Source organism: Aphidius gifuensis, linkage group LG6 (assembly GCF_014905175.1).
Source record: "Aphidius gifuensis isolate YNYX2018 linkage group LG6, ASM1490517v1, whole genome shotgun sequence".
Taxonomy (NCBI): domain Eukaryota; kingdom Metazoa; phylum Arthropoda; class Insecta; order Hymenoptera; family Braconidae; genus Aphidius; species Aphidius gifuensis.
Genome location: NC_057793.1, coordinates 6738065 through 6870539, shown reverse-complemented (window position 1 = coordinate 6870539; position 132475 = coordinate 6738065). Strand labels below are relative to the sequence as shown.

The 132475-nt window shown below is 22.8% G+C and overlaps 16 protein-coding genes across 23 annotated transcripts; 10 read left to right on the top strand and 6 right to left on the bottom strand.

Annotated features, from left to right (window-relative positions):
• The first annotated feature begins 830 nt into the window (after positions 1–830).
• On the top strand, positions 831–2990 carry LOC122859181 (uncharacterized protein DDB_G0287625). Its single transcript, XM_044162595.1, has 5 exons — positions 831–890; positions 1189–1275; positions 1469–1546; positions 1612–2438; positions 2504–2990. The coding sequence occupies exons 1-5, from the start codon at positions 875–877 to the stop codon at positions 2828–2830; spliced, it is 1335 nt and encodes a 444-aa protein (XP_044018530.1). The 5' UTR covers positions 831–874; the 3' UTR covers positions 2831–2990.
• Positions 2991–7972: 4982 nt separating this feature from the next.
• Positions 7973–18709, top strand: LOC122859139 (serine/threonine-protein kinase pakA-like). 2 transcript variants are annotated; one of them, XM_044162526.1, is made up of 7 exons: positions 7973–8302; positions 9461–13011; positions 13395–13496; positions 15835–15971; positions 16271–16765; positions 17469–17723; positions 17806–18105. In XM_044162526.1, the coding sequence occupies exons 1-7, from the start codon at positions 8220–8222 to the stop codon at positions 18010–18012; spliced, it is 4830 nt and encodes a 1609-aa protein (XP_044018461.1). In that variant the 5' UTR covers positions 7973–8219; the 3' UTR covers positions 18013–18105. The 2 variants fall into 2 exon arrangements, with proteins under 2 accessions (XP_044018461.1, XP_044018462.1); XM_044162527.1 differs by lacking the exon at positions 13395–13496 and having other exon boundaries at positions 7999–8302; positions 17806–18709.
• Positions 18710–24602: 5893 nt separating this feature from the next.
• Positions 24603–26940, top strand: LOC122859162 (glutamate receptor-interacting protein 1). Its single transcript, XM_044162561.1, has 4 exons — positions 24603–25213; positions 25315–26191; positions 26265–26489; positions 26555–26940. Exons 1-4 carry the CDS (start codon positions 24667–24669, stop codon positions 26877–26879), a joined length of 1974 nt encoding a protein of 657 aa, XP_044018496.1. The 5' UTR covers positions 24603–24666; the 3' UTR covers positions 26880–26940.
• Positions 26941–27421: 481 nt separating this feature from the next.
• Positions 27422–29043, bottom strand: LOC122859191 (solute carrier family 35 member E1 homolog). Its single transcript, XM_044162608.1, has 3 exons — positions 28621–29043; positions 28067–28275; positions 27422–27991 (listed from the first exon to the last, which is right to left on the bottom strand). The coding sequence occupies exons 1-3, from the start codon at positions 28946–28948 to the stop codon at positions 27503–27505; spliced, it is 1026 nt and encodes a 341-aa protein (XP_044018543.1). The 5' UTR covers positions 28949–29043; the 3' UTR covers positions 27422–27502.
• Positions 29044–29343: 300 nt separating this feature from the next.
• Positions 29344–31755, top strand: LOC122859215 (sodium/bile acid cotransporter 7-like). The gene is made up of 6 exons (XM_044162639.1): positions 29344–30175; positions 30286–30434; positions 30494–30720; positions 30797–30940; positions 31032–31281; positions 31360–31755. The coding sequence occupies exons 2-6, from the start codon at positions 30296–30298 to the stop codon at positions 31689–31691; spliced, it is 1092 nt and encodes a 363-aa protein (XP_044018574.1). The 5' UTR covers positions 29344–30175; positions 30286–30295; the 3' UTR covers positions 31692–31755.
• A 91-nt stretch (positions 31756–31846) lies between these two features.
• On the bottom strand, positions 31847–37119 carry LOC122859145 (RNA-binding protein 26). Of its 2 annotated transcripts, none has more exons than XM_044162537.1 (7): positions 36896–37119; positions 36142–36260; positions 35610–36060; positions 34687–35507; positions 33037–34601; positions 32651–32956; positions 31847–32577 (listed from the first exon to the last, which is right to left on the bottom strand). In XM_044162537.1, the coding sequence occupies exons 1-7, from the start codon at positions 36952–36954 to the stop codon at positions 32497–32499; spliced, it is 3402 nt and encodes a 1133-aa protein (XP_044018472.1). In that variant the 5' UTR covers positions 36955–37119; the 3' UTR covers positions 31847–32496. The 2 variants fall into 2 exon arrangements, with proteins under 2 accessions (XP_044018472.1, XP_044018473.1); XM_044162538.1 differs by having other exon boundaries at positions 33037–34589.
• A 2720-nt stretch (positions 37120–39839) lies between these two features.
• On the bottom strand, positions 39840–50877 carry LOC122859136 (DNA-binding protein RFX2). Of its 5 annotated transcripts, none has more exons than XM_044162518.1 (16): positions 50240–50877; positions 46257–46600; positions 45910–46087; positions 44755–44860; positions 44289–44388; positions 44072–44221; positions 43560–43715; positions 42710–42891; positions 42157–42624; positions 41830–41951; positions 41650–41747; positions 41426–41581; positions 40994–41196; positions 40764–40917; positions 40648–40699; positions 39840–40455 (listed from the first exon to the last, which is right to left on the bottom strand). In XM_044162518.1, exons 2-16 carry the CDS (start codon positions 46485–46487, stop codon positions 40412–40414), a joined length of 2400 nt encoding a protein of 799 aa, XP_044018453.1. In that variant the 5' UTR covers positions 46488–46600; positions 50240–50877; the 3' UTR covers positions 39840–40411. The 5 variants fall into 5 exon arrangements, with proteins under 5 accessions (XP_044018453.1, XP_044018456.1, XP_044018457.1 ...); XM_044162521.1 differs by having other exon boundaries at positions 45910–46075; positions 50240–50491; XM_044162522.1 differs by having other exon boundaries at positions 43584–43715; positions 50240–50259.
• A 164-nt stretch (positions 50878–51041) lies between these two features.
• On the top strand, positions 51042–53986 carry LOC122859137 (SCF E3 ubiquitin ligase complex F-box protein grrA-like). Its single transcript, XM_044162524.1, has 4 exons — positions 51042–51964; positions 52137–52237; positions 52352–52812; positions 52891–53986. Exons 2-4 carry the CDS (start codon positions 52144–52146, stop codon positions 53854–53856), a joined length of 1521 nt encoding a protein of 506 aa, XP_044018459.1. The 5' UTR covers positions 51042–51964; positions 52137–52143; the 3' UTR covers positions 53857–53986.
• A 333-nt stretch (positions 53987–54319) lies between these two features.
• LOC122859135 (sorting nexin-7-like) lies at positions 54320–57011 on the top strand. Its single transcript, XM_044162517.1, has 7 exons — positions 54320–54674; positions 54778–54933; positions 55018–55128; positions 55214–55378; positions 55453–55648; positions 55726–56000; positions 56252–57011. Exons 1-7 carry the CDS (start codon positions 54501–54503, stop codon positions 56609–56611), a joined length of 1437 nt encoding a protein of 478 aa, XP_044018452.1. The 5' UTR covers positions 54320–54500; the 3' UTR covers positions 56612–57011.
• Positions 57012–57069: 58 nt separating this feature from the next.
• LOC122859134 lies at positions 57070–60612 on the bottom strand. The gene is made up of 5 exons (XM_044162516.1): positions 60368–60612; positions 58156–59950; positions 57571–58093; positions 57253–57506; positions 57070–57171 (listed from the first exon to the last, which is right to left on the bottom strand). The coding sequence occupies exons 1-3, from the start codon at positions 60530–60532 to the stop codon at positions 57804–57806; spliced, it is 2250 nt and encodes a 749-aa protein (XP_044018451.1). The 5' UTR covers positions 60533–60612; the 3' UTR covers positions 57070–57171; positions 57253–57506; positions 57571–57803.
• A 460-nt stretch (positions 60613–61072) lies between these two features.
• LOC122859132 (adenylosuccinate synthetase-like) lies at positions 61073–63431 on the top strand. The gene is made up of 6 exons (XM_044162515.1): positions 61073–61264; positions 61505–61678; positions 61772–62238; positions 62319–62711; positions 62772–63028; positions 63112–63431. Exons 2-6 carry the CDS (start codon positions 61514–61516, stop codon positions 63159–63161), a joined length of 1332 nt encoding a protein of 443 aa, XP_044018450.1. The 5' UTR covers positions 61073–61264; positions 61505–61513; the 3' UTR covers positions 63162–63431.
• A 240-nt stretch (positions 63432–63671) lies between these two features.
• Positions 63672–67436, top strand: LOC122859130 (RNA polymerase II-associated protein 1). The gene is given in 3 exon segments (XM_044162512.1): positions 63672–65289; positions 65375–65848; positions 65850–67436. Coding segments are annotated over 3 exon segments (3468 nt in total). The 5' UTR covers positions 63672–63778; the 3' UTR covers positions 67333–67436.
• On the bottom strand, positions 67360–72238 carry LOC122859131 (CB1 cannabinoid receptor-interacting protein 1-like). 2 transcript variants are annotated; one of them, XM_044162514.1, is made up of 3 exons: positions 72145–72195; positions 71835–72047; positions 67365–69245 (listed from the first exon to the last, which is right to left on the bottom strand). In XM_044162514.1, the coding sequence occupies exons 2-3, from the start codon at positions 72011–72013 to the stop codon at positions 68918–68920; spliced, it is 507 nt and encodes a 168-aa protein (XP_044018449.1). In that variant the 5' UTR covers positions 72014–72047; positions 72145–72195; the 3' UTR covers positions 67365–68917. The 2 variants fall into 2 exon arrangements, with proteins under 2 accessions (XP_044018448.1, XP_044018449.1); XM_044162513.1 differs by having other exon boundaries at positions 67360–69245; positions 71835–72238.
• Positions 72239–75066: 2828 nt separating this feature from the next.
• Positions 75067–78806, bottom strand: LOC122859129 (phosphatidylserine decarboxylase proenzyme, mitochondrial). Its single transcript, XM_044162511.1, has 5 exons — positions 78101–78806; positions 77717–77981; positions 76969–77202; positions 76622–76907; positions 75067–76538 (listed from the first exon to the last, which is right to left on the bottom strand). The coding sequence occupies exons 1-5, from the start codon at positions 78139–78141 to the stop codon at positions 76024–76026; spliced, it is 1341 nt and encodes a 446-aa protein (XP_044018446.1). The 5' UTR covers positions 78142–78806; the 3' UTR covers positions 75067–76023.
• Positions 78807–79385: 579 nt separating this feature from the next.
• LOC122859128 (ras-related C3 botulinum toxin substrate 1-like) lies at positions 79386–82784 on the top strand. The gene is made up of 3 exons (XM_044162510.1): positions 79386–80449; positions 81849–82060; positions 82131–82784. Exons 1-3 carry the CDS (start codon positions 80179–80181, stop codon positions 82431–82433), a joined length of 786 nt encoding a protein of 261 aa, XP_044018445.1. The 5' UTR covers positions 79386–80178; the 3' UTR covers positions 82434–82784.
• Positions 82785–84764: 1980 nt separating this feature from the next.
• LOC122859127 (amphoterin-induced protein 1-like) lies at positions 84765–131502 on the top strand. Its single transcript, XM_044162509.1, has 4 exons — positions 84765–85407; positions 110272–110317; positions 126571–128037; positions 128889–131502. The coding sequence occupies exons 3-4, from the start codon at positions 127067–127069 to the stop codon at positions 130312–130314; spliced, it is 2397 nt and encodes a 798-aa protein (XP_044018444.1). The 5' UTR covers positions 84765–85407; positions 110272–110317; positions 126571–127066; the 3' UTR covers positions 130315–131502.
• The last annotated feature ends 973 nt before the right edge of the window (positions 131503–132475 follow it).

Here is a 132475-nt window from a genome sequence, read left to right as displayed (position 1 = left end):
TGACAATAATTTTTAATTTTTTTTAAAACTAATTATTATTTATAATATTTAAATTATTACTAATAATTATTTATTGTTGATTTGAATTTTTAAAAATTAATAAATTATATTATTATTAATTTTTTTATTCAAATTTTTAAAAAATAAATTTTTTTTTTTATCATCACAAAGCTCGTTTTTATAAATAAAAAAAACATTAATAATAATATTTCTTAGAAGAAAAAAAAATATGGAGAATAAATTGTTAAAAACAGTTTGAAATATGAAAAAAAAAGTATTTTCATCTTTTGAAAACTTGTTGGATTTATCAAGGGTAAAATAATAATCTTCTTAAAAAAAAAAAAAACAAAAAAAAATATACAACAACAACAACAATAACAAAACAATGTTATAACAAAAAAAAAAAAAAATTAGAAAGGTTTTAAAAAAATATTCCAAGAATTATAAATAATATTTTTATTTTTTCAGCTAAATTTTTTAAATATGAATAAACAAATAAATTATTTATTGATAAATTACCCTTATCAAATTAAATCATGAACTATGTCAACATGTACTTGATCTAAAAACAATTTTTTTTTTATAAATTTAAATTGTTTTGACTTGATAATAAATTTGCCTTGATTGGCATGGTCAATTTAATTTTTCTAATTAATAATGTAAACAAAAATACCATGTGACCATAGAACTGTTGTAGTAAAAGCGCCACCATCGGCAAAAAAAGGTACTGACTTGCTCCATTCCGTGAGCTTCACCAACAGCCTATGCTTTAACATAGGAGATTACCCTCCTTATACACCTCCATGCTTTATTTTAATTTTTTTTTTCATGTTTCCTTCTCTCAATTCTCAATTCTCATTTGGACACATAAAAAATGGCGGACTGCACGGGTGCGTTATTAAATTTTTTTTAATCAATAAATATTATTAGCAACAAAATAACATAAAAAAAAATAATTATCATAGTTAAAATATCATTATTATTAGTATTAATTTTTTTATAAAAAAAATAATATTTATAAATAATTTATAAACAAGTATTTATTATAATATTTTTTCCCCTTCTTTTGTTGTTTCTGTTGAAATTTTTTTCTAGTTAATTCTAAAATAAAAATTGATAACAATTGTTTTTATTTGTTTTTGTTATAAATATTTATCATTATTTTAATATTTTTATTTTTTCATGCAGAGAGTAAGGAAGATTCAAATGCTCCCCGTTTACCAGCCGTTATGGAGCTTGATGCAGTTGATGAATCAAGTGAAAACTCAGCAAATGGTTTGTCATTGTGTTTATTATTATTTTTATTTATATTTAATTATTGTAAATTAATTATTTATTCTACTTAACAAATCATTATTAATCTTGAATATATTTAAATTAATTAAAATTCATATAAATAATTTTAAATATTGTTTAAATTATATTTCAATTTGACATAACCTGTGGCTTTTTTTTTGTTATTAAACAGATGATCTTGAGGATCAATCTTGTGAAGAAAATAGTCGACCAAAAGTAATGCACCTCCGTAAATTTTATGAAGGTTCAAGTAAGTTAATTTTATCAATAAAATTAATAACTTTTAATTAACAATTTTTATTTTATATTTTAAAGATTCAATAAAAATGTCAAGTTTTCCACCATCAATACTTCGTCCATCACAACTTGGTGGTTTTTCATTCAATACATCAAATTCAACAACAACACCAAGCACATCTGGTCCACTTGAAAAAAAAACAAATCAAAATGATAGTGATGAAAATAATGAGGACATTAATAATGACAATGATAAAAATACAAAAAATGATGAAAAAAATAATAAAAATGAAGATGATGAAAATTCAGATGATAAAAAATTAACACCATTAAAGTTTTTACCATTATTATCAAATGTTAAAGAGCATGATAATAATACAAATAATTCCATGACTAGTAAAACATCAGTATCTGGTTTTGTATTTGGACAAAATTTTAATGAACGTGCAACAGTTGCTAAAAATGATAAAAATGATGATCATAATAATGATAGTGATGTTAAAAAAAATAGTGATGATGCTGATGATAATAATACAATTAAAAATAATATTATTGATAATGATAAAGTTGTTGATAATGATGATGATGATAATAATGATGCTGATGGTGGTGATGGTAGTAGTGGTGGTGGTAATAGTGCTGGTGATGATGATAAAAATAAAGATAAAGATGAAAATAATGATGAAAAAAAAGTTAATGAAAATGGTGGATTATTTTCGACAGCAGCAACTGCATTACGTACAACAAGTAGACCTGGTATAACATTATCACAAGCTGCACAAGAAGTTGAAGAAGCAAATCGTGCTAATAAACGTAAATATAATGAAGTTGCATTAAAAACTGGTGAAGAAGATGAAATTAATGTATTACAAATTAATAATGCTATATTATTTACATTTGACAAGGTAAGCATGTAAATTTATGACAATGACATGACAATGAAATAATATTTGTTTCTATTTTTATGTAGGAAACAAAAGGATGGAAAGAGAGAGGAAGAGGTCCATTAAGATTAAATGATCGTGATGAAGAATCTCGTCTTATTGGACGTATAAGTGGTACACAAAGATTAATGCTTAATACCAAGATTTGGCCAGGTATGACTGCTGAACTTCCTGGAGCAAAATCATTAAGAATAACTGCAATGGATATACCTGATGATAAAGTATCTGGTGATATAAGAATATTTCTTGTTCAAGCAGCACCAAAAGAGGTAGATGAACTACATGAATTATTGATTCAACGAATTCAACGTGCTAAGGAACGTCAACCAAAAAAAATTGCAACTGGTGTGTGACGTATAATTATTCAATGATTATATTGTTTATCAAGTGTCATTCAAAATATTCAATGACAAAATATTATATTTTATTATTTTTTTTCTTGTTTTTTTTTTTCTTTTTTTTCTTTTTTTATCATTGAAAATGTCAATTGTCTTTGAACAATTTGACTAGCAGTATTTTTTTTCCTTTTTTCATTTGAATAATACAATTATTCTTAGAGTTTGAAAATAAAAAAAAAATAATAAATTTTTGAATTGTTAAATATAAAATATAGAATAATTTGAATTTCAAAAAGTAAAATCACAATAAAAATAGAAAATTTGATTTTGATATTCATTAAATAACAATTAAAATTTGCTTAGTTTTTTTTTTTTTTATTATTTTTTCATTTTCAAATCATTCCTAGTTGATATTATTTTATTTATAGAAAAAAAAAATAAATAAAACACAAACAGTTATTTTCACTTGAATTAAAAATTTTTCAGTCTAATTATTAATTAAATTAAAAATTTTTCAAAATAATATATTTAAATGATAATAATAATAAATAAAAATAAAATTTAGTTGTATAAATAAATCAACGGAACTAAATAACACTAAGAATAAAAAAAATAAATATTATAATAATAATTATTATTATAAACAATACGATAAATAGAATGAATTATTGTTTTTTTTTTCTCATTTTTTTTATAAATATATATTTGTAAAATTATAGGTTTGTATTGTTTTTTTTTTTTTAAATTAAAAATCCAATTGAATAATAAACTGCCTCAAAACTCGAGTCTCTTTTTCACAATAACTAAATAATTTTAAATAATTTAAAAAATATAAATAAATGAATTTCTATTAAAATAAATTTTAGAAAAAATAAAAAAAAAATATTCTGAACTTTAATTTTTAATGTAAATAAATAAAAATTAAAAAACTAAAACAATCTTAATATGATTAATTAATTAATTAACATTAATAAATTATTATTTTTTAAATTTAAAATACAATACACATTTTTTTTTTTACTAATTATTTAAATAATCAATTTTTCGATTTCTTTTTTTTACGATGGCGCCACCAGAAACTTAACAAATATATGAAAAAAAAAAAAATAATAATTAACACATGTATGAAAATTATTGTGTAAATGTGGCGGGTAGCATTCAACGTACTGATATTTATAGAAATTTTTCGAGTTTTGCTTAAAGACACAGCATTTTTAGACGTCAAACAAAAAAATTAAAAAAAACAGTCCTCATTTGACCCCACATATATCTATCAAAATAAAATAATAACTATTGGACAATTTTTAAAAATTTATAAACACTTAATTTAATAAATAATTAATTTCATTTATCATTAACAATGATAGTAAAATAATAAATACAAAGTGAATTGAAAAAAAAAGTTTAAAATTACTTTCGATTAAGTTTAAGATGTTTTACATTTTTCTTCATGGTGATGAGTGATACTTACAATTTATTTCCGCATGAATAATCATTAAATATATATTTTAATTTAAATTATTCTTTCCTCATATATTGTTAAAAAAAAAAAAAATTTATTTTGTTAATAACAACAGTGTGAATTATTGAAATGAGGCCAACAATTTAATTTGTTTTTTTTTTTTCAAATATATTCTAAAAATCTAATTAAAAATAATTTTCAATTAAAATATTATAATTTATCAATGACGTTATTTATTTTTAATAATTCAATAATGCATCTGGAATATTGTTTGAGACATTCACTCCACCGGTACCACAGATATCTCAACAACAGATAAACAAAAACAAAAAAAAAAAATACATAAATTGCCAAAAAAAAAAATTCCAATTAATTCAGCAAAAAAAAAATTATAACTAATTAATAAATTTATTAATAAAAATTTTAATTAGTTTATATTATCTATTTGTAAGTAATTTAATATAAAATATAAATTTATATATTGAAAATCAAAAAGAGAAAAAAATTAGTAGCACGAGGACTCAAAAAATATTTATAGAAACATATTCGTTGAGAGTGAATCCGGATAGGTGTGAATTGACGAGTAAAAACATCAAATATATCCGGCTAATATAATAAAAAATAAATAAAAATAATTAAATTAATATAATTAAAAAAATTATCAAGTATCAAGATGATGTTCACTGGTGGAAGATCATCACATTCAAAAAGACGAAGTGGTTCAACAAATTCAAGAAAACCATTGATTGAACATAGAAGTATTCAACCAAGACCAGGACCAGAAGGTTACACATACAGGTAAACTAAAAGCTAAAATAATATTAAATAAGGAAAATAAATTTATTAATTAATTATTGTTTTAATTACTACAGAACGAGAATTCCATTGCCTCTTAATTTATCTGAAATACCAACAGCAAATGCAGGAAAAACATATGTTTATAGAACACGTGTACCAAGACGTGAAATAACTGGAGCATCAACATCACAATTATTATCATCATCATCATCAGCATTTGATCAAAATAATAGTGGTGGTGTACCAATAACTAAAAGACGTGGTGCTGTTAAACATAATAAAGTACATGTTGTACGTGGTCACAAATTAGTTGCTAAATTTTTTCGTCAACCAACATTTTGTGCATTTTGCAAAGATTTTCTATGGTATGATATTATTATTTATATTATTTTATAATACACAGTAGGTATTTGTTTATATTGCATCAAAAAAAAAATAAATAAAAAATAAATCCAGTGGATAAAATTTTTCAAAAAGTAGATAAAATTAAATTAAAAAACATAGCTTCACGGTCACATGGTTCTAATAATATAATCGGTGTCAGTTTTTGTTTTTTTTTTTTTTTTTTTATTTCTTCTTCTTTTTAATGTGTAGATTTTTTTATTTGTTTATTTATTTATGTTTTTTTTTTTTTGGAGGAAATTTATGTGGATTGATTTTGTGACGTAAAAAATGGAATCGATGGAATGGAATTTGATGAATTTCGATTGAATAATATATGCTTTCGAAATAAAGCTGATGCGTAGTTGTGTTGATTATTCGACAGATTTGTCGATATAATTTAAAGATCTATAAACCTGAATTCCAAAATAACAGTTGCTAATAATAAACATTTACATTTGAGAATGTTCAACGTGTCAGTCGGGTTTTTTTAAAAAAAAAAAAATAAATTATTACCGACGTTATGCAGATATCTGCAATATTTCGAAATATTTCGAAACATTTTTTCTATAGAGATTATAAAATAAATACAATGCTCGACGACTATCAAGTGTCATTCAAAATATTAAATGACAATTTATTATATTTTATTATTGAAAATGTCAATTGTCTTTGATCAATTTGACTAGCAGTATTTTTTTTTTTCATTTGAATAATACAATTATTCTTAGAGTTTGAAAATAAAAAAAAAAAATTAAATTTTTGAATTGTTAAATATAAAATATAGAATAATTTGAATTTCAAAAAAAAAAAAAAACACAATAAAAATAGAAAATTTGATTTTGATATTCATTAAATAACAATTAAATTTTGTTTAGTTTTTTTTTTTTATTATTTTTTTATTTTCAAATCATTCCTAGTTGATATTATTTTATTTATAGAAAAAAATAAATAAATAAAACACAAACAGTTATTGTCATTTGAATTAAAATTTTTTCAGTCTAATTATTCATTAAATTAAAAATTTTTCAAAATAATATATTTAAATGATAATAATAATAAATAAAAATAAAATTTATTATTATAAACAATACGATAAATAGAATGAATTATTTTTTTTTTTAACTAAAATTATAATGAGTTTATGACTTTGAATTCCCTAAAAAAAAAGATAAATAATTTAAATAATTAACTTAATTATTTTCGACAATAATAACAATATTTATTTATATTTTTGTATCTTTTTAATTACAGGGGATTTGGAAAACAAGGATATCAATGTCAAGGTGTAAAAATATTAATTAAATAAAATAATAAATATTAATAAATTATTATTATCATCATTATTACATAAATTGTTTGAATAATTTCAAATTAAAATTTCATTATAGCTTGCCAGACAGCTGTTCATAAAAAATGTCAAAATAAATGCTGACAAAATGTCCTGAAAATGTCTGTTTGTTTTAGGATACAATGAAGACGTTGATTTATTATTTTGGATGCATCAAGTTCAAAAATTTATTGATCAAGTATAACGCTTAGTGTGAGCTTTTAACTTAACTGTAAATTTATTTTACTAATTTATCAATTAACTAATTAATTTATTCATTAACACTTATTCATTTCGATTTTTTATATATTTTTTTTGTACAATATACTTGGATTGCTTTAAAATATAATAATTAAATATAAAAAATATATATCATTTATAAAATTAAGTATAATTTATGATATTTATAAATTAATAAATTAGTCTTTTTTATTAATTACAGTATTTAAGAAAACGTTTCAAAGTTGATGTACCACACAGATTTCGATCACACACATTTATGTCTCCAACATTTTGCGATCATTGTGGTTCAATGCTTTATGGATTTTTTCGTCAGGGTATGCAATGTGATGGTGAGTAAATTATAAACAAACAAACTTAAATAAACAAAAAAATCTTATAAACAATTTATTGTTGTTATTTAAATTTTAATCAAACTACTTTTAAATATTCAAAAAAAAAAACTATATCCTTTTTCTTTTTTGCCAATTATAAAAATCAAAAAACAATTCATCTTTTTAATGAACAATAACAATAATTTGTTTATAATATATATTTAAATAATAATTAAATAATTTAAAAGAAAAAAAACTATCTTTGGCTCATACGAATTTTTTAAAATAATTAAATAATCTAATTTAAAAAAAAAATACTCTATCGATTTATAAAATATTTTGGCATTTGATAAACATAAATATTATTTAAACAATGAATAAATAATATTGCCAAAATATAATGACATTAAGTGTGAAAAAAAATTTTTTAAAAAGCATGATTTTTTTTGCTTATTTGTCACAATTAAAATGTTTTTTTTTTTTATTTTTTTAACAAAATTATGTGTTGATGTTTAAATACGACATTTATTATTATTTTATTAGTATATTTTGATTGTATAATGTGTGTAGTTTGTGCATACTAGGGAAGTCTGATAGATATACTTAAATTTCTATTATTATACACATTGAGTTCGCTGGCTTAAAACTCAGTCGGTCTTGGCTCCCTGAACCGTGAGAACACAAATATTTAAAACACCTGAAATTTATTGAAATTATTATTATTAAAAAATTTTTTTTCCTTCATTATTTATTTAACTAATGAACCAAAATAAAAGTGGGTGATTGTGATTATAAATTAATTTATTAATGTCATTTATTGATAAATAAATCAATTGTGAAATTTAAATTTTTTTCCGTTTTTTTTTTTAAATTTTCAAAATGTCATATTATGGGGATGGTAGCCCCTATTTTTATGGTGGTCCATTTTCAACTCATAGTTCTCTAATGACAGGCACAGGACGGTAAGATAATTCGAAAAAAAAAAATTTAATTAATGTATTTCGATTTAGAAAAAAAAATCGAAATATTCACGAAAATTAAATTTCCTATTTTTTTCTTTTTTTTTTTTTTATAATAATAATTATTTAAACTAAATAATTAAAATTTAAATAAATAAAAAATTAACTTAAATTAAAATTTATATTTTAATTTATTAAATGAAAAAAAAATTTGACATTTAAATTAATTATTTAAATAATTATAGAAAAAACAAAAGAAAATTTCGAATCAAATTTTTTTTATGAAATTTTCAAAAATTTGTTACTTAATTATTATTATTTACAAATTTAACAATTGTTTGCCATTATTTCCGGTTATTTTAATACGTAAGATGTTAAAATAAGCAAATAAATTTGATACCCTGGCATTTGAGGGACGTCACACTCAACAATTCTTGACATAATCGAAGGGCAATGTAAATTATTTTATCTTCTACACAAAAAAAAAACCTAAATTATAAATAAAATAATACTTAAGGCCTAGTAATTACACTTGGTAACAAGCCAGACAAAAGAACAAAATTAAAAAAAAAACATTAACTACTTTGTTCCATTCTTTGTTTGATACCATTCCAATTAAATTTCGCCACAATTGAATTTTTAGCATTCAAATCATTCTCCAAATTATAACTCTGTCTTAAAATCTTCATCAACATTCTCAACATATTAAAATTTAAATAACAATTTAAATACCCATTATTATCCTCAATATAATTATGACAAATTAATTTTATTTTTTTATATTTTTTCATTTGGATTATTGCCAAAAAAAATCCGACATCTGCAAATAGTTAATCGTCCTCAATCGATCAAATCATACGAAAGTTTAAAATGTTATTAGGACATGTTGAGAAATTAAATAAACAATAATGCACATTGAGAACACATCAATCAACACAATCATTTCATCCATATCAAAAAAAATAAATTTCTAAACATGAAAAACAAAGTTAAATCATCAAAAAAAAAAAAAAAAAAACCCAAGGCCAGATATTTTTAATTTATCATGAGTGACGTCTCTTAAACTGCTGACTAACAAAAATTACGTGATAATTTAAAACAAAAAGAAAATAACGTATGTAATAATTAGAGAAAAACAAAAAAAAATAATAAATTTTTCAGGGTTCACACACCCTTGAGATACTCACCGCACTTATCAACAATATCAGAATCACCATTGAGTACATATCGTCGTTATGCACCATCAGCAATACTTCCATCAAGAACAAAAAGAATAATTGATACAGCTGATATTGATGTATCAACACCACGTTCATATCAATCACCATCATCATCATCGTCACAACAACAACAACAACAACAACATGGTCATCGTTTACGTCGTGATCGTCCAACAATTAGAATACGTTCACAAGCATTAAAAAATAATCCAGCACTACGTGATCATTATGAACGTCGTGAAAAATCAATTGGTGAACAACTTGTTGAAAAATTTTTAATAAAAGATAAAAAAATTATTGATAATAATTTAACACAGCTTACAAGTTCAAGTTACAATGATACAACTGATATTGAAGATCAACAAGAGGCAATACAAAAACGTGTTACAAGAAGAATGACAAGAAGACGTTCATCAGCTGATATACAAATGGATTCAAAACAATTACAACGTGAAATGGTTATTGCACAAGTACAAGCTGAAGTATTGGATAATCTTGTTGCTGAAGAACAAGCTGAAATTGAAGTTGAAACTAAAAAAGGAAATTTTATACATAAAAATACTATTAGATGTAGTAATATTTGTAAAAAAACAGATAGTGATGATGATGATGATATTAATAATAATGATACAATGAAAAAAATACAAAAAAAAGCTAAAAAACGTAAAAAATCATTATTATTATCGTCATCTACACAAATTGATAATAAAAAAAATGATAATATTGAGCTGTTTAAAGTTGAAGAGCCTAATAATGTTGATGATTTATCAACAAAATCAGAAATTAATAAGCTAAATAAATATGAACAATTTAGAGAAAGTATACATTTACCAAATCCAGGAGAATTAAAATTAAAAAATGATAAATTTTGTAAAAAAATTATCAATGATGATGAAAAAATTATAATATTACCAGTTAAAAAATCTTATGTACTTGATAAATCAAGAAATAGTGCTTATTTAACATTAAAACCACAAATTTTAAAAACAACAATAACAACTGATGACAATAAATTGACAACTGATGAGAATAAATTAATTCATGATGATTTAAATAAATTAAAATTTAATGACGTTGATTTATTGATTGATGCCAATATCCGGTCTAATAATGTTGAAAGTGATGTAGAGGTCATCAAACGGAATATTAATTTAGTTGAAACAAGTGGAGGGGTGATGATTGCTGATGATGATAGTAAAAAAAATAATTATCGAGATGATTCTAATTTAATTAGTGTAATAGATGATAAATCCGTGAACACATCAATCAGCAATTCAACAACAAAAGACCTTGAAGAACCTTGTCAAAATTTAGATAATTTAAATCTAAAAAATTTAGCTGTAAGTGTTGATGGTGTTGATGATAATGATGATGAAAAGGTAAAAATAAAAGAAAATCAAGATGATAATTTGAGTAAAAAAAATGATAATAATTTGGTGATTGAAAAAAAAATTAATGAATTGACAAAAGACATTGTTGGTGATATTGAAAATAATAATATTGGTAAGTGTAAAATAATTAATGTTGATGATAATTTGAAGGTTGTTAAGGAGAAAAAAAAATATGATAAAGTTTCTGAAGTATTGCCAAGTGCGACAGTAATTAATCTTGGTACTTGCGTAGTTGAAAAAAATATTGAAGATACTAATAAAATAATTAATGATAATTTAACAGTTGATGATTGTATTGATACTATTGATAAATCAAGTGGTTTAATTATTGATAAAGATATAAAGAAAGAAGAAGAGATAAATTTAATTGAAAAAAATGTTGTAAATATTCAAGAAGATTGTAATAAAATAATTGATGAAAAATTATCAGTTGATGAAAAAATAGATCCTGTTAAAATTGACGAATCAAATGCCATAATTATTGATAAAAAAAAAGAAGATTTAAATGATAAATTAATAATTAAAAATAAAACACTTGTTAAATTAAAATATTCATCAACAGACAGTGGAATTGGTGGATCAATTGATTCTGATGTTATAAATTCAAAAATAACAAATAAAAATTTATTAAAAAATACATTAGTAAATTCAAAAGGTCATTCATTCGAGTGTGATGATGATGTTCGTGTTAAAATAATAAATTCAACAAGTCGTGAAACAACACCAGAAATAAAAGACAGTAATAAAATTATTCCAGTTAAAAAAGTTAAAAAGAAAATAGCTGTTAATAAAAAGCTATCATCATTTGATGATAAATTATTGGATAATAAAAATAATGATTTATCAAGTTGTATTGATAAAATAAAACCAATTATTGAACCAGTTAAAGAATCATCAGAAGACGTTGATTTTTGGAGTGAAATTAAATCTAAAAATCAACAAGCTGTTAAAAATAAAAATATTACATTGAAAAAATCATTGAGTGAGCCAATACCTTGTGTTGAACAAGAAAAAATTGAAGACAATCATCAAGAAGATAAAAAAGCAGAAGAAAATAATGTCAATGAAATTTTTAAAATATCTGAAAAAGATGAAATTGATATTGAAAAATCATTGAAACCTGAAGCACCAAATGAATCAAAAGATCTAGTTGATAATTTAATAGAAATAAATAATAGTTTGGAAATACCTGACATGGTTGTTGAGCCAACTTTAACTCAAGAAGTCAAAGAACCTGAAAATAATTCATCAGAATTTATTAATGATAATTCAACATCAATAACACCAACAACAACACCAACAACATTAGCAATTGATGCTGAAAAATTACCAATAGATTCATCAATAACAACAAATGATGATAAAGAAATAATTAATAATGATGAAGATGACGATGAGAGTCCAAAAACACCAACAAATGAAGAAGAAGAAATAATAATAAATAAAAATATATCAAAATGGGACAAGAGTCTTAATTTATTTGAGCTTGATGATACAGAATTATCTTCCACCACCACCACCACCAACTCTACTACAACCATAAAAAAAATTACAGAAAAAGAAAAAGAGGTCATTGCATCAGTTGTGCCACAAGCATCAACCAAGAAAAAACTAACAAAACGTAAAAAATCAACCCAAAAATTAAATGATACAAGTGTTATACGTAAAATTCGTCAAAATAAAAAATCATCAACATCAACATCACCAACATCAACAACTATAAATAATAATAGTAAAAATAAAACAATAAAAAAAGATAATAAAAAAATATTATCACCACGAGTTAGTAATAAAATACAAAAACGTCCACAAGAATTATTTAAAATGTTTTATACAACACCAACATTATTATTAACAGCAACACCAAGAGATTTATCAAAAGTTAAAAGAGTTAAAATTAAAAAAAAAAAACATTCAACAAGATCACCATCTGGTAAAAGTGATAGTACTGAAAGTTCATCAAGTACACAAAGTACAACAACAACAACAACAACTGAATCAACACGTAGTGATAATTCAATTGAACATGAAGATGAACAAAAAAGAGTATCATCAACAAGAAGCAATGATTCTGGATTTGATGGATCACCAAGATTATCTAGTACTTATTTTATTTCATAATTTTTATTTTATTGTTTAATTGTGTCATTAACATCATCATCATCAATGATTGATTGAATCTTTTATCAATTGTTATTTCAATTGATTTAATGCCAATTATTTTGATGTCATTTTGACAAAGACACTGTCAATTTATTGTGTCTAATTTATTTAAGTTTGTTCTAATTTATTGATGAATATTGTTAGAAAAATTAAATCATTCATCATGAAAATTCAACTTAATCAATATTATCAATGTAAATTTAACTGCATGGAATTTTATTTGTTTTTATTTTCTACTAACTTTTAATATTAAAAATTCGTATGAGCTGATAGGGTTGATGATTAAAATATATACTATTAAGATTATTATTATGTGATTAGATTGCGACATGGTTTGTCACAAAAAATGTGAAAAATTAACTGGTAATCTTTGTGGATTAAATCAAAAACTCGTTGCTGAAGCACTGCAAGCTCTAAAACGAGGTGAGTTTAAGCTAAATTAATAATTATTAAAATAATTATCAGTGACATCAAGACATTGACCATTCTCAATGTGAAAAAGTAAAATTTATAAAAAAAAAAAAAAATTAAACAACTGTCTAAAGTGTCTTTAGTTACGTTTTATAAATATTTTTTAAAAAAAATTTATAAAATGCATTATTAATGCCAGAAATCTTGCGCAGTAAAGTTAAAATTATTTTTAGTTTTACCTACCATTTATTTTTTTATTTTAAATATTTCTTTTTTTTTTTTTTCTTCTTATATATTATTTCTTCATCAGTCTCTTGGATTTATATTCGTTTTATTTTGTCTATGTGACGTCAGGTGGTTATGGATGAGATGTATTTTTTTTTTAAAACTTTTGTATAATTTGAAACAGTTTGATCTGCGCATTCAAGTTTTTAACAATTCTTTAGTGTTTATTTTGTTGAATTATTTATTTATTATTTTTATTGTTTATATTTATTAGTTAATATGAGACCTAGAAGGTACATTCGTGGAATTGATAATAGACGTGTTAGTTTAGAAATATCTCAAGATATTTTGCAGGGAAATTTAGATACTCATGATAATGTTGATGGTATGAAAAGTTTAATGATGAAAAAAAATAATTATAAATAAATAGTTTAATAGTTAAATTTTTAATAGAAAAAAAAAATCAAAAAGTGTCTGTGATGATAAATTTATTGTTGTTTGGGGAAAAAACAAAATTTTTTTCGAATTAAAAATTATTTGGATATAGAAATTTGATGTTGAACGTGTTGAGAAATTGTTGTGGAATTTAACAAGTGGGATTTTGCCAAAATCATATCCAAATTAAGAAAAGCCAGACTATATAAATTTTTAATTTTCTTTTTTTTTTTTTATCACGATAAATTTATTTTAATAATTTATGAAAAACAGCTGCGTTTTGGTTGATTATTTTAATTTTAAATTTTATTTATGGTAATTTTACTTTTAATTAGTTTTCACATTTTTAATTATAAAATAATATATTTAAACAAATAAAATAAAGTTGAAATATTCTGGGCTACATTTTGTAGACATTGTCACATTAAATTTTTTAAACAACTTGCACTTGTTTCCGGGTTTGCTATATTTACTTTAAATATCCATAAAATTATCATTCTTTCTACTTTAAATTTACAACAGTTAAATAATTAAAAATACAAGATGAAAGAAAAAAATAATTTAAAAACACAATCATTAAAATGAAAAATAAAAAAATTAACAATACAATTGAATTTTCGCCAATATTAAAAAGCAAAAAACATTAAAATTGAAAATAAATAAATAAATGACGTCAATAAACAAAGAAAATATTAAATGCCAAGATTTAAAAAAAAAAAAAAAAAAATTCTAAATTTTTTAACAATCTATATTAAAATCTAAAAATAGAAAATTTCTTCATTAAAAAAATATAAAAAAATTATGTGTTAGTTGAGTATAAAAATAAAAATGATGCTGCAATGAAAAAATAAAATAAAATTTAAGTAATAAATGCAGACTTTAAAATAAAAATTAAAAATAAATAAAAAATTTTTTAATTTAAATTAGAAAATTAAAAAATGAAATTATTTAAAAGTTAAGAAATCTATGTTTTTCGTTATTATTATTATGTTGTTTTTTTTTTTTAAATAAATCAAAATTATTAAACGGTTATTTGTTGAATCTGGCACGTGATACATAAACTTGAAAAATATGTAATTGAATAGTCATTCAACCCTCTGGCTCGTGTGTCTCCATGACCCTGAATAAAAATCTTGAAAAATTTACAAACACAAAATAGTCAAAATAAAATTATTCAAAAAAAAAAAAATAATAATAAATAAATAAACATGTGTTTTGTTAAATATATCCAACCACCTGTTATAACAATCAATCATCATGAATTTTGACTAAACTATTTCACGACAAAATATGCTTTATTTACAAACATAAAATCAAAAAAAAACCATCAAATTTATTAATAACATTTTGCAAAAAAAAATGCTTGTGTGATTAAATGATTATTTATAAATATTAATTGTAAATTTTAATTAGCATGTGAACATGTGTTTTTTAAATAAAAAATAAGGAAGAAAAATTATAAATGAGACGAACACAAATGAGTATATTCTATTTTTAAAAAATGTCACTTTAGCCAAATGTACATCTGGGCAGATAACATTTGGCTGGTGCCAAACTGGCGAGTTCATCAAGAGACAATTAAAATCAGGGTCAAATTGACAACCTCATTCAATTTAATCTACTTCCTTATTTTATTTTATCTTTTGGTTTTATAATAATTTAATTTCACATTTTTTAAATTAATTTACAGCACCTTCACAATCATCAGATAATCAACGTCATTCTGATAGTTCAGATCATCTTCATGCAAGTGGTAGGATAACACCACCAGCAACAAATTTACCAAGATTTAAAAAATATACTGTTGAAGATTTTCATTTTCTCAAAGTAAGATTATTTATTAAATTCGAAAAATATTTTTTTTTTGATAATTAATATTAATAATTTTCAAATTTTAATTTTTTGGCTTTAAATATAAATTTTTTAAAAATAAAATTAGTTATGATTTATGTAAATTATCTAGACATAACAATTTTTTTTTTTCTTTTTTTTTGATACATATAACAAAAAAAAGATTGAATAAATCAAAATAAATTTACTAATTTTAATATGAATATTAAAATAATAATAAATTAAAATAATGAGTTGTTGAAATAATAATAATTATTTGAATTATGTTTTTTAAGGTTCTTGGAAAGGGAAGCTTTGGCAAAGTTCTTTTGGCTGAATTACGTGGTACAGATTGTGTTTATGCTGTTAAATGTCTGAAAAAAGATGTTGTTTTAGAAGATGATGATGTTGAATGTACACTTATTGAAAGAAAAGTATTAACTCTTGCAACAAGACATCCATATTTATGTCATTTATTTTGTACATTTCAAACTGAATCACATTTATTTTTCGTTATGGAATATTTAAATGGTGGTGATTTGATGTTTCATATACAAAAATCTGGTAGATTTGCTGAATTTAGAGCGAGATTTTATGCTGCGGAAATATGGTCTGGACTTAGCTTTCTTCATAAAAAAGGAATAGTATATCGGGATTTGAAACTTGATAATGTATTACTTGATTTTGAAGGACACATTAGAATTGCCGATTTTGGTATGTGTAAATTACAAATATTTTTGGACAGAACTGCTGATACATTTTGTGGTACACCTGACTACATGGCACCAGAGGTAAATATGAATTATTATGAAAATTTATTATTTTAAAATATAATTATATTATTTATGATTAATAAATATATTTAGAATTAAAAATTTATGATCTAAAAAATAGATAAATTGAAATAATAAATATCCTGATTAATAAAAATTTCTAACATAAATAAAATAATAATAATAAAAACATAGGTTTGTTGCGTTATGTTGAAGTAATGATAAATGCATGTAAAATATTTAAAATTAAAATAATAATAATAAATAATTAAAAATAGTATAACAATATTAAAATATAATCTAACAAAATAAACATTAATGACTATTATATGTAAATGATCTCAAATAATTAATGATAAATAAATCAATCAATCGATTATTAAAATATTACATTTATTAATGTACAATTTTTTAAATTTACTTTATATCATTATATTTTCATTTTCATAATTTTAATTATTATATTTATTATGGAATAATTAATTATATTAATCATTGTATATGACTTTCCTAAAGATATAATTATCATCATTGATTATATAATAATTACATTATGAATAAAGATATTTAAATATAATTATCATTGTATTTATCATTTTATCATATTATCTTTTCGACATTTTAAATTTATTTATTTGGAAAATTAATTTATTAATCATTGTATATTGCCCTGACTCAATCTCATTATCATTATTATAATTTGAAATTAAATAAATTGCAGATAATAAAAGGTTTAAAGTATAATCAAGCTGTTGATTGGTGGTCATTTGGTGTATTACTTTATGAAATGTTAACTGGACAATCACCATTTTCTGGATGTGATGAGGATGAATTATTTTGGAGTATATGTAATGAAAGACCATTTATACCAAGATATTTATCACAAGAAGCTATGAATATACTAGTGACATTGCTGGAAAAAGATGCTGGAAAAAGGCCACTTGCACATGACATACAATTACATCCATTTTTTCATGTAAATATATTTATTTATTTATTTTTTTTTTGCTCATTTAAATGATGAAAAAATTATAATTATTTATCTTTTTTTCGAATAGGCAATGCAATGGGAAAGACTAGAAAGAAGACTGTTAGAACCACCATTCAAGCCAGCACTTGAACACACACTGGATACAAAATATTTTGATACAGCTTTTACTGTTGAAAAACCAAGATTAACACCAGTACCTGAACAAATATTAACATCAATGGACCAGGGTGTCTTTCAAGGTTTTTCATATACAAATCCAAATGCAACTGATTAATCATTTGATTTTAATTAAAACACAAAATCAATAAATGATTTTCAAGAGGATTTAAATATTTATATCCATTAATTATCAACGTGCTGTGATTGGAGCGTTCTTTTTAATATTTGTTATTTAATTATATTATTTATTATCATTGTTGTAAATACAAAATATAATTTATTTAAAAAAAAAAAAAAATGAACGCAAGTTTTTTCTTTGATATTTAAAATATCTTATGGAAATTCATAGAAATATATTTGACAATAAATTATTAATTAATTTTAAATATATATTATTGAATTTATTTTTTAAATAATATTAAATTTCATTATTTGATTATAAAAAATTTTTTTTTATTTTATTTTTTACTCTGTATTATGAAAAAACAAAAAAAAAACCAAAAATTTAATTTAAAAAATTATTTTATTTTTTAATTTTGAAAATTATAAAAATAATTTATTTGAAAAAAAAAAATTTAATTAATTTACATATTTTTATGATTATTTAGTAGATGTAGTATTTTTTTTTTTTTTTCCATTAATTTAATTTAAACCTGTTATTTAAATAATTAATAAAAAAAAAAAAATTAATTTAATTTATACATAAAATTGTACTTAAAAATGAGAAAAAAAAAAATAAAAAAATAGTAACAGAAATCAGAATGATTGTTTTTAAAGATAATTTAAATGTTAATAAAATTTCATTAAGAAAATTTATGAAAATATAAGTTTTCAATTTTTAAAAAATTTTCTTTTTAATATTTTTATTTATGAAAACAAAGTATCACCACTACCATTATTCCATCATCAACAAAAAGTTAATTTTAATTTTACTTTTTCCACACACTCCCTCTTGCAAAATTTTAATTTTTTTTTTCTTTTAATTCTTCATTTATCTCTTTGATGAGTCTGACGCGAAACTTTTGCTCTGAATCTAATTTTAAATCGCCAAGAAATTGGCAAACATTTTCATCCAATGTGTGTTTCATGCTTGCACATACTTGTCTGATCACATGGCCAATTTTTAAAATATATTTATTCAACTAATAATTAATAATTATAAGAATATTTTAAATTTACAAATAACAAATAAAAATTATGCAAATGATTTTTATATAATTCAATTACGTTTGTTATTAATTGAATACGAAACAAAGTATTATTTAGCTTTTGGTTTGTTTATTTTGAAATTTATTTGAATGAAATTTCTTGAATATTATATGTGAATAAATGTATTATTCAAGTCTGAGGATAGACACATGGTTTACAGGCAAAAAACCACAGGTCTGTGTTGAGTTTATGGACCGTAACTAATGCCAATTGACTGTGGTAATAAAAATTCATCAACTCGCTATTCATCCATGCTCATAACTACTATTATTTCTATGTGTATTAAAATTTTTAATAGTATTTATTTTGTAATAGAGGTTTTTTACTATTTTCAAAATAATATATCAAATATTAATTTAAAATTTGATAATTAAATTTGCAAGTTTTCTATTTTAATTGTTTATAAATTTATTGTAATTTTCGAAAATATTCAATTTATAAAGCTAGATGTTTTGTAATAATTGAATCAATTATTAACTAGGACTAAATTAATTAATTCACAAATCAATTTTACTTGAATTTTTTTTAATTAAAATATTTCGAATTTATAAAAACTTTTTTTTAACAATTATTGTTAGTAATAAAAATTGTCATTAAGGTATCATAAATCGAACTGAAATTATTAGGCTCAGGGAAAAAATCGAAGAAATGACGGGGAAGAATTTTCATCGGGTTGCTAATTTATCATATAATAATAATAATATAATAATTTTAAAATAACACAAGGAATTTTGTAATAAAAAAAAAATCTCATCGGTCGAAATCTCAATTTGCAAATTATTCTAATTAATTTTAAAATATAAATTTACTTGTACATCACGCTGTCCAACGCCAGGCAATATTTGCCATGCTCTCGAACCTAAAAAAAAAAAACACGTGCAAAAAAAATTTCAAATATATTTTTGGTAATTTTAATAATTTGTAAAAGAAAAAAAATACATAAATGTATGTACCGATTATTTTAAAATTAATTAGAATAATTTGCAAATTAAGATTTTGACTGATGAACTTGTCTTGCTGTTGCTTTTCACTGGTGACTTGGAAATTTCACAGAAAAATTTCGACATATAGTATTTAAAATTAAGTAAATAATTTTTTTTATAAATTTGTTGAAACAACAATCGAAAAATAAATTGATCAATTAAACACTTGCACATTTTTTTTATAATAAAATTTCACGAGGTAGTCTACACGAGGCAATTTAAAATAATTCTAACCAAATTTTAAATTGCCACTACCTCGTAAAAGATGCAAGTGTTTAATTGATCATTTTTATTGTTCGATTGTCGATTCAACAAATTTATAAAAAAAAAACTAATCCGTTTAATTTGTTTTTTTACTTAATTTTAAATACTATATGTCAAAATAATTGTTCTGTAAAATTTCAAAGTCATCGCAGTGAAAAGCAACAGCAAGACAAGTTCATCAATCAAAATCTTAATTTGCAAATTATTCTAATCAATTTTAAAATAATCGGTACATACATTTATGTATTTTTTTTCTTTTACAAATTATTAAAATTCACAAAAATATATTTGAAATTTTTTTTGCACGTGTTTTTTTTTAGGTTCGAGAGCATGGCATCCACGTGAAATTTTCTTTTTCACCTGGCGCGAAAAGTTTTTCAAAAATTTTTGCCTGGCGTTAGCCAATGGCTGATCTGCAGAGGCCGAAACTAGGCAGTAAATCCTAGAAAAAGTGACCTCTAGTCCTCGTCTAGGACAGCTGTCTAGGATATATAAAGGACAATCCTAGACGATGTCCAGTCAGTTTGTCTCCGGGTTTCATCGGTTTAACATCACTTAAAAATTTTCCGTCCATTAAGTTCGTGGTTAGTAAAAAAGTACCTCGTGGTTGTTTGGTTAAAAAAAAAAAAAAAAGTACAAGTGTAAAATAAAAGAATATTTTTGTAGAATTTCGTCAGTTCGTCTTAGTTTTCGCGGAGTGAATATCGTTTAGAATTTTTTTGTCGGTTATTACGTTTAGTTTGAAATGACCACGTGCCGATCGTCTCGTATAGTCATAAAAAAAAAAAAAAAAAGTGAAAGTGTTTGTGCAAGTGCTAGTGATTATAATTAAAAAAGAAATATATAAAAAAAATTAAGTGATATAATAAAAGTGAAATAAGTGTAAAAAGTGCCTGTTGCTGTTTTGGGATTACTATTATTGCTGAGAGGATTTAACCGCAAATTTAAATGGATTATTGGAGACTACCTTGACAATTTCTACATGGCTTCGCTGAGAGGATGGAACGAAATTTATGTGGATTATTGGAGACTACCTGGACAACTTCTTCATGGATTCGCTAAAAGGATATGATGGAATTTAATTGGATTATTGGAGAATACCTGGACAACTTGTACTTGGATGTTTACTCGCAAAAGGTAGGTTCCTCTAGATCAAGATTGACTAGTTGTAATTTTTAACCTATCCCGGAAAAGTGCTTCAATATCCTTGAAGTATCAAAAAATTGTTGCTATATTTTTTGAAACTTCTTGTCGTTCCAAATTATTATTTTATGTATAGATTTATTTTGACTGATTTTTACAATAATTTACATTCAATTTTATAATGTTAAATTAAATAGTCGTAGTGTGAAAGTCAAAATGAATCGACCTTGTCTATCTCAAACAGAGTAGACGAGGGTGATTAGGACATTATTATCTATCGTGAAAATTTATAATAGATGAATTTTCACCCTATTTTCCATTCGCGATGTATGTTTATATTTTTGATATTAAATGCACTTTTCCAAAAACAATAATCAAATTTAAAGTATGTTTCAGGATTTTTTCTGTTTCAGGTTTTTATATGTTTCAGCTTTTTATATGTTTCAGGATTATCAGGAGTTCGAGTTATTCAGTATTTTAATATTATGTTTTTAATGTTTCAGGATTTTATATGTTTCAGCTTTTTTATGATTTCAGGAGTTCGAGTTATTCAGGATTTTAATATTATGTTTTTAATGTTTCAGGATTTGTATAATTTAAAATTTTTTTTGTTTTAGATTTTTATAATTTTCAAGAGATTTGATATTTACTGGATTTCAAGATTTTATAAATAGTGAAATAGTAGGCATAGAAATGTCCTATCACAATAAGTGATAGTGGCATAGTGAAATGAGCCTAGAAATGTCCTATCACAACAAGTGATAGTGGCATAGTGAAATGAGCCTAGAAATGTCCTATCACAACAAGTGATAGTGGCATAGTGAAATAAGCCAAGAAATGTTCCATCATATTAAATAATAAAAAATATACCTGCAGCTATGAGCGCGGGTATATAGTGATGATATTTATTTTTTAAACCCGCGTGCGTCCGTACTTGCTGCTTTGAGCGCAATCGAAAAATTTAAAATTCCGATCGAAACAATTCTAGCTGCAGCTAGAAAATGCGCGCGAAAAGTGGAATAGGTCTACTGGAGAAACCACTTGATAAAAAAAACGAGTCAATGTCTTACCTCCCGGGTGACTAGGAAAAGACACATTTTAAATTTACCTGTAATTATTTATTTATTATTTTTCAGCTTTTTCAATTTAATTAACACCTAAATATTGCTAATTTAATTAAATCGCATAATATAATTTTCACTTGAAATAATTATCAAATATTCAAATTTAATTAATATTCAATGAAAGAATTGATTAAATAATTTATAACTTTATGTAAATATAAAATGACAATTTAAATAAATTATTTTAATATTTATTACATTTTAAAAAATTCAAATAGTCAATATATGTAAAAGAAAATGAAAAAAAAAAAAATTTAACAAAACAGTAAGACAAATTGCATGTATATTTTGTTATTATGTAGCAAATCCCCTTTTTTAGTATTATTATTATTATTATTATTTTTTTTTTTTTTAAATAAAAATATTATTAAATTAAATTTTAATTAATAGTGTTAATAAGTTATAAATTATTATTATTACTTTTTCAATAATCTAGAATATTTTAATTTATGAAATTAAAAAAAAAAAATTATATATGTTATGTTTGTTAAATTAATAATACATTTAATTTAATAATATTTTTAGCCAATGATATTTATGATATTTATACTAGTGCCAATGTAAAAAGAGTAAAAAAAAAAAAAAAGAGACGAGAAATGTAACTCAATTGAACTGATAATTAATAGATAATTTTTTAGAATAAGTTAGTTAATAATTTTTGGTAATTAATTAAACTTGTATAATGAAATTTTCGGACCCTGTAATTTGGTTGTAAACCGGTTGGGTAAATAAAGAAGTTATTATTATTAATTGTTATTTTTTATTATTATTAATTATATTAATTATATATTAATAAATTTTTTAATTTCGAAAAAAATTAAAAACAGTAAAATATTTGAATTTATAAGTTTAATTTTTCGAATTTTTCAATTGTCGAATTATCTTAAATATTATTCACTAATAGATCTATTTCTATCCTTCTTTATCCTGTCTTATTCGAAATAAAAAAAAAAAAAAAACCACTCAAACTCGTTATTTAAATATACATACAAAATGTTGAGCAATTATTTTAAAACCGACAATTTCAAAATAAACCCAAGTGGTTTTTAAACATCAAAGAAGAATTATATTTTTTTAAACACATCCTAGAACTTGAAAGTAAAAAAAAAAAAAATCGAAAAATAAACTTAAAAACGAAACAACTTTGTTGATTGAATTTTCATATTAAAAAAATATTAAAAATTTAATATTCAATTTCGAAATTATTAGCTGAATAAATTCAAACAAAAATTCATAAAAAACATTTTTATTTTATTTCTTAAATTAATGCCAATGTTATTATCATTATGATGTGAACAAAAAAAATTCACCCACTGTGTTGTCTTGTGCAGAAAAAAATGTAATTAAATAACGATAAATCCTACTATCATCAGGACCGAATTGAAAAAAAAAAAAAAAATGAAATAAAAAAAATCTGGGAGAGTTTTATTTTTTTTAACATTAAAAATAGATATTTGTTGGTCTCGTTCAATGATCCGGCCCTATGGCGATGGTTATTTTTGTTACGGCATCATCATACAGACTGACTTTAAAATACTGAGTGAGCAAGAAATAAATTTTTTTTTTTTATCTTTATTTGACTCATTGCAACAACTTTGTTTCGTTTTTCTTCATATCTTTATACTCAGTCTTATATTCAGTTACCATTGAGACTCATCTTGTCTTGCTGAATTTAAAAAATTATCTGTCAATCAATTTAACAAAGTCATCATCATAAAAGTGCCAGTGTTTCGAAACTTGGATAAATTCAAAATCGAAATAAAAAACAATTCAAATGAAAAAAACATTTATTACTATAAAATTCAAGTGAAATTTTCTAAAATTTACAAATGAAAAATTATATTTTTTAATGTGTATCTTTAATTTAAATATTTTTTCATAAATTTAATATGAAAATTATTATTTTCTTTATGCAAAAGTTGACCAATAAAATTTGAATATGAAATAAACACATCAAAATATATTAAAATAAATTCAAAAAAAATATAATAATAATGCTTATAAAAATAATAGATTTAAAAAATTAAAAATATTATAAATAAATAAATGCCAAGAATGTTTAGCTCTTTGAGATTGGCGACGATGCGTTCGCGTGATAAAAATCGTGGACGTCCTGGTAGTGTTGCAACAAACATAAGTACAGATTCAAATCGTACTGATGAAAATAGTCAATCATCATTATCATCATCATCACGTTATGATAATAAATTTATATCACTTGATGACATTGATAGTAATTTTTCAATACCATCATGTGTATCATCAAAAGTTGCACAAATAAGATTAGAACGTGAAGATGGTAGTCTTGGTGTAACATTACGTGGTGGTGTATCAAGAGCACTTATTGTAACTGGTGTTAAAAAAGATGGACCAGCAGCAAAAGAAGGAAGAGTTAGACCTGGTGATAGATTACTTGCTGTTGATGATACTGAATTACGTGGTTTAACTTTATCTGATGCACAAAGAGCATTAAGAAAAACTTCTGATTCACCAATAGCATCATTAACAATTGAATATGATGTTGCTAATATGGATGAAGCTAGAGCATCAACATCTGGACCACTTCTTGTACAACTTGAACGTAGTTTATCTGGTGAGTTTATAATATTTAAAAATATAAATCAACTTGAATTCAAAAATATACTATTAATAGACATAAAAAAAAAAAAAATAAATAAACGAATATTTCAACAGGAGAAATTGGATTAACTGTACGTGAAACATCAAGTGGTGTTTATATTGAATCATTAAGACCAGCAAGTACTGCTGATCGTTGTGGTGCATTACAACCTGGTGATAAATTATTAGCTGTTGATGATACACAAGTACAAGATTCAATAATTGCATCAAAATTATTACGTAATATTTCTGATAATTGTCGTATTGCTAAATTACAAATATTACCAAGACCACCAAGTACAACATCAAGAAATTACAAAAGACGTGGACATTTACAATCACACAATGACAACAATAATAATATTAATAATAATAATAATAATAATAATAATCAAACACTTTATATTAAAGAAAATTTAACAATATTATTGAGACAAGATCATCGTGGTTTTGGTTTATCATTAAGATTATCTGATGATGAAATAAATTATGTTGTTGATTTATTAGAAGCTGGTGGACCAGCTGAAAGAAGTGGTGTATTATTACCTGGTGATAAAATAATTGCAATTAATCGTAGAATATTAAGAGATTTACAACCATCTGAAATTGGTGCAATATTAGAATCAACACAAATTGAACTTGTTATTGAATATAAAGTTGGTGGTTCAGTTGTACCAAATTCAGGTGTATTTACTGTACGTGTTGCTCGTCCATTTGGTGGACAACCAGATCTTGGATTAACTGTTAATGAAGAATTAATAATTGCTGAAGTTAGAAGAGGTTCATTATCATATAGAACTGGTAGTTTATCACCTGGTGATCGTTTAATGGCTATTGATGGACAAAAACTTGATCCTGGTGATTTACGACAAGCTGCACAATTATTACATAGACCAGGTACATCAGTTGTTGCATTAACAATTAGAAAATCTGACAATACAAATGATCAAAGGTATTATTAATTTTGTTATCAACTTATTTTTAATTATTTATTATTTATTAATTTGTATATTATTATATTTTAGAGACAGTAGTATAAGTGGTAGTGTATCTGGTGATACAATTCAACAATCATATAATAATACAGCATCAAGATCAGCTCGTGAAAGTCTTCCAAGTGTTGACAGTGCTGTTGATTCATGGGGTGAATTAAATGAAGCTAATGGTTTTGGTTCTGATATTATTAAACTTTGGGATACAGCATCAATTGACAGTGGACAACTTGATTTACCAATGTCACCATATTCTGGGTTTGTTTTAAATTCAATTAAATATAAAGTATATTTTAAATAATTTTATAATAATTTTTTAACAGTTCACAAGAAAGAAATGTCAATGATAATAATCGTCCACAACAAATTGTACATATATCATTACACAAAGATCCAGTTTATGAGGATTTTGGATTTTCAGTTTCTGATGGATTGTATGAACGTGGTGTTTATATTAATCGCTTGAGACCAGGTGGTCCATGTGATGGTGTATTAAAACCATATGACAGAATTATTCGTGTTAATGATACAAGTACTGAGGACTGTGATTGTTGTCTTGCTGTACCACTCATTGCTGCTGCTGGTGCTCGGCTTGATTTAACTGTTGCCCGACCCATAACAACACAAAATATTACTAAAAATTTATAAATATATATTTTTATTATCGTCTTTATATCAATTATTAAAATTTAACAAATAATCAATTATTATTCAGTTGAAATTACAAATGTTTTTTTCAAAGAATTACATCTCAACGTTGTCAAATATTTTTATACGATTGTGTTTATTTTTTTTTTTTTTTTAATTTTAATTTTTATTTATACAAAAATAAATGTACTATAATATACAATTGATTTTATATTTGTTTTTTGTTTCCTTAATTTTTTTTACAATTTTAAAAATCAACATACACTTGTAACAATTTATTATTATTTACAATTAAAATGAAGAAAAAAAAAAAAAAGCTATAATACAAAAAGCTGTCGTTTTAAAAATAGCAAAAAAAGAAAAAAAAAATTGACAATTGTTCCAGCAATTGTTTTAATTATTTAGGGAAGTTTATGAATTTTTTTTTTTTTTTTTTTTTCATTCCTTACCAGAAGGATGAGCAAATAAATTGTCAACTAATCTTACAATTGAGAAAAAAAAAGAAAAAAAAAACCTTTACAATAAAACTCTATATATTTAAATTGTTTTTAAATTTTTTTCTACTCCAGTCAAATATTTACATTGAAAATAGCAATTGAACACATTAAAATAAATTAAAATGACTAGACAGCAAATCGTTGATGTGTCAATTCAGGCCATCCATTAGCAAAATTACTATTATCAATTTTTGTATATCTAGGTAATAATGCAATTTTCTTTTGCAATTGTTTTTGTTTATATTTAGCCATGTTGTATAATAAAACTCCAAATATTGCTAATGTCATGCCAAATATATTTAGTCCAGTAACTGGATTACCAAGTATAAATAGTGTTATGGCAATGACAAATATTCTTTTGCTAGCACTTGCAACAGCGTATGTCAATGGTGTAACAATTGACATTACTGAAAATGCAATAATATTTTGTAGCCAATTTAATACACCATCAATTATTGAAAGACCAACAATATTATATGTTATTGAATTATTTAATACTTCATTTAGTAAATTATGAAAATCATAAATAAACCATAATGGAAGAAACATAATTAATGCCAAACGTCCAAGAATAAATAACAATCTTAAATGATGAATTCCAGTATCACATAGCACCTATTAATTTAATCAAAATAATTAATTAATTAGCTCAATCAAATTTTGTATTAATTGATAAATTATTATTCTTACTTTTTTTGAGTATATATTTTGTAATGAAAATGCCATTGTTGATCCAAGTGCACTTATTAATCCAATTGCATTAAAACTTAATTCAGTCAATGTTGCTATTGCAACACCTCCAACAATTGGTAATAGACTTAAATATACATTTGTTGTTTGTTTTTCACGTAATATTATTCTTGATAATATTACAGTAAACAATGGCATTGTTGCTTTAACTGAAAAATAAATTTAAATTCATTTTTAAAATTGAGTATCATCTAGCTTAAATAAATTCAAACAAAAAAATATTATAACAATTGAAATATTCAACAATTTGGCTTATGATTATTGTTCAATTGTTTATTGTATTAAATTTATTTTTGTAAATTGAGAGTGTGATAATAACATTGGAGATTGTGTAAAATGATACTGGAATTTTATTGATTGAAATTTTAAAAACAAAACACGTGGATAAAGAGTCATTTTAAATTGAAATGAGTATAAATATTATTGATTTATAAATTGTCTATTGCTGAGTAAATTGTTTAAATTATTAAAATATATTTATATAAAAATTATACCAGTATGTGCATATGATACAGGCACCTTCCAAATGCTGACGTGGCTGAATACACTTCCAATAAATTTACCAAGAGCAAGTGGTACTATCAAACGAAAATAATAACTCCATGTTATGATTGATGAAGATTTTCTAATGCCAAATAAATTAAAAAATGGACCAGATAATATTGTTATTGTTGTTAATTGTATCATTGTAAGTGTCATTGGATATGGAAATTGCGATAGTAATAATTTTCCAACAACATTGTTGCTGCTTGATATAATATACCATAATATACACAAAAAAAATATTGTCATTAATTCACGACTTTCACGTTTTCCAACCATGTTTATTAATTAATTATTTAACAATATTATTAACATTCATCTATAAATTATAACCTCACAAAAAAAAACAAAAATTACTCCACGTTTTATTTACTATTTATGTTTTTTTTTAATTGATAATTTTTTGAATACGTGTTCACTTTTTTTTTTTAATTTATAATACATATGGGAAATGACAACAGACAACTGATAATATTATAAATAAAAAAAAAATATATATATGTTTGCCATGTACACACATGTACACGTCAACAGCGTCAACAGGTTCACTAAATAATTTAAAAAAATATTGAAGAGAAAAAAATACTGTCGACGCAGGAGAAATGAAAAATTGAAAAAAAAATGTAGAGGGGATAATTTTGCAGATAAGAAAAAAAAAAAAGTGGAAATAGTCGATGATAAGATAGACTATTGATAAACTAGTAAAATTATATTTTTTTATAAACAATTATATTTGTATTTTTAATTTGAAAAAAAAAAAATAGCTAAAATTATATTTGGGTCAGGGTAGAAAGTGATGCAATAGAAAATACCAAATTGTGCTATTATTATAAATAATAATAAATAAAAAAATAATAATTTATGATAAAAGTGTAGCGGTGTTGATTGATAAATTAATTTTTTAATTTAAATAATATTTAGAAATGTGATTAATAAATAATAACAGTAAAAAGGTTAATGAACTTTTTGACATAATTTTGTAGATTAATTCTTAAAAATGCCTGTGGCTTAGTTATTATATAAATTTTAATTTTTTTTTTTATTTAATAATATTGATTTTTAATTAATAATAATATTTAGAATTTATTTTTTGTATAAATAGTTGAGTGAATAAATAAAATATCATTTATTTGTTGAAGAACAAAAAAAAAAAAAAATGAATCGAAATTTTTATTTTATTTCGAAATTTTCTTTACTTTCACTTTTAAATCTGCACTATTGATTATTAAAATAATTTTTTCGCATGAAAAAATTAAAGCTAAATCATTTGCTTGTTAATTAAAATATATTTATAAATTTTATAATAAATTAATTTACACTTTTTGATATGATTTTAAAAACTAGCACATTTATAGTTTTTTATAAAAATCATCAGAGCTAGAAAAATCATCAAAAAAATACTTCAACAATCAACGAGGGAATAAATATTATTAAAAATGCTTCTCCAATTGCCTGTTTTTTTAATTATTTTTCATAGAAGATTTTTAAAATTATTCAATAAATCACGTACGTATATTTAAACTTTAAAAAAATAATAAAAAAGAGAACACTTTGCACGTTTAAAAATAAGCCCAATAAAAATTAAAACCTAATGAATGTTAATGATATTTTTAAAGGTAAAAAAAAATGGATATTGAAAGTTTAAAAAATATAAAAAAACCAAGAAGAAAAATAAGTCAATTATTAAAACGTTATGGTTTTTTTATAATGATACTTTTATGCACAATAGCAGCATCAATAAAGCCAAATTTAGGTGGAACAAATGGTAAGATAAATGAGCTAAAAAAAAAAATGATAATACCTGTTAATTGTTGGTTCCACCAGGTGTAATAAATAGCAACACAATATTATGGTACATAGCAATACCACTGACTTATCTTGAAGCTGGTTTAATATGTACACCAAAATCTCTCTACTCAGCAATATCTCATGGATATTTATTATCATTTGTAATTGTCTTCATCTACATTGTCATGCCAATACTAGCAAGAATTGGCAGTTGTCTTTTGACATATATTAATGTCAACATATGGCTTTTAAAAGGAATGGAAGTAAATAAATAATTCATACAAATTATTTATAATTAATAATTAAATATTTACCTTATTAATTGTTTTTGTTTTTAAGGTTTTTTTTTGTATGCCACCACCGTTGAGTGTTAGTTTAGTTTTAACACGTATTGCAAATGCAGACATGCCAACGAGCATTGTAACAACAATTTTATCTCATATTGTTGGATTTTTTTTATCACCATTTCTTCTTTACATCATGGTATATTATCATGAAACATTAAAAAGAAAAAAACAAGTTATTAAATATGTAAAGAATATAATGAGTAAGTTGTAATTTTTTTTATAAATAGCTTGGAGCATCAACACCACCACTTGTTGGTGTTAATATTGGAGAAATGATATACAGTACAATAGTGCCTTTTACAATTGGTCTTGCCTTTCAATATGTTTTTTTAAAAATGAATTGTCATAATCATCTTGATGCTGGTTGGATGTCTATTGGATTGTTGATAATAACAGCTTATCATTGGTTTTGTGATGCTGTTACTGTTGACTCGACATCTGTTGAAGCAATTGATATATTATTTTGTGTATTTATTGGTAATTTTTTTTGTTGTTAATATTGTTTTGAATATTAATTTGTAAATACTTTATCATTGTTTTTGTTTGATTCATCAGCTTGTATTGGACAATTAATGACAACTGGTCTTTGCTGGATATTTTGTTCAAGATGGTTACCAAGACAAATTCTTCTTGCAGCATTATTTACAATAACTCATAAATCAGTTGGTATTGGTGGATGGATATTGCGTGGTGCATATCATGGATCTACTCATGGTGTTGCTGTTAATTTACCACTTGTCATACTTCCAGTTGCACAATTAATATTTGGAAGTTTACTGGCTTGTTGGATAGCACCATCAAGACGTGTTTATTATTATTCAACAAATAATTTTATTGATCATCATTCAAGCATTGATGAACAATCAAAATTAAATAATTTAAATTAAATTTTTTAATAAATAAATAAAAAACAAAAGGCTAGTGTAATAAATAATTGCTTTTTTTTTTTCAATAAATAAATAAATAAAAGTAAAAAAAATATTTAAACAATTAAAAAAGTTTTTAAATAAAATTCTAGGTTTTTGAAATAACAAAGACTTTGGCTGTTTTTTTTTTTTTTTCCCATACAAAACATAGCGATTTATTCTACAAATAATGGGATAATTTATTAGTCGCTTCTTTTTTTTTTTTTTTAATTATTTATCTCTTTGTCTTTTTTTAAATTAATTTTTTTTTTTTTTTTTTTTTTTTTTTTTGAAAATTTACTTAATTTTTTTTTTTCTTTTTTCTTTTTTTTTTTTTAAAATGTAAATTTGTTTTGTTTTTTATTTTTTTTTTTAAATATTAAATTTTTTTTTTCTTTTAGTAAATCATTTTTTTTTTTTTTTCTTTTTTTTAATTAATATTTTTTTTTTTTTTTGCTTTGTTTTTCAATGTTATTATCAAGTGCGTTTAAAGTTTATTACAAATTTATAATTTTTTTTAAATTTAAACTTATAACGCATGAAAAAAAAAAAAAAAAATTGATACAATTATTATTAACAAATATTATATTAACACTCATGATACAAAAAACAATATATATTTAATAATCCATAAAAACATTATATTAATAAAATTTGGATTATTATAAAGATATTGTTTGATTGTTGATGGTGATGATGATGTTTCAACGATGACATTGTGTACACGACATTTAGTGCATGCGTTACTGTATTTAATAGCAGTAAAACTATGTCAAATTGTATACTGCTATCGTCTCCAGCTTCTTGGTTCACCATCCTCCTCCTCTTCTTCCTCGTTTTCTTCAAGAAGTAATGCTTCAGCTGCGCTCTAAATAAATCACAACAATTAAACAACAAAGCACAATACAAAAAAATAAATAAATAAAGAAAATTTAATTTACCTCAAGATCAATGTCCTCATCGGTTATTTGTGTTTGTTCAGTACGTACTGATAGAGCTGAATTTGTATTATTATTACCAACACTACCAACACTACCACCACCACCAGCTCCACCACCTCCAGCAACCGTACTACCAACAGCACCACGATGAAGATGATGTGATGATACCCATGTTACTGATAATAATCTATCTTGAAAAGTTCTACCTTTAATAAGTGCTACTTCAGCTTCTTTTCTTGATTTATAATTTATCACAATTGAAGGCGTTGCATCATCAACAATTTGATTGACTATTTCACCATATTGCTATTTAAAAAAAAAAAAAACAAATATTAAAAATAAATTTATAAATAAATATACAAAAGCAAAAGCAAAAAAAAACTTACTTGAAAATGTGCAAGTACTTCGGTTTTATCATCAGATTCATAACCTGATATTAAAAGACTTGTTGGTCTATGATCAACAGAAACATGTGCATAACTACCACGTCCAACAACAACACCACCACCAATACCACCACGTCCACCACGATAAGTTAATGAATGTCCACCTCTAATAACACGTGCTGTTTTAACACTACGTGCAACAACAGCACCAGTACTAATACCTAATACAGCAGCTTGTAATTTTAATTCATTCAGTCTCTTTTGTAATTCACCAGCATCTTGTCCTTCTTGTTGTGCTGTCATTAAATCAAGCTCAGCATCAAGTATTTCTTTTTGTGTTTGTTCACGTGTTTTAATTTGTGTTTTAATATTACTATTATTATTAAAATTACTATTACTATTATTACTATTAGTATTATTATTTGTTTGAACACCTGTTGTTGCTGTTGTTGTTATTTGACCATTATTTATTGATAAATCTTTACGTAATTCATCAATTGATTGTTGTAATATTTTTATTGTTGTCATTATTGCATCTTTTTGTTCTGGATTTTTTTCAGCTTTATCAATTAATACACGTATTTCATTTAAATTTTTTTCCAATAATTCACCTTTACGTTTACGTAAATCAGCTGTTAATTTAATAGCTTCTTTTCTTGATTCTTCTTGTTTTTTTTTAATTGTTTCTTTGGCAGCAAGGATTTCTTGAGTTTTTTTAATAGCAAGTACCTTGTCTTCACGTGTTGGTCCAGTTGTTGTTGTTAATTTTTGTGCTGATTGTACAATATTTTGTGTAGCTTGTTGTTGAATTTGTTGAGTTTGTTGCTGTTGTAATTGTACTTGTGATTGTTCATCAGTTGAACGACGAGTTGGTACATATTCATTATTTTCACTTTTAATTGGTACTGTAACAGCAGCACCAAGACGTTCTTTAACTGATGGACGACAACTACCTGGTGGTACATTTTCAATAGCACCAACACTAACACCACCACCAACAACACTAGTATTTGTATTACTATTATTATTATTAGCAGTATTATGCCAAAAAACTTTAATAAATCTATTATTTAACACAGCCTCAGTACTTCTATATGCAGCTTTTGCTTCAGCTGGTAATTGAAATGTAACAAGTGCAGCTTCTGGATCACCACAAAAATTAACTTGTATATTTACAATTTTACCAAATTTCGAAAAATGATTATTCAATTGTGTTATATTATTTAAAATACGTGGTACTTTTTTTAATTCAAGTGAACAATTTAATGAATTATGTATAGCACGTTGTTTTGGTCCAAGACGATTAAAATCAAATGCTTGTTTACGTTTAAGTGGATTTATTTGCTGCTGTTGTTGCTGTTGCTGCTGTTGTTGTTGATGTTGTTGTTGCTGTTGTTGTTGATGATGATTAATATCTGTTTGATTTGGATGTGGTATTACAGGTACACTTATTAATTCACGTTGTCCACGTCCATAAATACCAGGTGCTTGACCAGGATGTCTTGGCCATGGTAAACCACGTGGTTCCATACTTGGTGCATCTGGATTATATTCTGCAAATGTACCTAATAAGTAATATATTATATATTTTTAATTATTTTTTTATTTAAATAATGTAAAATATTTATTTATTATGATAATAAAACTTACCCATATTAGCATGATGTTGATTTCTTAAATGAGGTAATGGTGGTAATGTTGAAAGTGGTAAATGTGGTGGTTGTGAATTACCATTATGTCCTGGTTGTTGTGTATCATTAACAACATTACCAACAATTGGTTGTGTTGTTGTTGTTGGTCCACCATGTGGACCAAATGTTAATACACGACTTAATGCAACATCCTCAAGTACAACTGGATCAGTACCATGATCATATGGACATAAATCACCTCTCATACAATAACCCTTTTCATCAAAATCACGACAACGACGTTTTTGTTGTTGAAAATTATCATTTGTTGTTTGTTGTTGTTGTTGATTATTATTATTATTATTTTTAAATGGTGGTGCAATAACAACACTACGTACTGGTTGACTAGTTGATGATGATGATCTCATGTCAATATCACCATGATTACTATCTTGTATAATTGTACCATCTGGACTATGTTGTTGTTGTTGCTGTTGTTGTGATTGTAATTGCTGTGGTTCTAATTTATCTAATTTTTTACGTTCAATTGAACGTGATGATGAACGTAATGGTGATGGTGATCTATTACGAAAACGTGATCTATGATCACGATTATCAATAATATCACGTGTATTACGTGTACGTAATGGTGATAAACTACGACTTCTACTACGTCTTCTATCATGTCTACGAACACTTGATGATGGTGGTGATTTATTTCTCCATGGACGACTACGATCACGTTCACGATCACGACGTATATGATCTCTACTACGTGAACGACGACGATCTCTTTCCCATGAACGTGAACGAGATCTTGTTTTTGAACGTAATCTACCACTATTTTAATAAAAAAAAAAAAAATCATAAATTTTAATTAATATAAGCTACACGTTATATTTATATTAATTAATAACAATTAATATATTATTTTTTACTCACCGACTTCTTGGACGTTTATCTTTATCATCTTTTTCTGATTCTGATTTTCTATTTTCACGTTTAATCATTATTGGAATTGTTGGTGATGTTGTTAATGGTATAACTGATGTTGGTGGTAATGATAATGTTGGTGTCGGTGGTGGTAGTTGTTGTTGTGTTGGTGTTATTGTTGTTGTTGATGATGATAATGGCATTATTGATGAACCATTAATTTGCAATGGCATAATTGTTTGTTGTTGTTGTTGTTGTTGTTGTAATGTTGGACTTGATATTATTGGAACAATTGGTATTTGTATATCAATATTTTCAGTTTTAATAATTTGTAAATTTGATGGTGTATTAATACATGGTGGTGTTGTACCACCAATTGTTGAATCAATTTTTGGCAATGGTAATTCATATTTTTGTGTTTCCAATGTTTTAAATAACAACTCCACAAAACTTTTTGTTTCTGTAAATAAATCATTTAATTATTTCAATTAAACATATACTTGTATTTATATTTTTTTAATTATATTTATTGAAAACTTACCATGTTGTAAAAATACATCCAATTGTTCTACCATACCACCACGTAATTCATCAAGTGTTTTATCTTTTTTTACCAATGCATATACATATTTTGCTAATGCTGCTGGATCAGCGTCACATCTGTAATAATAATTATTCATTCATTAATTGTTTTTCAACAATAATATTTAATACATCATCATAGCCATTATGTGGCTAATGATTTGCCATATTATAACTTCCTCCATGGTTACATCAATCCCAACATAAAAAAAAAAAAACAACAAACCCAAAATGATATAATGGAAAATTGCAGAATAAAAATGGAAAAAAAATACATAAAATTAAGGTTAAAGTATTTTTTTTGTCTATTGTGGACTATTGATGAATGATTATAATATAAATTTATGATTGTTAATAGCATGATAGTTGATATGAGTATTTGCTAAAGATATAAATATAAAATATTAAAACGATAATATTGATAATAATAGGTGATGGAAGACAGAGATTATGACGTGACAAATTTAAATAGAATTAAAAATTGAACCCCACGCATTGGTGAACAACTCGACACATGTATTATGGATAATTATATCAAATCATCATCATCATGTATAAAAATATGTCAATAAAAATGAAAATATAATTTTAATTGAAATAAAAAAAAAATGCACAGTTAAACAAGAACAAGATATAATATGTAAGAGACAAAAAATAAAAAAAAAAAAAAGGAAATTCAGTAGGAAATAAATTGGACAAGCTGGCCTACTTACAATGGCTCCAAAACAGCAGTTAGCCATGCCTTGAATTGTTCTGGATTATCAATAATCATTTTTTAAAAAATAATATAATATTATTATTAACACAAATTATAAAGTTTATTTAATGTCACAATTATCACGTTTTATGGGCGGGAATAAGTACTCGCTCACTGAATTAAGATAGTCGCCATTCTGAAAATGCTCTGTATACCAATACAACTGAAAAAAAAAAAATTATTATTTTTATATGCACTTGTCTCTCTCTTTTTTTTTTTTTTTCTCTCTCATACATGGATAAACACACACGTATGATTTTAGTTCTAAAATTAACCGGTAGGCTTGACTTCCATACGCTTGCGCAACATAAACGTCTCTTCTTTTCTTTTTTTGATTTTAAAAATTGTTTATCAATAAAATATAAGGAAAATTATAAATATTATTAATTAAATAAATTTTTTAATTGTTTATTAATTTATTTTAAATGTTATAAATAATTAAATATACCTGTTGAATTAATTTTAATTTCTTTTAGTTTAATTTGACTTTGAAAAATTGTTTATACATAAATTATAAATAAAAATTATAAATATTATTAATTAAATTAATTTTTTTGTTGTTTATTAATGATATATATTTATTATTTTGATTATCTACCTGTTGAATTAATTTTTATTTGTATTTAAAAATAAAATGAACAAAAAAAAAAAGTAGTTTTGTTCTTTTTTTTAAAAATTGTTAATAAATTAACAAGTTAATTAATAAGTTATGTAAATTTATTGTATTTAAATTGACACATGCTAAAGTTTTTTTATTAATAATTGAAATGAATAATTAAGCAAGGTGTTTGTTTTTTTCTTTTTTAATTTCATTTTTGAACATATATATTTATTTTATATATATTACAATTAATTTTTCATTTGTTTGTTGTTTGTTTATTATTATCAGTACTCAAATTCATTTTATTTTACTGATAAGTATAGCTTGATAGAATAAACTACATATTTAAACCATTTATATATTTATTTTAATTTTAATTTTTTCGTAAATATGACATAAAACATATTTTATTCATTTTTCGTTTTTCATGAATTTATTTACTTTTTTTGTTTTTCATATAGATTTGAGCTGCATTTATTATTTTTCTAAAAATAATTCTATTCAATTGATAATTTCTTTGAAATCTCATTCACTCGATGAATAAGATATGAATTATATTAAAATATCATTTATATATATATTTTTTTTATCAAAGAAATGCATATTTAAAAAAAAAATTTTTTTTAAATAATTTTCAGTGTAAATGTTAAGATCTTTTCCTGTTTTAATTTTTTTTTTAAATTTATCAATTTTAAATTCTTAAATGCATGTAAGGCCGTTTGTTTTTTCATCATTATTTTTCATAATAATAAAAAAAAAATTATTTAATTTTGTAAAAAAATTGTAGCATTTTTTCAATAATTTTCATCGACGTATTTATGGATAAATAATATCAATAATTAATTGACGATGTAAACAGGAAAAACAAAAAAATATTAAACTCCAATTAATTATGGAAGTTATATTTTTTATTATCATTATTATCAATTATCATAGAAAAAAAAAAAAAAGTTATTTTGTGCAAGAGCTTTGAGTGATGAAAACGGTTCAAATTAAATTATTAAAATATTTTGTTGATAAATTTTAAAACTATTTTATCAATTTTTAATTAAATCAATATATCACTGTCAATATTATTTTCCTGTTTTATCGTTATCAATAAATAATAAGCCATTATCATATTAGGTACACTTAGGTATCGATAGTTTTTTTTTTTCTTTTTTCCATTTTTTTTTTTTACATGTATAAGCTCATAACAGTTATGGAAATAATTTTTAATTATTTCCTTGTACCGATATATTATTATTTATTATTTCACAATGCTGATCGATATTACATTGGTTAAATAAACTTATTAGTTACTTTGACTAGTAAAAAATAAAAACTAAAATAAATGATAAAATAAATTAAACAAATAATATCAATAAACAACAAATAAAATAATAATTAAATTTTAAATTGTCATATGATCAATTTATCTGTTTGGTATACATTGTTTTTTTTTTAATGATCAGTCTTTTTATTATTTATAAATTAATTATAAATTGCTTTTTTTATAATTAAATTTGACAAAAAATGATAGTTTTTATTTTTTTCCATTCTGTTGTTTTTTTTTAAAATAATTAATTAATCATTGAATACAAATAAAAATTGCACAATTATTTTCTTTCAATCGTTTACATTGTAAATTAAAAAACAAATAATAATTATTATTAATAACAAAATAATAACTCAGAGAAAATTTAAAGAAAAAAAAAAACTTTTTGTTTTTTCAACGATCAGCAATATTAATTAATAGCACGATTTAAAATCGAGTGAAAATAAAATGTACAAGAAATTTAAATTAATATATCAATTAAATTATGTTAAAAAAATATTCTTGCATTTTATAAACACTCGAATTTTATAAATACAAACACACTTAACATTTACATACCTTAAAACTATAACAATCGTGCGTTTTATTATTATTTTTTTAAAATTTTTCATTTTCTTTTTATTTAGAAAATTTGTGTATGTTTGTGTGTTATTTATTTACAATGTGCCAGTGGATTTTAAATTTTCATTATTGAGTATTAAACTTATTTAAAAATAATTTTATAATAATTTCAATTATAATATTAATTATATTTTTTTTTGATCTTTTTTCTGTTTTATCATTCATAATACAATTTTAATAAAAAATATAAATATTGGTCCTATCTAATAATAATTGTTAATATAAATAATTATTAATTTTAATTTTATTTTTATTATTTCTATCTCCATATATATACTCCAGCATGAATAAATAATATTCATACTATTTTTTTATTTTTGCTTAAAATTTTATTTTTATTTTTTATTTATTATTAATATTAATAATAATCAATAGGGCGGAATTATTATTACACATTGAACCGCGCGTTTGTGCAAAGGACGGGCGATTAAGGATCATTTTTTCAGTTTAATTTTATATCCAGCCTTAGCTAAATTTTAAATACTCTTTGTCAATTTTTCGATTGAATTTTATTCAAAAAAAAATAATAATATATATCGTTTTAATTTTAGGACATGAAATAATCATGGTCCCTTTTATCAAATCGTTGATATTTCGACTAGACCTTGTTTTTAATATTATCGATAAATAAATAATCATTAATTTTTTATTTTTCATTTACATTATTTACCAAGTTATCACGATAATATTTTTTTATCTATATATTTTTTTATTATTAAACTTGGTACGTCCTAAGGGAATTTGTCTTTTTTATTTTTATTTCTTTCTTTGATATTAGATAATTAAAATTTATCTATTAGTCTATTAGATCTACTTAATTTGATAGGCCTTATTTGACATTTTTTTTTTCTTTTTTACTTTTTTTGTCATTATTGGTAAAATATTTGTGTACTGACATGGCTATTTTATAACTAAAAAATGCTATCACTCAGTTAGCTCATTTTCATGCGTTTTGATTGATTTGTATTCGATGTATCTGTAAAAAAATTATTTTAATTAAAAGAACATTTATAATAGTCAATATTTTTTGTAATTTAGTTTTACTATTTTTTTTTTTTTAACGGTTGTAATTCTTTTACATTTTTTATAGAAAAAGAAAAACATTTTTCATTTTAAATTTAAATTATTTATAATAAATTATAGACAATGTAATTTTATAAATATTTACCTCCATTTGATGTATTTCCAAAGCTACTGATTATTTGACAACCCTGATTTTTCTAAATAAAAAAATAAAAACAATAAATAAAATATTATATTTAAAAAATAAATAAACAAACTTACATCTCCCATAACAGCAATTGGAGTTGTTCCAGTAGCAAGTGCAACTTGATGTTCAATTAAATAAAACATGTACTCATCATAAAGTAATCGTATAAGATGAAATGATCCAAAACTTGCAGCACTTCTCAATGTAAGATCACGAATAACCATTGAACTAAATTTAAAAATGAAAAATACAAAAATTTATAAACAATTTAACTTGATTAAATTAGTTTGGAAGGAATTAATACCTGTAGAAAGACCATTTAAGTAAAAATTGACGAGCAGCTTTGGCAAATGTTGGTTTACCCTCGTAAGGTTTTAAAACTTGTGTTACAACACTCTTCAACCAAATTGCCCATTGTTCAAGTGAATTTTGTTGTTGTAATGTTACTTTAAAATCAGCTTCTAAACGTTGTACAACTGTATAATCACATTGGCATACCCAGGAGGCCTTGAAAAATTAAATTTACATAATAAAATTAACTCAAATTGTATATTAATTTTAAATTTACACAAGTGTAAAGAAAAGATATTATTTTTTTATTTCCACTTGTATTTTATTTGCACATTTTATATTAATTTATAGCTTATAAATTTATAAAAATTAGATAAATTAATTTTGACAGACATTGTGTAAGCAAATTTATATAAATTATCAAATTTAAAAATAAAAAACTCACCTGTTCTTGTACATTGTGAAAATCAACACGATTTAAATCAGCTAACATTTGATTTATTTGACTAGAATTTTGTAATACAGCACGTGCAGCCTGAGCAAGATGATTCAAGGAAGTATATCGTCTGAGAGTTTGAGCAAATGCTGATACAGCTGTCAACTGAATAATAAATCATTTAAATAATTATTAAATCATCTTGATATATTTATTTTTAATTTAATATTTACTTTTATTTGCATCATTTCTTCAGGACAGTCATTCATTGCAGCAGTCAGCCATGATTCAAGACCTTTTGCAAAATTTCTAATTGACTGGGTCAATGTACCTTTTGATAAAAAAAATTAATATAAATTTATAAAATAAACAAGTAATGACTCATTACAAATTGATAAATATTTTTTTCTTACTTGGTATTGGTCGAAGAACATCTGGCATTAAAACTTCTACTAAATTTTGATAAAATGTGTAATCAACTGTTTTTATAAATTCCTGTACTTCACAACACTTACACATTTGATACAATTTTGTTCTAAAAAAAAGAAATAAATTTATTATATAAATATGTCAACTGAATTTTCATTTTTTACTAGAAAAATTTTTTTATATATTTTTTAAATGATTAAAAACTAAACAAACATTTTAAATTGAAAAAAAAATAAATAAACTTTTGATAGAAAAAATTAAATAATAAATAATTAGTTAAATTTTAATATAAAATAATTATCAAAACTTACTTTGATAAATATTTTTCTTCTTCACATTCATCACCATTATTATTATCTTGACTACGCCAAAATTCTCTCCACAAACTTTCAACAGTTGCAAATTCAAAATTTAATACAGCATCTAAAAATGCCTCACAATGTTCACGATAAATACTTCTAAATGTATCAATATCTTCAAGTGTACAATCTTCAGGAAGTGATGATCCATGACCAACAATTATTTCTGGAAATTCTGGTATAGCAATACTAGCCTCACCAAGAAATTGATGATACTGTGGTATTGTTGTGTTTGACGTTACATTTGTATTATTATGTGAATTATTATCGTAGGCTTGTTCTTGTTTTGGATTTATAAATTTTGATCGTTTTGTTTGATTTGTTGAATTTGATATATTTCTACGTCCGTCTTCATCAAGCATATTTAATGAAGAATTTGGCTTTACACGAATTCCATAATAATGATATTTTGAATTACCTCTAGAATAGTAAAATAAAAATTAATTACATAAGATAAATTAGCTTGATTTTCTTGTACAATTATTTTTGTGAAAGATAAATTTACCTTGTGCCTAGACGACGTGTTCGTAAACCAAGAAATACTGATCTTATTAATTTACCAAAACTAGCAGCATTAACTGGATCTAATTTATTATCAATACAATGACGTAAATAATGATTGTAAAGTGTTGAACGTGGCAATGATACACCATCTGCTGTTTCATAATTTTCCAAAAGCCATTGAACCTATGATTATTAAATTAAATATTTTTTTTTTTATAAAACCAATATTCAATTATCTATCATTGTAAATATTTGCATTTTTTTTTTCAAATAAATTCAAATATTCACAATGTTAAATAAAATTAATTTAAATATTTTTATATTGTGTTTGTAAGTAAATAAATGTGCAATAAGAAAAAACTAAAATAAATTATTTTAAGGAAAATTTTCAATACAAATAGACAAACAAGTAGATAAATAAAACATGCACAAAAATAAAGATAATAAAAGAGTTAAAAACACTAAAAATAAAATAATAAAAAGAAAAAAAAAAAAGAAAATAATTTAAAAAATAAATAATTCATCAAAACTGACAAGAAAAAATTTTTTTTTAAAACTAATTTTCTATAAAATTGTCAAATTTAATTTTTTTTTATAAAACATAATCAATATTTTTATTATTTTTCAATTAGAGGTGCTTGGATAAATGTCTCAATTTAATTTGAGAAAAAATTGTGCGTGAAATAAATAAATAAATAAATTTCTTGTGCAAAATTATAACAGATTTTTTTTTTTTTTGTTGTCAGTATAAATTGAGTTAAAGAAGAATAGAGAAAAGAAAAAAAAAAACAGATATAAACATGCAAATATGAAAAATAGTTAGATAATAATGTATAAAAAAAGTAGCTAACAAATGGGGAGTCGATATGGCTTACGGTGGCCTGTGAGACCCTAGTGGCATGCGTCATGTTTGCTGCTGCTGTGGCAGCCTCTTCAACGCTGATAGTTGCACCTCCAGCATTACCACTGATCAAGTATGCCCCGCCACCCCCGCTAACCACAGCCTCCTATCAAAAATCCCATGATTCCATATTTTTCTTATATTTTTTTAAAATATATTTTATCCATAAAATAACAATCCCATTTAAAAAGAAAAAAAAAAAAAAGCTCATACAAGAAATTTCCAAAAAAAAAAAAATTCCAAAACATGTTATTATCAACCATAAAAATGAAATAAAAAAAAAAATAAATAATCTAAAAAAATCATAGATTTAATAAGCTAGATTATATGGTTTCTTTTTTTTTTTTTTTTTTTTTTTTAAAGGAGCTTGCAATGAAAAAATTTATCAAAAAGTTTTAAAAATGTTATGTCAAGAAAAATATAATTATTTTTGTTTTTGATATGTATGTTTTATTGACTTACAGCTGAATCAGTTTGTGGACTTGCTCGTGCTGCTGCTGTTATGAGAGTATGAGTTGTTGGATCATTATCAACAACACTTTGTTGTATTAAATATGTTCCATTTCCTTGTGATAAAAGTTGACCAGTTGTGTTTGTTGCTTGTCCCGATACCTGATGAATATTATTTAAAATTTATATTTTAGCTATTCATATATTTAATGAATTATTTATTTATTACCTGAGCATATGTTACTGGTGTGTTTGTTGATGTGTAATACTGACTCGAGGCAGGAGTGTACATTGCTCCTGTCTCTCCGACAGTATACACTGGATATGTCCTTGAAAAATAAAATACAAAATTTATTTTTAACATGAAAAAACACCAGGCAATAATGAATGATCTGTGTTTTAAATTTTAATTAATATAAACTAATAAACAATCAATTAAAAATAATAATAATAATGTATTTAAATTATTAATAAATTCTACAAAATAAACTTGATGGAAAAATAAATAACAAGTAATAATTGTTTTGTAATTTTTAAAAGCAACAATCATCGTCATTACTTTGTTTAAAAAAATAATAATAATTTTATTATTTATCAAAAAATAAAAATTGTTAATAATTTTAACAAATAAATTAATCAATTAAACAATAAAAAAAATCACACTAGATTTATCAAATGAAATTATAATTATTTACATTTGTCCATTTGTAAGATTATAAGTTGATCCATCCCCCTCGACATACTGGACATAAGTAGGATGAGAAACAGACTCAGAACCCACGTTCTCTGATTCACCAGCCACTAAAAAATATAAATAAATTATTAAAATAAAAAAAAAAAAAAAACCAATACACAAATAATATTTATAATTATCTAATTTGAATTATCTAGAATACAAAGAAAACATGCTGATGATTTTTTGTTAATTTTTCTACTCTCACCTACTGCCGTTGTGAGAGAAGTGTAGGATGGTGAATCCCCAGTACCTAATTGTTGCAATTTTTAAATGTGAAGTAGCAGTTACAAATCAATACGTGATGCACTCATATTATTATTAGATCCATAGAGCTAGCACAACCCACTCAGCAAAATTACTCGTTACTTTTTTTTAACAAAAAAAAACTCTAAAATAGCTTTTAATTTTTTTTATCATCAAATAATGCTCGAATCATGATGAATTTTTTTTTTTCAAAGTTAAAACTTGTCTCTATTTGCCTGATTTATTACAAAAATATCTACCGATGCGTTTTTGAAAGAGAAATTTTTAAAAATATGTTACTTAAAGTTTTTGGACTTTAGTATGTCACTCACTTCTCACAGGGGCTGTGAGGAGCAGCGTTATTTTGTAGTGACAATTAGTGGAGTGTATTTTTTTTCTTTAAAAAAAATTCAAGAATGGCTAATAAATTTTTCTAGCATTAAATAGCTCGTTGTGCTCACTTAACAGATCTATTATCATATATATTATTAATTTTTAAATAATAATAAAATTAAAATTCCAAGCAGTATTTATTATTAACTAAAGCGCAACTAAACAATAATAAAAAGTTTAAATAAAACTTTTTAAAATATCCAAAAGACATATTTTTAAAGCAATAATTCTATGTTATTTTATTTTTTTAAATAAAAAATACAATAATATATTAATGAAAGTAAATCACGCGATAAAAAAAATATAAAAATATTTGAAAACTCAACAAATAAAATAAAAATGAAAAATATATTTTACATAATAATAAAGTAAAAAAAAAAAAAAAAGAAAATAAATAAAGAAGCTTAACAAAAAAAAATAACAAACCTTTATATTTATAAAAATATTATTAATTAATAGTAAAAAAAATTTAATTTACCAGTAACAGTAATGTAGTGTGGTGATTCACTGACAATTGTACCAGTTGATGATGATGCTGCGTCTGAATCAATAATTGTATGACCAGAATGTGATGTATTAACAACTACATGTGACTGTGTGCCAGATGAACCATTTGATGAATCAGCAGCGTTTTCCAATGAATCCTGTACAACAAGCTAAACAATAATTATTATTTTTGACATATTCATAAAATATATAGAGATAAATATATTTAAAAAATAACAGATGGTTTGAATAACTTTTGTTATCAGACAATTTACACATTATATTTAGTAAGAGATAACGACAATTATTGATTATATATTTTTAAAATGAATGAATTACCTGTATTGGTTGAAGATTATTATTATTTGATGGATCAGTACTTGTAACAACAGTAATAAGTTGTTGACCTCTTGTCTGTGATTGTGCAACACTACCAACGGCACTGGTACTTGATGTTGTGACAACGACAATATTAGGTTTATCATCCACCTCTACAACATTTGAATTACCCCCGCCATGACCAGTTCCAGTTGATGCTGCAAGAGCATACTGGGCTCCAGTTGTAGTCATGGCAATAACACCCTCACTAATATCTCTATCACAATCGTTTTTAAATTTTTCTATATTTATGAATGACGGTGATGGTGTAGATGATGATGATGATGATGATGACGACAATGTTCCTGAAATTTATATATACAAACAGGTAAAATTATATTTATATATTGGTATGTTGAATAAGAGTTGGTTATTAAGAGGAAGTTGATTTTATTTCTTGAAAATATTTCCACGTGAAAGATCATCACCCTAAACCAACGTCGAAGAATCTCTTCATTTATATCAAACACACGCCAGGAGACAAACGTAGCTATGGCAATAATTTATCTCAAAAATATATCTATTCAAATCTTGAATCTTTTTTTTTCTTTTTTATCATTTAATGTTTAGTAAAAAATTCAAACAAGCACTCGTTAAATTTTTAGTTTTATTTTGTTGTTAATATAATTTTTCAAGTTAATAATTTGTCACATAAATCATCTGCATTTTAAACAAAAAAAAAAAAGCAAAAAACACCAAGCAATAATGAATGATCTGTTTTTTAAATTTTAATTAATATAAACTAATAAACAATTAATTAAAAATAATAATGTATTTAAATTATTAATAAATTCTACAAAATAAACTTGATGAAAAAATAAATAACAAGTAATAATTGTTTTGTAATTTTTAAAAGCAACAATCACCCTCGTTACTTTGTTTAAAAAAATAATAATTTTATTATTTATCAAAAAATAAAAATTGTTAATAATTTTAACAAATAAATTAATCAATTAAACAATAACACTGTATAAAATTACAAATAATATTTTTTAAATCCCACTTGATTTATCAAATGAAATGCTAAAAGTTTTTATAAATTCTCAACTAAATATAGAGATTATAAAATATATAAAGAGCAATGTAGATATGAATTAATACAGGTGAAAAGACACAAAGAATTAACTACTAAACTTAATATATAAAGATCAAAGAGACATTGAGCAGACACACATACACATAGTGCAGGATAAAAAAAAAAGTTACAAAATTGGCAACATGTTTCATTTGAAAGGCCCCCTCTATTTCACCTTTGGGGGTGGTGGCAGGTACCAAAGTTTATTTCTCTCATATACACACATGCACACATAAATATAAAACAGATATACACATTCAGGGGGTTGAAAATATAAAAAGAAATTTATATATAATACAAAATAACAAAAAATAAAAAAAATAAAAACGAAGGGTAGCAGGCAAAATAAAATGAATCAACACACGCTTGAGTTGTCATGATATAAAAAGAAGGGGATGAATGATACCTATGATAAAATATGTTGGTTCTCTGAAGCAATTAGATGGTATTAACGCTCATTATTTTCATTCTATCCTCTCATCCTTGAAGATGATACTACATGTCTACTAGACTTCAAATAATTTTACAATGATTCACCACTGAGTCCATTGGAATTACAACAAAATAAATTAATTTTTTTTCTTTTCTTATATTTGTTTCATTCATGTTTTAAACAATCCATTTAATTAATTTAAAAAAATATTACTCAATACTAATGATAAGTATTTTATTTTAGAAATAACTTTTTTTTTTATTTCAATGAAATACTAATATTAATAATAATAATGATAATAATGACAACAGGTAATTATGATATTCGATATAAAAATAAATAAACCAAGAGAAAAGAAAAATTTCTTTTCACCCTTGTTGGATGATGATGATGATAATAAAATATAATATTTCACAAAACAAAATGATAAAAAAAACAAACTATCAAGTATCAAGGAGCTATTGTTGATAAATTTTTCAATGAAAAAATTAAATAGATAATTAATATATTATGTAATTAATATTTGATTGAATAAAAACTTACGAAAAAGTTAAAAATTAAACACTTGAACACTTGTACTTCAAATGGAGTGTGTGTATTTGAAAAAATTAAAATTAGTGAATAGAGACTGTTGAGGTGTATCGTTGGAGAGTAACTAAATGAAAAAAAATGAAAAAAAATACACAAGGTGTAGACTAACATATGAAAAAAATAAAAAACTTTAAGAAAATAAGAAAAAGTCATTTTTTTTTTTTTAACAAACTTGCACCTGGACTCATTCGGTTATGCATGGCTGGTGCCTGGCAGTACACACTTTGCCCCTTTTTCATATTTTTTTATTTTTCATTTCCTTGTGTTTTATTCTATTTGTATGTATATGTATTTTTTTTATTTCTACACTACTTCCTGATAGATATTTTTTTACTGGACTATCCCCTATACTGTATTCCAATGTTGAAATAAAATAAATATAATAAATAAAATATCAAAAGCATGGCATATTGAGATGGCTACAACAAACACCTGGTTATTTTAGATAAAAAAAAAAAAATTGAAAATTAAATAAGCATATTTAATATATGCATAAAGCTATCTTTAGATAATTTTTTTTTTTTTTTTTTTTTTTGGTTTAGATAAAAATATTTATGTATTTTTAAAAATTTTAAATAAAAATACATGAATATTTTGATATTTTTTTAATAGAAAAAATGAATTTAATTTATTTAAAAGTTTAATTGATAAATTAATTTTTAAATTTATTGTTGTATCAATTTTTTAATGTGTTAAATTTAATTTATTATTTATTTTTTTGTTAATTTAAAGGTAATTGTTGAATTTATTTTAAAAAATAGTAAAAACGTGTTGATAAATTTAGAATTATATCTATTTTGAAATTTATTATTAAATTAATGTTTAAATTTATTTTTGTATTAATTATTTAATTTATTTAAAAATAGTGAAAATTGATTTTTAAAATTTATTTTTTTTATCAATTAATTAAAAAATAGTAAAACTAATTTTTGAATCAATTGTTACATCAATATTTTATCTTTGCTGTACTTATTTTCTAAATGATTAAAAAATAGTAAAAATTATTTTTCTAAATTTATTAAAAACTATATTGAATTTATTGTTAAATTAATTTTTAAATTTATTGCATTTTTATAGCATTGAATTGACTTTAATTAAATATATTTTTAAAATAATTTTATAAACAACTTGTGTGAGATATATTTCATTCTTTATTATTCAACATTCAAATAAAATTTTTCAACAATTGTCAATATGCATTCACATGAGTTATTCCCAAAGCAATGAAAATTATTAAATAAAATATATTGAAAATCAAAAGAAATGGTGTTATAAAGTACGTGTTGAATTTTATTCATGCATTATTAAATTCATGTATTAAAAAAAAACCTTAAATTATTATTATTCATGTACTCAAATACACCATGATCCAGCATGTGAATAGACTTTTGTATATAAAAAAAAACAACAACAACCATCATCAAATCAATGGGGATGAATTTCTAGATGCAAAAAAAAAAAAAAAAAATCAAATAAACCAAGGATTTTCCTGAACAAAAAGAAAAAAGCAAACGAAATAATAAAAAAGCAAAAAATATAAGATTAATTTTGTAATGATCAATGGGGCTTGTTCAACCCTACTTGATATTAAAATTGATACAATGCTCTAGGAGTTGTTAAAAGGGTGCTTCATTAAGGGGGGCTTAGACCAAATTGCAAAAATAAAAAATAAAAAAAAATCTAATTTGCATAAAAAATAAAAAAAAAAAATATCCCAAGCATGTAAATGAAAATATCAACATAAAAATCATTAAAAAACAATATTATTAAGAAAAGTTATAAACAAATTAAATAATTATTATTTAAATAAACAAAAAAAGGAAAAATTTAATAATTAAATCTCACCTGTTTCACGAAACTCAATTATTTTTTATTTTTTTTTAAATTAATTTAATTATAAAATCATCAAATAATTGTCAATAAATATTATTGACATTTTTGACAGTTAACACACAATATAAACTCCTCGTGGATGACGTTTCTCATTAAATGAGTAAAAAAAAAAAATGAGCACCGGTTTAAAGATTGTGTTTACTCAAAAAGAAAGAAAAAATTTCATAGAAAAAACGGTTCACAGTTTAATTATTGTTATTTAAATATAATAAAAATTTATAATATTAAATTAATATGTTGTTGATCAACAACAACATTTTTATATATATAATTTATTTATTTATAATGTCGTTGACGACAAGGACCGGTCAGAATGTCAGTTGTCTGATATCCATGGTCTCCTTGGCTACGGCATCACTGACCGCACTACAATATTTCATTTTTTTCATTAATTTTTAAACAACAATTAATACACTTTAATAATTATTCAACTATACAATTTATTTATAAATATATGTATACTATTAATGTATAAATTTAATATTTATTATTAAATGTTTATTTAAATGTTATATAATTTTTTTAATGCAAATTATTTATTATCGTGGAACTACTTGTTTTTTCAATCGCCATTTTGTGTTACTACGCCCTCATATATACACACACACACATAATAATTTTTTTTTTTAATTATTTTTTTTTATCACTATTTTTTTCACTTGTTTTACTCTTTTTTTTATTTATTTATTTATATTGTTTTATTGATACATCTGAACTCATTTTGACAGTTGATTTTTTTAAAAACACACTGGTTTTTTTATTTTCTCTCAACTTTATTTACAACTCTTTTTTTTTTTTGAGGTATAAAAACTTGCATTTAGATTTTTTTTTTTTTTGTAAATTTAGTTGCGAATTTAGTACATAATACTTTTTTTGGGTGGGGGAGAGGTTAAAAAAGGGTTTAGATAAAAATAGGGGGCGTTAATTGCAGATTCTTATTAAATTTTTTTCTTTTTTTTTATTAATTAATGATTAATTAGTAATGTTATTAATAAAATTTATTGAAAATATTAATTTATCATTGTTGGTTTTATTCCTCACTTGAATAATGACTAATTGTTTTAGTTTTTTTTATAAATAAATAATTATTCAATAATTAATTAATTAAATTAAAAAAGTATTTTGTTTTTTTTTTTTTGAGTTTTAATTTAAATAATTATTTAACTTACTTTTTATTGTTTCTTCAGTTATTATAAAATCATCAATATTATATTGATAATATTCCATTTTTTTTTTACCACATGGTACATCATGAGTATCAACAAAAATTGACTGTATTCCCATATAATTTTCATAACTATCCATTTTATTTTTCCTTTAAATTATTTAAAAATTAAATAAACAATTATTATTAAATATAAAACAATTTCACTATTTAACAAAAAAAATAAATAAATAATGCAACAGTAATTTATTTATTCAACTTGACATAGAGCAAAAAATGAATAAATGAATCAAAAACCCAAAAAAAATAAATGACAATCGTTTGAAAATGTAAAAAAGAAGCGCGCGCAAAATTTACCATCCCTCACCTGACAAAACACACACACGCACACATGACACACATAAACATGGAGGCCTAAATAGTAAACAATAGTAAATAAATAATGAAAATTTAATTAATTTATAAATATAAGCTATAAGTGAATTTGTTTAATTGTGTTATTGAATTAAACGGTGTGTTTTCTTATATTTTTACTAAAATTATTCCAGATTAGATATGTCAACAATAGCAATCAAATAATAATTTAGATATATTTAATATTTATCTTTGGAGCTTTGTTGATATAATAATTGTTGTTGACTATTTTCCTAAATAATATTAACTAAATAATATTTTAAATTACAGAAATAAAATGTCAAGTAAACTGATAAATATACTTGATGATGATTGTTTATCAATAATATTATCGTATCTTCAACCATTAGAACTTGTTGAAATGAAAAAAGGTACATTCACTTGCTTATTAAATTATCATGTAAATATATCAATATACAAAATTTGAATATAATTTTCAATATAATATATTACCTATAATGATTTATGTATGGATATTTTTTTAGTTTGTCAACGCTGGAATTATGTGGCAGAGTTAGTTTGGATTTTTATTAAAAAATTTGAATGTACTAATGGAGTTTTTGGCTGTAAAAATAATTGGCAATTGGTAAATTTTAATCAATTAGAATATGTCATTTTAAATGGTGGTCGTTATTTAACACATTTAACATTAAAAAATTTATGTGGATCTAAAATTATACCATTGATACGTGATCATTGTCACAATCTTGTTAGACTTGAATTAGTTTTAAATCAAGAAACATATTCCGAAGATTTTGATGATGCATTTACTAAAATGAATCAACTAAATTACATATCAATTGATGTAGATTCAGGATATAATTACACTTATCTATTGACGTATGAAGCTATTCCATCTCTTCATTCATCTATCAATGAAATTCATTTACCATTTAAATCATTGAGTGATTCTCGTGGAAATGATCAAAATATGATGTGGGATTCTGTAAGTAAAAATTTTTCATTATTAAACAAGAAAAATTTACAAATGTTTTTGTTATTTAATAATTATTTTAATTTTTAGGAGTCCTTTCTATTTTTTATAAAAAATTTTAATAATCTTCAAGCATTGACATTTCCTTATCAATCCATAAATGATGATAGTATGTCAACAATATTAAATTTTAAAACATTATTACATTTGTCATTGAGCAATTCAGAAATTAATAGTCATTGTTTGATAAAATTATCTAATTCAATTAATTTAGAATATTTAGATTTATCATATGTGAATAGGGTTGATGATCGTGTAGTTTTGAATATTGCTAACAATTGTTGTAAATTAAAATATTTGAATTTAAAAATGTGCTCATTAGTTACTGGAGAATCGATAAACAAATTAACAAAACTCATAAGTTTGGAACATTTATTTGTTGAAAAGTTAAATCTCAATAAAAATTGTATTTATAATATTGCAAATAATTGCAAAAATTTAAAGAGTTTAAATATATCTGAAAGTAAAAATGTGAAAAAATCAGATATAATGAAAATTGGTGAATTAAAATTTTTAGAACATTTGGAGCTTTGTAATTTAGAAAGTGTTGATGATGATGGATTGATAAATATTATTCATGAATGTTGTAACTTAAAATACTTGGATATAAAAAGATGCTCCAATTTAACTAATAAAGCTCTTGTTGAGATTATTATAAAATTAAAAAAATTACAAACACTTATAGTAATTGGTGTTCAAGATATCGATGATAGATTTATTTCTCGTTTACGCAATTTAAAATATTTAAATTGCAGTGCAACTAAAGTAACTGATATTGGCATTAAAAAAGTTATTAAAAATTGTCCAAGTATTGAAAAATTATCTGTTTGTCGTACTAAAATCACTGTTGACAGTCTATTTTTTGCTGCTCAAGAAACAAATAAACGTTCAACTAATATCATTTTAACAATTGAAGTTGATTGTCTCATTGAAAGCAAATATATCATAAATTCTCAAACTGGTTCAAATGTTTTGTTAAAAATTAAAGGATTATAATTTTTAAATATTACATTTACAATTAATTTATTAATTATCATAATTTTCATATCAACCAAAAAATAGTATAATATTTTTTATAAAAAAAAAGTTAAATAAACAACGAGTTAATAATAAAAAAATTAAAAAATGTATTTTATTATTTATCCTATAATTTCCCACATAAATCATCTGCATTTTAAACAAAAAAAAAAAAGCAAAAAACACCAGGCAATAGTTTAAATAGCGACACTAATTATTAAATGATTATCCTTAGACTTGTCAAGTTTATATATTTATATTGTGTCAAAAAAAATGTAAACAAAAATAACATGTGACATAGGGCTGCTGAAGCACAAGCGTCATCACTGGCAAAAAAATGTACTGACTTGCTCCAATCAGACCCTCCTGCTGGCTGCTATTAATAAACAAATATGACGTAAGTAAGTATGCAAGTATAATGTATATGTGTGTTATTTTTGAAGGCGTTGAATAATCAAGAAAGAAAGTTGTGTTATTGTGTGAGTCAAACAGTGTCAAACTTGAAAGTTCTATATTGTTTTTATTAGAAAAAAATTGACTTAATTCTTGATAAATCATTTGTCAACATAAAAAAAAAAATCCTCAATTAAAAATATATTATAAATAATAATAAAATATTAAAAATGATGACACCATCAGATATTGACAATGAAGATTTTGATGTTAAATCGAGTAATGATAATTCGGCAATTCTCGAGGTCAGTTCAATTGCAACTGGTGCAATTGTTAAACAAGAATCTCGTGACCTAGATTATGTTAATAATTCAAATTACAGTACATCTGTTGATGGCTCAATGGTGAGTTATTAAAATGACACTTGATAACAATTTAATCATATTGATTTATAAAATAAATGATTATTTTTTTCAATGTATATTTTATGTTTATTTTTATTTCAAGATTGCTTCACCATCAATTGATAGTTTTTCAACATTACCTGATCAAGAAACATCTGATTTTCCTGATGACAATAAAGATTTACAAGTTAAAGTTGATAATCCACAGAAACATCCTGAGACACTTGAAACTTTTATTACGTTTCGCATAACAACTAGGGTAAACAATCAACATTGTAAAATTGATTATACTTAAGAATATTAATTAGCTTTTTTAATTCATTTGTTTGTTGTTTTTTTATAGACAACAAGAGCAGAGTTTGAAGAAAGTGAATATGTTGTTCAAAGACGTTACAATGATTTTTTTTGGTTGCGACAAAAATTGGTTGATTTATATCCATCTCACATCATTCCAGTAATTTATTTGATTATTTTATTATGAATTAATTAATGTTGTGTTGTTGTTGGAGAATTTAATTTAAATAATTATGATGTTACAGCCAATGCCAGGTAAACACAGTTTATTGGGACAACTTGATAGATACTCCAAAGAATTTATCATTGCAAGAATGAAACAATTGCATATATTTTTAAATCGCATTGTTAATCATCCAATTCTCAGTTGTGATAGAGAGTTCAGAGCTTTTTTAACAGCTAAACCAACTGTATGTAACTTTTAAAAAATAATATTATTAATTGCTTTGATGGGAAATTAATGTGTGGTTTTTGTTGTTTCAAGGAATTTTCAGTTATTCGTAAAAATCGAGGAAATGGTCTTGTTAAACAGACAGATTCATTGCAAAATTTAGCTGGTACTTATTCCTTAAAAAATCGTAATTTAGAATTTGAACGTGTTAGAGATTATTGTAATTCATTGAATGAAAAATTAAATCATATTGATAAAATTAATTGTCGTATTTACAGAGAACGTCAAGGTAAATATTTCGAAATAATAAAATTATAAATAATTAAAGTATAATTATTTTGCTAATATGTTTGCTTGTAAATTTAGATTATGTAGCTGAACTTCAACAATTTTATCCAATATTTAATCAGTGGTCATTATCAGAGCCAGAATTATCATCGTTACTCACAAGTATATCAAAAGTTATTGAGGAAAATGTGGCTTCGAATAAAAAACTTAATGAAAATGTACCTAATGATGAACGTGAATATGTTGCTTATGTTGAATCAGTTAAAGATGCTTTAAATCGACGTGATACAATGCAAATTGAATATGAATTAACTGCTGATGAATTATCAAAAAGACGATCGGAAAGAGATCAGGTAAATTATCCATTTTTTTTTATTTATATATTTTTGGCATTTCATTTGATAAATCCAGTGGGATTTAAAAAATATTATTTGTAATTTTATTAAGTTTTATTGTTTAATTGATTAATTTATTTGTTAAAATTATTAACTTGAAAAATTATATAAATAACAAAATAAAACTAAAAATTTAACGAGTGCTTGTTTTAATTTTTTGCATGTAAATTGAAATAATAAAAATTTAATAAAAAGCTATTTATCAACAGCTAGTGGAATTGGCAAATGGTACAACAAGAAGTCAAAGTTGGAGTGGTTCAATATGGAAAAGTGAATCCCGTGATGAAAAATTAGAAAGACTAACTCAAACAGTTCCACGTTTAGCAAAACGTACTGAAATACTTCAAGATCGTCTTGAATGTGCAAATGAAAATCTAAGAAGTGACATTGATCGTTGGACAGTTGAAAAACAAAGTGATTTAAAAACCATGCTATTAACAATGGCCGATCGTCAAATAAAACATTATCAAGACTGTATGAACAATTGGGAAGATTTATTATCTGGTTTAAAATTCAATGATCCATCAGTTGACGTTAAAAACATTGACAAAAATAAAATAACTGTATAAATACTAAAAAAAAAAAAAACAATAGCAATAAGCCACAAAAGCACATCTCCAATAATATTTGTTTCTAAATGTTAAATGTTTCCGCATAATATAAATCCTAAAACAATAAATAATAAATATTTAAAACTTCATATAAAAAAAAAAAACTTTAAATGGGACCAAATTCGTCAAATATAATTATTAAAAATTAATAATTGACAATCAGCTGTATAATAATTTAAGTACTTACTTTAAGCTATTTAAAAAACAAAACGAAATTATTTCTAATGCACAATAATTATTTTATCTCTACGATATATTATTTATAAAAAAAAAAAATATATCGCACACAATGTGTTAATGTTTATGAATAAATAAAAATTATATATATGTACATGTATATGACAATGAATAATTTATTATTTGAGTTTATTAATTATGTTAATAGACAATTTAAATATATATTGTTTTTATTTATTAAATTATTTGATTTATTCAGTCTGTTCCTGTGTCATCAGGTAAAGGAGTCATGTAAATTGACACTAAATTATCCATGTCAAGTATTTCAACCAACGAATCAACTGTAAATAAAAAATAAAATTATTAAATTGATTATTTATATTAAATTATTAATGATATTATTTATTGATTAATTTAATTACTTGAAAATGTATTTGAATGTTGAAGAAATCTAACTGGTCTAACATAAGGCTGCTTGCTTGTTTTTCTAAGTTGTGGAACAATATAACGTGTTGGATTCCAAAGTGGACCTGGTGCATTTGATTCAAGATTACTTAAATTATTTAATTTCGTTGGTCGTTCATTCATTGGAAGTATACTTGTTAATTTATACTGATTTGATTCAATATTCCACATAAATTTACAACCAGCTTCATAGGCTTTTCTCTCTTGTGAGCTGAAAATAATTTTTTTTCAATTAAATTTCTTTAATTATTTTTATACAATTAATTTATATTTACCATATTGGCTGAGTACAATGTTCACTTGCTTGTATTTTCATTATAAGCAGACAAATAATATCACCAGTTATTGCACAAACATCAATTATTTCAATATCATAATCACTATAATGCCAATATTTTTTTTTAAACTTTTTACATATCCAATGAGCAATATGATGTGAAAATGTTTCTATATCAAAACTGTATTGATTTATTGATTACTGATTTTATTGATTAATTTTGATTAATTATTATTTAACATCAAAAATAAATAAATAAATAATTAATTGTAAATTCAATAATAAAATAATATTAAAGATGGCTAACATACCTTCAACATCAGTTATAACTGATACCATTTCATCATCTAATTCAATAAAACTACGTTTAAAATGAGCAGTACATTTTATTGATGGATATGGAATAAAGGCTTTTGGTGCCAATGGAGAATCATTGTGTGTTATTTTTCCATATCTATCACGACTTGAAAAAAAACTATACAATTGATTTTGACTGAGTGGTCTGAGTACTGATTTTTCAGCTGTAAAAAAAAACAAAATTTATTAATTTTAAATTATTATTTTAAAAAAATTATAATATTACCAGGTTCAACAGGTTTAAAACATCCATTAAATACATCTTGACTTGATGTATCTTCACTTTCACTATTTTCGGAATCAGGACGATGACAATGCCATTTTGTATTATTTGATGAATAAGCTGGTGTAATATCAACACTATTTAAACGATGAATTGGACAATAACGTTGTTCATTTTGATCTCTAATATGTTTAAATGGTATTATATTTTCTGTATCTTCAGCTTCAACTTTAAATTCATATTTTTTATCAGCAAGACGTCTTTTACGAAATGAACTTAATTTTTCACCAGGTTCTAATGAATCATCAGTAAATTCATATGCTTTTTCAGCTTCAAGTATAAGTTTATGAGATGAACGTGTTCTTGTTGTTGTTGTTGTTGTTGATGTTGGTGGTGGTGGTACTGCTGATGATGATGAAGATGATGATGAAGATGAATTTTTACGTAAACTTCTTTGTCTAAATGATGTTGTTATTGGTGGTGACATTAAACGTGGTGAACATGGTGATGGACTTATTGATAATGTATTTAATGGTGAATTTATTGATACAATTGTTGTTGGCTCTTGTGATGTACCAGGTTGTGGTGATAATGAACGTTTACTATTACTATTAAAACGTCCATTAACTAGACTAGATTTTTCATTTGTTGTTGATGTTGATGTACGTGTACGTAATATATCAGATGGTGGTGTATTAATATTAATTGACCATTGTTGTTTAAGATCAGCTGGTAATCTTTGTGGTGTTGATCTTGGTGAACATGATGGATGTTTAACAAGTGTTATTGAATCACTACCAATACTTAATTCTTGTGTCATATCATCACAAAAATCTTGTAATATTTTATCACGTACTGATAATGAATTATTTTTAATACAATAATCACAATCACCATTATTATAACATTCACATAACAATGTTGATGATGTATTATCACGTACAGGTGATAATTCATCACCATTAATTGATTCTGGTGTTGATATTTTTCTATTTATTTCATAACAATCAAGTTCATAAATATCATTAACATCAACTTGTATTATTTGTTCAATATTATCATTATTTATTAATTTATTATTTATTAAATCTTCACTACCATTGTCATTTGAATTTTTATTAATTTTTGGTATTATTAAATCAACTCGTAGTACATGAAGAAAATTGCCAGTATTAATAACAATATGATTCCAATATTTAAGACATACAGATGCACGAAAACGTGGATATGGTGATATAACTTCATATGTTGTATGTACTGTTAAACCATGTATTAAACAATTAAATTGTACACAACCATCCCAATTAGCAGCTAATTCATCTTCTTCATATGATGCAGCAACTTTAGCACAATCACGACAATTACTTAAACTTGGTACTTTTGTTATTGTTAAATATGCTTTATCAGTTGTTTGTGAATTACCCCAATCTGATTGTAAACCATGTATAACAACTTTATTTGTTTCCATTGGCCATTGTGCAACAACAACATCAAGTTCTTTACTAATACAATAACTACCAAATAATGTTATTTCAGCAACTTTTTTTGATATTCTATGAGGTGAAAATGCCCACCAATGTAATGAATATTTATAGGCTGATTCATTACCACGTAAATCAAGACTACATGTATATGTTAATATAAATTTACCACATTGTGTCATACCCATTACAATATGACCAGCTTGAAGTGCTGACATTGGAATAATATGAAGTAATGGCAAATGTCCCCATTCTGGTATTGTTGGAAATAATTTTTCTTGTGGTGCATTTTTGTGCTTTGATAAACAGCCTCGTATCTGTAAATTTATTTGTTTATATTTTCAATTATACTAATAGAAATATTATCATTTACAGGAAATTTTAAAATTATAAAAAATTCAATGAAAAATTTAAAAACTTGTTTATCATTTTGTTATAATCATGATAATTTTTTATAGAATTTTTCTTGTGGTGCATTGTTGTTCTTTAAAGAAACAAAAAATTTTTTTATCAGACAGGTAGTTTTTTCATTAAAAAAGAAAAAAAATCATAAACAATTTCAAGTGATAAATGAAAATTTAAAAGGCATTTATTGTTTATCCATTGTTGATGATGAAAAATAAATAAATGCCAATTCTTTTCAAGGTTGTCAAAAAAAAAGGAGAAAAGACAATAAAAAAAATGGAATGTTGGATTATTGTTTGAAAGGTTAAATTAAGACAAAAACAACTTGCCTCTCTTGTAAATAATTTTTGCAAAATATTTCTTTCATTTTTTGATGTATCGAAATTTGGTTTTTGACCAACAATAACAAATCGTGATTGACGTTCAGCTGATGTATCAGATAAATTATCTTCATGATATTCGGAATTTGTATCGGAAGACATTGAGTCCGCCATTTTTAAATAATATTAAAAAATTATTTATCTTTTTTTGTTTTTTTTTTTATATATTTTCTATTGTATGTTTTTTTTTTTTTTCACAAGAAATATACATATGTTGTTTATCAAATAAAAAAAAAAAATTAAGACCCTTTTATTCAGCTTTTTATTTATCGCGTTTTCGCGAAATGCTCTGATTATAAAAATGAATTAAGAAGATGAGCTCCATTTTTGATAAAAAAATTTTTCAATTTGTGATAAATTCAGTGAGATGACGCTACTTGTTTTTTGTGTCATCCAAATTTTATTATTACCTAATTAATTTAATTTATATTAATTAAGTAAATCTAATTAATTTCAACAATTATATTTCATTTTATAAAAATAAATTAATTAATTTTATTAAATCAATTTTTCATCTTTTGATGTAAAAAAATTATTTCATTTTTTTTTTTTTTGAATTATTTTTATAGTTGTTACATTGTTTAATTGTTAAATTAAAAATATTAATAATTATCATTCAAAATAATTATAGTATATTGTTTTATGAATTTTTTTTTGAGATTTCGAATTTCCGACATTTTAAGGGAAAATACGAGAAGAGACAATTTCGACAAGTGGCAAAATTGACGAATGAATATTGCGTCAGTTTTGGTCAGTTTATTATTATTTATATTTTATTTTGCCGGCTCCATGTGCTAAATTGTGTAAAAAATATAATTTTTATAATAAAAAAAACTACTTAATTCCGTAAGTTATAATCAAAATTATTTAAATAAAAAATTATAATAATTAAACAAGCTATTAAATAAATTTACTTTAAATTTTTACAATAATTTACAAGACAAATTTTAAATTTTCAAAATGTCATTTTAAGGTTACACCCAAAATATTATTAAGAATATTGATTATTAAATATTATTTTTTACATCTTTAAATACAATACAATTATTTATAAATTATTAATACTAATAATATCTATTTTCAAAGATAAAAATAATGGCTACCTGTGAAAGAATTCACCAGTTAAATGGTGTTGTCAATTCATCATCCAGCTTGTCATCAAAAGCAACAGTAATACTTGGTGCCCAATGGGGTGATGAGGGCAAAGGTAAAGCTGTTGATCAATTAGCTGCTGAAGCTGATATTGTTTGTCGTTGTCAGGTATTAAATTTAATATTAATATTATTTTTCAATAAACCCCAAATACATTTATCATAATTTTATAAAATACTTATATTTCAAATATTATTTTAGGGTGGTAATAATGCTGGTCATACAGTTGTTATTGATGGAACAAAATTTTTTTTTCATTTATTACCAAGTGGAATAATAAATTCAAAATGTACAGCTGTTCTTGGTAATGGTGTTGTTATTAATTTACCAGCATTATTTGAAGAACTTGAAACAAATGAAAAAAAAGGTCTTAAAGATTGGCATGATCGTTTAGTTATATCTGATCGTGCACATATTGTATTTGATCTTCATCAACAAGCTGATGGAATGCAAGAATTAGAAAAAGGTAGTAAATCACTTGGTACAACTAAAAAAGGTATTGGTCCAACTTATTCAAGTAAAGCAACAAGAAATGGTCTAAGAATATGTGATTTACTTGGTGATTATGATGAATTTTCGAAAAAATTTAATATACTTGTTGAACAATATCAAAGAATGTTTCCACTATTAAAAGTTGATGTTGATGCTGAATTGAAACTTTACAAAGAGTAATTAATTAATATTAAATTTATTATTAATTTTTCAAGTATTAATAATAATAATATAATTGTGTTTATTTATTGAATAGATTTGCTGAACGAATAAGGCCATATGTTACTGAGACAGTAACATTTTTACATAAAGCATTAAAAGAAGGAAAAAAAGTACTTGTTGAAGGTGCAAATGCTGCAATGTTGGATATTGATTTTGGTACTTATCCATATGTTACAAGTTCAAATTGTAGTGTTGGTGGTGTATTTACTGGACTTGGTGTTGCACCAAAAAGTATTGGTGAAGTTATTGGTGTTGTTAAAGCTTATACAACACGTGTTGGTGATGGTCCATTTCCAACTGAATTAAATGATGATATTGGTTGTATTTTACAAACTCGTGGACATGAATATGGTGTTACAACTAAAAGAAAAAGACGTTGTGGTTGGCTTGATCTTGCCTTACTTAAATTTACAAGCATTGTCAATGGGTAAATATTTATTTTTATGTAATTATTATATTTTCTAATGGTTGTTATTTATGTTTATAGTTATACATCAATATTTGTGACAAAATTGGATATATTGGATACATTATCAGAAATTAAAGTTTGCACTGGTTATCGTCTTGATGGCAAAAAGATTGATTACTTTCCAAGTCATGCAGCTGATTTGGCAAAGGTTGAGCCAATCTATGAAATTGTTGAAGGCTGGATGACATCAACTGAAGGCGTTAGATCGTTTGATAAGCTTCCAGTTAATGCTCAAAAATATATTAAAATGATTGAGAAAAATTTGGAGACACCTGGTAATTATTTATTTATTTATTTTGATCATTTTTTTTTATATTTGCATTATGAAATTAATCCATTTTTGTTTATTTATTTTCAGTTAAATGGGTTGGTGTTGGTGCAGGTAGAGAAAGTGTTGTTTCTCTATAATCAATAAGCTAATTAAATAAATAACAAACAATTAAAATAATTATAAATTCATGCATGTTCAAAAATACTTTATCGTGATTCGTGATATCAACATATAATACAATGATAGTGTACATAAATTTTATAATGCTGGTATGAAAAGAGAAAAAGAAATAATAATAATTCAAAAATAATAATTAATACGAAACATATTTTAACCATTATTAATAATGCTTGTATTTTGAATGATGATTATTTATAAAAAAATAAAACAAATATCAATAAATTGAATTTATTTTTAAATTTATTTTTTTATACATTTTAAACATTTTTTTTTTGTTTATTATTTTTAGCTGGTTAATCATTTTGGTCATATTATTTTAAAGATTCCAATTTCCATGTATCATTATTTTATCTGTTGATTTGATGAATGAATTTGTCTGTTCGTTATATTTACAATAGCTACAATCAAAACAAAAAAGAAAAAAAACAAATGACAACAAACCTAACCTTGAAAAAATATTACAACAACGTATTTACAAGTTGGACAAGTTGGACGAACTTTGGTGCACTTAAGAAAAACAAAAAACAAACTCGTTTAATTTAATTAAAGTTGAATTGAATAATTAAAAAAAATTATGGATAATTTAAAACCAATAAAACGACCAAAACCAAGTGATGGCGAGGAAGATTTATACAAAATGCAAGATGAATTTTTAAAATCACATCAACAACCATCAGCAAAAGTAATAAATCTTCGTGCTGAAAATAAACAAAGTCATTATTCAAAAGCAGTTGAAGATGATAAAAAACCTCCTGTTAAATTCAAATCAAAATTTGCTGAAAGAAGATCATTATTAAAAGCACAAGAAAAATTATCAACATCACAAATTGGTGGTAGTCCAATTAATTCCAGTGTTGTCACTGATGATTTATCAAACATAATAAAACCATGTGAATCATTACAAGATAATATACAAGATATTCCAAAAGAACCATCATCAACAATTCTTGGTAACATTATTGAGAGAAAAATAACTAAAATTAATTATAAAAAAACACAAGAAATTGATGATAATAATGGTTTTCCATCTGTTTTTGTTATTGATCATAATGAAAAATTACTTGATAATGATAAAAGTTTTTTTAGTAAATCACTAGCATCATCTGTATCATCACCACAAAAAAATAAAATTGCAGAATCAGTTGTCAAGCAAGAAACAGTTGTTGTTAATTCATTACTGTCTGATATTAGTCAAGAAAATCAACAAAGGCTAGACAACATGACAGCTGATGAGATTATTGAAGAGAAAAAAAAATTAGAAAATATGCTAAGTCCAAAGATGATTAATTTTCTAAAAGCTCGTAGTAATAAATCCAAAAAAATACCACAAAAAGCTGAAGAAATGGAAGTTGAAGAAACAAGCAAAGATTCAATTGAAAATACAAATAATTCAATAGTACAACCACCAAATGAAGTTGTTGAAATTGTTGAAAAAGCTAATGAAAAAGGTTGGATACACATGGACGAAGTAGAACAAGTTAAACTTGAATGGATGACTGATTTACCTGAAACCAAAACAAATGATTCACCACCTGAAGAGCCATACAATGCAAGATTTGATTTTGATGGTATGTTATTGCCATTTAAAGATGATAATGTTGCTGTTAATTCAGGACTACATCATCATGGTGATGAACCAGATCGTCCTGGTTATTCATTACAAGAATTACTTCAATTAAGTCGTTCATCAACTCAACAACAACGTTGTACAGCAATAACAACACTTGGTAATATTATGGATAAAAGTAAAAAAGGATTATATGATAAAGTACTTGAACCAGCTCCACTTGTTGCATTAAATTCAAAAAATATATTTTATTTATTACGTATAACAATTGATGATTCATCAATTGCTGTTGTTACTGCTGGTCTTCAAGCATTACGTTCATTTTTATATAATCAAGCTGATGAAATTTGTCTTGATAAATTATTTGGATGGAAATATGATGATGGATTATTCAATGTACCAGAATTATTACCACCAAAAAATGATGTTGATAATTATGATGAATTAAAAGACGATGAATTTGTACAACTTGATGTTGTTGGTGCTGCAATTAGATCTGATTTAATACTACGTATCAGGTAAATACCAAAAAAAAAAAAAACGAAAATCTTTGCTTTTATTTTTAAATTGATAAATTAAAACTTAAAAAATATTTTTTTTCAGATTTATTTTGAGTGAATTGAAGCCACCACTTGTTGGTGTAACAGCAGCATTAGAAATTTTAACTCGTCTTTCAAGACATTCACGTAAAACAGCATTAAATATTGCCTGCACAAAAAATTTATTAGAAATAATTGTTAAAAATTTTATTCCATTGACAAATAATAATGATGATGGTAAAAATGCATATGGTGTGCCACAATTAAATGCTGTACGTTTTTGTCGTGTGTTGCTTGAATATGCTGGTAGACCAGTTGCTGATCGTCTTTATAATTTAAAAATAATTAATTGTTTATTATCATACACAACATGTGGATCAAGTGTTGTTGGACGTGGTGATTTACAATTGAGCATTGAAGCATTGCGTCTTTGGAAATTAATTTTAAATTATGGCATTGGAAAAGACAGTATTGTTGGTGCAAGATTAATGCTTGGTACACAATTACAATTACTACTTTCAAATCATATCATTCATTATTACACTGTTAACAAAATGGACAACTCAACTTGAAACAATTAAATCACCAACTTGGTTTAATAGCAAATTAATTAGTACAATATTAACGACATTTGATGATACATTACCACTGTCTTGTTTAAAAACAAACTGGTTATTAAATACAAATATATATTCAAAAATATTAATGTCATCAAATTTATTGTCAAATTGTACACAAGCTACTGATAGAGACACAACAGCACTTCCAAGTCTTGGTGCATTTACACAAAATGGTGAATTACAACCAATTTTATCAATAAAATCATCATTATTATTTTTATCAACAGTTGTTAATATTTTTAATAAATATTCAATGTTCAATGAGTTAAAAATAATCATTGAAAATTCTGATGTTATAAAATATCTAAATAAATTAACTGAAAAAGAATGGAAGCTAACAAATAATTGGTTTACTCGTATTGAATTATATTTATTAACTGGAATTGTTAAAGCAAGTACAAACATTCAATTAAATGAATCAATAAATAATACAATTTTAAATATTGCAATAAAATTAGTATCAAATTTACCAAGTGATGCAACAACTGCAATAAAAGAAATGATAAAAATTATATTTACAAATGAAAAGCTAACTGTTCAAAAGCTCACAAGTGAATTAAATCATCTCAAGTTGAATAACAATATGTCAAATTGTGTTCTTAAAATTCCTGATGATATATCAACTATTTATGAAAAGTATGTGTCATTTGGTAGTTGGTGTACAACTGGAATGCCAATTGATTGGCCATATCTTCCTCTTGTTGCTATTTACAGTTGTCAAAAAAATAATACCACCTGGAATGACAATGATACAATAAATATAATAACACTATTGAGTTTAGAACTATCAATGCCAGAATTGTTTAATAATTTAACACCAAATTTACGTTTTTCAAGATTGATATTAATATATTTATGTGAAACAATATATCTCAATGAAAATGTATCAATATTAATGAATCAATTGATGAAGGGATTTTTAAAAAATAATCATGATAAACTTGATTTTTCAGTTGATGTACCAGGTATCAGTTCATTCACTGATATATTTACATCAATGTGTGAATGTTTCTGTGCAAATTCATATGGTGATGATGGTTTTTCAACAGTTTTATTATTACCAATTGCACAAAGACATGATTCACATTACAGAAAATTATTATGGTCTGAACATGCTGGATCATTGAGGTATCTTAAAATTAAACCAGATAATTTACTTATTCCACTTGATGAATATTTATATCCACTTGAAAATGATTCATCACTTATTGAGTCATACATCACAGCACTTGTACGTCAAACAGTTAAAAAAAATATAAATCCATTGATGTATCTTATTGCTCTTCATCATTCAGCTAATTATCTTAATAGTCAAACAAAAATTGCCATTAAAATGAAATCAAGAATAGCAAATATTAAAGATAAAAATTTACTTGATGAATTGTTAAATTACTCGATATAATTTTCGTTAATTAAAAATACTTTTGAATGCTTTATTCATTTACTTTTTATTATTATTTTTATACACTTTGTTTTACATGTAAATACAAGTGATATGTAATACAATTATTTTTGAAAAACCTTCATTTAATAAACTGATATATAAAATTTCTTTTTTTATTTGTATTTTATTTTTTTTTCCTTTCGTTGAAAAATAGTTTAAAATTTATTTATTAATATTAAATTAATATAAATTATTTAATACTTAAAAAGCCCAGGCACTACAATTTTTTTAATTTTTTTATTTAGCTCGTTGTTTTCATAATGATAATAGTATCATGTAAAATATTTATTACTAAAGCTGCGCAAAAAATATTCACATTTATATGAATATAATAATAAATATATATATTTTTATTATTTAACAATTATATATATGAAAAATTAATTGAAAAATTAATTAGTAAACATTGTCATTTTTATAATCCATTAATTATTTATATTTTTTTTATAAAAAAGGAAAAAAAAAATGGTATAAAATTTGTGAGTTTGAAAATTAATAATTTAAAGTGTATATAGAGTTTTTTTGTATTTTTTTTTTTAGTTTTTAAAGTTTGTTTTATTTCGATTATTTAATTAAAATGAAAAATAGGTTGGCATTGATTTGTGATATAGCATTGGTAGTGGGATTACTCACATAAATAAATTGCAGTGCATTGTCAGTGTGGCGCCCAACAACCGACCCGCAATTGTAATCGATTTTCGTGTTGCAAGAAAATTATACTATGATTGCTAATAGATAGGTCTCATCAACATATTTATATCCGTCATTTTTCATCACAATATTTCTTAATATTTTTTATATTTTTTTTCATATATCACTCTTTTTAATAATTTTTTATTAATTATTTTAAATATTTTTGAAGTTATTTAATTTTAACAATTTATTAACTAAAAAAAAATTCATTTTAATTTTTTATTCTACAATTGTTATTGCCAATTAATTTAGAAAAAAAATTTCATTTTATTTTTCAAATGTCTATATCACTTTTTAATAATGTTTTTATTATTAAATTTTAAATAATTTTTAATTATATATAGTTATTAATTACAAAGTTTCAATTTTAAAAAAGATTTTTATTTTTAATTTTTACTCTACAATTGCGTTGCTAATTAATTTAAAAAAAAAAATAAAAAAAAAATAGAGTTTTCATTTGAAAGTATTAATATTACTTGTTAAAATTGAAAATTAATATTTTTTTAATTTTAATTTGAATACTATACAATTAAAGCCAATTAATAAAAAAAAAATTACTTTTTTTTTGTTATAATTTACGAGTGAAATTAATTAATTATTGGAAAAGTTATTATCAAATTTATACCGTGAAAATTTTATAAAAAAAAAATACAGAAAATGGTTTTTTTTTTTTAACTAAAAACATACAATAATTTGTATCTGTATTTTTTGTGTAATATAATTTAAAAATAATTAATAAAAAATATTACTTTCATGTAAATTTCCACCAATCATTATTGACTAATGATGTTTCACTAATTGATATTTTAGATTGTGTCTTATTTTTAATATTATAATTTTCTACAAATTGCTAGGATTCAATGCCCAATTTCCGATATGTTTCCTTGTCAACAGTAACAAGACTTCCTTCATCTGCACTTGTACAATCTAATTCTATGCAATGTAATCTTGATCCCCATTCACAGTGTGATTGATCATCTGGTTTGTAGTATTTAATTTGTAAACATGTTGTTAAATAACCAGAGGCCAATACTCTCATAGCTATTTGTAATTCTTCACGATGACCACGTGCACAAGGTTGTACATCATTTGTACTGTGATAAACACTGTATGCACATGCTGTACCATCACGTGAACGTTCAATTGGTTCAGCTTCTTTTCCATCAATTTGCAATGATCTGAAATTTTTTTTATTATTAATTTCCATTTTTATTATTAAAGTAAAATATTTCAAATTAAAATTAATGATAAATAAATAATTATTTTAATAGTAAATAAATTAAATTAAAAAAAAATGAAATTTCTACTGTGTAAATTTTATTGTTGTTTAATTAATATTTTGTTGACAAATGATTAGCATAAAATAAACAAATAAAACAGATGATAATATAAATTATTTTCAATGTAAATATTGAACAATTAAAATCACAATGGATTTTCTTGTCAAATAAATAATGAAAAATAAATATATAAAAAATTTTCAGATATATTTTGTATTTTTTTGTTTTTTATTTCTCTTGGTATTTGTAATTTTATCGAAATCCCCAGAGAAATTATTGCAATTTACGCTTTTCTTGTTATCCATGTATGTCAATTATATTCTCATTTATTATTTGATAATATAAGACTTTATTTTGACAGCTATAAATTTATTTTATAAATAATTCTTTGAAGCTTACTCAATATCCAATTTAAAAAACCAATCACTTTTTTATTATTACTTTGTATTCATATAATTTTTTCATCATTTATTTTTGATGATTAAAATTATATATACCAAAAAGTTGCCTGAATAAATTTAAAACTCAATATAGTTAGCTATTTTTAAAATAAAAATATTTCATTAAAATTAAATAAATCCAAGTACTATTTTTGAAATGACTATTTTTTTTGTTAAATTAAAAAAATCCTTCGAAACTTTTCTGGCAAATGTATGACTGTTCTATCCTTCTCTCAGTTTCCTAGATAATTTTTATGAATAAATTTTTACCGAAAAATCGGTAAAACAATTTTAGAATAATGACAAATGAAATTCAGATAAATATTTCCACAAGAGATTTCCATTTGACATAAAAATTATACAAATTATAATGACAAAAAGTTGGAATATTTGATTTAAAAAAAATACTGATTATCTTATTATTTTATTGATACTAAAAATAATTTTTGTCATAAAATTATTTGTACTTTCAATGTAATATTACATCAAAAAAAAATCATTTATATTTTGAATTTGTGTGCATAAAAAAACTTCACGTAAGGGCTAATAAATCAATATTTTATTATCGTGTTAAATTATTACAATAAAAAGTTTGTATAATTTTTTTGGCAATTTTTCAACAACTTCATTTAGTTACATTGTACAGGTCCAGTTCAATCAATAAATTTAATTATATTCATTTATTAAAATTACCCTTCAACAGTATAAATTAATTCACAATAACATTAATGTCAAATTTAATATTTAAAAAAATGTATCAATTATAATTCTATGTCTCAACTTTGATGCGAAATATTTTTATTTTTTTTTATTGTCAATATTTTTCCAATTAAAAAAAGCTTTTGTTAATAATTAAAATCTGAATGTCATATTTTCATTTTTCCTTTGTCATATTTTTTCCAGATCAAAGGGATGGAAAAAAAATAAAAGAAAAACTTTGTTTTTACATAAAACAAAACGACCTTGATGAAGTTATATTTTCGTGTCGTAATTCTAGTTATTTATTTGTTTATTTTTTATCATAAATCTCTGTGTTTTTTTTTACATAATAATGCATTGTTAAATTGAAGCTGATCCTTTGTTATAGATAGATAAAAAAAATATTTAAAATAAAACAAAAAATAGAATGTTTTAATGAAGTATGATTTACATATGACGAGTCAAGGCTATGAGCTTTTTTTTTTTTTAATTCCCATCGAAAAATAATAATAACAAATATAGAAATAATAAATATAAAAATCCCTCTAGGCTAAAATAATTTTAAAATAATTTTAAAATTAAAAAATAACAAAAAATATAAAATCTAATTTACAAAAATATACAAAACTCAAATTAGATATAAACATTCAAATATTAGACAAATTTAAACATCAAATTTTATATATTATTTCAAGCAAGTAAAATAAGCAAATAATCTTTGTTTTAAAATTAAAAAAAAAAACAACAAAAATTCGCCTTGAAAATTTATGTTACGATAAAATCTTTTGGCTAAGCTCAGTGTCGATATATAAAAATATTTTTCTTCGCAGTTAATATTAAAGATAAAATAAATAAATACATCTTCGTGTCAGAATTTTTTTTAAATAATAATAATAAAAAAACGTGCGTGTTAATAAATACAAAAAAATTTCATGACCTTAAAATATATAAATTTAATTTTTCAACATGCAGTACTTTTGTGGAGTAAGAAAAAAAAAAAAAATTTTATATAAACTTTAACAGGTCACAAGTTCACTTTATCCGTAGCAGATGGTGCAATTTATGTTTTACAGTAAAGTTACATCCCTTGTATTTTTTTAAAAAGAAACAAAACTTGTATTTATTTTTTTATTTTTATTATTTATATAACTCTTTTATCTTTCAAGAATATAATCCCACTTGGGAGCTTCTCTGACTTTTGTAAAACATACATCATTTAATTTTTGAGTTTGAAAAAAAACAATAAATAATAAACAATTCTAATGATACCAAAAATATTTGATTGATAAATTCAATTACATAATGATGGTTGTTTTTTTTTTTTAATTTAAAAAATTTGTATACCTACTGCAATAGTTGGGGTGGTTTAAAGCTGATGTCAAAACGATAAGTTGTATCACAGCTTAGCTTAACTGTTTTAAGTTGACGAAATCTACTTCCTGATTCCATTTTACAATAAACAGGACCAGCACCAGGCTCCTTTCTGACCGAAAGCGTCACTCGAAAATGACCATCACCACCCCCCATCTAACATTCTCTTTTTATTTTATTTATTAAACACCTAATTTTAATTTAAAATTACAAACAAATTTTTCTAAATATTATTTTAATCTATTATTTACATATATAAATTGATTTTTTTTTTTTTTTTTTATTACTTTGTTAGAGAGAAGGAGTCAAGTTGTGCTTGCGGCGTCGCGACGCTGACTGAGGTGCGACGCTCGCCGGTACCGACAAACACGCGTATGAACAAAAAAAAAAGCTTTGTTCAATGAAATTACTTGCGCACGATTCAATAGCTATTATTTTGACTTAATTTTTTTTCTTAAAGAAAATTTATTTATTTATTTTACTCAACTTTTTACGTGATTAGAATTGGGGTGAATGAATTTCTTTGGAAATTCATTGAGAATGTCTTAGATAAAATTGAAAAAAAGAAAATTATTTATAATCCGACTTATTCTTTTGATCTATGTTTAATTAAATTTTTATTAATTTTTTTTTTCATTTCAAGATATACTTATTATGCTATTTATTAATTAAATAAAATATTAAATATTGTACATTAATTATTTCTTTTTTTTTTTTTAGCTAAATAGATTTATTTTTTTGTATATTATTTTCAGAAAATCAATACGGTGAATGTTTTTATGCTCACCTGAAAATATGAAATAAAAAATGTATACATACGTGAAATTATTTAGAGAAAAATATAATCTTTCAAGGATATGAAAAATGAAAAAAAAATATTAAAAAAGTTTGAGTGATAATTGTAAATAAATTGTTAGGTTTTATTCGACCTGAATTTTCAATGAGAATTGATTGCTGTAGCTGTTTCAGTCAAATAATTTATAATGCAGTAAAAAAAAATTTAATTATTTAGAAAAAATAACAATAATAACATTTAAATGTTGAAAAAAAAAAAAATAAATGCGATTCATGAGCTTTCCTGGCTTTGTCTTTCTCAAATATTTGCTCAATCAAAATGAATAGATACAAATTTTGGAAAATCTTAGAAACGTAGAAAAAATTTTTGTTTAAATAAATTAATGAGCAAAAGCTCTGAGGGCAGTGAGATGGCTGATTTTTTTATTTCTTATTTATTTTTTAATTTATAAATATATTGTTGGAAAAGAAAATTTTTACGTCAAAAGAAAATTCATCAAGCAACATTTATCAGGCATCATCTACGTTCGTTAAGAAACCTTTTTTTAGTTTTTTTTTGTTAGCTTTATGCAGTAAAAAGTTTCAATTATATATATATAAAACTAAAAGAAAATAATAATAATGATATTCAAAGGATAATTAAGATATAGATGAAATAGAAAAAAGAAACAAAAAATATCAATGAATAAATAAATGTGGGCTATATTTTAAAAATATTAGTAAATGTTGAAATTTAACAGAAACACTTGAAATAAAACTCAAACAGTAATCATGAATATTTGAACGGAAAATGACTCATTTCCTTTTCCTTTTTTTTTTATTTTTCTTCTACAAGCTAAAGACGTTGTGTTGAAAAAAAAAGTTGCAGTAGTGTGTTATAAATAAGTTAGCAAATGGTATGGATTGAACACGCAAGCAACCAGTTGAAATTATTTTTTTATAATTTCAGTTTTTTTTTTATTATTTAGTTTCTATTTGATTGTGATATTATTTTATTCGATAAATGAATATAAAAAAATCATTTATATATTGAAAATTGAATTAAAAAGTAGTGGATTTTTAATAAATTATTATACTAAACGTGTTGAAAATTAATTAACTGATAATAATTTAAATTGCTGGGTCTAAGCTAGTTTAGGAAAAAAATGGGAATTTTTGAAATGGTCAAAAGAGGGTAGGGGGTGGATTTTAATTGTTTTTATTTTTTTTAACTATGATAAGGTTGAGCTATCCTCGTAATTTTTTTTTTATTAAATTGTTGAGGATCTAAGCTAGTTTAGAAAAGAAAATTATAATTTTTGAAATGGTCAAAAGGGGGTAAACGTGGATTTTAACTATTTTTAATTTTTTTTGTCTATGATGGGGTTGAGCCATCCTCGTAATTTTTTTTTTATTAAATTGTTTAGGATGTAAGCTAGTTTAGGAAAAAAAATTATAATTTTTGAAATGGTCAAAAAGGGGTAGGGGGTGGATTTTAATTGTTTTTATTTTTTTTAACTATGATGGGGTTGAGCTATCCTCGTAATTTTTTTTTTATTAAATTTTTTAGGATGTAAGCTAATTTAGAAAAAAAAATTATAATTTTTGAAATGGTCAAAAGAGGGTAGGGGGTGGATTTTAACTATTTTTATTTTTTTTGTCTATGATGGGGTTGAGCCACCCTCGTAATTTTTTTTCCTAAACTAGCTTAGATCTCAGACAATTTATTGAAAAAAAAATTACGAGGGTGGCTCAACCCTATCATAGACAAAAAAATTAAAATACCCCATCACTACCTCTTTACTTATTTAATAAAAAAATATCCAACTATTAAAAAAATTATTAAAAAACCAGTAGTCGTCGTAGAATCGTATTATACCCACCCCACTATTACCATTACGTTTTTTAACACAATAAAAAAAAGGTCATGCATAATAATAATCTATCGGATAAAAATTATTTAGCCAACAACCCCTGAATTTGTTCTCTTTAAATACGATGTAACTTATTCCAGAGGGTTGTTTTTTTATATCTGTGACTTCTTTGGGGTATATTAATACTTAATTTATAATTTCTAATAAATTTCATTAAATTTCATATCATTTTTTCATATAATTTTACAATAAAATAAAAAGCTTATTTAATAATTATTTAAATGCATTTTTAGTTTTGTAATTTAATTTAAAAAACATCATCTTTTCAATCTCTATAAATAAATGAAAAAAAAAATCTTTTTAATTTATTTAAAAGCAAAAAATAGTTTATCATTCAATTGAAAACTCCTGGTTGAAATTTTTTTTTACCAATTTAAAAATAAATAATAAAATAACTAACGTAAAATTGTTTAATTATTTAATATTTTTCTTTACAAATTTTTAATAAATATCTCTCGAATAAAAAAACATTATTATCAAAAATTAATGAGGAATAAAATATTGTTTTAAAAAAAATTTTATTATTTATTCCAATTCAATTGTCATTTACTTTTCATAAATAAATAAAAAAATAAAAATTATTCATCATAGAAAAAATAGTGCGTGATGCACCTGGTTGTCACTGGCTGACAAACTTTAAATTTTCAACACCAACAATCAATACTGACATTCAACAATAAAATGCAAATTAACACACAAATGCAAATAAACCAATAAACCAATAATTAATAAATATAAACTACACAATAAATTATTATTTGGGTAATGATATTATTTTACAAAAAAATCAATTAAATACTTCAACAATAATAACATTTATAACACCAAAAATTTGTAATTTATTAAAAAATTTAAAATTTTATTATTATTTTAAATTTTTCACTTGTTTTTTTTTTGTGAGGTAGTCAATTGGGATACAATTAATTACATGATTTTTCTTGTACACAATATTCATGCTATTTTTATTTAATTACTTATGAAATATATCTTTATTATTAACTTAAATATTTTCATAAAAACATTTGGAATTATTTCACACACATTTAATAACACATTCAATTACGTTTTTTTTTTTTTTTTTTTCTTTTTATTTTTTTATCTTATTATTAATAACTTGTTTCCAAAAAAAATTGTACATAAAAAAAAAAAAAAAAAGTAAATTAGTTTGTATTGACAATTATTTGTACAGTTTGACACGATTGTTTGTTTTTTTTAAATCAAATTCCGATGGGCATCATCATTGTTAATCCAAGCAGAATTGATAAATTGTTTTATTTATTTTTTTTTTTTGTTGCACTATATGGACCACAAGAAGATTATGAAAAAGAAAAAAAAAAAATATGTATATACACATAAAGTTATATATTTTAATATTTTTTTTGTTGTTTGAAAATTGGCTAATGATTATTAATGATTAAAAATAATAGACACTATAATTATCATATCCAATAATGCATATCAAACAGTTGGATAAATAATTTCAACAGCATCTTTAATACATCCATTGAAATTAATAATATTTTTTGTTGAATGATCATTAATAATATTGTCTGTTGTATGATCATTAATAATATCGTCTGTTGAATGATTAATATTAATAATATGTTTATCAGTTAATCCTTGTCCAACTTTAATTGGTTGTCCAATATCAATGGTAAATTTAAAATCATCTGGTGCTTCAAACAGTAATACAATTGTTGAACCCATTCGAAATTCACCAAATAATTCACCTTTACTAATATTAACACAATTTAAGAAAGCATCATCTGATAATTTTTCTTTTGGCCATTTACGTTTATTTGTTGCTAAATTTTTATCGCAATAAACATTTATTGATCCAACATTTGTTGCACCAACAGCTGTATATGCCATAAAACCACCAGCCCATTCACCAAGATAAACAACACGTTCATTTATTGCAAATAAATCTGGAAGCCAACTAGCTATTTTTGGATTGACACTCAATAATTTACCTGTAATTTTTATGAAATTATTAATTAACTATTAACATAAATGAATTAAAAAATTTAATTATTATTTTTAATACTTTAAATACCTTGAAAATGACGACGTAAATTTATTTTCCAATCAGTTGGACTATGAAAACGATGATAATCACCAGGTGCAAGATACACAGTCATTTGATAAAGTTTATTATTTTTATTTTTTAATAATGATTCAATGTAATTATTATTTTCTTCATGAGTGTATTCAGTCTTTTGTTGTTTAATATCAATATCACCAAGAAAATGACGTAAATTATATGTTATACCTTTGACTTGTTCAACACGACATGATGTTACTGGACCAAGATGAAGCACGCGACCATCAGAAGGTGATACCTAATAATTATAAAATTATATTATTTGTTTATTTATTGCATAATAATTATTAAATACTTACAATATCAGTGTTTTGTGCAATTGGTCGTGAATCTGGTTTTAATGGACGAACAAAAAAATCAATTAAACTTGGAAATGAATCAAGCTCAGCATCAATTTCATCCAAATTAGCACCAAATGTTTTAGCATAAAAACTAAATACAGTTGATCTTACACTTTTTGGTAATTCAAAACCAGCAAACCAACCAAATATACGACTTGTTATTCTCAATGGTAAACAACGATAACAATCAACCTAAAACAATTAATTAATATTTAACAAATAATTATGATTCAGGGGTTTTTTTTTTTTTTTTTATTTGTTTGCTTCGCTGAAAAACAAGTTCGTTTAAAAAGATTACTAAATTAAAATAATAATAATAGCAAAGGGAATAAGGAAGTAGAAAAAAAAATAGAATGGAAAGAAGAAGGCTTTTTATTGGCTGATAAATATCACGCTATTTCTATTCATAGTTTATTTTATAAAATGAAATAAATAACATACTTAAATTCAATAAAAAATCATTTAAATTTTATATTAAAAATTTGAACTTGAATAATAATATTTATTGTTTTTTTTTTCTCGAAAATAAAATTATATATTTATTTATTAATGAATGTAAAATTATTGTTTTTTAAATCATAAAAAAATGAAAACAAAAAGAGCAGTTAGTTGAAATTATGTTTAAGATTTTACTCTTGTGTCTAAAAAAAATCTACTCATAATTTAAATTAATTAATTAATTAGTTAATAATAAATAAATATTTACCATCAAATCATTGAGTGGTCCCTTGACAACTTCTCCATCATTTTGATAAGGATTTTTACTCAAATAACGCCATTGTAAAACAGCAATTAATGACACACCAATGCTAATTGGTAAACTAATAACTTTACTAAATTTTTTTGTAAATTTCCATATTTTACCAGGTTGTCCATTGACACTACTTGTTGTTCCATAACTTCTAACATAAACACATTTTGGTAATTTTCTTGGTGTTGTAACAACTCTATGACAACCTCTTCTTGAAGTCCTAAATAACAAATTACCAAATAAATAAATACTATTATTTATTAACATGACAATTAAATACTTTATTTTTATAAAAGCCAAAAACACTAATATATTCCAAGTATTTAATTATATACAAACCAAACATTACGACTTAAACGAATCATCCAATAAACTGGCATATTTTTATCATGGATATTTACAATAATAAATTGTTGTTGTTGTTGTTGTTTTTTTTAAAATTAATATATCAGTCTTAAATAATATAAATTAAATATTATTTATTGTAGATTTGTTTTCTTTTTGAGGTTGATTTTTATTGAACACAAGTAGGCTTCAATTTTTAAATAAATTGTTAATGATAATTAACTCCTTTTTTTTGTATCAAAAATTGAGTTATTGTCACGTGATTAATTAAACACGTGTATATAAGAAAAAAAAAAAAAAAAATATATGTATAATAATAAACGTGTTTACAATTGTAAAAAAAAAATTGATTAAATTGTTTAAAAAAGAAATAATCACGAGTGAGTGAGAAACAACGTGGAGAGAAATCAATAAATCCAAGATTATCTCACAACTTTTTGTTTCATTTGGAATTTTTTTATACACTTAACACTGTGTGTTTTATCAAAATGATGGTTTATTCAAAAAATGATAACATTGATGAGTCAATTAATATGACGACAGTATGTTGTTATCAAAAAAAAAAATTGACAAATAATAGTTTTTTTTTACTTAAAAATTATAAATTATATAGTCTAGCCTCTTTTATCATGCACTAGACATTGAGAATGATGCATCTTTTTTTTTTTTTATTTTTCTACGATGTTTTACGACTATTGACGATGTTGAACACTAAAAATAAAGACAAATTATTAACTGAGTTAATGAGAGCAAGAGAGAAAAAAAATGTTTCAGTTTTTAACAACAGGTGGCTCTGAATTATACAGCTTGACCAACATCAAGAAAATTATTTTTATTAAAAAGTGTCGAAATTCGAAATCCAATTATCTTTGTAAAATTTTTTTTCTACACAAAATTCATATACAATTAATTACAAAAATATTAGTGAACTGTTAATTAAATAAAAATGTAAATTATAAAAAAAAATATGCATTTAATTATAAATAAATTGTTTTTTTGTAAATTATTTTAAATTTAATATTTTTTTCATTAAATTACTCGTCGAGGAAAATTAAATTTATTATTTTTATTTTCAAAATAGTAATTTGAATGAAAAAAAATTGTATTTATAGAATTATTTCTATTTTAATTTAAGCTTATATGAGAATTGAAATTTTTTTAATGATAAAAGTTTGGTATAAATTTAGAGATAATTTAATGATATTAAATTTTTGATGGATAATTTTTGTTAAAGTGGCAAGCTTGATGTATCAGTTGGTGGAGAAATTTTATATATCCAGTCTCACCTTGTCTCTCCTTTTGTCTGTTTAGTATGTTCTCATCTATATCCGAAAAAAAACATTTGTAAATTATATCAGCATCATCATCATGACCACCAACTGATCTAGTTTACCTGTGACTAAAAAAAAATAAATAAATAATCCTTGAAATTAAAATAGTGTCAAGTCTATATATATATATTATTTCGAATCAATAATTTACTATTTTTTTTTTATTTTTTATTTCTATTATTTCGCGAGTGTTGTAATAGAAATAATATTATTTCTAAATTACTTTCTCAATCTAAAAAAAATATCAAAAAAATTCATATTATAATTATAAATATATTTATAAAAAAAATAAATAAATAATAAATCGTAAAAGTATAAATAAGCTATGAAAAAAATATTTAAAAATAGTTTTTTTTAAATAATCCAGCTGTTTTTTCTATATGAAAAAAAAAAAAGAGATACACACTTTTTTAAAAAACAGAAGGTAAGACAACGACCTTCACAGTGCCTCCAGGAAGAAGAAAGAAAATAAACAAACTTGTTTTAAAAAAAAAAAAACATTTAAAAAACAACAACAAATAACAGGAAATTTAAAAATTACAAAAAAAAATTTTTTTTTAAAAGTGATTGAAGAGAATAAAAAAGGGCCAAGTGAAAACAAGTTTTGTTACTTTATTTTATTGCAAAAATTTTCTATAAATCTTTTATGGAATATTATTTGTTTATAAAAATATATAAATAAATAAATGACAATTATTTAATGAATAATATTTGATTAATATAATTATTGAAAATATTGAAATGCCACCTTCATCACACTCAAATTGGAAAAAGCCACTAATTAAAAGTGGACAAATGATGAAAATGCAAGTTAAACATACAACAATTAATCATCAACAAACAAATAATAATATTATTGATAATTGTACAAGTAATCATCAATTAATTGATAGAAAAATTAAAGTTGTACTTGTTGGTGATGGAGCTGTTGGTAAAACAAGTCTTGTTGTTTCATATTCAACAAATGGATTTCCTGGTGAATATATACCAACAGCATTTGACAATTACAATGGTAATTATAAATAATAATAAATTAATAATAAATAATAATAATAGCAATAATTATTAAATTTATTATATAGCATGATAATCGAAAAATTTATTTTTTAAATATTTTTCTTTTCAATTTTATCTATTCAATATGATAAAGAAAAATTTAAAAAAAAATTATCAACAATAATATTTCAAATTCAGTCACGTATTATTATTACAATTATTATTTTATTTTTTTATAATGTATGACACATCAATTGACTCATAAATCGACAAGAATAAAATGACGAAAAAAAAAAAAGTAAGATTATCTTTTACTTTATTTGTAAATGAGGAATATTTTTTTAAGATTATATTTGTCAATTAAATGAAATATTATTTGATATTATTTATTGTAAAATATATATTGTTGGAGGATTAATTTTTAGAAGGGACTGTACTTGAGGTAGACAGACAGGGCAACAGGTGAGAGTCAATATATATAGCTATATATATTTTTGCACCACCTGTATATATATGTTGTGTAGAATCATTCGCCACTGGCAATTCCAATGCTTCCTATGGCTTTACTTCAATACCAAAGAAAAATAATAATAAATAAAGAAAAATCATCATGATCATAAAAAAAAAAAAAAAAAAGGAAAGATGAGTAGAAAGAACTCAAGCATCGCAAAGCCTTATTGTACTATGATTTTTCAAATAATATTGTATTACAGATTTTTTTTTTTTTTACTATTTTTTTTTTACCTGAAATATAAAATTTGATATTTCGAAAAAAAAATTGAATATTTTAGTTTTTTAAATTGGAGTAAAATAATTTATTTTTTTTTTTCATTTGAAAAATTAATTTATTTCATGGATAATTTTTAAAATTTTAAAAATTATTATTTATCTTATTATTATTATTATTTTTAATTTATTTTTTTTATCAATTAATTATAGATTAAAATTAATTTTATCTTTTAATTTATATTTACCTTGAAAAAGTTAATTTAAAAAACAAAAAATAAAAATTTTAATTCGAAAATTAATTAATTTACATATTTTTAAAATTAAAAAAAATAATTGATAATTATTATTGATATCTTTGGCTTATTAAATTTACTAATTAAAATATTTTCCATCAAATGAAACAGTGACAAAAAAAAATGTCAACAATATTACGAAATTATTTTACAAACAGGTATATTATTTTTAAAATACAACACATCATTTCTATTTCTAAATATATTTTTAAAAAATTTACACATCACAAATTTTAATTTGTGTCTTTTTTTCTATTTTAAAAAAAATAAAAAACAATTTCAAATATTCAAACGACAGCAACAACAACAACAATATCAAATAACTAAATATAAAAAAAATATAAATAAATAAATAACCAACAACAAAATAAACATTATTTAAATTTTTTACAGTTGTCGTTAATGTTGATGGACTTCCATTGAACGTACAAATTTGTGACACAGCTGGTCAAGATGATTTTGATCCACTAAGATCACTGTGTTATCCAGAAACAGATGTATTTTTAGTTTGCTTCAGTGTTGTATGTCCATCATCATATCACAGTGTCAGTACTCGTTGGTTTGATGAAGTACGAAAATACTGTCCAAATGTTCCAGTAATTATAGTAAGTATAAAAAAAAATAATAATGCCAAAGAAATTATCAATTATTAATGATGAAAAATCTTTAATTCAGGTTGGTACAAAATGTGATTTACGATCAGATGTGAGATTAATGTTACAATTGGCAAGATATGGACAATCACCAATTTCAACAAATCAAGGAAATGAATTAGCACAACGTTTAGGTGCTGTTTGTTATGTTGAAACATCAGCATTAACACAACATGATCTTAAAGAAGCATTTGATCAAGCAATTGTAAGTGCAATGAGTACCAGAAAAAATAGTAATAATTTATTAACAATAAATAGAAGAAAATTATCATCAAGATGGAGACGTTGGTTTTGTTGTTTAGAAAATAATACAACAAATTCATAAAACAAAAAATAATATTGTTATGATAAAATTAAATTGTGGTCTTGATTTTTATCAAATAATCCAGACACTTTTTATTTTTATTTCTTTATTTTTTACTGTGATGATTTGACATTGTTAAATATCGACTTTACGCCTTTTTTTATATTTTTTATCTTGAATTATACAAGGAGAGACAAAAAAAAAAAAAAAACACGAGCGTTGGTTGAAAAGTGAATATAGGCTTTTGCGTAGGTGGCTAGACAATATTATAATAATGTATACTTGATGTCTTGCCAACACTTAATTTAATTTTGTTAATTTTTTTTATAAAATGATATTAATTTGGTTTTTTTTTTAATATCAATATCTAAGGCCTTGTATTAAAAGCTTTAAAAAACTTTATATATATTAATTAATCTAATCATTTTTATTATTTTTTTATGCTTGTGTTAATTTTATAATAAAACGAGCAATATTATCCTTGTTATGGCATGATCATTGACTTGATGATTAGATTACTTATCAATTATTTTAAATTAAAATGAACCAACAGATAATGAAATTGATAAATCATGCGAGATAGCTTTTTTAGAAAAAAAAAAAAACGAAATTGCAATCAAGCATGAAGGGACCATCATGATATTAATAATTATAATTTAATATTTTAATTTAATTACTTTTTTTTTTAGCTATCATTTATTGTGATGTTTCAACATAAAAATTAATAATAATTTTTTTTTTATTTTTGGCTGCTCATTGGTTGTGAAATGTAAATTTTTTTTTTTCGAAATTTAAATTGACTTGCTTATCATTTCTATGTTAATGATAATTAAATTGAATTTATTAAAAATAAATTAAAGAAGATTTAAAAATAGTAGAAATTGTTTAGCATCATATTTATAATGTTGTAGTAATTAAAAAAAATATCATTAATAATTGAAAAATAATTGTTAAAAATATTTAATTATATTACGTAATTATGTTTTATGTATTAATTGTAAATATTTTTATTATTTTTTGTACTCATCAATGATTTATTAATTGATAATTATTTACAATATATATATTTTAATTTTTGCTCACACAACTTAATTTAACATTTGACTGAGATAAATATTTCTAATGAATAATAGTATTATCGCTTGTTTAATATAATTAGCGATATTTTTATAATAAAAAAAAAATTAAAAAACAATGCATATTGTTTAACTTTGTTTATTATTGAAAACCTAATTATTATTTTCTTTTTTTTTTAAACATGAGATGACATTTTTAATCGGTAAAATAACAAACTATATTACCATCGTTTATTCTTGTTGACAAAAAAAAAAAAAGCTAAAACGTCAGACACAATTTCTAGAAGCTGGATAAATATTATTGTTGATATAATTAATAAATTGTTAAATAATAAAGAAAAATTAATAATGAAAGCTTTGAGTGAAATAAATCCATGGGGTTCAAGTGATTGTCAAGAGTGTGAATCAAATGATGAATTGACAAAATTTGAAGATTCATTTGTTGTATCAAATGATTCATCAAGGCTGTCAGATTCTGATCAATATTTAGCAAGACTTTGTAAGTTATTAATTGGTATTATGAATTATTTACTATTATAATTATGATATTTTATATTGAAATTTGTAGATTCACGACTTAAAAATGTTCAGGGTTTCTAAAGAAATATTTCTAATATTTTTATTGTATTTCTAGGCAATGGCACCAAGTGAATTGGTACACTTGTTAAAGGCTGATGTACTCCAGGCTGTAACTGATGAACAATTAAATCAAGCTGATGACACGACCAATAAATCTGATGATGAAATTCCTATTAATGACAAAGTTGACACTGACAGCTTACAATCTCATTGATAAAATTCACAAATAAATTAGTTTTAAATATAAAAATCAAATTCACATCTTATTATCAAAAATTACTATGTATTTTATTGACAATTAATTAACAATATAATTAAATAATATAATTAAATTTCTCTTTTTTGTTTAATAATTACATCAATTGACGAATAAAATTTCATTAATTTTATTCAATTAAAAAATATTTTAGATTTTAAAACGAAAAAAAAAAAAACTCAATAAAAATATTTTAAAAAATAAAAAAATTTATAATTAAATAAATAAAAAAAAAATATGAAATAAAAAATTTAATTTCCTCAGTGTATAAAATATTTTTTTGGTGACAAACGATTTTGCAGACGGTAGAGAAAAAATTAATAATGAATAGGGGTAAAAAAAAAAAAAATGGAGTAAATAAATAAAAATAAAAAAAAGTTTTATTTTTTGGTAAGAGAGAGAGAGAGAGAAGAAAAAAGTAGGGCGATTGATGAGAAAATAGTGCGCAAGCGTTGAATGTCAATTTATCATCTCTGTCTTTTTCACATATCTCGTTTGCAATTTTTTGTTTTTTTTTTTCTTTCTTTTGTTTTGGAGTAAAGCAGCAATATGATGAAAAAGAGGGGAGGGGTGCCGTTGTGACTCCTCAACTAAAGGGGGAGTTGGAATTGTGGCCTGATGTGTATTCTCTTCAACCAAGCGAGACACTGAAACTCAATTGGAGGGGATGAAAAAAGGGTGGTGATACTGGGCGCCAGTCTTTCGACGTTTCTCGTTCTATAAACAACGTTATTTTATTGTTGTTATTTTTAACAGTTAATGTGCTAATAATTGTGCTAAAAAAAAATTAACATATTTAATAATTATTTTATTTTTAAATCGATAAAAAAACAAGTGTAAAAGTTTTTTGGAGCAAAGAGAAAAAAAGAAATTATTTTATAGTGATGTTTGTTTGAAATTTACAAAAAAAAAAAATAGAAATATTAACAAAAATATTGTGTGAATTTAGTGTTAAAGTTTAAACAATATTTTATTTATAATTATTTAATGATTTTTCTTATTTTTTGAGTGAAAATTTTATTATTTCAGTGAAAATTATTGCTGAGGGATTAAAATTCAACTGTTTCATTGGTTTATTAAAATGGTAAAAAATTTTTATTTATATTTTAATTTTTTAACAGTTAAATTAATACAAAATTTTTTTTTTTTTTATTAATAAAAGTGTGCCACAAGTTTATGAATAATTTTCCATAAAAAAAAATGAAAAAATTCGGAATTTTTTATACAAAAAAAAAAAAAGAGTATTGTTTGGTGTTGAAACAAAAAAAATTTTAACAAGCCACAGTGTCACTGTAATTATTTATAAACCAGAGTAATTGAAAAGCAAAAAAATAAAAAAAAAATTCAACAACAAAACACATAGAAAGTTTTGTTGTGTTTTTTGTTTTATTTAGAAAAAAAAAAATTTTAGATGGTTTTTTAAGTGTTATAGTAAATTTAAAGTTGTAGGTAATGTTAGTGTGTCTTTAGACCAACTATTTTCACAATATATATAATCAAGTTAACCACCCCAACTAACCCCCTGTCAGTTTCACCCTTTTTACCTCAACAACCAAGGTGTCCTTAACTCACCCGTCACCGATCTACCCAACAACACCAAGTACTTACTAAACGTTTTTTTTTTATTCACCACAAGCAGCACAATTTCAACACATTTGTCGCAAAATAGGTTTTGTTTTAGCACTATAAATCATCCCTACCAATTTATATATAGCTATATAAATTGTCTCAAAAGTTTCTATAATATTTTAATTTAACTTATAATAAATTTTTTTAAATTAATTTGATACATTTTTTTTATTGTAGGGTTTAATAATTGTTTATTTATTTATGTAGTCGATCTATAGTTAAACAATTGAGACAAAATAGTAAATAGATAAAAAAAAAATTAGGGATTAATAACAATGATGCTTTTGGACAATATAAATTCAGTTCAAGTGCAGATAACAACAAGGGTGATTAAAATAAAATTAAAACAAAAAAAAAAAACAAAATGATAATATAGCTATTGTTTATAAAAATTTAAATTAAATCAATAACAATTATTGTAATATAGTTTTGAAAAATAAACAGAGTTGATTGATGAAAAAACATAAAGATAAAAAAAAAATTTGTGGAAAGAAATTAAAGAAATTTTATTTAAATAATTAACTTGAAAAAAATTACTATGAATTTCTTTGTGTTGTTTAGTTTGAGAATTTATTATAAATAAACTTGATAAATGAATGAGAATAATGTAATAATAAATATACAAGTGATTTTAAAATTTATATTTTTAAAAAAGTTTTTTTTTTTTTTTTAATACTTTTGTTTTTAGTATTATTTTGTTGAAACTTTATCGTTAAGAAAGAATTTTCAATTGTATAAAAAAGTTTTAAACAATATATAACACAAAGAAAACAATATCCACTATGAATATAGTTATTTATTTTTTTTTTTTTATATAACATATTCTTATTTGAGTGACATGTTCAATTACTCTTTTTCATCTTGGTTAAATTACATTTTTCAATTTATAAAATTTTTTTTATTTTTATGTCACAAAAGAATGCGTTTATTTTTATTTTAAAAAAGTATAAAGATAATACAAAACTATCATCATTATCATCATCATTTTGATGGTAAAATTACAGTCGGAATAATAATAATGAAAGGAAAAAAAATATGAGAGGAATATCTTGATGAAATAAAATCTGAGATTGGGTTAGATATATAAAAGTCAATTGAATTTATCTGGGATTTGCATATAAGTTTTAAACTAAAAAAAAAAAATAGAGTTTTGAAAATTAATGTCTTTTGGAAAACTTTATTTTGAATTTATTTATTGATTATCTTGGAATTTAACACCTGATAGGTTTAGAGACCGATGAAATCATGGAACTTTGAAAATTATCAAATCTAAAACTTGATAATAATTTATCCGAATTATTGAAAGTTGTTATTCATTTTGTATAAATTTTTACATGAATTTATCATGTCATTTAATTGTGTAAATAAATAAGATTGATTATTAAATTAATTTAATTATTGATAATATTTATATTTACTTTGGAAAATAATAATTAATATCATTGATGGTTTATGGATCATTTTGATATTACATTAAAGCTATTTTAAATCATTTAAAATTTGAAATGTCACTTGACCACTGAAACAATATACAAGTGTCCAACTTTTTGTAATAATAATTAATTAAATTGTAGATTAGAGATTATAATTTTAACAACAATGCTACAATATTAGAAAAATAAATAAACACATGCTCCTTGTTATTTCAATTTAAAATTAATAAATAATTTTAAACTCTAAAAATTAATTACCAATTGTATGTCTATTTTAAAAATTAAAATTACAAATTTCACCTCATAAATCTCCCGCAATTTGACTCGGTGTAATTTTAACTAAAAAAATAATTTATACTCCAAAATCCAAAGTAAATAAATAATTTTTTACTCCAAAATTCAATTAACAATTTTATAATATTTATTTTTTGATATATAAATAAAAAAACAAAGAGAAATATAAACAAATTCAAGTATTGTTTGAGAGATGACAAGTCATAATTTCATTTTTTTTATAAATGCTGTAAAGCCTCAGGCTTTAGGTCACAGGGTTTTTTAAATATATCCGAAAAACCTTGGATTGAAACTTTTTTTATAGTTTAACACATGATGATTCAATGAGATATATATACGAGTGTATGTCTCGAATGTCTAAAACAGAACAAATAAAGTTGCAAGAGAAAATGTGTCTGTCAAGTGCACATCACTCACAATATTTCACCCTTGAAATTTCAACATTTTAAACTTTATTACTTCATCACACACAATAATATATATCATGAATTGGATGTTTTAAAAGTTGGTAAATTAACCGGATATAGAATGGACATTTGACGGCATTGCTGTTGAGCTTCCGGTTACAAATAATTCTCTCGTGTATTTTATTTTATTCAGCTGATATACATTTACCTTTTTTTTCATTTTAAATATTCATTTTCGAACTTTATTTTCATGACATTTAATATATAAAAATTGACTAAATATAATTATTCATTTTTGTACGTGTTCAAAATAATATTTCATTATGAATTTATATCATCAAAAATAATTGAATATCATATTTTATGACAAAATTTAAAATTAAAAAAATAATAACGACATTTTTTAATTATTATTTAACAAAAATAATACATGATATTATATTAAAATTTTTAATTCATTTTTCAGGCTTATTAAAAATTACACTTTTTAAAATTACATTTAAAAAAAATTTTGTGGTTCATTGAAAATAAAAAATTTTCATCATCAAATTATTTATTATTTAATTTATATTTTTTATAAATTTTTATATTTTTTTTATTATTATTCTATAAATATAATTTTATAATAAAATGAAAAAAGTTTTTTTTTTTACTTATTATTTTTATAGTTTTAATAATTCAAAATAACAACAGATTTTAACGACAAGTATTTTTTTTTTTTTTTTTTTTTTCAACATGAATCGTTTTATAACAATATTTTTTTATTTAAAAATTTTTTTTTTGCTCTTTTGTCATGTGGATACTTTAATTTTGGCTTATACTTTTTATTTATTTTATTTTTTTTAATCGATTGCCGATTGCAAGTAATTCTCTAAAACATTTGTGATATCGAAAAACTGTTGGTTCGTTTTATTTGCAATTTATAGTTTCGATTTATTTGAATTTTTTTTTTTTTATATTTTTATTTTCTTGTAACAAGTTTTACTATTTTTTAAAATTATATTTTATATATTTATTACAATTTTATATTTGCAAAACAGATAATCCAGTGATTTATTATTGCCAAGTTTTTATTTATTCATATATTTTTTCTAAAAAAAAAAAAAACAAGAAAAATCATAATTCTTTGATTATTTTTTTGATTTTTCCGTGGTTTTATTGTTGATTATATTGACAACGAAACGAGAGAGAAAATATCATTTGATATATTCAGATGGATATATTCTTTTTTTTATTCATAAAGGTAAAACGAGATATAGAAAAACAAAAATATAAAAACTACTCGATCATCCGCTCCGAGATGTGTGTCAATTTTATTTATTTATACATTTTTTTTTATTACTTTGTTTTGTTTTATTTGAGGCTGTAAATAAACCCGAGGTGCAGATACCTTGTGCTGTGACTTGCGACATTTTCAACCATGATATAAATCAAAAGTATAACATTTTCCATTTCTCCCTCGCTATCGCTGCTGCTTCTCTGTATTTTTTTTCAAACCTTTTTTTTATTTTTCCTTTTTATTTCCAACCCTTACTCTATTTCTAGAAATATCGGAACTCTTTTCCATCATTTTGTTGGATTTTTTTTCCTCTCTTTTCCATTTGATACTTTTTTTTTTCATTTTTAAATTCTTTTCTTATTTTTATTCTCGTTTTTTAACTCTTCCTCTTCATCCTCGTCGTCGTCGCTGTCGTGTTGCATCACTTGAAAAAAACAAAAATCAAAGCTTTTTTTTTAAACTTGAATTTATCAAATTTTAACAATAAAACTCGTAAAATAACAACGTAAATATTTCATCAATGATAATACAAGTATATATTTTTATATTTAACAATAATCTAATTACAAATTTTTTTTTTTTCATTCAATCCATAACTTTATAAAAAAAAAAAAAATTATACATTTTTAGCTTTGATTAAATAATTTTTTTAACGTGTTTTTATTATAAAATTTAACTTTCATATTTATTGAGACTAAATAAATTGATAAAAACAAAATTCTGCCAAATGAATGTATAGATTTTTTTTTTTTTCAATGTTTATATTTACGAATGTATTGGTTTTTTTTGTGCAATATGCAAGTATGTAATTCAAACAAACGTTTACTCGAATATTCACTTTATATTTGACAATGAATGCTTGAATAAATAGCTTGCATCAGCTAGCATAGTTTGAAATTCTCGTTAACAAAGTGAAGCATGCATGAATTGAGTATATCACTTGGAAAAAAAAATAACTTGAAAAAATATAATGAATAAATTTTTTTTTTTGATTAATTAAGGATACTCAAGGGCTAGCTAATATCAAATAACCCGAGAATATTTGTTCGCTCTATTTTTTATCATCAGAACTGAAACTCGATAAAATAATAATAATGATTGAAATAATAAAAAAAAAGAATATAAATATTAGAGAGAGACAATGAAAGGAAAAAGGATAAATGGAAAAGAAAAATAAACTTGATGCTTTTTTTTTTTATTTTATATTTGCCTGTGTATTTATATATAAAGATGTTGGAATGGAGTGTTGAATTCTTTGGTTGATAAATCGAAGGGTAAATAGAATTGGATAAATCAATAAATAAGCAAATAAATATATAAAAAATTATATTTGACGTATTTCAAATGGGTTTTGTCATTATTGGAGAAAATCGTCAAGTAATTCAACTAAACCACAACCTTTACATTTGTGATTGGTTTTGAGTTTATGTTTGATGAATTGATAATATATATAAATAAATATCTATTTCTGTGTGTGTGTTTGTAGAACAAGCATGTGTTTATATTTATTTTCTCAAATACATTAATTGTAGTATTGGTAAGATGATTGTCATCAACAATATGCAATTTTGTTTATTATTATCACGAGGACGAGTTGGTTTCAGTGGTCTAGTTTATTTATATAATATTATTTAAAAAAAAACAGATATTATAAAATTGTTAATTGAATTTTGGAGTAAAAAATTATTTATTTACTTTGGATTTTGGAGTATAAATTATTTTTTTAGTTGAAATTACACCGAGTCAAATTGCGGGAGATTTATGAGGTGAAATTTGTAATTTTAATTTTTGAAATAGACATACAATTGGTAATTAATTTTTGGAGTTTAAAATTATTTATTAATTTTAAATTGAAATAACAAGGAGCATGTGTTTATTTATTTTTTCTAATATTGTAGCATTGTTGTTAAAATTATAATCTCTAATCTACAATTTAATTAATTATTATTACAAAAAGTTGGACACTTGTATATTCTTTCAGTGGTCAAGTGACATTTCAAATTTTAAATGATTTAAAATAGCTTTAATGTAATATCAAAATGATCCATGAATCATCAATGATATTAATTATTTTTCAAAATAATTATAAATATTATTAATAATTAATTTAATTATTAATAATACAATTCATGTAATATTTATTTTTGTATAAATAGAAAATTTATACAAAATTAATAACAGCTTTTAATAACTCTGATGAATCATTTCAAATTATTAATTGGGTATTTCCATGAATATAATTTTATTGATTTTCAATTCCTAGTAAATTTCATTACTATAATTCCTCGTATTTTATTTTCACTTGACAATTATTTACATGTAAATTTAAAGTGTTATTATTTTATTTCATATTTTTAATATACATCAATATAAACTTTCATAATAAAAAACAAAAAACAAAGAAATACCAGAGCAATGTGAATTATATAATGTCAAAATTGAAGTGAAGCTTGATCAAGTAAATTTAATAAATAAATTTTTATTTTTTCAATATATATAAAGACTTGATTTTAGTTTTCTTTGATAAAAACGCTCATGGAATATTAAAAACTTTTCCTCCATAAATAGATAAAAAAAAAAAAACAAAGTTGAACGTCTTCAGTATCAATTTTCCTTCTCTTTTGTATATATTCTCCAGGGTTTTTTATTTTTTCTCTAATATTAACTAAATTTACTATATAGCAAAGTGTACAGTATATATATTGCAACAATTGAAGCTATACCCTTGGGCCACATGATTCACTCAACAAATCCAGTTTTGTATGTGCCACGTACAGAAAAGCATATATACGATTAAATTAAGAAATCACGAGGGTTCAAATTAAGCACCCAAGTCAACTTAATTTTTCATAGATATTTTACTCACAATTTTCTTTACTATCTCTGCAATATTTACAAAAAAAAATTTCAATAATAAAGCTGCTTTGAAAAAAAGAAAAAGCTCAAACAATATAAAAGGAAAAATCAATGAAAAATTACTTCATTAAATATTCTCCAAATGAAAATTCAAGTAAAAAAATAAATAAATAAAAAAATCCAATAAATTTTTATTTATCAATCAATCTATTTTTTATTTTTTTAATTGACAAAAAAAAAAAAACAGATGAATATTTTATATAGAATTTGTTGATTTTCTTGAAATTCGTAAAATGTAAATTTTCATGTTTTTATTTATTTTCTATTTTTACGCTTCATGTAATTTTTTTATTCTCGCTTTGCAATCAAGATCAATGTTTGCCCTTTTTTTCGTTTTAGTTTAATTTTATTTTTTATTCATTTTTTTTTTTTTTCTATTTTCACTTTGACATTTTTGTGCTCTTTCTGTTGGGAAAGCAGTCGAATGTCCCTGATGCATTCAGACTCGACAAAAACACATTTCGTTATACAATCAAAAACGACAAACGTTATTTTTCTTGTCTGCATATTCAATTTTTATATGCTGACTAAAAAATATTATTCAAAAATCAATGAAGAATTTTTTTTTTCACAAATAATAACATTTTCTTATTTTTCTATCGAAATTTTTAGTAATTTTCTTAAAAATTTTTAATTATTATTAATTAAACTAACTATACTACTATTTGTAGATGAAAATTATTAAATGAATATTTTTCTTGATCTTTATTATGAAATTATAAATCCATTGTAATTATTTTTATTATGATAAAAATAATTTTAATTGATTAAATTCCAATATTAATAGAAATTATTTTTTACTTAGTTTATGTTTGTAACAAATAGAATATAAATACATAGATAAATAAATAGAAAAATAAATAAACAATTAATAATAATAATAATAATAATAACTCCTTTATTACCCAACTGGTTAAAACCAAATTACTGGGTCTAAAAAAAAATACAGAAATACAATTTTGTTAATAATATAAACTTAAAACTAAAATACAATCTTTTACTAATTAATAATAATTTAAATTAATTATTTAAGAATAATCTTGCAAGTATAGATAGATCAATAACCCTAACAATTGTTAAGTAATTGTAATCAGATAAAGCTTCAGCTAGTTTGATAATAGATATCATTAAAGTCGACAATGGTTTGCTCATGGAAAACATTGGATTTGGCTGATCCAGATAGAAAGGAGGAGGTAGATGTCGAAACTGCCTCGTGCCGGTACACTAATATTTATTTCTTTAATAATTTATCATAGTCAATGAATTCATTAACCAAATTAATACACACAGCAGCGAAAATTTAATCTCAATTTAATCCCTTCCAAAGATCAACTATACCTATTTTACATGAAAATCATTAAATGACTAACTTTTCTTGACCTACTTTCTTTTATATAACTTGAACAACTTCAATTAATTTTTAATATTTTTGAAATAATTTTTTCTATCATTAACTATTTACTTTTTGACAAAATTTGATTTCATATTAAAAATATTGTAATCAATATCCATTTAACTTTAACTATAATTAAATAACTAAAAAATTAAATAAAAAAATAAATAAATAAATGAACAATTCAAACAAACAAATAAAACAAAAAAGGTAAAATGAAAAACATTCGAATAATTAAATCGAAATATATATTGACAATTGAATAATTAAATAAATAAATGATAACCAATGATTGAGGGATTATTTACTGTTAAAATTACTAAACGATATCGATTTTAAAATCCCTCAAAATCACTTGAATCCTCTCGAATCCTTTCGAAATTAGTAAAATCATGAAATATAATGACAAAAGTTTAAAATAAAAAATATATTTATAATTATTTTCCTTTTTTTTTTTGTCATTTCTAATTGCAAACTTTCAAATCATCTGTTGTTTTGTCTCTTTTGTTCTAAATACCCAACACTCTAAAATTTAATTACGTCATGGACAGAATGAGAATGATAATACAACAAGGCTAAATGTAGCAACAACAAGAGACAACGAATTTTCTCTCTTAAAACTTTGTACATTTATGTATATATTATATTTTTTTTTTGCTCTCATTTTCTTGTGAATTTAATGTCAGGTGCATTTATTCATCCACATTGTATACATAATATCTTGTATGATACATGTACTTATATTCTACATAAAAACTACCTTAATTGAATTTTTCTTTAAATAAAAAACTCGTTTTAAAAAAATGATATAAAAAAAGTCAAAAAAAAAAATATAGGTATATACATGTAATTTAGTCTTTAAAAAAAAAATACTGACGTAAAATCTTTATGACTTTTGGAGAAAAGTTTTAATATAATTTTTCAATTTAAATTTAATTTACTGCAAAAAATAATTCAAATGTATAAATTTATTTTTTATTCAATTTGTAATTTTATTTTTCATCAATAAATAATTTTTTTTAAATTTATATATTGATTGTATTAATTAACTAGATTCATAATATTTTTTTAAATATTTAATTACGTTTTAATAAATTTAAAAAAAATATTTTTGTTTAACAATTGATATTGTACGATTAAAATTTTTATTTTCTATTTAAAAAATTAAATTTAACAATTTTTAATTATTGTAAAAATCACAAAGTATCAAATTACAATTTTAAAAATAATACTTTAATCAAAAAAAATTATATTACAGTCATTATTTAATATTGATTAAATTTTTCTTGATGTATTGTTTGTTGAGATAAAATTACCTGATATTACAGCCAAGAGAAAAAAATTATATTTTTATATTTTTTGTATAATAAATAGTGACAGCTGATAAATAATCCAAACAGAATTTGATAAACATTGTTAATTTGTTAAGCTAAAATATATTTAATATGATAAAATAACAAACAAGACCAACAAAAATATATCATAAAATAATCGAAAAGCTTAATTGGAAATTCAAAATAAATATAGCCAACTAAATTAATAATTGGCAGGTTAATATTTTGATAAATCTTTGTTTTATTTATTTTAATAACGAGTTAGTATGTCAAATAATTTATTGGCATTTGAATTTGCTTAGAAACCATGATTGCTAAATTTTATATATAGATTGGTACTGTGAATACCAGTGAAATAGACCATTGGGAAAGAGAAACTTCATCGACCTCAATAGCACGCTTTGTCCCTTTCATGTTAAGCCCTGGCTCGATTTTGGATTACTCTCTCTTCAAGTGATTGACCAATGTATATACATACAAATCCAATGCAACTCGATATTCCTGTATATTCACAAAATTTTCTATTCAATTCAAAAATTCAAAAGACGAAAAAAATAAATATATATATCCAAAAAATAAAGGAAAAATTTGTTAATTTAAAAATATCCAAGTATATCAAGAATATTTATTTTTTATTTTATTATTATTATTATTGTTGTTACTTTTGTTGTTATTTTTTGTTACTTTTATTTTTCTCGTTTTATTTCCTTTTTTTTTTTCGTTTTTACTTGTTCCAGATTTGAACTGACTGTACATATGTATTTGCGTATATATTGCACAGTTATATATATGTATATTTTTTTTTATTATTTATTTTTTCCATTTGCCAACTGTATAAAAAGAAACACACACACAGCTATTTTTTGTAAGTTGCTATTTTTATAACAGCCTCCCTTTAAATTGCACTGCATTTTGTATACGGCTGTGCATATAATTAAATATCTGTCGCAAAATAAAAATTAAAAGATAAATAAATGGAAATATAAACTAGTTGGATATGTTTATTTATTTATTTATTTATTTATTCATTTTTTAAATCGTGGTGATATTATTATTAATCAAGTATTTTGTGTTTTATTGAATCGTTGAATAAATTATATATGCAAAAGTTTTTGAATTAAAAAATTAATGAGGTATTTAAATAATAAAATCAATAATCTCAAATTATGAATTTATATTTTCATGGTGAAATTATATTTAATTATTATTATGTAGTAAAATTATTTTTTTAATTTTTTTACTATACGTTTTATCACTTTGGTTATAAAAAATTTTCAGTGGTTTAAAATTTATTTAATTTTTATAATTCAATGGGTTCAATTAGGAAAAAAAAAATATTAATATAATATTGATTAAATAATGTATTTATAGAATATTCATTGAATTGATTAAAACAAAAATCAAACTGAAAAAAAAGAGCACACATTGAAAATTAATTAAAAATAATTTCAACACAATAAATATAATAATTGATAAAAATGAAAATTATAAAGATTGAAATTAATAATATATTATAAAATAAAAAAAAAAAATGAAATATAATTTGAGTAAATGAATATTATCTATGTGTATGGCACGTGAATATCATCCGGCGGATGTGGCAATCGATTCATGCCCGATGGTATTTTACCCCATTGTTTCCGGTACACGCGTGTGTTGACCCTCATCATACACATCACGTGTAAATTCAGGTATTTTTTTCAAACTTGATGATAATAAATATAGCACACATGACAAAATAACCAGGTGCTATACTAAATAATATTTGTTATTTTCCACTCATTATTTATTTCTATTTTTTTCACCGGATACGTTTTACTCTTATTTATTTTAAAAAAACAATTGAAAAATACACAATAAAGTGAAATTTACAAACCGTGCAATAAACAATATAACAAAATAACAAATATATAAAAATAATGATAGAAAAAAATAAATATAATACTATCAACGTCAATTACAGCAACGATGCATGCAGTGAAACGATGGAAAAATAAAATGTAATCAAACAAAAGGTGAATGAATTGATAGCATTATTAAGATTAAATCAATACATCCTTTCTCAGTACAGTTGTTTTTTATTTTTTGGTTTTTTATTTTTAATTTTCATTATCCCATTACACAAATAAAAATAAAATAATAATAATAGTCATAATAATGATTTAGGTACATGGGCTATTGATAACTACTGTTGAAAGCCGATTAAGTGTATAATAGAGTATCAAATTGAAAATCTTGACAACCAATTAAATTCTTTTATAAAGTTTATAAAATATTAAAAATAAAAAAAAATAAAAAATTGAAATATAAAAGTCAATTTTAATCTAGACGAATGGAAAAAAATAAAAAAAGAAATTACATTTTATATACAAATTATTGGATAACCATTGAAGTAGCTAAAAAAAAGTTAACATTTTTTGTTTATATTTCTCTTTTTTTTTATTTATATATGAAAAAATAGATATTATAAAATTGGTAATTGAATTTTGGAGTAAAAAATTATTTATTTACTTTGGATTTTGGAGTAGAAATTATTTTTTTAGTTAAAATTACACCGAGTCAAATTGCGGGAGATTTATGAGGTGAAATTTGTAATTTTAATTTTTAAAATAGACATACAATTGGTAATTAATTTTTGGAGTTTAAAATTATTTATTAATTTTAAATTGAAATAACAAGGAGCATGTGTTTATTTATTTTTTCTAATATTGTAGCATTGTTGTTAAAATTATAATCTCTAATCTACAATTTAATTAATTATTATTACAAAAAGTTGGACACTTGTATATTGTTTCAGTGGTCAAGTGACATTTCAAATTTTAAATGATTTAAAATAGCTTTAATGTAATATCAAAATGATCCATAAACCATCAATGATATTAATTATTTTCCAAAATAAATATAAATATTATTAATAATTAAATTAATTTAATAATCAATCTTATTTATTTACACAATTAAATGACATGATAAATTCATGTAAAAATTTACACAAAATAAATAACAACTTTCAATAAATAATTTCAAATGAATCATTCAGTATTTCCATAAATATAATCAAATTCATTTGACTAAAAATTCTTTTATAAAAAACTGAACATTGATTATTTATTTGTTTTTATTTTTTTATACCAAAAAAGAAAAAAAAAAAAGTAAATAAACGAAATAAAAATAACAAAATGAATATGTATTCTGTTAAATGTATTTTAAAAAAGTGCCATTCAATATTGACATTTTAGAATGGCCATTTGAAATCAATTGTACATCAGATATGCATATATTTTTTATACTTTTTCCCTTTGCATGGCAACTCTGTGTGTGTGTGTGTGTGTGTGTATCCCAATGTGTGAAATTTTCCATGTATATTATTATATTGGAAAAAGTATATTTGGTAGGATGATGTTTATATAGACTGAGATATCGAGACTCGAGCTAAGATGATATAGGATTCTAGACAGGTGACAGAATTGTCGTATATATATTGGCAATAGAGTTATCATTCTTAAAATGATGTGATAGCATCATGTGGTGGCATATCAATTCTACAGACAAGTTCACTATTTTGTATGACACACATGTGTACTTCAATAAATATATTTATTTATAAACATGGAAAAAAAAGATGTCAATAATAAATACATAAACATTTTTTGATCTAGAATATATTTTGAGTCATGAATATATAAGTATTATAAACTCTAAATTACAAACAGAATATTCTAGTTATTTTTTCAAATTTTATCCATCAGATTTATCAACAAAAAATCACTCCAATAATTAAATTATTTTAAAGATTATTATTCATTGTACATTACAAAATACATTTTTAATAATTTCTATTGTTTTTTTTTTTGCTCACAATTAAATGTACATGAGCTTTAAAATTTTTGTTTTGAGGTTGAATTATTTATACACATAATTATACATTTTATTGCATCGTAGACAATTTTTATATATGGATTAAGTGAGATATGGGTGACTAAATAAGCATTCACCAAGGCAATCATGATGGATAAAAGAGAGAGAAAATACAATTTAAGCATTTAATAGCCATGCTATATTACCACAAAATCCTCTTTTGGCTTTAAACTTGACTAATGTCTCTAGCAATCTATTGTTTTTTGTACTATTGTTACATACTAGTTTTGTGAGTATATTATACTCATATATACATACGTAACAAGCACACAAACATTACATTACATTGTCAAACAAATATTCAACATTTATGATTTCCAACTTTATTGATTTCTTCATTTGTTTTTATGATTATTTTCTTTTTTTTTTTTCATATGAAAAACTTGATATTTATATCAGTAAATTTTAAGTATTTTCCGAGTTGTCTTATCTTGTTCAAATATCCTATTAAAAATTTACCACTCTATTTGAAAATATAATAATAATAATAAAGTGTTAAAATTACTTTTGAACATTTTTTTTTTGGTAATAAAAAAATTATTACTTTGTTAATTTGAATTGACTTATGAAGGACTGTTTTTAGGTGTCTAAAATTATCAGGAAAAAAATTTAAATACTTTTTAAATTTTAAGCAATGTTAGGGTGAAAAGTTGAAATTATTTTTAGAATTTTTTTAATAAGAAAAACAATTATTTAACGGTTTAAAAAATTAAATTTTTGAATATTATTTTGCAGGGATGTTCATAAATGTCCAAATGAATTTTAAGATAATTAATATCCTATTTTGAAGAGTAACGAAATAAGGGCGAAGGGTTAAACTAACAATTTTCAAGGTTTATAAGTAAAAAAAAATATATTTCTTCCTGAAATTGTTTTTCAAGTATAAACTCGGCGGAGATTTTTCCAAATATCTAATGAAAAAAACCTGAAGATCATTAAAACCCTATTTAAAAATATAACAAAGTTAAGACGAAGGGTTAAACTGACTACTTTCACTTTTTCTATGTAAAAAAAAATAATAATAACAGCTTCCATTAAAGTTTAATTAACTTTGCAAAATTATTGTTTTTAAATGTCTGAAATAAATTTCCAAAAAAAAAAACATTTCAAACAATTTATTTAAAAATTTTCAATTAAACTTTTGATATTATTTTTAAATTAAAAATTAAAATATTTGTATTTTTTAATTAATATCAAAATTGAAAAGCCATTATGGAAAATTCGATAGAAAAAAATCAAATCTAATCAAACGACGGCTCGTCATTTTTACCAAAATTAAATTGAGTAATTATAAAATATTTATCGAAACATATTCTTCATAATTTTATTTGACCCTAATTAATTGATGATTAATAAATTTTTCATGATACAAAACTCCATTGAATAATTTTAATACCAAACTGAATTTTTAAAAAAATTATTGCTAATAAAATTTTAATACAAAAATGTAAATTTAAAAAAAAATTATTGCTAATAAAATTTTTCATTTAAAATATACATTTTTAAAAAAATTATTAATAACGAAATTTAATATATGTAAAATTTTAAAATGTCATGATTATTCCGTTAGAGAGACAATCATATATTCAAAATGTGAACTGATGAAATATATATATATATTGAAACTCCACCGAGAGGAAGATTCGATGAAAATTTGCTCGAGCTTTTCCGCATGCACCTGTTAATTTAATCAATTACTGTTTCACAAAATGAAATGATAAATCAAGGGATATAGTAAAATGATATTCAAATATATATATATACTAATAATACATATAGAGTTGAAAATTTATTAAAAGCTCGAATAATAAATATATATTTCTGATATCGGTCACGTTGACATCATCGCACTGCATATAAAACCATACACATTTAAATGGCTTATTTTATTTAGCCATTTATTTTTAATAAATAACAGACAGTTTTTAAAGCTTTTTTTTTTTTATCATTTCAATAAATTATAAAAAATTTATGCACATGTCATTTTACTGTAAAATTTATATTTCTATTTTTATATTTTTTTACAAAAAAAAGTTTTTATTTTCATTTTTCGTTTATTTTGTAATTTTTTTTTTCAAATTTATTTTTTTTTTTTATTGTTCCATGTTGTTTTAAAAAACATGACAATGAAAATTTTAACAATCTATTGGGATTAATAATTTTAAAATCAAATCATTTATTAAAAAAAATAAAAAAAAATTTTGTCGTTTGTTTATTTTTCAAAATATTTATGAGAAAAAAAAAAATAATAATTTACATTTAATTAATTAAAATTGAATGTAATAATTTGTATGAAAATTTAGTAAATATTTTATTAAATTATTGATTATTGGATAGAATTTTTCCTTCTTATTTTCCAATCAGGTGTTTTTTTTTTTTTTTACTTTGAGCTTATTTGTTTTTTAAGACATTCATGTGAATCTCTCGTTAGAAGTCTGCATAATACGCCAAGGGACATGTTGCAGGTGTTTTTTTTTTTTTTTTATTTCTTTTGTTTTTTGTGTATGTATTTTTTTTTTCTTCTTTCCCTGAAGCTCACCTCTGTTGAGGCCATGGTTACACAGAATTCGTGGTTTTCTCGGGGGAGTAATCGGGGCGTTTTCACTGGGGAAGAAAAAAAAAAAAGTGCTTTCAAACTTAACCGTCTGATGTAGGAGAGCAACCTCAGATACGAGCTAAAATGCCGGAGGATAAATATACAAGAGGTGGTATTAACGTGAACAAAAAATGAAAAAAAATGAGGCCAAAACATAAATTGCATACTTTTCTTATTTCTTTTCTTTTAATTTTTTTTTTCTTTTTGTTTTTTATTAATTTCTTTTATATTTTTATCCCTTCTACTTGATTGTTGCCTTATCATTTATCAAAATATCTATATAGAAAAATATTTCCATGAACCTAATTTTCACAGAAAAAAAAAAAAAAGATAAAAACAACGTTTAAAAATAATATTTATCTTGCTTGTTTTTATTTTTGTAGATAAAAAATATTTAATTTTACACTGGAGGCATTTAAAGAATAATATTTAAAATCGTCATGTATTTCTTTTTTTTTTCTGAGAATTAAAAAAAAAAAAAATAAATATATACGAATAAAAAGCAAAATAAAATATAAATGAAAAGGATCATAAAGATACTCGTTGAAAAGTTGGTAATAAAAAGTGTGCAATATAGACAAAAACTTTGTCATACGACTTTACAAAAAGTTTTAAGTTTTTGGCTTGAATACTGCACTATATTTTGCACCCATAGTATCAAAAAAAAAAAAAAAGGTAGCTTAGCAATTTTTCCCATTATTATTATCATTATATGTATGTACCTTTTTTTTTTTATCAAATATTTTACTACTCAAAAATTTATTGATACACGAAAAAAGCCATTAAAACTATTGTATTACCTGACAATAGCCAAAGGAAAAAAAAAAAAAACTCTTTTATTCAAAATTTAAACTATATATTTTAATAATATATTTATAAATTTATTTTTCTACATTTTTAAAAACTGACATTGAAGAAAAAATATTACCCTAAAAGCCCCGCCCAAACTTCATTTATCAGTGACTCTCATTCCACTTTTCTTTTGGTGGAAAATATAAATAAAAAAATATTTAAAAAAAAAAAATATTCAGGTATGAGTAAGTCGTTGAATATATAGTTGAAAGTGATGTTTTTAAAGCCTTATTTGTCAGTGTATAGTTTGAGTGAACGTAATATATAAACATTCATCTTCATTTTTTTTTTTCTATCAGCAGATAAAACTTATGAGAAAACTGAGATGAGAAAAATTTTCCCAGGATCGTTTTGAGTGGTAAAAAAAAAAAGATAGTAAAAATAAAGAAAAAGAAAAAAATAGTAATGCAAAGAGCAAAACTATATGTAGCAGGGGGATGATATTAGGAAGTTGATAAAGAGGATTCAAACAAGAATATTTTATTTGTATTTGTGAAGGAGGTTTAAGAGGTCGTGGGGTTTTCAAACTCTCCTGTACTGTTGATGGTTGCTTGTTTCTCTTATCACTCTTCATTGGTTTATATATATATATTACCTACACATACACACTAATATTGTACATATGATTATGAGAATTGAGCTTCATAAATGGAGCTTGATATGCCATCATTATCATTGTAGTTGTAGTTGGTCGTAGTTGTCGAGAGGAAGTCTCATGGATCGATGAACATAAACCCCCTTTTCTCTCTCTTTACTTAACTTAAATATATACCACTTTTGCTTCTCTCTCTTTTATGTGGCTTCTTCTCTTTCTCTCTATTTTTTTGCATATTTATACATTTCACTGCATTCAGCAAACTAAAACTTGCATTTACTCGTTTGGAGGCTTGTTCTCGTCATCGTTGTCGAATTTATCTCAATGCACTTCAAATACTACACATTTATTGCACAGTTAAAATTATCAACGAGTGGTTTAATTAAAATTCACACAAAATTTATTTGTTTTTTTTTAATTTTTATTTTTGTATGAGAAAAATAATTATAAAAAAAAATATTTATATACACACAAATGTATAAAATCAGAGTATCATTAAAATTAATGATCACATCGTTAAATTGAAGAGAGTGTAACTCCAATTATTTATTTATTTTTTATATGCTTTTCCAGGGATACGAAAACTATTAATGCTGAAAAGCTCAGAGCTTATTTTAACAGGTGAAATAAATGAAATCTTAATTGAAATAAGCTTTGAGGTTTTTTTTTTTAAGAAGTTTTTTGTCTTCTTGATGTTTTTTTTTTTTTTTCAAGTTATATAAATTTGTTTTTTTTTTTTGTTTGTAAAAAATAAAGGTTGTAAGGTTTCATAAGCTTGTTTTATAGGCTGAGTGATTTTTTTTTTTAATTTATTTTTTTTCTTGTGTGTTGCTATGCTGTTGTTATTGAATGAAAACATGCAGGCCAAAAAATGTGAGTTTTAATTCTCGTGATATTAAATGTCTCAGTGGTACAAGTCAATGGAAGGCTCAGACTTGAAATTTAAATTATTTATTTTACATGTAGAGCTAATAAAAAGCTAATTAGTGTTACAACATCAATAAATTCTTAATATTTTAGTTAGTTTTTCAAATAATGTTTTATAATTTTATATTTTTATTTGGAAAAAAAATTAACATTCACATACGTCAGTAGTACGAGTCAAGCATTGTCAGACTAAGTTTAAGTTTAATTTTCAATTATACTTGTATAATTAAAGAAAATAATAAATTAAATTTTCTGTTTATCTTTTATAATGATATTCAAAAATTTTACTCGGGAAAATTTTAAAATAATTTTTAGCAATTTTTCAGTAGTACAAGTCGATAACATTGTTGAACCTAATTTTTTTTTTTTTTTTTAAATTCTACATAGATCGAGTAATGACATAAAATTAACAAATTTAATATTCAATTTATTTTTATAATTATAAATTTTAATCGAAAAAAGTTTAAAAATTAAAAATTGATATTAATTTTTTTATTTATTTTTTCAAAAAAATTCCAAAGTTTTTAGTTATTTAATTATGTATTTCAGTAGTACAAAACTAAGCATTGTCAGACAAAAAATTGTCATTTAAAATTTTACATTTACAATATAAACATTTAGATTTTATAATTGAAAATAATAATAATTTTTTGATTCATCAAAATTCAAAGTTATCAAGTAATAAAAAAATAAAAGAAAATAAACACTATAGATATTAATAAATAGGCGTATCTCCATAACTCTTTATCAGACTTTTATTTTTTTTTTTCAAAAAATTTAAGATAAATCCCAATATATTCAAAAGCTTCGTGATATTTAAAAAATTTAATTTAAAAATCACTTTGAATTGTTCAACTAAAGAATAAACAAATATTATTCGAAGCTTGAAAACAATTAGTTAATTAAATAGCTAATGAAATGAATAAATAAATAAAATATAGAACAAGTTTGTGATAACAGTTGATTCGTTAGGGACAAAATGATAAACACACTGTGGGGACAAGAAATATTTCATTTGCGGAGCTTAATATCGACATGTTATATAACATGATTTAGCCTAATGAAATGCCGAGGGGCTGACATCATTAGCCATTGTTTGAATTGTCTTGATATATCAAATAATTCATCAACAAATATTACTGTTAAATATTTTTCATCTTCTTTTTTTTGTCAAATGAAAAAAAAAAAATTCAATTACACGTTTTGACGTTGATAATAATTCACAAATGCATGAAAATCAAGTGTCATAATTTCAAATAATTTCATGGAACAATGAGCTTTTGTTCTATCAGTTATATGCTGACTACATTTCTTGACATTTCATGAACGTGTCATCACAAGTAAAATGATTATTATAATTATTATAAACATATAGCTATATATTTTTAAATTTAATGATAAAAAAAAGAAAATAAATACTTGACATAATTATAAACCACATGAAAAATTAATAATATTATTTCTCGTATACGTGTTTGACATTTATTGTTGGAAAAATAATAATGAATCATGATGCTAAATGAGGGTGTCAACATGAAAAAATTTGTTGTGATAGTTCAAGTATACTTTTATATACTGTATATGTACTTTTGTATATGTATAAGTATGTAGACCAAAGTAAGAGTAAAGTTGTCAAGTAGAAAATCGAGTGAACAGCTGTTCAAGTGGTGTTTTCTGATGTTTATACTTGAAACGATAATGATAATGGAAAGTATGGTTGTTCTGATTTGTGATAGTTAATTTTTACAATATACTACTTATTTTTTAAATTCAAATCGATTAATAAAATTTAAGAAAACAAATAAAAATTATATTTTTAAAAGTTTTGAATAATTTTGTGATAAATTATTTAACCACACAAGATTATAATTTTTATTTTAAAATAATATATATCTCATTTAAATTGAGTAAATAAATTTTCAACAAATATGTATGTATATGTATTGGTTTAAATATTTGTTGAGTATAGATATAAGGTCCAGTAATTATCATCATAAATTGTTCAACTTTGTAAGTGTACTTGGTTGATATTAAACAACCATCAATAGTAAATAAAATTATGTGATTTATGTTATGTGTACTTGAATGAATTTTATATGTAATTGTTGTTAACTTTGAATTGTTCGAGAGATAATAATTTCCGCTCGTATTTTATCTGTTTTCAAAAAGACAATTATTATTATTCAAATAATTTGAATTGTTTAATCTATCATTAGAATTACATGAAAAATGATAAACATTTTATAGAATATTTGAAAAGTAAGTTAAAATGAAGATTGAGTCAGGGCAATATACAATGATTAATAAATTAATTTTCCAAATAAATAAATTTAAAATTTCGAAAAGATAATATGATAAAAGTAAATTTAAAAAAAAATCAAATAAATTGTTAAATGGATGATTGATTTATTTATCATAATTATTGAGATGATTTTAAATAGTCATTGTGTGATTTTGTTGATATGTTACTATGCTTGTATTATTTTAATAATTATTCATTTTAATTTTAAATATTTCATGCATTTTCATACCAACAAACGCAACAACATGTTTTTTTTATTTTTTTTTTTTGTAGAAATAATTAACCAGGATATTTTATTTCAATATTATTTTCCCAGTAAATTTGTCTTTAAAATATTTTACCCATAATAATAATTAATCCTCATATGAATTTTCTTAATTTTAAATAATTATTTATTTATATTTTTCAAAGAAAATATATTTAATATATTATTAAATTTTAATACAAATGAGCATGTCTTCTAAATAATTTATTTAAATATTTAATATTATTTTAAAATGTAACTGTCGTTGTTGAGTTATATTTCTATCCATTGTCATAATAATATATAATTTTGATTCCATTCTCACAAGTGTATCTAATTATTCATATATAAACATTGATTGCATAACTGATTGAAAATTTGTGTCAATTTAAATTCAAATTTTTATGAATACGTGATGATAGAATGTAAATATTAATATATCAATATTGTTTAAATATGAATTATTATGTTATATACATATTGTTGTCAGGCCACAATTAGTTTTGTTCCAATTTTCATTCTCGATTTTAAACCAATGACAGTCTAGTTTCATCAGTTTCATTTTGTATATATGTGTTTGTCTTTAACATTCATGTGTATATATTAACAATTATTTATTTCCTCGGGGGATATCAAGCTTACAACGACGTGTATTGTCAATACAATGAGTACATGAAGATATACTGTAAATTTATTTCACATATGTGAATTTATCAACTTGTATTTACTTTAAAAAAAATTCTGTATTTACTTTAACAAAACAATACAACAAATGCAACTTTTTAATAATACATCCCATCTATTTAAATTGAAAAAACAAAACAAAATAATTTATATACTTTTCAAACTTGAATATACTAAATTAAAAAAATTCATTATCATTTATCATATATTTTTTTAACAATAATTATTAATTAATTATTTAAAATATATATTATCAGTTTTTTAAAACTTAAATTTATCTGTTTTTATTAAATTAATTAATTTTCTTTTTTGAAAATTAATATACACATTTAAATTCAGTTTAAAAATAAAAAAATAAATAAAAAACAATTTTAAATTTCATTCTGTTTCATCAATCATGCAAAGTGTAAAAATATATATCATTTATTATTTTTTTTCTGTAAATATATATTTTCATTTTTACGTTATCTTTTATATATTATTTTTTTTTTTTCGTTATCATATAAAAATGAGAGCTTTTTTGCCAGAGTGGATAGATATAGAGTGACTGACCGATATCGTCGAGGGTTTCAAAAAAAAAAGCACATATATATATATGAAAAATATGTGAGAGGGGTTGCTAAAAAAGTAGAAGGGATTAGAGGATTCAGATCGGTTTGAACTAAATTCACCAGATCTCACAGTGAGCCAGAGTAAAACTGAAAAAATAAAAAAATAAATTTTGAAGCAAAAAAAAAAATTCAACTCACCGACAGCACGTGATCGATGGCTCTGTGGTGAAGAGTTGGTGGTGAAAAAAAATAAAATAAAATAAAAAGTATTGGCTACTGTTGAAGCAACGAATAAAGGTCCATGTGGTAAAAAAAAAAAAAAAAAGGGAGGATTCTCTACCACCCACGTCATTCATATTGTAGTGTTGCATTATCTCTCATTTTATTATCTCTATTTTTAACAATAAAAAAAAAGGTTCTCCTTTATTTTTTTTCACGTAGACTTTTTTTTTATTTACTCGTGCGTATTTGAGGAGAGTATTCAATAAAAGTTTCGATAACTTCATTGATTCATATATATTTTTATTGAAAGGGAAAAAAATTGAATGTTGAAATGTTAAAATGAAAAATCAATGGATAAATGAAATAATATTAATTTCACTTTTAAAAGTTGACTGTTTATTTTTAATTTTTATTGAAATAAATTTATCATGACAAGTGCTTTGTATATTAATATTTTTATTTTTAGTTGGAAAATAAAAATGACAATGTACATATCGTGTGTACAGATAATAAAAAAGTTTGAAATTTTTTTTTTTTTTTTGTTTCAAATTATTTAAAATTGAATAAATAATTTTTTAAAATTTATTTATTTTTTTATAGAAACGTTAAGGATATCTGATTTTCTAATATATGAAATTAGCGTGAAATTCTATTAAATCATTTGTGAAATTAAAATTAAAAGTCACTCGCTGGATTTTAAGTTATTATAATTTTTTTTTGTAATTTAAGTTTTTTGCTCATTGGGGATTTAAAGATCGTTTGAAAAATTACTCTTATCCACTTGAAAATTTCTTTTGAAAAAGGTCAAGATAGATGACGTTGAGAAAAATAAAAAAAAACATTTAAAAAAATAAAAAAAAAGTGCTTTGAATAATGAACTCTTTGCTCTGATTGTATTATTCTTCAGACGACTTTTCATTATCTTCAAAATTAATCGACTAATGTAATTTCAAGATTTTTCACAAAATTATTTGATTAAGTGTATATACTTTTATGGCATTTATCCATATTTTTTTTTTTTTTATTTTATTTGGAAAATATAAAATTTTCAAATTTAACAAATGAAATTTTTTATTCTTAAAGTTCAACAACCGCTTTTGGCTTTTGTCTACTTTTTATTCATCTTCGTAAACTTTTATAATAAAAATATCAAAATCAATAATCCAAAGTGACAAAAAATAATAATCCTAAAATTTGTTTACTTATTTATTATAATAAAATTGAATAATTTAAAATTTGACAGAAAATTAACATTATGAATAATTAACATCGCTGATGAAAAAAATTTATAAGTAATTAAAAAAATGAAATATTTGAAATTTAAAATTTTATTTAATTAAAGCATTTACAAGTGTCAAAAAAAAAAAAAAAACAATCATTCATTCATTAAAGAAACAAGTCATAAAAATAGAAAAGAAAAAAAATTAAATTTTCGCTAATAAAATTTTTTCATGTTATTTAAATAAATAAATAACAACAGTATAATTTTATAAAAAAAAAACAAAAAATAATTTTACACTTTCCCTAAGATTTACTAGTGTTAAAAAATAAAATAATAAAAAAATTTCCATTTATTAAAGAAACAAGTCATTAAAATGGAAAAGAAGAAGAAAAAGAAAAATATATTTTTAAAAGTTTTACCTTATCTACCTTATTTCGCCTGAAAAAACATAGTCTCATCTACTTTGGCCAACTCCATTAGTCGACTTTTCTTTCACCGATGGTGTGAGTACCTCAGACAATCCATGACATAAAATATTTTATATTTTTTGACACTCAGAATAAAAAAATACGAAAGAATAAAAATTCAAAATGAATTGCTTTGAATTCTATTTAGCATGATAAATAACGAGTCTTATTTTCACCCATAAAATTAGCAACAAAAAAAATAAAAATACATATTTTTTTATTTTTATATAAATAATGATATATCCTTTTACTTTTTTTTCTTTATAAATAGAAAATTCCACTGGTTTTTTTTTTTTTTTTGTGAAAATAATAAATGAGCAAATTCAAAACGAAATTCATTGGTTGGTTTGTGGTTATATAAACTTTATCTCATTTATAATTCTTTGTATACATTACACACACTTTAATACACACATATATGTTTGAAAATTATATCCCACACATGTTTGTAAAATGACAAAAATATTAAATTTTAAAAATAAAATAATCTTTGATCATCCAACACATGGCTAATGTTCGTCTCTCTCTCTAACCACCGAGTTGAACCATAAAACTTTTCATATAAATTTTACAACTCAATTTTTTAAATGACAAATTAATTTTAAATTATTCATTAATTAAATATTCATTTAATAATTAAACCAAATTAATAATTATATTTTTTTTTTTTCATTTTGTTTCAGATGTTGTGACAAATAATTCATTCCACCTCATACGAAAATATTAAAGGTAATTAATTCACAATTATTTACATTTAAAAAATATTCAACAAAAATTTTATTAGTATCGAGATTTTTCCTAACATTTGTGGTCAATTAAAATTCAATCAATTTAATTTATATATATTTTTAATTCTCGTTATCACAAAGGCAGCCAGCTATGTAAACTTTCTATTGAAAAATTTTTTTCTAAATACTTTTTTAAATATTAAAAATATTTGTCCAAAAATATTGGAAAATTAAAAACTATATATTGATAATTTATTTTTAATCAAACAAAACTTTTACAAACAGCGGTATAGAAGGGGGAGGGGGAGGGAGAGAAAAAGATCAATTAAGTTTTTGTTAAATTTTTTTTCCATTTCTAATCAATTATTAAAAATCTAAAAATAATTAAAAATATATAATATTTAATAAAATAAAAAATTCTAAAATCAATAATTAATCATGATAAAAAAATTAATTAATAAATAATGAATAATAAAAATATGCATTACGTTGTAAAAGGTAAATATTTTCTTTAATAAGAAATTTTTCTTTGATAAAATTAATATTGCTGCAGGAGGTTTATCAGACGATAGAAAATATGGGGATTACGTTGAAAGGGGGGTTGATGAGAGGGAGAGAAGGAGGAGGAAAAAGGGGCGTTGTCTAAAAATAGAGGGTAAGGGGAGGTCAATTAAAATTACCTCTAGTAAATCCTATTAATTATGTGGTTGCTGCTGGGATAAATTAGTTATGAAAATCACTGCAAGAGGTAGTAACAATTTCTGCGTTATATGAAATTTATTTTGTCTATATGTCGATGCAAATATTAATCCATATACTACACATAATAATAATAATAATAATAATAATATGTAATTTAATAAATTAATTTAAATATATTGAAAATAATAATATTATTATCACGTAGTCAATGTGAAATACAAAATAGGTACATGGGGTTAGACTAAATATTGTTATGTTAGTGGTGGCAGTGGTTGTGTGTTGTTGATTTCTTAGTTATCTTCTTGATACTAGTGTATTTTAACTGTTCAATTTAATGATCATAGTAGTAGAGGAGCCAATGAAAATTATACAAACTGGACTGAGGCAATTTTATAAACCAAAGTCCACTAGTTAGATGAGAAACTTAATAAGCTGATAGGATAGTTTATCTGGGTATTTCAATGTATATATGTATAGATAGAGAGAATGCTATATAAGTTTTGTGGTTAAAGATCCCTGAACACATTTAAGATGTGAGTTTAGTTGCCTCAAGCACTTAACCAATGTATACAATGTATATAAATAAATATTTTATACATCTAATTATTATTTATATATTTATTTAGGTTTTTAGTTTTTATTTATTACCGAGGATTAGGTAATAGTGTAATGGCTTTTTAGTGGTCATAAGATTTTTTGAAATTTAAGATAAATTTGCCATTTTGAAAATTAATATTTTTAGTTTTTTAATTTACATTGAAATATTTTATAATTAATTATAAAATGAGGTATTTATTAAATAATTAAATACATAAAAAAATAAACAAGTTGTTTAGAAAATTTTATCAATAACTTTTAGATAAAAATTTAATAGTTATTTTATTGACTTTAAATATTTGATTTTATGTTTTTCATATATGAATTTTATTTGTATAAATAAAGTTACTAAAATAAATTTATAACAATAGTTTATTTATATATTATTTTTATTTTAAATTATTTTTATTGTTTTTCATTATTATCTTTTGACGATGGTCATTCTTTTATTCTCTTGGGTGCTTTATATACCAATTGTATGTATCGATCTTTCTATTTTATATTTTTTATTTTTACAGGCTAAGCTTGTTTCACATAGAAAATTTATTGATAGTATGGTCAATTAGGTATAGATTTATGAACATGCACATAGTGATAAAGTGAGTTTATATATATTTATTTAAAGAATTAGAGTATTCTCAAGATGTTGTTAAATATTTTATAAAAAATATATATACACATGAAAATTTATTATTTTAAAATTATTTATTCATCAAAATTACTGCTCTTTATTTTTATTTATTGTTACATTTTACAATACTGTCAAGTTTATTTTACAACAATATAAAAAAAGTATCTTTAAAAATTTAAATTCATATAAAATGCAAAAGAAAAATTGGGTGTATAAAATATATAAATTTATTTGCGTATAAATATTTTAGTTGACTGGTATTTTACAATATATTATCAACTTATTGATTTTGATAATTTCAGTATTTATATAACATTTTTTGTATCGACATAACATAAATTGAATTTAAACAAAATATTTCAACTTGACAGTTAATTTTTAAAATAAAATAATATTAATTAAAATTATATTATTTTTAAATTTAAATCCTGCAAATTTAACATGAAAAAATAAATTTTAAATAAAAAATCATATAGTATTTTTTATAATATCAATTGACATTTAGAATTTTTTTTAATTTTTAAAAATAATAATAACAATATACACATGAAAATTGATTGATTTGAAATTTTCATTATTTGTTTATCAAAAATATTCGTGTTTATTTTTATTTATTGACAAAATCAATTTAAAAAATAACGAAAAATATTTCTTGTCAATGTAAATTTATACCACTGATGTTTGTGACATATGTCATAAATGATCCTACGACCTAAGAAATAACTCAAAATATATTTTTCATGTGTAAAAATATATTATAAAAATATCAGAGCACAGTTGGCTACGTTGACAAAGCCATGAATAATGTATTTGTCGTCCATGTAAATATAAAATGTAGCATATAAAATGCGTTGAGAGCTTGGCCTTCTTGTATCCGCTTTGAGGTTCCAAAAAATAATAAAAACAAAATATTCAACCACCAGATGAGAAAGCTTTTTCAGTTTTTATTTTTCAAAAATATTAAATATACAGCTACATATATATTATATAATAAATGATGGAAAAATCATGGATAAAAAGCAGAAAAACAAAAAGAAAAGAAGAGAAAAAAAAAAAAAAGTTGAGTCAGCCACTGTAATGGAAGTGACTGTAACCGACGTTGAAACAAAATTATCGACAATGTTATCGGTTAGCGCTCAGCGAAATTCGATATATAGACTTGTTTGAAACTTTGAAATGAAAAAAAAAAAATTTTATTTCTTAAATTTCGAAATTTACACTTGAATTGAATATGTAACAACACACAAGCTGACTGAGTCAATATATATTATACATATCAACATTGTGGTGTTTGCTCATTGTCTTGAGAGATAGTTTAATGTTAAATTTTCACCACTTAATATTGATATTTCAATTCGAATTTATTTAAACTTGGATGGGTGAGTGAATGGTGGTGTATTTTGTTGGAAATTGTTAATATAGCTTATTCGTGAGAGCCAATGTAAACTTTATTTATATCAAATGGAACGAATTCATCCATTCATTCATGTGTCTACTGTACATCAAAGTTAGAAAAATAATAAAATAGAAATATTCTAGTCATTGCTTGAGGCGTTCAGTGTTCTATGATGATTGTCGATATTTTAGAATTAATTTTTGTTTTTTTTTTCTAGACAAATGGCAAGTAGGAATTTGTGTTTCTTGCTTGAATAATCGATCGAATTGTTTTTCGATTTCTATAGAATTAGTATGGTCGAAAAAATTAAAAATAATTGAAATTAAATTTTAAAACTTTTAGGATAATTAGAATTAGTTGTTGTATACATATTAGAAGAATAATTTTATGAAATTTTTGCTTAGAAATATTTTTTTTTAATTAATAAAACTTGAAGCAAAAAAACCCGAGTTTTGTCTACAGACCATGGCAAAATATAAAATTCGAAAAAAAATAAAAATAATTGAAATTAATTTTTGTAATTTTCAGGATTATTATATTTAGATCTTGTTTAATTATTAGAATCATAATTTCATGAAATTTTCGTTTAGAAATATTTTTTTTTATAAACATGACATAGGGAAAAAAAATACCAAAATTTGGCAAATTATAAATTTGTAAAAAAAAATAAAAATAATCAAAATTAAATTACAAAAACTCTAGGACACTTAGATTTTCATGCAGTTTAAATTCTAGAAGTATAATTTCGTGAATTTTTTACTTAGAAATATATTTTCTAATAAACATGATCTCTTTTTTTTCCTATCGATTTTGAAATTATTTAGAATTTATTTAAAACTATGTGTGTGTAAATTGCATTGGTTTTATTGGAAATTGCTAATATAGTTTACTCGTAGAATCCAATTCAAATAAATGAAATAAATTCATCAATCTATCCACTATATCAAAATTACAAATAAAAAATAAAAAAAATAAATAAATGTATTGTACTGCTCGAGATTGATAGACATTCAAGTTGAAATAAAAAATAAAAAAAAAAATAAATAAATAATGAAATTAACAAAAAAAAATAGAACCACGTTCAATCAATAAATTGCAAATCACATTAATCACTTAAACAACATCATAAGTCAACTTTTAATATCAAACCTTTATTTCTCAGAGAAAAATTTCATTTTCTTTATTCGATATATTTATCATTATTTTACTGAAATATTGTATACAATGCTCTACATTAAATCTACAAACAAAAAAAAAATTTCAATTAGTGTGCAATCACGTATCTTAAATGGAAAAAAAAAATATATATATATACAAAATGAGACTAAAACAAATTTATCTTTCAGAGAAAAAGATTTTAAAATAATTTTGAAATATTTTTTTATAAATGAAAAACATAATTTCGTGATCCAATTTCACGGTTTGTTTATATAATGTTATTTTTATATTTTTATTTAACTCTGAATATAAATTTTTTTTTTTTTATTTTTAGTATTTTTTCATTTTATTTAAGTTATTCGTTCTTGTGCTTGAAACTGCAGTGTCCCTCTTCAAACTGTGATTACGACGAGAGCATTTTATTCGCGACGACAGACTGGCAAAAAAAAAATATATATATAAAAAATGAAGAAAGACCCAAAAAAATGTATATATATTTAACATCTTTGCAGATTGTTAGAAGCACTAATGATAATTATGCAAATAATTATACAGAGTTTATATTAAAACCACTGTAGTTTTTTTATTATTTTTTTTTGAATTTTTAAATATTTTTAAAATTTTTTTTTTATATTAAAATTTTTATTTTTCCCTCAATCTGTATGTTGATGCAATATATTTTTCTTTTTTTTTGTCGATAATGGTATTTTTTTTTTTTACTGTTCAAAGCGCCAAGTTGGCATTGATTTTTATTTTTATGGTAATACATATTATATGTAGTCAAAGCATTTTTCATTTGCAATGCATATGCATGGTTTCATATCAAAGAGACCCACAGGATTTTTCCACAACTATATTTTATGTCTATCCATAAATCAATGCATATTAAAAAAAAATATATTTAAAAATTATAACTAAATGAATTGCTGGAAAGAATATTATATGCCAAAAACCAAATAATTTTAAATCAATATTAAAAATTAACTCATCATCAAAGAAAATATATTTTTAAAAGTTCTCAATGTTTTGTTAAATATTTTTAAAAAATAATAACAATATACACATGAAAATTAATTATTTTAAAATATTTATCATTTGTCAATTCTAATTTACACCACCGTTTTTATTATTTCAATTTTTTAATCTCAAAAATATTTCATTGATGGAAAAATAAAAAATTTATATATGTCCATATATATTATGTTTTATTTTATGATGCTGAAAAAGAATTTTCAATCAATGGTAAGAGCCCACCATCATCCTCCATCTGTTTGATAATACACGAAAAAATATATATATATTTTAAATCCTTATAGAAAGTTATAGCCTGGATCACTACACAACACATCATACTCAACACTCGTGATCTGAATGGTTATTCAAAGAATTATATCGAAAAAAAAAGTAAATAAAAATCAATAACCAAAGGCTCATTCGAACAGCTATTTTAATTTATAGATTATTATTTATTTTTTTTTTCATTTAATAAATTCGCTAGAAAAAAATATTATTCGCCATTTGAATTAACAGTCTTTTATTATGATGATTAATATTTTATAGAATAAATTAAAACTTGATTATACATGCGAAAAAAAAACTAGAAATTTCTACAATTTTTACTCTATTAATTACTCCATCGTATTGTTAATTATCATTGTCTTTTAAAATATAAAAATTAACAAAATAAATTAATTCTGTTGATATTTAACAACAGTAGATCATTTTTATTTATTTATTCAAATTTTTTTCCATTGAACATGACACAAATTTTCGAGTGTTTTTGATAGTCTATGTTAATAAATTTTCATGTAAATGTATATGTAAATGTTTAAGCAAACCGAGAAATGAATTTCGTATTATACCGAGTGTCGTATTAAATTTTCCTGAAACTTTCAAGACGTATGTTAAACTGTCTCTGAGGAAAAACTAAAAGATAATATATATAATAAATAAGAAAAAATGTTATCAGGCAAAGAGATTCAAAGAGAGGACACCACCAAGGCAATCTTGAAAGATGCTTTCATCCTGGCCTCTATTATTATAAACAGTGTGTCTTTTTTTTTTTTATCTTTATTTCTCTTGTTGTTGCTTGAAAAGCTCTTACTCGATAAATCGAGTCATTTCTTACACCACCACCACCAAAAGATTCAAGCCCTCTTATTTTACGTGATCACGTAAATTGTATATAGGTTTTTTTTTTTTTTTTATTTTTTTTACCCACACATTATATACTCTTCCACCACTAACATTGAGTATTGACTTTTTTTTTTCCAATTTATTATTAATGTGGTTTTATGAATGATGTATAAAAATTTTATAATTAACTTTTTTTTTAAATAATTAATTAATACTCATTAAAAAAGTAAAAAAATAATTATTAAAAAATTAATATTTCTTTGTGAATTAATAATAATAAGTTATCTTTTTTTTTTTTTAAATTTATTGTCATTTTAATATGTTTTATAATTTTTAAAATGAAATAAAGTTTTAAATTAAATTTTTTTTTAATATTACAATGAGATTAGTAATTTTGTTTTTAAATAAAAATTAATTTAATTTATATTTTTTTAATTTTTTTATGTTTTTTTAAATTCACTGTACATTTAATTAAAATTCCTCATAAATTAAAAATATCATTATTCTATTTTTCCATATACAAAAAAATAAAAATATAAATTTAATAAATAAAATTTATCTTTCAAATAATTTTACCATTAAAATTGTTCATAAAATAGTTGTACAAAAATTTAAAATATTTTTTGCTCTTCCAATGAAACTCATATAATTCTCAATTTGTGTTGAAAAATTTCACAAATACATTGTCTCAAATGACATTGCAAGCGTTGAGAGTATGTTACAGAAATAAACGGACATTTATAGAATGATAAATTTGATGATGTCTCTTACTCTCTGTAGCAAATCTTGATGAGTAATCATCCAATAAATGCAAACTGGCATGTCATGAAATATTTGAAATCAGGATATACTTATACAACACACAACTGCTTATAACCATACGTCTACATATATGTGTCATACATTGATACAAAATAGAATGATTGTTCTGACATTATATGCTTGATGGAACATCATTAAATTCTACTCATTGTTACGCCCAATGCGACTGTCGTTGAGACGCAACGATGACATTGGATGAAAATTTCGTCAGTCTTCTACATCAAATTGTGTATCTCTATATACACAAAATAATATACATAATAATGCGAACGAAATTCATACATGTCATGACATCCTTCAGATAATTTACTTCTACTCAAAATATTTAAATATGATTATGTATTAATCATACAGTTGCAATATCATATTTTATACATTATATATATATTATTATTATAACAAAATTAATATTACGACTCAAACAGTTATCAATTTTTCATCAAGCTTTTTTTTTATTTATAAAATTTCATAATTACATTAATTAAAAATGTATGAATGAAATAATTTTTGACATTTGAATTTACATAATTGATTTTATTCAATGATATTTTAATGACAGTTAATTATTGTGATAAGTTATTGAACCACTTGTATTTTGACAAACCGTGGAAAATTTTGTTAAACTAGATTTTTTTATTTTTGCTAAATTGAATTTGACGTTTGTCAATTGTGTGATATATAAAGGGCTTGATTTTTTTACAACATGTTTTATAAATATATAATTAAATAATAATAATAATAATTATTATTATTTATTTGAAATTTTAGTGAAGAGAAAAAGAAATATGCAGTTTTTTAAAAATGACTGTTTTTATTACGACTGACAATAAATGTGCAGAAAAAAAAAAACAACACATTTGATATTTAGGTCAACGTATTAAAGCTCATCTTTTTTGAAAGCATCATTTTTTTTTTTTTTAATCATGACTATTTCATCGTTTTATCAATGAAGCATAAGAAAAAAAATAGACTAGGAGGGGAATAATACGGAGGATGATTACTATAGTTACTCAATGAACGATATAAAATTTGTGAAATAATTTATTAATTGACCTGGAACTAATGTTTTATTAATAGATTCTTTTTTTTTTTTTTTTTGTTGATATCTTGAAGTTAATTTAATCAAGATGCGATTATAAGTTTATAAACATTTTTATTTTTTTCACGTGATGAATTTTTATAAAGAAAAAAAAATAAAAAAAATTCTTCATAAACTGTTGTAAGGCTGTTTAAGGGTGCTAATTATTATAATGAATATTTTTTTAATTATATTTTTATACACTCTTGAGTTTTTTATTTCTTTTCAGTAGGGTATTGAATTTTTTTTTTTTTTATATAGTGTGATTAATATCTTGTATAAATTTCAGTAAATTTAGAATATGATAATTTATGCATTTTACATGATAAAGGTCTTCTTAAAAGTCTTTAAAAATATATTAATCCACTTGAAAAAAAAATAATTAAATTAATTCTTTTTGTAAGATTCTCATCAACGACACTACTTTCTTTGGTATTTATTTAATTTTTTATTTATTTTCATTGAGTATATTCTTTTTATCTTTACTTTGTCAAGTCAAAATTAAATTGACTTTCTATTTATTTATTCTATAAAGAATTCTCTTTATTTTAAATTAAAAAGTTAATAGATTAACAAAAAAGACGATATATTTATACGTTGTCGATTATGTCAACAACTTTCATAATTTATTTTTCCACTCGACGTAAATCAAAAAATATTTTTTTTCAATGGTTAATTATAAAACTTTTTAAAAAATAAAATAATAATATTATTGTTTAATTTAAAACAATTCTATTTTAAAATTTTCATCATTAAAACTTTAAAATAATTAAAACAACAAAAAAAAAATTAAAATACAATAAAAAAAGAACAAAAAAAATGAGCTTTTTTAAAAATTCTTTTGTTTTATTTTTGTAAAGTATGTATAAATTATTTATTTTGGGTTTTTATCAGACACTCAACTGTGTCGATCAATACCTCAATTAAAAAATGTAAATAAATAATAATAATAATTTATAAACTGATGTTTATATTTTATAAAAAAATTAATGTCGAATTCAGATAGAATCGATAAATCGATGTCATGAGATTATTGGCATTTGGTAATTTTATGGTTCGACAGAGCAAATTAAACTGCTTTATGAGTAAAAGTCATGACCTGATCTATCTTTTCATGGATATAGATATATATTTATACATATAATTTATTTTTGTGTGCGGGTTGAGATGTAAAAGCTCCAACCAATTTCCGAAATGACAACGATGCCTGTGGAATAAATGCGTAAGCACAAAAAAAAAAAATAATTGATCAAGGCTAACGTCCCAGTCACCACCGTTTTATCCTTCTTAGATATTTTTTTTTTTTTTTTTTTTTTATTCGATTCTTCTCGAGCTTCTTTAAGGGGTGAATGAAAAAATATGGTAGTTAAGCGGAGTGCTCTTACTCTGAATACCAAGTGTCTACTCAAGTCATTGGCAATGCGAAGCGTGTCGAAACCAACAACTACCCTTATTCTCAAGACCATACAGAAGAAAATAAAAAAAAAAAAAAATATTAAACCCGTGTATCAAGAAGCTTATTGAAACATTGATGTATAAATTTTTATTTTTTTGTATTTAATTTCTGATTACACAAAGTACTATATGAAAAAAAAAAATAAAAAAAATGAATAAAAATTTCGATTTTTAAATATTTTGAAAATTAATTAATTAAAATTTAATTGGCGTAATAAAAAAATAAAAATCAGTATAAATAAATGTTCAATTTTTGAATACTTAAAATTTTCTTATTAAAATTTTTCATTAATTTAATTAATTATATATAAATTTTTATTAAAATACAAAAATTTTTAATGAAATTTTTTCTCTCTTTTTTTTTACTATTAGTTATTGTTAAATTCAATAAAGATTTGAATCATTGTTAATATCCAATTTTGTAATTCAGATTTAAAAAAAAAATAATAATAAAGCATAGAAATTTTTTGTGGCTTCATATTTCCTTTTCCAATCTGTCAAGTTGATAATAAAAAAGGTTTTTTTTTTTTACTCTGAATCACCTAAGGGCAGTAACAAAAGCAAGAAAAAAAAAAAAAAAAATGAAAATAGTTCATTTCAAGAAAAGCACTTTTACGATTTCCGAAATTCATATTTAATATCATATTACAAATATTTTTTAATGGTCAATGAAGCCATACAAATCAATACTCGGTAGAAAAAAATATAAATTTCATAATGCTAATAAAATTGATTTTACACAATAAACCCATCAAAATTAACTAAATAAAAATAAATAAATAAAAATATATTTATTCAAATAAACATCTCTACAATCTAATCCAATACTAAAACAATTTTTTTTGTCAAACTTAAATCTCTTAAAAAAAAAAACCATAATATTAAACTAAGCGAAACTTTTTTTTTAAATTTAATTTTCAATGTCTTTGTATGTTTGCCCATGTGTACTCAAAACTAATCAATAAATAAATGTAAATATTATTTAATTTATACAGCCATTAATGAGAGTGTTAAATAATCAATAATTTAATGATGCTAGTAGGCGAACATCAAGAGTATTTGACATTCAAATATAAATGTTGTTACCAAGGCTTTTGGTATATGTATACTTTCAAAGTCACAATTATATATTGCACAACATAACACTTATATATTGACATATAAAGCTTCATTACCATGCTATTTTCAAGTGTTTCAGATAAATGTTCAACAAAATTTATCACTTAAACAAATATCCAATATGTTGACATGTAAAATACTTTATCTATCTCGCTTGTTTTAAATATATAGGACACTTGTCTAACTCACATAAAGAATACATTTTCAAAATACATATATACTTGTTAAATATATATCGAACTATGTGACATATATATTTGATAGGTTCACAAGCCATCTAGAAAAGCAATTCCACATGTATTCCATCCACACACAGCCAAACTTCATGACTGTATGTCTTATACTTACTCTCTTTTTATACTTTTATTTTTTATGGTTTCTTTTTCTTTTTTCATCTCGTTGATGTTCTTGAAATTTTCAAAATACCAGTGATATCATAATATATAGTCAACACATGAGTTGAATTTTTTTTTTATTTTTATAAACATAAAGTAGTTTTTATCCCAGGTGTGTCACAATTTTCATTTTTTTTTTTTTTTTTAAAGCATCGCTTTAAAATTCATTGACCTTTAGGGGAGGTTTTTCTTATATGGTCTCTTTTATCTATATATTTTTTTTTTCTTCTTTTGGTTGTCCAACTACTTTTACACATACCACTACCCCGCTAGACGATCACGATGAAAAGATCTTTGAAAATAAAAAACTACTAAGATGAAGGCGAGACTATTATAAAAGCAGCCGACTTGGTAGAAAGAAAGAATTCATTCTAGAATGCTTTTTATTTAAGATGCTGGCTTGGATCGTTGACCTCTTGTCAGATTTTTTTTTCTTTTGTATAAATTTTTATGTATATATTTTTAGAAATATGTATTATTGTTATTCACAAATATATTATTGTATAAATATGTAGAGTTTTGGATATACTCAAGACAAAGTGGTAATTTTTTTTTGCATTTATTATTAAATATTGAGTCTCATCCGAGTTACATAGGGTTTATTTTTTTTTTTAAATGTATAAACTTTTTAGATAAAAATACTAGGTAAACTATTGAATAATTAAATTATAAATTTCTATATTTTTTTTTGAATAGTATTGAAAATTAAGAAAAGAAATAAACTAAATATTTTTTGAGTTAAATTCGAGTTTTTTTTTAATTTGTTTATCAAAATCAATACTATAAAATATTGATTAGTATATTTTTTTTATTTTTAGTCAGCGGAATTGACCCAGAAAAAACTTGACTCATGACACAATTTAAAAATTGTTGTTTAAAAAATAAGAATTGTTTTTTTGTTTATCTAGATCATTCGAGTGTTTATAACGTCGCGATACATCATAGAACATTGATCACAATCATCAGCTACGTTATTAAAAAAAAAAATTTATTTTCAAGTTGTTATATTTCATTTTTAAAAAAACTACATGATTATTTAATAAACAATAATGATGAATAAATATTGTTTTTTTACAATAATCATTTTAAATATAATTTTTTTGGATACAATTTTAACAAAAGATGAAGATTATACTATACTATGTCAATTGGAAAATCAATCAGTTAGTATCAAAAATAATAATGAATATTTAGACAATTGAATTGTATATTATATTAATTTTTTTTTTAGTGTGAAGGTTTAAGTTACTGTTGTGGAAAACTTTTTTGTAATAAATTAAAACGTTGTGTGAAACTTGAGACACTACATGACACCAGTCACTGTCCAAAAATATCTCAACCGGTTTGTATTAATTTCAATAATATTTTAATTAATTTTATAATTATTTCACAATAAAAAGTACAATTTCAATTATTCATTTTTTTTTGTTTTAGTGTCCTCGGTTAGGATCATGTTGTGATGGAACATTATGTTTTCCTGGCACTTTTTGTCATCTTCCAAAATAATAATAATTACCACTTTATGATGTATAAAAATAAATTAAAAATAGATCAGTAAAATCAGGTTTAAAAATCAGATATCTTTAAATTTTATTGTTATAAATACAATAATTTTGTAATACTTAATGAAAAATATTATTGAATAAAGCTCAAATAAGAATTCTTTATTAAAATGTTATTAAATTTATTTATTTTTTATATTTTAATTTCTTTTAATCTTTTAGTTGCTTAAAATATAAAAAATTTTAAAATTCGTGGCATTTTAAATCGAGTCTTTTGAGGTGTGACATTAGTCTTTTATATGAATATCAATTCCATCGCGTTAAAACCAGGTTATTTATCAGTTTCTCTGATAACTTTGTTGACATTTATTAGTCAATATTAAAATAACACATTAAGTATTCGTCAGATAACAGCGTTATTAAAAAATTAAAAAAAAAAAAAACGTTCTCATTCTGTTCATCAGTTAGTAAAACGTTGTTAGTATTTTATTCATTATAATTTTTTCAAAATTATTTTTACAATGGTTACATTAGTGAACAAGCATTGTATTTATTCAATCGTCATAATTATTTTAATTACAATCAATTGGTACGTTAATTTTGTACAAGGAAAATCGTTTTCTTCACTTTGCGAATTGGAGAACCAATCTGTGAGTATAATGTTTTCCTGATTTATAATTAATATCATTATTTATTAATTATAAATTCAAGTGTATTCATTTTTTTTTAACATATATTTAATGTTTGCAGTGTGCAGGTTTTGTGAGAGTCTGTTGTGGTAAATTAGTTTGCAATGACTTAAAATATTGTTCTAAAAATATGATAACCACTGAGTTACCTGTAATAAGAAAATGTTCTAATTTTTCTGAACCGGTTTGTATTACTAGATTATAAATAAAATTTTATATGAATCAATCAAATTTTTAATATTTATTTTTTGTTAATTTTTTTTGTTGTAGTGTCCTCGGTTAGGATCTTGTTGTGACGGAAAATTATGTTATCCTGGTACTTTTTGTCCACCTCCAAAATAATAATTATTATCACTTTGTAATTTGTATCATGTATGAAAATAAAATAAAAATACAACTCGAAAAATGAGTATGATTTTAGTTAGCATAATGACTTATTATTGACACAAGTTTTATTATAAAAATGATAAGTTTCGAATACTTGGTCTGAATATAATAATATAATAATTATTTGTATGTTAATTTTTTTTTAATAAACACTTGATTGAAAACAGACAAAAAAATTCATTTACTTTATTTATTAACGCTGAACAATATCCATAATAATGTAGAAACAAAAAAAAAAAAAAACACAAACAGAACAGTTTGTCTAATGACTTTGTTGATTTTATTATTTTTTTGTGGCATATATATAAACCACGGTTATTATCAGTCAACAATAAAAAGAGACATTCAAGATTAGTATAAAAACATAATTGTATTGTGTATTTTTTTTTTTTTTTACTACTATAAGAGATTGACCTACCGTATTTATTTACTCAACAACAAACGTTTTGGTTGGAAATTTAAAATACGGATAATTATCAGGGGGTTGTTTTATATATTGTTAAATTTTTAGAATTTTTTAGCTTTGCGTTTGTTGTTAAATAAATAAATGAAAAACAAGAAAAATATGCGTCCGTTCCACCAGCTGTATACCTTGAATAAATCGTTAATTATTAAATACTAATTTTTTTCGTTGATTTTTAATTTTTTATTTAATTCATTTCATTCATCAAACAATAAAATAACTATTATACATTTTATATGCTCAGTTTTTTCTATATTATTTTTTTTAAAAATTCCCGAACTTTTGAAATTCAGATTATTTTTTCATTCTCATCCCAGGCTTGAGAAATAAAATTGAGATAGAGATATAAAATAAAAAAAAAAAAAAATTAAAAATAAAAAGACAAGTATTCTAGTTATATACACGATTATTTTCTCTCTGTGAAATTTTTGTTTTACTATTTTTTTTATTTTTACCTCGTGCATAGAAGAGTTTTTTATGAAAGGCGCGAGAAGGAAATCTTGCAGAGCACGCGGTGGGATCATTTGGTGTGATTAATGTCGGGCAACGTTGGTCTGGGTACTTTGCTACCGAAAAAAAAAAAAATATAAAAAAATAAATGAGAAAAAAAAAAATTATAATAATAGTAATAAAAAGAAAAAGATGAGAGGAAGCAGGTCGTCCACAGGAAAATATGCATCATCCTTGAACTCTAACAATGTCGAGGTCTATCTTTTTAACGCGAATAAAAATTCTGTCTTCATTTGAATTATTATCATATTTACTGTGCCTTAATTTCTTTTATTATTTCAATTTTTTTTATTACCTTTTTTTTTCTAAAATATATATTTTCCATTATTTTATTTTTTTTTTTATGGAGATCAAATTTTTTTGCTGTATATTATTAGTAATAATTTATTACACAAAAAATTATAAAATATATAGCACAGATGATTTATATTTTGAACAGAAAAATTTAAGCCAAGAAAGATTATTATAAATTTTTTTTATTTATATATAAAGTTTATCATTAAATTTTTTCTTGCAAAAAAAAAAAAAAAAAAATATAAAATTTTACGACAATGGTAAATTTGAAATAATAGCTATTATATTTATTTATTTCTAGGTTTATTTTAGGAGATCGATATTTGTTGCAAATTATACAAATGATTTGTTAATTTTGAGCAAAAAAAATACCAGGCAATAATGATTGATGTATTATTGTTTTTGTTGTAAAATATTTTCATAAATAAAATGACGAAATTTTCGATAAATAATTTTTTTTAAATTGATAAATTAATAAACAGATAATTAACAAATAATTATAATAATTTATTTAAAATATTTATTGATACTTCAAAGACACTGGATGAAAAAATAAATAATAATTTTGTTTTTTCTTAAAAGTAACAAACGTTAATGATTTTAAATAATCATAAACACCTCGATGCTATTGAAATGGAAAAAAATAATTTTATTATTTAAAAAAAAACGGTAAACATTGTTAATAATTAATATATAAATAAATCAATACTTTAATCACACTGAATTTAATTAAAAAAATAATAATTTATCAAATCAATGAATCTCCCAATAAAATTCTAAAATCTCTACGGATTTAATATACTAAATCCAGAGATTACAAAAAAATACGAGTTTAAATTCATGTTCTTACACACTGAAAAATGTTATAACTATTTCAAAAAAAAAAAAAATAAATATATTTTTTTCTCTTGTGCTTTCAGACCTAATATCGGATGAGGGTAGACTGTCAATGGCTTGGGGAATCAATTCACCTCATCGAACGAACTGTTAGACCCTGGAGATAACTGAAGATGAGCTGGTTTGGTAGGAGGTAAGACGAGCTGAAGAAGAAAACTAGCATAGACTGCAAAATCCATCAGCGTCGAAAGTGCAAACGGAAAGGCTGAAAAAATAAAATAAAAAAACCAACGGACCAAAGAAATAAAATAAAAGACTAAAACGAACGAAAAAAAAAGAAAAAAAATTAAATAAAAAAAACATTACAAGGAAATAATACAAGTAAGCTACACACAAAAAGATAAAGAAAATAAATAAAAATGTCTAATTGAAAATAATGGTGGATTAAAGAACAAAAGAAAAAAATAAAAAAAACAAAAAAACAATGTTACAAATTGAAATGCCACATTGTCATTAACAAGTAAATTAATTTTTTTTTTTCTTTTTAAATTTAAATTTGTTTTCATCAAATGAAAAACAATGAGACCAAATATATTAATAAAATTGCTATTGATAGCAATGATAACAACAACAACATTACCAAAATCAACAAATGCATGTCCAAAAATATGTTCATGTAAATGGAAATACGGTAAAGAATGGGTTGAATGTGCAAATCGTAATTTAACAACTCTACCAAAAGGTTCACGTGAAGAAACACAAGTACTTGATTTATCAAATAATAATATTGAATTAATTGAATCAAAATCATTTGAAAAATTACATCTTATTAATTTACAAAAATTATTTATTGGTAAATGTAAAATTTATGATATATCAGATGATGCATTTGTCGGTTTACGTGGTCTTGTTGAGCTTGATTTAAACACAAATAAAATACATGATGTTCCATCAATGGCACTATCATCATGTCCAGATTTAATGAAGCTAATATTAAATTCAAATGACATACGAGTCATCAAAACAAATTCATTTAATCGTCTTCTACAATTATCAACATTAGAATTGAGTGATTGCAACATTGAAATAATTGAAAAAGGTGCATTTAATGGTTTAAAAAAACTTGAAAAATTACGTCTAAATGGTAATCAAATAAAATACATACCAGAACAAACATTACCATTTACTTCGGATTTACGTGATTTATCATTATACAATAATCCATGGAATTGTGATTGTCATTTACGTTCAATGCAATCGGAAATTAAATTATCAAATATACCGACAAATGTTTTTCAAGATAATTTACCAATATGTAAAACACCACAAAAACATTATGGTAAATCAATCAAAGATATTAAACATGATGATCTTGCTTGTATACCTAAAATTATTATTGATGATATTATTGAAGTTGATGAAGGTGATAATGTTACACTACAATGTCATGTTTATGCTGAACCAATTGCCATTGTTTTTTGGCAATTTAATAATGATGATAAATGTGAAACACAAAGTGAAAATGATTCATCACTTGTTATGTCAACCAGGTAACAATCATATTTATATTTTTTTTAATAAACACCTCACGTTATATATTGAACATTATTTTATTTATTTTTTTTTCCTTATATATGAAAAAAAAAATTCGATTCAAATGAATAAAATATCTTTAACAATTTACGTCAAATAAAAATACGTTGTGTAGATAAACACGTATATCTACCATCAGTCTTGCTATTTTTTTACAAATGTCTCGAGACAATGGCTTCAATTATACGGGTAAAATAGAACTGTCCATCTATGTCGCAAAAAATAAAAAATAAAAAAAGGAACAATAGAAATGCTCATTCACGTGGTAAGATTACTTGAGATACTCGATTTAGATTCAAACACATACATACCTTTCATGATAAAATTCAACAATGAAAATACCAGAGTAATGACTTGTCGACTATTTTATATATTTTTTTTTTTTTTTTCTTCTTCTTTCTGATTACCCATCATCATGACCAGTCATTATGTTGCACTCGATTTCTCTCGCGCTATCATTTTTTTTTTTTCCTTTTACAAGTTGGTTTTTACCTTTTTTTTTTTTGATAAGAATTGTGGTACTCTGTGAGGGATTAGACTGAATTTGTTGGCATGAAAAAATTCTACTTTATTATAAAATTTTATCTTTCTAACACACTGACTAAACCATCAAGACTGATGTTAAAATCATTTATTTTTTTGTTGTTTTTTATTTTTCTTTCTTGACTCGGGTACTTTATGCTTGCCTCAGCTTTTAAACATTCTTCATGGCTATATCACAACAGCCATTAAACATTTTTTATATATTTTATTTTTCATTTTACTTGCTTTATTAAAATTATCTATTTTTTAATTTTTACTTTTCCAGATATTCATGTAAACAACGTGGACAAATTAACATGACAAATATACTTAGTATAAATGGAGTTGATAAAAATGATGAAGGTACATTTACATGTGTTGCTAAAAATACAGCTGGTATTATTGATAAAAATATATCATTAAAAATTCGTATTATTGAAAAAAATACAATTGAACCAATAAATGATAAAAAAAATAATGGTTATTTAACAGTTATGATTGCTGGTTCATTAGTTGGTATACTACTTGTTATTGGTTTAATAATATGTTGTTTAATATATTGTACAAAAAAAAGACGTGATAATAAACGTAATGCAAAACAATTATCATTACAAAATAAAATAGTAACACCATTAACAAATAATAAAGAATGTGAAACAGTTACTGGTAAAACATCAACGTCAAATATTAATTATGATAATCAACAACAAGTTATGTATACTGAACGTGAATTATTATCACGTACATCATCAATTGATCGTCGTAATAATACAAATGATATATTTAGAAATTCAGTTAGTAAATATTTAACTGAACCTGATTTAATTAATGAAGTATATCCAGCAACAACAAATCCATCTGATACAACAGATAATTATGCTGTCTATCAACAGCAACAGCAACAACAGCAGCAACAACAACAGCAACAACAACAGCATCAACAACAACAGCAACAACAGCATCAACAACAACAGCAACAACAGCAACAACAACAACAATTACAATTGCATTTACATCATCAACATTTACATCAACATTTAATTCAACCTCGTCACATGATGGAATATAATCCTGAAACAAGATACTCACTTCAACCAACGACAATTGATTCACGACCAAGTTTATCACATTTAAGTTATCTTGATCAAGATGGTTATCCATTAAATTTTGGTTTACCAAAAATATCAATAAATTCAACAAGTTGTACACTACCAAGATTACGACATCGTATGCAAGAAGGTACAGCAGCAGCACCAACAGCACGTTTTGCACGTGAAGCTGAATTTTTAGCACGTTCAACACCACATGATACAACAGCATCAACGCCAGCAACAACAACAACATCATCATCATCATCGTCAACAACAGTACCAAGAACAGATGCAAGATATACTGCTGATGGTTATCCATATCCAATTGTTTATAAACAATTAACATCACCAATACAACAACCATTACAAATACCACCATATGTATCATTATCACCAGAAATAATATTACCATCACCATCAGATATACAAGATGTACCATTTATACCATCACCACCAGCTGCCTATAAAGGTGAACCAACACCATTATCACCACGTTCATTATTAAGTAAAACAGCTAGAGAAGCTGCTGCTGCTGTTGCTGCACGTGCTGATGGTGCTAGACCACCAGATCATCCAGAATCACCAGATGAAGGATATGTTGGTGATGCTATGGATGTCTGAGGGATAGCCAGACTCGAACGTCATACTAATAATAATAATAATTAATCAAAATCAAATGACGTTTGAGAATATTTATATTATTTTGATTTTTTAATTATTTATTTATTTATTTAAACAATTCAAGTCATCCATGTGTTGATGATTGATATGCTAAAAGCAAACTTGATAGTTGTTGTAAAATTTAATTATTATTATTGGAAAGTGACACTGGACACATGCCCACTGCATCATCTTTATCATCACAAGTTAATTTGGCACTATCATTGATTTTATTTTGATCAACACAATTTGTGATGTCATTCAGCACGTGACAAACATACAGGTCATCATTTTCTCTATTTTGAACCTTTCCTTTTTTCATCTATTTATTTTTATTTTTTTTTATTTTCGTTTATTTGTATTGGAAAAAGTAGAAAAATAAAATAAATATATATAGTGCAAAGTCCTTTAGTTCCTCTTCAAGATTCCTCAACTGCTTCAACTCTTATCTGACCTCGATACTTGATTGGATTCCCTGAGAATGACGATAACACTGCTCAATAAAAAAAAAGAAAAATAAATAATAGTGATTTATCGTGTGAGTATTATGTACGTGCAATTGCAGCTAAATGCACATTTGAAAAAATAAATAAATTGATAAACAATTAATAGATAATTTGGAATAAATGTGAGTGTAAAAAAAAAAAAAAAGAATAATTAATAAAAATGTGCTCAATATATTATACACACCAAAAACTAGAATTGAGAAAAATGAAAAAAATAAAACATCATCTTTTAAAATCAACATGATTTTATAAATAAAATAATTTAAAATTTCTGTATAAATTACTTGAGTATTTGAAAAAAATTGTGAAATTTAAAGAATGAAATCTTTTGGATTTTTTTTCTTTTTTTTTTAAACGTTCGATATTGATTCTCGTGTCATCCTCAAAATGCAGGAATGTCATTGGGATATCCGGGTGTGACGTGCGCAGTGAAATAACAAATAATTCATTTTAAAAATTTAATTTTTATTTTTTTAGCTGTGTGAATGCAGATGAAGCTTTTATTTCCTGCTGGCAATTATTCAGCAGGTAAAAAAAAAAATAGTATAGAATGAGAAGATTGATTTAGTTTGCATATAATCCGTAGAGAAATGGATAAATAGTGTAAAAATAAAATTATAAAAACCAAAAACAAAAAAAAAAATTGACACCATTGTCCAATGATATACTCAATTGGCAAAAAAAAAAAAAAAAAGACATGGAATCCAACGAAACCAAAGTAAATTATTATTTATCACATGCCTTGTAAATAAATATTTATTATTTAAAATTAAATTATTATTTATTTATTTATTTTATAATAAAATAATAAGCACAATGAAAAATATACAAATTGTAAAAACAATGGAACAATTGTCCTGCATAATTATTACAGTGCTTTTTTCGACCTAAAAAAATAAAAACAAAGTAAGCTCAAATAAACCAAAGAAAACTGACTAAAAATAATATTTGTTCATTAAACAAAAAGCAGCAGAAATATGATAAAAAAATTAATAAAAATAAAACCATAAAAATTTGACAAAAACGAAAAAAAAAAAAAAAATGTCTAGATATTTAGAATTGTATGATAATAATGGTTGTAGATTTTATGAAAATAATAATTTTACCGTATTCTACAGGGTATAAAAGGCAATTGACCGAACGATAATTAATTAATTATTGAATTTATTAAATATAATTAAATGATGATTGTCATATGATGCATCATTTATCTGATTTTTTAAAATATTTATTTCAACTTAATTTAATGGCTGATAATTTTTTTATTATTAAATTTTTTATAATTATAATTTAGCAATGATTTTTTGAAATATATTTTCATATATGTGGTCGTTTTTTGCAATTGAAATAATAATCAAATCATTTTATATTCATGATAATTAGTTTTTTTTTTCTTTTTCAAAATGATATTATGTTTTATGTAATAAGTATGATGTTCATTTGGCATGAATTATTATCGAGTTAAAAATAAATTTATTTAAAGGAACTATATATATTTGGATTCACTGTAAAATAATAATGCAAGGAAAAAGATATTGAAAATATTAAATCTGATATAAATTAAACATTCATTATTTCACAGCTATATTAATATATCACACGGATTTTTAAGATTA

Bases quoted from the DNA above. Each gene is read 5' to 3' on its own strand.
- LOC122859181 (XM_044162595.1), top strand. The intron at 1,276-1,468 runs GTTTGTCATTGT...GTTATTAAACAG, and splicing joins AAGTGAAAACTCAGCAAATG to ATGATCTTGAGGATCAATCT. The intron at 2,439-2,503 runs GTAAGCATGTAA...ATTTTTATGTAG, and splicing joins TATTATTTACATTTGACAAG to GAAACAAAAGGATGGAAAGA.
- LOC122859139 (XM_044162526.1), top strand. From the start codon at position 8,220: ATGTCATATTATGGGGATGGTAGCCCCTATTTTTATGGTGGTCCATTT. The intron at 16,766-17,468 runs GTAAATATGAAT...AATAAATTGCAG, and splicing joins CTGACTACATGGCACCAGAG to ATAATAAAAGGTTTAAAGTA. The intron at 17,724-17,805 runs GTAAATATATTT...TTTTTCGAATAG, and splicing joins AATTACATCCATTTTTTCAT to GCAATGCAATGGGAAAGACT.
- LOC122859162 (XM_044162561.1), top strand. From the start codon at position 24,667: ATGCCAAGAATGTTTAGCTCTTTGAGATTGGCGACGATGCGTTCGCGT. The intron at 25,214-25,314 runs GTGAGTTTATAA...ATATTTCAACAG, and splicing joins ACTTGAACGTAGTTTATCTG to GAGAAATTGGATTAACTGTA. The intron at 26,192-26,264 runs GTATTATTAATT...ATTATATTTTAG, and splicing joins GACAATACAAATGATCAAAG to AGACAGTAGTATAAGTGGTA.
- LOC122859191 (XM_044162608.1), bottom strand. From the start codon at position 28,948: ATGGTTGGAAAACGTGAAAGTCGTGAATTAATGACAATATTTTTTTTG. The intron at 28,276-28,620 runs GTATAATTTTTA...TTTATTTTTCAG, and splicing joins TGTATCATATGCACATACTG to TTAAAGCAACAATGCCATTG. The intron at 27,992-28,066 runs GTAAGAATAATA...TTAAATTAATAG, and splicing joins AAAATATATACTCAAAAAAA to GTGCTATGTGATACTGGAAT.
- LOC122859215 (XM_044162639.1), top strand. From the start codon at position 30,296: ATGGATATTGAAAGTTTAAAAAATATAAAAAAACCAAGAAGAAAAATA. The intron at 30,435-30,493 runs GTAAGATAAATG...TGGTTCCACCAG, and splicing joins AAATTTAGGTGGAACAAATG to GTGTAATAAATAGCAACACA. The intron at 30,721-30,796 runs GTAAATAAATAA...TTTGTTTTTAAG, and splicing joins GGCTTTTAAAAGGAATGGAA to GTTTTTTTTTGTATGCCACC.
- LOC122859145 (XM_044162537.1), bottom strand. From the start codon at position 36,954: ATGATTATTGATAATCCAGAACAATTCAAGGCATGGCTAACTGCTGTT. The intron at 34,602-34,686 runs GTAAGTTTTATT...ATTACTTATTAG, and splicing joins TCAACATCATGCTAATATGG to GTACATTTGCAGAATATAAT. The intron at 32,578-32,650 runs GTAAATTAAATT...TGATTTATTTAG, and splicing joins ATGAGGACATTGATCTTGAG to AGCGCAGCTGAAGCATTACT.
- LOC122859136 (XM_044162518.1), bottom strand. From the start codon at position 46,487: ATGACTACAACTGGAGCCCAGTATGCTCTTGCAGCATCAACTGGAACT. The intron at 46,088-46,256 runs GTAATTCATTCA...ATTATTGTTTAG, and splicing joins ATAATCTTCAACCAATACAG to CTTGTTGTACAGGATTCATT. The intron at 44,222-44,288 runs GTAATAAATAAA...AATATTCATCAG, and splicing joins CACCAGTAACATATGCTCAG to GTATCGGGACAAGCAACAAA.
- LOC122859137 (XM_044162524.1), top strand. From the start codon at position 52,144: ATGTCAAGTAAACTGATAAATATACTTGATGATGATTGTTTATCAATA. The intron at 52,238-52,351 runs GTACATTCACTT...ATATTTTTTTAG, and splicing joins ACTTGTTGAAATGAAAAAAG to TTTGTCAACGCTGGAATTAT. The intron at 52,813-52,890 runs GTAAGTAAAAAT...TTTAATTTTTAG, and splicing joins AAAATATGATGTGGGATTCT to GAGTCCTTTCTATTTTTTAT.
- LOC122859135 (XM_044162517.1), top strand. From the start codon at position 54,501: ATGATGACACCATCAGATATTGACAATGAAGATTTTGATGTTAAATCG. The intron at 55,379-55,452 runs GTATGTAACTTT...TGTTGTTTCAAG, and splicing joins TTTTAACAGCTAAACCAACT to GAATTTTCAGTTATTCGTAA. The intron at 56,001-56,251 runs GTAAATTATCCA...ATTTATCAACAG, and splicing joins GACGATCGGAAAGAGATCAG to CTAGTGGAATTGGCAAATGG.
- LOC122859134 (XM_044162516.1), bottom strand. From the start codon at position 60,532: ATGGCGGACTCAATGTCTTCCGATACAAATTCCGAATATCATGAAGAT. The intron at 59,951-60,367 runs GCAAGTTGTTTT...ATAAATTTACAG, and splicing joins AAAAATTATTTACAAGAGAG to ATACGAGGCTGTTTATCAAA. The intron at 58,094-58,155 runs GTAATATTATAA...TTTTTTTTACAG, and splicing joins TTTTAAACCTGTTGAACCTG to CTGAAAAATCAGTACTCAGA.
- LOC122859132 (XM_044162515.1), top strand. From the start codon at position 61,514: ATGGCTACCTGTGAAAGAATTCACCAGTTAAATGGTGTTGTCAATTCA. The intron at 62,239-62,318 runs GTAATTAATTAA...TTTATTGAATAG, and splicing joins GAATTGAAACTTTACAAAGA to ATTTGCTGAACGAATAAGGC. The intron at 63,029-63,111 runs GTAATTATTTAT...ATTTATTTTCAG, and splicing joins GAAAAATTTGGAGACACCTG to TTAAATGGGTTGGTGTTGGT.
- LOC122859131 (XM_044162513.1), bottom strand. From the start codon at position 72,013: ATGGGGGGTGGTGATGGTCATTTTCGAGTGACGCTTTCGGTCAGAAAG. The intron at 69,246-71,834 runs GTAGGTATACAA...AAAAAATTTCAG, and splicing joins AAACCACCCCAACTATTGCA to ATCATTGCAAATTGATGGAA.
- LOC122859129 (XM_044162511.1), bottom strand. From the start codon at position 78,141: ATGCCAGTTTATTGGATGATTCGTTTAAGTCGTAATGTTTG. The intron at 77,982-78,100 runs GTTTGTATATAA...TTTGTTATTTAG, and splicing joins CGTTTAAGTCGTAATGTTTG to GACTTCAAGAAGAGGTTGTC. The intron at 77,203-77,716 runs GTAAATATTTAT...TAATTGTTTTAG, and splicing joins GACCACTCAATGATTTGATG to GTTGATTGTTATCGTTGTTT.
- LOC122859128 (XM_044162510.1), top strand. From the start codon at position 80,179: ATGCCACCTTCATCACACTCAAATTGGAAAAAGCCACTAATTAAAAGT. The intron at 80,450-81,848 runs GTAATTATAAAT...AATTTTTTACAG, and splicing joins AGCATTTGACAATTACAATG to TTGTCGTTAATGTTGATGGA. The intron at 82,061-82,130 runs GTAAGTATAAAA...TCTTTAATTCAG, and splicing joins CAAATGTTCCAGTAATTATA to GTTGGTACAAAATGTGATTT.
- LOC122859127 (XM_044162509.1), top strand. From the start codon at position 127,067: ATGAGACCAAATATATTAATAAAATTGCTATTGATAGCAATGATAACA. The intron at 128,038-128,888 runs GTAACAATCATA...TTACTTTTCCAG, and splicing joins TCACTTGTTATGTCAACCAG to ATATTCATGTAAACAACGTG.